At 44.1% G+C, this 144179-nt stretch overlaps 4 protein-coding genes across 6 annotated transcripts; 2 read left to right on the forward strand and 2 right to left on the reverse strand.

Moving 5' to 3' along the window:
* Positions 1 to 1392: 1392 nt before the first annotated feature.
* On the reverse strand, positions 1393 to 27711 carry tecpr1a (tectonin beta-propeller repeat containing 1a). Of its 2 annotated transcripts, none has more exons than XM_029697859.1 (24): positions 27618 to 27711; positions 21651 to 21883; positions 18155 to 18337; positions 16235 to 16357; positions 15574 to 15699; positions 15232 to 15406; positions 14873 to 14973; positions 14447 to 14548; positions 14067 to 14218; positions 13031 to 13620; positions 12658 to 12803; positions 12306 to 12461; positions 12048 to 12197; positions 11610 to 11767; positions 7684 to 7811; positions 5943 to 6142; positions 5719 to 5798; positions 5507 to 5563; positions 4948 to 5122; positions 4711 to 4846; positions 4327 to 4419; positions 4097 to 4203; positions 3835 to 3954; positions 1393 to 3652 (listed from the first exon to the last, which is right to left on the reverse strand). In XM_029697859.1, the coding sequence occupies exons 1-24, from the start codon at positions 27700 to 27702 to the stop codon at positions 3503 to 3505; spliced, it is 3726 nt and encodes a 1241-aa protein (XP_029553719.1). In that variant the 5' UTR covers positions 27703 to 27711; the 3' UTR covers positions 1393 to 3502. The 2 variants fall into 2 exon arrangements, with proteins under 2 accessions (XP_029553719.1, XP_029553720.1); XM_029697860.1 differs by lacking the exon at positions 27618 to 27711 and adding an exon at positions 27242 to 27441.
* A 286-nt stretch (positions 27712 to 27997) lies between these two features.
* On the reverse strand, positions 27998 to 94650 carry LOC115152928 (brain-specific angiogenesis inhibitor 1-associated protein 2-like protein 1). Of its 2 annotated transcripts, none has more exons than XM_029697862.1 (14): positions 93988 to 94650; positions 92877 to 92952; positions 88826 to 88912; positions 73217 to 73278; positions 71585 to 71656; positions 69902 to 70036; positions 47589 to 47741; positions 40963 to 41118; positions 38826 to 38958; positions 36143 to 36365; positions 34386 to 34445; positions 34114 to 34234; positions 30567 to 30607; positions 27998 to 30459 (listed from the first exon to the last, which is right to left on the reverse strand). In XM_029697862.1, the coding sequence occupies exons 1-14, from the start codon at positions 94036 to 94038 to the stop codon at positions 30387 to 30389; spliced, it is 1443 nt and encodes a 480-aa protein (XP_029553722.1). In that variant the 5' UTR covers positions 94039 to 94650; the 3' UTR covers positions 27998 to 30386. The 2 variants fall into 2 exon arrangements, with proteins under 2 accessions (XP_029553722.1, XP_029553721.1); XM_029697861.1 differs by having other exon boundaries at positions 34081 to 34234; positions 93988 to 94646.
* A 13500-nt stretch (positions 94651 to 108150) lies between these two features.
* On the forward strand, positions 108151 to 112625 carry LOC115152929 (transmembrane protein 130-like). The gene is made up of 8 exons (XM_029697863.1): positions 108151 to 108455; positions 108554 to 108642; positions 108735 to 108903; positions 109223 to 109368; positions 109510 to 109591; positions 109763 to 109965; positions 111214 to 111326; positions 111863 to 112625. The coding sequence occupies exons 1-8, from the start codon at positions 108268 to 108270 to the stop codon at positions 112031 to 112033; spliced, it is 1161 nt and encodes a 386-aa protein (XP_029553723.1). The 5' UTR covers positions 108151 to 108267; the 3' UTR covers positions 112034 to 112625.
* A 9732-nt stretch (positions 112626 to 122357) lies between these two features.
* On the forward strand, positions 122358 to 126930 carry LOC115152930 (transmembrane protein 130). Its single transcript, XM_029697864.1, has 8 exons — positions 122358 to 122460; positions 122562 to 122650; positions 122748 to 122916; positions 123217 to 123362; positions 123521 to 123605; positions 123813 to 124015; positions 125289 to 125401; positions 126154 to 126930. Exons 1-8 carry the CDS (start codon positions 122453 to 122455, stop codon positions 126322 to 126324), a joined length of 984 nt encoding a protein of 327 aa, XP_029553724.1. The 5' UTR covers positions 122358 to 122452; the 3' UTR covers positions 126325 to 126930.
* The last annotated feature ends 17249 nt before the right edge of the window (positions 126931 to 144179 follow it).

Here is a 144179-nt window from a genome sequence, read left to right on the forward strand (position 1 = left end):
TTATCGTGAGTAATTTAGTAAATTGTTAGTAAATTCCCCGGAAGTTTGCGGGGGGTATGCTTTTTCTGAACGTCACATGCTAATGTAAAAAGCTGGTTTTTGATATAAATATGAACTTGATTGAACAGACATGCATGTATTGTATAACATAATGTCCTAGGTGTGTCATCTGATGAAGATCATAAAAGGTTAGTGCTGCATTTAGCTGTGGTTTGGGTTTTTGTGACATTATATGCTAGCTTGAAAAATGGGTGTCTGATTATTTCTGGCTGGGCACTCTCCTGACATAATCTAATGTTTTGCTTTCGTTGTAAAACCTTTTTGAAATCGGACAGTGTGGTTAGATTAACGAGAGTCTTGTCTTTAAATAGCTGTAAAATAGTCATATGTTTGAGAAATTGAAGTAATAGTATTTCAAACGTTTTAAAAATCGCGCCACAGGATTCAACTGGCTGTTACGTAGGTGGGACGAATTCGTCCCGCCGGTCCCATAGAGGTTAAAGTATAGTATTCTCCAGCATACACTGTAGCCCACAGGGGCCCAAGCTGTGTATATAGGACAGGCCACCCCTGCTGTAGATAGGGCAGGCCACCCTAGCTGTAGATAGGGCAGGCCACCCTAGCTGTAGATAGGGCAGGCCACCCCTGCTGTAGATAAATACATGTTTTCAACCTTTTAGGACCAATGTTTGTTTTCCCAGTTGAGCACTACCTCTGGACACAACAGTCACATACAGGACAAGGATATGCTTACCTATACTGGTCCCACAGACTGTCTCTGGACACAACAGTCATGTACAGGACAAGGATATGCTTACCTATACTGGTCCCACAGGCTGTCTCTGGACACAACAGTCATGTACAGGACAAGGATATGCTTACCTATACTGGTCCCACAGACTGTCTCTGGACACAACAGTCATGTACAGGACAAGGATATAATTACCTATACTGGTCCCACAGACTGTCTCTGGACACAACAGTCACATACAGGACAAGGATATGCTTACCTATACTGGTCCCACAGACTGTCTCTGGACACAACAGTCATGTACAGGACAAGGATATAATTACCTATACTTGTCCCACAGACTGTCTCTGGACACAACAGTCATGTACAGGACAAGGATATAATTACCTATACTGGTCCCACAGACTGTCTCTGGACACAACAGTCACATACAGGACAAGGATATAATTACCTTTACTGGTCCCACAGACTGTCTCTGGACACAACAGTCATGTACAGGACAAGGATATAATTACCTATACTTGTCCCACAGACTTTAGTCAAATACTGTACTGTTTAAGGAAGGGAAAGAATACACACTGTAATTTAAATGAAGTGTAAATTATTAGAAACACATTTGTATGTATATATTTTATTTTTTGGGGGGGGGTTGACACAGTTATTAAATTGCAGATTGGAAGACAAGGAGGTGGGACAAACAGTTTGAAGCAGGGAATTGAACTCATGCATCTGGTGGGAAGCGGAAGCCAGCAGTGTTACCGCTAGACCACATGATCTACACAGATCCATATGTGTACATGTCAAAATGTACAGTATGTGTTGACCAAGTTGTTTTATCTCCATGACCCTATGGTATCTTGTGTTTTTATGGTTCTTGGACATGGCTGTCTGTAGCTCAGTTGGTAGAGCATGGCGCTTCTAATGCCAGGTTCGTGGGTTCAATTCCCAATTACCACTTGTACACAAATAGTATGCAAGCATGACTGTAAGTTACCTGGAATAAATGCATCAGCTAAATGGCATATTTTATTACAACAGTGGTGTGTGTGTAACAGGTGAATGTAATAATTATGTTGCTCTTACAATGCGTGTTTGAATGATACTTGTGTAATATCTTTGTAAACCTGAGTTCTCCTGAGACTCCAAAAAAGTGTGAATTGAAAAATGTAAAACAAGAATCTTCCTTATCAATAATCACATTTATTGAGAGGACATTGACCATGCACACTATTAGGAGGAAGAAATATATAGATCAATAACAGCCTTGTTGGAGTTGGAACAGTACCGGCTTATAGTATTCTAGTTTACACCATAATCAATAAAAGCAATGGAATCCTCAAGTGAAAAGTCCTCCGCTAGACTTCTGTTTTTCATGCTATGGTGTACCCCCTTCACATCCCAACCTATAAGTGTAATGCGTCCCTCCTTTAGGATAAATCCTGCACTGTAGTAACAGCAGTATGTAGTCAGTGTCATTATCAAACAATGCACTTGTTGTATTAGGAACTGCCATAGGAAGATAAAGTGACAGTATTCACAGATATACAGTTTTCTGGACAATTAATGATTTGTAGTTGCAGTATATCAGTCACTATTGGATCTTCATCTTTCAGTTACAGCAGTAAGATGAATGAATGCCCAAACGTGATAGTTTCAGCCTTTGTGGTTTAAAGATAATAGTTAATATGACTTAATATGACTGATATTTTATGCTTTTTATATATCAATGTACAATAACCCAACCTTGAAATATCACAATGAAAACATTTATACTATACTCGTATTCAGATTTATAAAAAAAAAATATATTTGTTATTTCTACCAACCCCTTCACGTGTGTTGCCTGCCAGTCATTACTGCTAAAATCATAGGTGAAAATATGCAAATAATAGTGTTAAAACTCTTATTTTCCTGAGAAACAAACAAATGAACTTTTAAGCCTTTCAAAGACATCATTTTTTAAGCAATTCACATTTTTTATGAAAATAAAAACATGTACTTTCTTTTCAAGAGTAACACAAAAATGCTATAGAAAGAAACTGTCCCCTAGGAACATGGACATACAAACTCTTCACTGTGGCCATCACAGATACAAACTATTCAGGGGAAAGGCATATAACTGTAAAAGCGCCGTGTGCTATCAAAGGATTAATAACCTAAATTATTCTCGGTAAATAAACCCTTATTGTTTCTGATGTGACTCCAGTGGAATCTCTACGTTACCAGCAGGTACAAAGTAGGAAGTATAGTAACTTATTGGAACAGAATCAGTAAAAACTACTGATCGCCCACCTTCACAGAATCATACATCACCCACCTTCACAGAATCATACATCGCCCACCTTCACAGAATCATATATTGGGCCAATAGCATTGAATACCCCAGAAAACACTTCTTACGTTATATTTGAAAAAGTTAAACCTATCACCAATATAACATAAACAAAACATGTATTCACATACAGCACTGTACACACCTACACACAGAAAAAAAACATTCAACCAAACAATAACAATAAATAAAACAAAAAGTTATCTTAAGACCACAGATTTAAATAACGATGATGCAATGCTCGAAGACTGAGTCACACTGTTTAAAAATGACTAGTGCTCTCTATGTGGGAAATGTTGAACATGACCTGCTAGTTGTGAAGAGAGAAGGTGATTGGCTGAGTCAAGCTGAGGGCACAGAGTTAGGGTTCAAAGGTAATTGAACACAACCAGGTGATTGGACAGAAGAAGTGTGTGTGTTTAACACCTGACAGCTTTCCCGTTCTCCTCTGTGTTCCTGAAGGAGAGCGGTCTGCGGGGTCCGTTAGGGAGGGGGTCCGTTAGAAGGGGAATACGGACATGGGGAGCCTCGAAAGAGTTCCCTCTCACAGTGATGTGGTCCCAGCCACCCTGAGGAGAGAGAGGAAGAGAAGGATAGAGGGAGAGACAGAGAGAGAGAGATAGAGACAGAGAAAAAAAAGAGAGAGAGAGTGAAACAGCCCCCCCACCAAGAAAACCTTTCCATTGAAAGTCATTGGTGTCTCAGAAGCAGGTTGGTGAGTCAGGGTTAGAGGTAAGGTTAAGGGTCTCACCCCGATGCCGTAGTCCCACGACTGTCCCTTTGGCTCCATGGGCTGAACCCCCAGACGGTGACAGACTGTCCCACAGCTCAGACTGTGGCTGCCTTGCACCTTGTCAGCTATGATCCACACCTACACAACAACAATGAGAAGGGTTGAGTTACTCAACACAGTGCAATGTCAAGAAGTTAACATTTTGAAAAAAGAGAAAGTCATTATCATTCATTACTGCCGACAACAACCACCCAGGTTTTAGATTGTAGGTTCTGCTCACCTGGTCCAGAGGTCCTACGGAGACCTTGCGTACATTGTTGGAGATGTGTTCCCATGATGATCCCTGGGGGTAGCTAGGAGTCAGGCCCTGTCTGAACCACAGGTTACCTGGATGGAGAGCACCAAATTAAAATCATGACAAAAATAAAGAAGAGATGGTTCAACTAATAGACATCTGACAATAATAAAGGTCCATGTCATAGTAAGTCATGACATTTTTGTCTGTAGTACCATGTTGATCCACTGTGTAGACTGACGTCCTCCCTACAGACACCTGTTGAAGCTTCTGTCTGACTGGAGAGGGGATGTGGTACCAGCAGTCTCCTACAGGGGGCAATAGTACATTAAACAGCCAGTGATTAGAGTCTTCTCTCATCATTAGGTCCATCTCTGTGATCGGAACCAGAACTCAGAGAGAGGTAAGCTCCTCCCGAAAACAAACATTGAGCTATTACTGTAAAGCACTTTGTGACAACTGCTGATTTAAAAACAGCTTCAGAAATACATTTGAGTGATTTGACTGAACTGTTGATTAGCAGTAAGACACACAGGACTGAAAGGAGAATCCCTGGGTTCTGTCAGAGACGGTGGGTTCTGCGTGATTCTCTGACTGACCTGCAGGGCTCTGTGCAGACACGGAGCCCCTGTAGAAGGCAGAGCCATCCCTGGCAATGGCCCACACCTGGTTGGCCCCACCGATGGAGATAGACTTAAAGGGCTGGTCTGTGCCCACGTGGAGCCACGACGTCCCCTAGAAACACACGCAACCACTTCTGTTATCAACCACAATGTCTGTGTATTCATGGTGGACATGTGTGTTGTATGTTTACATATTGTGTGTGTGTGACTCACAGCAGGCGTCAGTAGGGTGACTCCCAGTCTACAGAGCACGTCTCCCTTGTTACTGATGGCCCACAGAGGGATCGGCTCAACAATGCTCTGAGCTCCACATGGGATGATGGTCACGTCACTCAACGGGATGGGTGGGACTTCCTGCCACGGCCCTGTGGTCGTCAGTTTACACTTCCTGTCAGAGGAAATACAAGGGTTGTTCAAATAGGATTTAAGTCGCACCTAGATCAGTGTACCAATAGTTGAATTAGGTGTGTAAATACTTGGCTGGAGCAAAAACATGCACTCCTTGTGGGTCCCCAAGACCAGGATTGAAGAACTCTGCCCTAGACACTGATCTAACGTCAGTTGTTGTGTTTCCTTCCCCCAATGGTTAAGGTTAGGATTTAGGTAGAGTAAAGCTGATCCTAGATCTGAGCTAACGGGCAATTTTTTCCCCCAGAGCTCAAACCCAGGGTTGTTTAAACACAGTGGGCAGACTGAGGACAGACCATAGTGTGCTTACTAAACAAATAGTGATGAGGGAACAGGGCGATTGTTGTGTAGTAACATACAGTACCTGGCCCATCGCCTACGACGGACAAAGTCCTTCAAGGTCTTGTGGCCATGATACGACCTGGAAGAGTACATACAGAGGGAGGGAGATAAAATACATCATAGTGACAGAAACAAACACATATCATGGCTGCTTTCATTTAGGGAAAAGATTCAGCAAGGTTATGTGATAGATACACCAATGAATATGTATTGGGGAAGGTTAGATACACTCACGTTGGGAAATCAGCTGCATATTGCCAACCCTCTCTGTCTGTCCCTCCAGAGATACCGTAGTCAATGGCCCAGTCTGCCACCTGATAGAGACAGAGCAGTTAGCAGAACAAACTTTGTAGGACTATTTTAGTCATCTAATGGCACTCTGCATATTTAGTTCGGGTTCAAAAGTTATATTGTCCTGGGGTGAAATTGAAATGTTTTGTCCGGTTACTGGTACCCACCCATGTCCAATGAGGGGATGGAGGCTTGGTGTTGGCCTTGGTACACTCCTGCAGTCCTGTTGCATCACTCCACATGTAACGGTCTGTTGGGAGGCCTCTGTTGGTGTAACCTGTGACTGGGTTCCACCTCTGGTTCTCATAAATGTAGACACACTTCACATCTGTCTGGGTGTAGATGTTATCTGTGCTGCTGGCCAGACCTAACAAAGACAAGAGAGGGGTTATAGTCATGAGCTGAGACAAAACAGCCATGAAACATAACCTTACACCCTGACCAAACTGGCCCCGGGCATGCGCCTGTTGATTTTGTCTATCCACAATAGATACGATAAGGACACACAGGTTAAAATACCAAAACCAACTCTGAACCAACTATATTAATTTGGGGACAGGCCGAAACACAAAGTTTGGTCACACCTACTCATTCAAAGGTTTTTCTTTATTTTTACTATGAAATAATGAATATGGAATCATGTAGTGACCAAAAAAGTCTTAAACAAATCAAAATATATTTTATATTTGAAGCTGGTTGAGAGAATGCCAAGAGTGTGCAAAGCTGTCATCAAGGCAAATATATGGCTATTTAAAATATATTTTGATTTATTTAAGACTTTTTTGGTCACTACATGATTCCATATCTGTTATTTCATCGTTTTGATGTCTTCACTATTCTACAATACTACAATGTAGAAAATAGTAAAAATAAAGAAAAACCCTTGAATGCTATTGTATGAAACATTCATGGACATTTAGCTAGCTTGCTGTTGCTAGCTAATTTGTGCTGGGAGATAAACATTGGGTTGTTATTTTACCTAAAATGCATATGGTTCTGTTTTTAGCTGGATCTTTGTAGAATTTTCACCCGGAGTCATAGAAAATTGTGTGTTTCTCCACGCCAACGATTAATCCACAGATAAAAAGGGAAACCTAGTAAATTCTTTGTTAGTTTCTTTGATTAATCTCTCCTTGTTTGTCTTTCAATAACCCATAGGGGGGTTGTATGCTCGTGAAAACCAATTAGTAGATGGGAGAGGCAGTACTTGCAGCGCATCAAGAGTCTCAAATAGAACCAAGTTCTATTTTAGCGTTCGGCAACGTGAGCAGTTTGAGAAAGAAATATTGAATAACGTACATGTATTTTTGCGCATGCAACATGCCCGGTTTGGTTTCCCTATTAGTGGCTATACAGTACTTGGTTTAAGTCTAGTCCAGTAGGTTTATGTTTAGCATATGCTTTAAGTCCAGTCCAGTAGGTTTATGTTTAGCGTATGCTTTAAGTCCAGTCCAGTAGGTTTATGTTTAGCGTATGCTTTAAGTCCAGTCCAGTAGGTTTATGTTTAGCATATGCTTTAAGTCCAGTCCAGTAGGTTTATGTTTAGCGTATGCTTTAAGTCCAGTCCAGTAGGTTTATGTTTAGCATATGCTTTAAGTCCAGTCCAGTAGGTTTATGTTTAGCATATGCTTTAAGTCCAGTCCAGTAGGTTTATGTTTAGCATATGCTTTAAGTCCAGTCCAGTAGGTTTATGTTTAGCATATGCTTTAAGTCCAGTCCAGTAGGTTTATATTTAGCGTATGCTTTAAGTCCAGTCCAGTAGGTTTATGTTTAGCGTATGCTTTAAGTCCAGTCCAGTAGGTTTATGTTTAGCATATGCTTTAAGTCCAGTCCAGTAGGTTTATATTTAGCGTATGCTTTAAGTCCAGTCCAGTAGGTTTATGTTTAGCGTATATTTTGTGTGTTTACCCTGCAAGAATCCCCCTCCATAGCCGCCGGTGTAGACCCAGACAGTGTGGTCGTAGCCAACCCCCCACACCACCCCCAGACTGTTACACTCCACCAGACGCAGGTGGCCCCCCACCTGATGCCAGAACCTGCAGACACACAACGCGGGGTTGAAGACAAAGTAAGGAAAAGTATACAATTTTAAATGAAAGGCTATTCAGACAGTCAAGGCTATTCAGACAGTCAAATCAAATCAAAGTTTATTTGTCACGTGCGGCGAATACAGCAGGTGTAGACCTTAAAGTGAACTGCTTACTTACAGGCTCTAATCAATAGTGTAAACAAGGTATTAGGTGAACAATAGGTAAGTAAAGAAATAAAACAACAGTAAAAAGACAGGCTATATACAGTAGTGAGACTATAAAAGTAGCGAGGCTACATACAGACACCGGTTAGTCAGGTTGATTGAGGTAGTATGTACATGTAGATATGGTTAAAGTGACTATGCATATATGATGAACAGAGAGTAGCAGTAGTGTAAAAGAGGGGTTGGCGGGTGGTGGGACGCAATGCAGATAGCCCGGTTAGCCAATGTGCGGGAGCACTGGTTGGTCGGCCTAACTGAGGTAGAATGTACATGAATGTATAGTTAAAGTGACTATGCATATATGATAAACAGAGAGTAGCAGCAGCGTAAAAAGAGGGGTTGGGGGGGGGGCACACAATGCAAATAGTCCAGGTAGCCATTTGATTACCTGTTCAGGAGTCTTATGGCTTGGGGGTAAAAACTGTTGAGAAGCCTTTTTTGTCCTAGACTTGGCACTCCGGTACTGCTTGCCATGCGGTAGTAGAGAGAACAGTCTATGAGTGGGGTGGCTGGGTCTTTGACAATTTTTAGGGCCTTCTTCTGACACCGCCTGGTATAGCGGTCCTGGAATGCAGGCAGCTTAGCCCCAGTGATGTACTGGGCCGAACACACTACCCTCTGTAATGCCTTGCGGTCAGAGGCCGAGCAATTGCCGTACCAGGCAGTGATGCAACCAGTCAAGATGCTCTTGATGTTGCAGCTGTAGAACCTTTTGAGGATCTCAGGACCCATGCCAAATCTTTAGTTTCTCTTCCTTTCCTGAGGGGGAATAGGCTTTGTCGTGCCCTCTTCACGACTGTCTTGGTGTGTTTGAACCATTCTAGTTTGTTGTTGATGTGGACACCAAGGAACTTGAAGCTCTCAACCTGCTCCACTACAGCCCCGTCGATGAGAATGGGGGCGTGTTCAGTCCACCTTTTCTTGTAGTCCACAATAATCTCCTTAGTTTTGGTTACGTTGAGGTATGGGTTGTTATTCTGGCACCACCCGGCCAGGTCTCTGACCTCCTCCCTATAGGCCGTCTCGTCGTTGTCGGTGATCAGGCCGACCACTGTTGTGTTGTCTGCAAACTTAATGATGGCGTTGGAGTTGTGCCTGGCCATGCAGTCGTGGGTGAACAGGGAGTACAGGAGGGGACTGAGCAGGCACCCCTGTGGAGCTCCAGTGTTGAGGATCAGCGTGGCAGATGTGTTGCTACCTACCATCACCACCTGGGGGTGGCCCATCAGGAAGTCCAGGATCCAGTTGCAGAGGGAGGTGTTTAGTCCCAGGATCCTTAGCTTAGTGATGAGCCTTGAGGGTACTATGGTGTTCAACGTTGAGCTGTAGTCAATGAATAGCTTTCTCACATAAGTGTTCCTTTTGTCCAGGTGGGAAAGGGCAGTGTGGAGTGCAGTAGAGATTGCATCATCTGTGGATCTGTTTGGGCGGTATGCAAATTGGGGTGGGTCTAGGGTTTCTGGGATAATGGTGTTGATGTGAGCCATTACCAGCCTTTCAAAGCACTTCATGTCTACGGAGGTGAGTGCTACGGGTCTGTAGTCTTTTAGGCAGGATGCCTTTGTGTTCTTGGGCACAGGGAGTATGGTGGTCTGCTTATAACATGTTGGTATTACAAACTCAATCAGGGACATGTTGAAAATGTCAGTGAAGACACCTGCCAGTTGGTCAGCACATGCCCAGAGCACACGTCCTGGTAATCCATCTGGCCCCGCAGCCTTGTGTATGTTGACCTGTTTAAAGGTCGTACTCACGTCGGCTATGGAGAGTGTGATCACACCGTCGTCCGGAACAGCTGATGCTCTCATGCATGCCTCAGTGTTGCTAGCCTCGAAGCGAGCATAGAAGTGATTTTGCTCGTCTGGTAGGCTCGTGTCACTGGGCAGCTCGCGGCTGTGCTTCCCTTTGTAGTCTGTAGTAGTTTGCAAGCCCTGCCACATAAGACGAGCGTTGGAGCCGGTGTAGTATGATTCAATCTTAGCCCTGTATTGATGCTTTTCCTGTTTGATGGTTCGTCGCAGGGCATAGCAGGATTTCTTGTAAGCTTCCGGGTTAGAGTCCCGCACCTTGAAAGCGGCAGCTCTACCCTTTAGCTCAGTGCGAATGTTGCCTGTAATCCATGGCTTCTGGTTGGGGTATGTACGTACAGTCACTGTGGGGACGACGTCCTCGATGCACTTATTGATAAAGCCATGTGATGTACTCCTCAATGCCATTGGAAGAATCCCGGAACATGTTCCAGTCTATGATTGCAAAACAGTCCTGTAGTTTAGCATCTGCTTCATCTGACCACTTTTTTATATGCCGAGTCTCTGGTGCTTCCTGCTTTAATTTTTGCTTGTAAGCAGGAATCAGGAGGATACAGTTGTAGTCGGATTTACCAAATGGAGGGCGAGGTAGAGCTTTGTACACGTCTCTGTGTGTGGAGTACAGGTGATCTAGAATTGTTTTCCCTCTGGTTGCACATTTAACATGTTGATAGAAATTTGGCAGAACTGATTTAAGTTTCCCTGCATTAAAGTCTCCGGCCACTAGGAGCGCCGCCTCTGGGTGAGTGGTTTCCTATTTGCTTATTTCCTTATACAGCTGACTGAGTGCGGTCTTAGTGCCAGCATCTCTCTGTGGTGCTAAATAAACAGCCACGAAAAGTATAGCTGAAAACTCTCTCTAGTGTGGCCCGCAATTTATCCCAATATACTCTACTTCAGGTGAGCAAAATCTAGAGACTTCCTCAGATTTCGTGCACCGGCTGTTGTTTACAAATATGCACAGACCGCCCCCCCCCCTCGTCTTACTGGAGTCAAGACTATTCAGACAGTCAAAGCTATTCAGACACTCAAGGCTATTCAGACAGTCAAAGCTATTCAGACACTCAAGGCTATTCAGACAGTCAAAGCTATTCAGACAGTCAAAGCTATTCAGACACTCAAGACTATTCAGACAGTCAAGGCTATTCAGACAGTGAAAGCTATTCAGACACTCAAGACAATTCAGACCGTCAAGGCTATTCAGACAGTCAAGACTATTCAGACAGTCAAAGCTATTCAGACAGTCAAGACTATTCAGGCACTCAAGGCTATTCGGACACTCAAGACTATTCAGACAGTCAAGACTAGTCAGACAGTCAAAGATATTCAGACAGTCAAGGCTATTCAGACAGTCAAAGCTATTCAGACACTCAAGACTATTCAGACAGTCAAGGCTATTCAGACAGTCAAGACTATTCAGACAGTCAAAGCTATTCAGACAGTCAAGGCTATTCAGACAGTCAAAGATATTCAGATAGTCAAGGCTATTCAGACAGTCAAGACTATTCAGACACTCAAGGCTATTCAGACAGTCAAGGCTATTCAGACAGTCAAAGATATTCAAATAGTCAAGGCTATTCAGACAGTCAAAGATATTCAGACAGTCAAGGCTATTCAGACAGTCAAAGATATTCAGATAGTCAAGACTATTCAGTTGTTAAGTGCATACATCTGATTAATCTAATATCTATTTATCTACAATAATAAATCCATCATATAGTTTATCTCAAGCCTTTATAAGCATCGATGACAGCCCAGAGGACGTGTCTTACATCTGGTCGCAGGGTGTAGGGTTGGGGCAGGCCTCCAGGCTAGGTGAAGGCTCACAGACGAAGATGTCTCCTTTACAGGTGACTGACCAGAGGGCTTGTTTAGAAGGGGGACCCTGGATCCCCCGGGAGTCACAGCACGACACACTCAGCAGGGCCAGCTGGGGGTACAGAGAGACAGTCAAAACATTCCCAGACTACAACTTATAAAGGATAGCATGCAGAGAGTCTTCATAAGCCCTACATCGAGGCAAAGTCATGCTACATAGGGTCATATAAAAGGTCCTTACATCTGATGCTTTACTAAACGTGGAATAACCCTTTCACCATCCTTTATTTAGCATGACATTTCCTTATGAATAAACATATGATATTCAGTGAAAATTGAGAACTTGTACTGCGTGTCTGGTTCAGGTGTAAGACAGTGATCATATAACCTACCCAGTCGTGCATCTCCAGCTCGGTGGCAGCAGCCAGTCTGATAGGCCACCTCTGTTTGGTCCTCTCTGCTGTGTAGATGGCAAACGTGTGTTTGGAGTCATTCAGCACCGGCACCAAGATAGTCACCTCGTTGATGAATGCATGTAGGTACTGGATAGAGGGAGGAGAGGAGGAGAGGGGAGAAAAATGATGAATAAATAACTAATTACAGATCACCCAAAATACACACACACACACGCACTGTGGCCCTCCCCTCACCTTCTTCTCCTCGTTGAAGTTGTAGTAGAGGAAGAGGATGCCGTCCTGGTTTCCCTCTGGTCCTGAGAACTGCTCCAGGGCAAACCTCACGTCCACCCATTTATGGGGCTTCCAGTCCCTCCACCACTGCATGGTCCCTTTCTTCACCCACACAGACTGGGATGGAGGGGGGAGGGAGGAAGAGAAGGAGGGAACGGAGGGGAGAGGGAGGGAGAGAAGGAGGTGACGAGGGAGGGAGACTAATGAGCCTCTATACAACAAGGACAAGTCATAAACAAACAAATTTCATCATGGCAACCAGAAAAAGCATTTGCAAGCATTCAAGTTGTAAGGACGTTCAAGTTGTCGGTACCTGTTCTATGGCCTGTTCGTAGTGTTTAAAGTTGTCCATCTCTCTCTTGGAGCGTTGGCTGAGCTGTTCAAAGATCTGTTTCCGCCAGGCAGCTGTCTGGGCTAGACTGATGGACAGACTCATGGACTGGACTGAAGATGTCAGGGCTGGGAGAGACAAATAGACAAAGATCAAAATCTTTATCAACAACATGTGAAGAAACACTCCAGTGGCTCAACAACAACAACAACAAGCACAGGGACACTGTTCCATCAGCCAGAAGGGTGTATTCTGATGTAATTGGAGCTGGAGTTTTGTATAGTACTAGGCTTGTTTTGATATGCAGGAGAAATAGAATTTCAGGGTGATACAATATCTACAGTATGTGTCTCACCTGTGGTAGAGTTGAACCAGTTGAGCTGGGAGTGGCAGTCCACACCACAACCTCCTCCACTGACCCATGCCCAGAGCGGGTGTTCATCCGCCCCATACGGCTCTTCCTGACACAGGGTGTAGGTGGCCACAGAGGACAGGCTACAGGTGTCAGCCGCGTCCCCTCTCACCCCAGCAGGCCCCACAGCCAGGTGAGTCTGTGCCTCTTCTAGGTCCACGTTACTCCATTGGGAGTCCCCAGGCCCCCCAGACAGGCTGGGGGACAGAACCAGGGCCGGAGCGGGAGACTTGGCATCTGCTTCCCGAAGAGAGGCCTCCTCTTCTGGGATAGAGGGACCGGCGGTGACGGCAGTGGTGGCCCCCTCCCGTTTGACCTTGCGGTCAGAGAGCATCTCGGAGATGAAGCTGTCGCTGGTGACCTTGGGGATGCGTGGTTTGGGGACGTCGGGGTCAACAGGAGGGGGCTCAGGGGGAGGGGAGGAGGGGCAGGCCCCTACTTCTAGGACTGCCCTCTGTGGACCGTTCTCTGTGTCTGAGTCTTCACTCATCACAGACTGTGCTCGCACCTCACCACTGAAGAAACAACCAGCACTTTGTGAGAGATAAAGAGAGAGACACACACAGATAGAGACAGACAGACAGAGAGAGAGAGAGAGGGAGAGAGAGAGAGAGAGAGGGAGAGAGAGAGAGAGAGGGAGAGAGAGAGAGATAGAGAGAGAGAGAGAGAGAGAGAGAGACAGAGAGAGGGAGAGACAGAGAGAGAGGGAGACAGAGAGAGAGAGAGAGAGAGAGAGAGAGAGAGAGAGAGAGAGAGAAAGAGAGAGACAGAGAGAGAGAGAGAGGGAGAGACAGAGAGAGACAGAGAGAGAGAGAGAGAGAGAGAGAGAGAGAGAGAGAGAGAGAGAGAAAAACTATTAGTATTACACAGAGCACCCAGCTGGCAGACTGCTTGGCTAATCGCTTTATGTATCCGAGGTTGCCCAAGCAGTGAAAACAATGTGTGTGTGTTTATGTGTGTGTTCATGTCCCCAGTCCACCTGTGCAGACTGCTACTGCTGGCGGAGGAGTGGGACCTGATGTCTCCGTCTCGGGGCACGTTGACAGCCTTCCAGGCTTTACCACTCAACTCACTGGAGGTCACACCCTGACGGAAATACACTGCTCGGTCCTCACAGCTGATACCCCACACCTGGACGGGACAGGACACATGAGGCGAGAGCCAGACAAGAAACTAACACGACACTGTGTTTGTTCTCCATTACTAAACTGCCTTTTAATCATTATGCATCGTTTCTTCATGAATGAATGTACAGTTTATGATATTAAGCCCATGCCGTAAGGCTTGGCTATGAGAGTCTAAGGGAACGTTATAATTAGTTGAATAAGCAGAGGAAAGAGTTAAGTCATGGCTCCTTACCTGGTCGTTGAGACCCACGTTAATCATGACCATCTCCCCGATCATCCCAATCCAGCCTGAACCACGGGGGTTATAGGAGCTGATGCCACGTCTGAACCATACCTAACAGGTACCGACAGAAGATCAGCAGGGAAACAGACATGACTGAATGATTCATAACCAGAGGTAGACATGTGGCAGAATTAAAATGACATTTGTGTTTTTTGCCTGAATTCCTCCTTTAGCTCGTGTTCACCATTGTCCAGCACCACATTAACTATCAACAATAAATTCAAATTCAGTTTTTTGTTTCATTTTTTAAGCGTCTTTGAGATTCTTCATGTAACGAATAGTGCTATTTAAATGAAATCTATTAGTATCATGATCTCCAATAATGAAGCATAGAAATGAGTGTTCAGTTATGGACACTCAGTGGTATTGTCTTACCTTGTTGTCCTTGGTGACAGCCCAGACTACGTTGTCCCCCACAGCTACGTGGATGGCCCCGGCCTCTGGGTTGGGAGAGTCCACCACTACCCAGGAGGAGCCTGACAGGGAGAGAAGAGGAGTAATGAGGATCTCTCTATCTCTCTCTCTTTCTCTCGCTCGCTCCTTCTCTCTCTCCTTCTCTCTGGCTCTCTCTGTCTCTTTCTTTATCTCTCTCCCTCTCTCTCTTTGTCTCTCGCTTTGTTTCTCTCGCTCTCCATTACACACACACACACAAACAGACACAAGCATGCTGTCTCTCTGTGTCTCTCTAACATGCCCATCCACGGATACACACACTTCCTCTGTCAACCAGTCACCTTGTGGGTAGTCTCTGGTGATGCCCTCCCTGACGATGAGTTGTCCCTCCCAGAGCACGGCCCAGACCAGGTCCCCTGGACCACAGCTGATCTGCACCACCTCCCCAGGCAGAGACACCTCCTCCCAGCCATCCCCCTCTGGGCTGTGGTGGTGGATACCCTCACGAAACCACACCTAATGACCCAGATCAAACAATCAGTCAATCAAATGATTTAGGAATACATTAGAATTGTGTACAACCTGGCAGTGTTTTGTGATCTCTGAAGATATGACCTCCCCCTCTGAGCTGTGTGTGTCTGTGTATGTTAGTGTGTGTGTGTGTGTTTGTGTGTGTGTGTTACCTTGCCCTGTAGAGACACGGCCCACAGAGACAACCTCCCCCTGGGCTCCTCACTGATCTCCCAGCCTCCACAGCTGATGTCATTAAAGGGGTCTGGAAGGGGACCACTGTGACCCTCTGACGGGATCTGGTAACAGAGAGAGAGACAGGTCAACACACACACACACACACACACACACACACACACACACACACACACACACGGGAACAGACACACGGGAACACACAGGAACACACAGGAACACACACACACAGGAACACACACACACAGGAACACACACACACACAGGAACACACACACACACACACACTCAGGAACACACACACACACACGGGAACACACACACGGGAACACACAGGAACACACACACACACAGGAACACACACACACAGGAACACACACAGGAACACACACACACGGGAACACACACAGGAACACACACAGACACACAGGAACAGACACACACAGGAACACACACACACAGACACACACAGGAACCCAGACAGACACACACGTACACACACACACACACACATACACACATGCGTACATATACTGTAAACTACAGTACATGATGAGTACAATACAAAGCCTGTACACTGCAGAGGTACACAGTTACATCCTGGTTGTGGCAAGTGATTATATTTCTCCAAATACACACCTTGGCCCAGGTGTCCGTGGCCTTGTACCTCCTGTAGCGGATCCATCGCCTGCGACGGACACATGAGTTCCACTTCTTGTCTTTAGTGTAGGTGGCAGGGAAGTCTATGGCATAGGTCCAACCCTGCAGACACACAGACAGACCCATTCACACATTAATCAGCATGTTTAGTGAGTTCCAACGGTATTAGGACACTGACACGTTGTTGTTTTGGCTCTGTACTCCAGAACTTTGGATGTGAAATGATAAAATGGCTATGAGGTTAAAGTGCAGATGGTCAGCTTTTTAATTTGAGGGTATTTTCATCATTATCGGGTGAACCGTTTAGAAATTACTTTTTGTACATAGTCCCCCCCATTTTAGGAAACCAAAAGTACTGGGTCAAATTCACTTATATGTGTATTAAAGTAGTACAAAGTTACGTTTTTGCTAACCTCCCCTGTTACTGTAATGGTTAGAGGTAAGCATATCTTGGGGGTGTGATATTTGTGCATCTGTAACATTCTCACTCATCACTATTCAAGACTCATTCAGGATGATCTGTAATCACCGTAGCATCCACATTAATGTAGAAGTGTTTAGAAATATATTCTATTCTTATTTACAATAAAAGGGAATCCATAATGACACAATACATTATTTACCATAAATTTCTACTGGGAACAAAATAATCTGAAACACAGCCAAAACAAACAGCAAATGCATCCAAAAATGTGTAAAGTCACAAGCGTGATGTAAGCATTGCGCGCTATCAATATGGGACCAAATACATCACTTTTTACTACATTAATTCACATACTTTTGTTCCCCTAAAATGGGGGGACTATGTACAAACAGTGCTGTAATTTCTAAACGGTTCACCCGATATGGATGAAAATACCCTAAAATGAAATCTGCCAGTCTGCAATTTAACCTTGTAGTCATTGTATCATCTCAAATCCAAAATGTTGGAGTACAGAGCCAAAACAACAACAAATGTGTCACTAAGTACACTAAATCCAACCATTTCATGCAGATGAATTACCTGACGCATGGAAAAAGTCCAGACTGGGCTGATGGAAACATGAAATGAGGGTACAATTTTATAAATGCCGACAGACAATTTGTTCTTTCGACATGGTGGGATCTTTTTGTGTCTGTAAAATTAATTATGCGAGAAATAGCAGTGAAAATAACCATGATATCGATGATATGGTGTGTGGCCCTCCCACTACGACTCAGGAAAGCATGCGGTTTATTATTATTATAAGTTATGATGAACTTCACAGGGTGGTGAAAGTGCAAGGTGATGAACTTGATGCTCCTTTCCAATACATATCGAGGTTCTTATTCTGGTGACATGATGATCACTCTTATGAATAATAATCTCATAATATAGGTAGCCTACCCACTGTACCTGCCAGCTGTTGGCTAGAGCGCAAGTGCCAAGACCAGAGTGGGCCCATTTCTATACAATGCAACAATTTTTGTGACAAAACCATCAGTACATTTCAAAATGTGATGGAAACCCATTTAACATGTTTTTTTTTTTGGTACATGGGAAATTCATGGAAAAGTTATTTTTATGTGCACTACATCATCATGCAGAGCATTTTATCCGCAAAAAGTCAGTTTGATTGAAACATCTCTGGTGGGAAAATGGGCATATTGTTTTATGCAGATTTTAGAATATTGGAATGAAAATCTGTCACCAATTGGATGGAAACCTAGCTAGTCTACTGTTGGAGATCACTGTCTGTGAGGGGCAAGACAATGACAGAGAGGGAGGGAAGAAAGACAGAGAGAGGGAGAGAGAGAAGGAGAGAGAGGGAAAGAGAGAGGGAGAGAATAGAGATAGAGGGGAATCATAAAATGGAGGAGGCAAGAGAGGAGAGAGAAAGATACAGAAAAGAGAGAAAGACAGAAAGAGAGAACATTCACTTCTTTCTCTGTGGGCTCTCCTCCAAAGTTCTCGTCAATGTACCAGTCCCCCTCCCACTCCCAGTTGGTCGAGGGAAGGAGGAAGCTTTCAAGGGGTTGGTGTTCCAGTCCTGTGATGTTACTCCACTGCCAGCGGTCGCTCGGCAACAAGCGATCCGAGAAGTTATCCATGGGATTCCATCGCTGAGAGAGAAAGAGAGAGAGAGAGGGAGATATATATATATTTATTATTATTACTTTTTTTTATTTAACTTTTATTTAACTAGGCAAATCAGTTAAGAACAAATTCTTATTTACAATGACGGCCTACTCCAGCCAAACCTGGACGACGCTGGGCCAATTGTGCGCTGTCCTATGGGACTCCCAATCTCGGCTGGATGTGATACATATATACAGTATATATATATATATATAGAGAGAGACTATTAAAGACTACCAGAACCCACTGGATTCTCCAATTACATTAAATGAACTACAGGACAAAATACAAACCCTCCAACCCAAAAAGGCCTGTGGTGTTGATGGTATTGTCAATGAAATTATAAAATATACAGATCACAAATTCCTATTGGCTATACTTTAACTCTTCAACATCATCCTTAGCTCTGGCATCTTCCCCAATATCTGGAACCAAGGACTGATCACCCCAATCCACAAAAGTGGAGACAAATATGACCCCAATAACTACCGTGGGATATGTGTCAACAGCAACGTTGGGAAAATCCTCTGCATTATCATTAACAGCAGACTAATTCATTTCCACAGTAAAAACAATGTACTGAGCAAATGTCAAATTTACTTTTTACCAAATTACTTGACGACAGACCACTTATTCACCCTGCACACCCTAATTGACAAACAAACAAAAAAACATGGGCAAAGTCTTTTCATGCTTTGTTGATTTCAAAAAGCTTTTGACTCAATTTGGCATGAGGGTCTACTATACAAATTCAAGGGGTTAGAAATTCCATGTACACAAACAACAAGTTTGGGGTTAAAACTGGCAAAAAACAAACCCATTTCTTTCCACAGGGCCGTGGGGTGAGAAAGGGATGCAGCTTAAGCTCCACCCTCTTCAACATATATATCAACAAATTGGTGAGGGCACTAGAACAGTCTGCAGCACCTGGCCTCACCCTACTAGAATCTGAAGTCAAATGTCTACTGTTTGCTGATGATCTGGTGCTTCTGTCACCAACCAAGGAGGGCCTTCAGCAGCACCTAGTTCTTCTGCACATATTCTGCCAGACCTGGGCCCTGACAGTAAATCTCAGGAAGACAAAAATAATGGTGTTCCAAAAAAGGTCCAGTCGCCAGGACCACAAAAACAAATTCCATCTAGACACCATTGCCCTAGAGCACACAAAAAATGATACATACCTTGGCCTAAACATCAGCACCACAGGTAACTTCCACAAAGCTGTGAACGAGTTGAGAGATAAGGCAAGAAGGGCCTTCTATGCCATCAAAAGGTACATAAAATTCAACATACCAATTAGGATCTAGCTAAAAAATACTTGAATCAGTTATAGAACCCATCGCCCTTCGTGGTTGTGAGGTCTAGGGTCCGCTCACCAACCAAGAATTCACCAAAGTGAGACTCTGCATGCAGAATTCTGCAAAAATATCCTGCATGTACAATGTAAAACACCAAACCATGCAAGCAGAGCAGAAAAGAGCCGTCAAAATCCAGAAAAGAGCCGTTAAATTCTACAACCACCGAAAAGGAAGCGATTCCCAAACCAATAACAAAGCCATCACCTACAGAGAGAGAGATGAACCTGGAGAAGAGCCCCCTAAGCAAGCTGGTCCTTGGGCTCTGTTCACAAACACAAACACACCCCACAGAGTCCCAGGACAGCAAAACAATTAGACCTAACCAAATCATGAGAAAACAAAAAGATTATTACTTGACACATTGGAAAAAATTAACAAACAAATGGAGTAAACTACAATGCTATTTGTCCCTAAACAGAGAGCACACAGTGCCAGAATACCTGACCACTGTGACTGACCCAAACTTAACGAAAGCTTTGACTATGTACAGACTCAGTGAGCATAGCCTTGCTATTGAGAAAGGCCGCCGTAGGCAGACCTGGCTCTCAAGAGAAGACAGGCTATGTGCACACTACCCACAAAATGAGATGGAAACTGACCTGCACTTCCTAACATCCTGCGAAATGTATGACCATATTAGAGACACATATTTCCCTCAGGTTACACAGATCCACAAAGAGTTAGAAAACAAACCCAATTTTGATAAACTCCCATATCTACTGGGTGAAATACCACAGTGTGCCATCACAGCAGCAATATTTGTGACCTGTTCCCACAAGAAAACCAGTGAAGAGTGAACACCATTGTAAATACAACCCAATATTTTCCCTTTTGTACTTTAACTATTTGCACATCGTTACAACACTGTATATTGACAATATGACACTTGAAATGTCTTTATTCTTTTGGAACTTCTGAGAGTATAATTTTTACTGCAAATATTTATTGTTTATTTCACTTTTGTTTATTATCTACTTCACTTGTTTTGACAATGTTAACATATGTTTTCCATGCCAATAACGCGCTTGAATTGAAACTGAATTGAATTGCGAGAGAGAGAGGGTTACAAGAACCATAAATGCATCAGGTGCAAGAGAAGCACAAACACAGTCACAGACAGACACACAGCCCCACACACACACACAGCCCACCCTCCCCCAGCCCCACACACACACAGCCCACCCTCCCCCCCACACACACAGCCCACCCTCCCCCAGCCCCACACACACACACAGCCCACCCTCCCCCAGCCCCACACACACACAGCCCACCCTCCCCCAGCCCCACACACACACAGCCCACCCTCCCCCAGCCCCACACACACACACACAGCCCACCCCCCCAGCCCCACACACACACACACAGCCCACCCCCCCCGGCCCCACACACACACACACAGCCCACCCTCCACCGCCCCACACACACACAGCCCACCCTCCCCCAGCCCCACACACACACATACAGCCCACCCTCCACCGCCCCACACACACACAGCCCACCCTCCCCCAGCCCCACACACACACATACAGCCCACCCTCCACCGTCCCACACACACACAGCCCACCCTCCCCCAGCCCCACACACACACAGCCCACCCTCCCCCAGCCCCACACACACAGCCCACCCTCCCCAGCCCCACACACACACAGCCCACCCTCCCCCAGCCCCACACACACACAGCCCACCCTCCCCCAGCCCCACACACACACAGCCCACCCTCCCCCAGCCCCACACACACACAGCCCACCCTCCCCCAGCCCCACACACACACAGCCCACCCTCCCCCAGCCCCACACACACACAGCCCACCCTCCCCCAGCCCCACACACACACAGCCCACCCTCCCCCAGCCCCACACACACACAGCCCACCCTCCCCCTCCCCCAGCCCCACACACACACAGCCCACCCTCCCCCCGCCCCACACACACACCCTATACCTGGTTCTCGAATGTCTCCTCCTGGTAGCGTATGGGAACATCACTAGAGTGGACATTCAGGTAGATGTGATGGTCACAGGCGATACCCCAGCAACACTGCTGCACGGCTGTCACCCTCTTAAACTCTAACACAGCATCACGACACTGCTCCCACTGCTGCCCTCCGGTGGACAAGCTGTACACGCGCCCGTACACATCCACTGCCCACAGCAGGGACACAGGCATGTTCAGGCCTAAGGAGAGGAAAGACGTACTGAAGTAAGATGCACTGCTTTCATTTAAAAGATTCAACTGTTTGGTCTAAAAATAAGGACATTTACCTCAGGGTCAAACCAGCAGGCCATCAGATTTGGCACCAGTGCTCCTTATAGGACACATCACCACTCTATACTCCTCTATAAACTGGTCATCTCTGCATACCTGTCGCAAGACCCACTGGTGATGCTTATTTGTAAAACCCTCTTAGGCCTCACTCCCCCCTATCTGAGATATCTACTGCAGCCCTCATCCTCCACATACAACACCCGTTCACTCCCCCCTATCTGAGATGTCTACTGCAGCCCTCATCCTCCACATACAACACCCGTTCACTCCCCCCTATGTGAGATATCTACTGCAGCCCTCATCCTCCACATACAACACCCGTTCACTCCCCCCTATCTGAGATGTCTACTGCAGCCCTCATCCTCCACATACAACACCCGTTCACTCCCCCCTATCTGAGATATCTACTGCAGCCCTCATCCTCCCCATACAACACCCGTTCACTCCCCCCTATCTGAGATATCTACTGCAGCCCTCATCCTCCACATACAACACCCGTTCACTACCCCCCTATCTGAGATGTCTACTGCAGCCCTCATCCTCCACATACAACACCCGTTCACTCCCCCTATCTGAGATGTCTACTGCAGCCCTCATCCTCCACATACAACACCCGTTCTGCCAGTCACATTCTGTTAAAGGTCCCACGCGGAACATAATTACACATCATTTGTACACTGCAAATCAACCACAAGAAGCCCAAACAGATATAATATTTGACTAAAACATAATCATTTCAAACCTTGCTTATATTTGTATATGATGTGTGGGAATACTTGGGAACTGATTTCTTAAACTTAAATCACTTAGAAGCTGATTTCCTGGTGTTTTAATAATATTTTATGTGCAACAATAAAATTACAATTAAAAATAATAATGTAAGTTTGGTTATTACATTTTTTTGCTCTGAAAAATTGTGGGGCCAAATAAAACCACCTGCGGGCCAAATTTGGCCAGCAGGCCGGCAGTTAAGGGAGCATTGATCTACACTCATTGAAGTGGTTTTAACAGGTGACATCAATAAGGCATCATAACTTTCATCTGCATTCACCTGGCCAGTCTATGTCTCCTGGTCAGTCTATGTACACTCAGTGTATATTGTCTCTTTGTCCCTTTGATTGTAGCAGGCAGTCACAGCTTTAAAATAATCTCATCCAACCCAAGTCTATCCATTTGGAGGTAAAACGCCAACCTGACCTTACATCAGTGTGTAACATCCTGTCCTATTTCTTACCCACTGGTACTAGGACCTATCCACAGGGCGTACTTGAGAAGACTCATGAGACCATAGGCCTATTGGTAAAATGCACATGAGGGGGTACTTCAGGGGTACTCCAGGCAGAGCAAAATTCCGTTGGTGGTACAGTAAAATAAAACGGTTGGGAACCACTGGACTAGGGGCACTGTTCTATCTTGTTGTTGGGAACCACTGGACTAGGGGCACTGTTCTATGTTGATGTTGGGAACCACTGGACTAGGGGCACTGTTCTATCTTGTTGTTGGGAACCACTGGACTAGGGGCACTGTTCTATCTTGTTGTTGGGAACCACTGGACTAGGGGCACTGTTCTATGTTGATGTTGGGAACCACTGGACTAGGGGCACTGTTCTATGTTGATGTTGGGAACCACTGGACTAGGGGCACTGTTCTATGTTGATGTTGGGAACCACTGGACTAGGGGCACTGTTCTATCTTGTTGTTGGGAACCACTGGGTTAGGGGCACTGTTCTATCTTGTTGTTGGGAACCACTGGACTAGGGGCACTGTTCTATCTTGTTGTTGGGAACCACTGGACTAGGGGCACTGTTCTATCTTGTTGTTGGGAACCACTGGACTAGGGGCACTGTTCTATCTTGTTGTTGGGAACCACTGGACTAGGGGCACTGTTCTATCTTGTTGTTGGGATCCACTGGACTAGGGGCACTGTTCTATCTTGTTGTTCGGAACCACTGGGTTAGGGGCACTGTTCTATCTTGTTGTTGGGAACCACTGGGTTAGGGGCACTGTTCTATCTTGTTGTTGGGAACCACTGGGTTAGGGGCACTGTTCTATGTTGATGTTGGAAACCACTGGACTAGGGGCACTGTTCTATCTTGTTGTTGGGAACCACTGGACTAGGGGCACTGTTCTATCTTGTTGTTGGGAACCACTGGACTAGGGGCACTGTTCTATCTTGTTGTTGGGAACCACTGCACTAGGGGCACTGTTCTATGTTGATGTTGGAAACCACTGGACTAGGGGCACTGTTCTATCTTGTTGTTGGGAACCACTGCACTAGGGGCACTGTTCTATGTTGTTGTTGGGATTTAGGGATCATGCTGTGAGGTTACAATAATAACCATGATTAAAGCTGCAATATGTAACTTTAGGGGCGACCCGAAATGTGAGTTATAGATCTGACAATATTTTACTAGGCAAGTCAGTTAAGAACAAATTCTTATTTACAATGACGGCCTGCCCCAGCCAAAACCGTACGACGCTGGGCCAATTGTGCGCCACCCTATGGGACTCCCAATCACGGCCAGATGTGATACAGCCTGGATTTGAAGCAGGGACTGGGGTGATGCCTCTTGAACTGAGATGCAGTGCCTTAGACTTCTGGGCCACTTGGGAGCCTGTTCTATGTGCACTATGTCTATGCTTCCCACTCTTAAATTTAGTTTTGCATCTTTTACTTTCGGTTTTGTACACTAGATTAAAACAGCTGAAATTTCAATATTTTTGGCTATGGAAAATATACACTGCTCAAAAAAATAAAGGGAACACTAAAATAACACATCCTAGATCTGAATGAATGAAATAATCTTATTAAATACTTTTTTCTTTACATAGTTGAATGTGCTGACAACATAATCACACAAAAATAATCAATGGAAATCCAATTGATCAACGCATGGAGGTCTGGATTTGGAGTCACACTCAAAATTAAAGTGGAAAACCACACTACAGGCTGATCCAACTTTGATGTAATGTCCTTAAAACAAGTCAAAATGAGGCTCAGTAGTGTGTGTGGCCTCCACGTGCCTGTATGACCTCCCTACAACGCCTGGGCATGCTCCTGATGAGGTGACGGATGGTCTCCTGAGGGATCTCCTCCCAGACCTGGACTAAAGCATCCGCCAACTCCTGGACAGTCTTTGGTGCAACGTGGCGTTGGTGGATGGAGCAAGACATGATGTCCCAGATGTGCTCAATTGGATTCAGGTCTGGGGAACGGGCGGGCCAGTCCATAGCATCAATGCCTTCCTCTTGCAGGAACTGCTGACACACTCCAGCCACATGAGGTCTAGCATTGTCTTGCATTAGGAGGAACCCAGGGCCAACCCCACCAGCATATGGTCTCACAAGGGGTCTGAGGATCTCATCTCGGTACCTAATGGCAGTCAGGCTACCTCTGGCGAGCACATGGAGGGCTGTGCGGCCCCCCAAAGAAATGCCACCCCACACCATGACTGACCCACCGCCAAACCGGTCATGCTGGAGGATGTTGCAGGCAGCAGAACGTTCTCCACGGCATCTCCAGACTCTGTCACGTCTGTCACGTGCTCAGTGTGAACCTGCTTTCATCTGTGAAGAGCACAGGGCGCCAATGGCGAATTTGCTAATCTTGGTGTTCTCTGGCAAATGCCAAACGTCCTGCACGGTGTTGGGCTGTAAGCACAACCCCCACCTGTGGATGTCGGGCCCTCATACCACCCTCATGGAGTCTGTTTCTGACCGTTTGAGCAGACACATGCACATTTGTGGCCTGCTGGAGGTCATTTTGCAGGGCTCTGGCAGTGCTCCTCCTGCTCCTCCTTGCACAAAGGCGGAGGTAGCGGTCCTGCTGCTGGGTTGTTGCCCTCCTACGGCCTCCTCCACGTCTCCTGATGTACTGGCCTGTCTCCTGGTAGCGCCTCCATGCTCTGGGCACTACGCTGACAGACACAGCAAACCTTCTTGCCACAGCTTGCATTGATGTGCCATCCTGGATGAGCTGCACTACCTGAGCCACTTGTGTGGGTTGTAGACTCCATCTCATGCTACCACTAGAGTGAAAGCACCGCCAGCATTCAAAAGTGACCAAAACATCAGCCAGGAAGCATAGGAACTGAGAAGTGGTCTGTGGTCCCCACCTGCAGAACCACTCCTTTATTGGGGGTGTCTTGCTAATTGCCTATAATTTCCACCTGTTGTCTATTCCATTTGCACAACAGCATATGAAATGTATTGTCAATCAGTGTTGCTTCCTAAGTGGACAGTTTGATTTCACAGACGTGTGATTGACTTGGAGTTACATTGTGTTGTTTAAGTGTTCCCTTTATTTTTGGAGCAGTATATTTCACAGTGGTTTAGACAACACAACAATATTTAGATGATACAAAGATATTTCACAACGGTTTAGATGATACAATGATACTCTACACTATACTAGCTTGTTTTGTCACATAAACTGAAATTAGGCGAACTATTAGAATTTTAGCAACTAGGAAATGGCGGAGTGATTTCTGCATAGTGCATCTTTAATTAATACAACAGTGCTTTGTTTACACTATTTAATCCACATCTCAGGTAGACTGAGTCACGTGTCTTCATCACTGCCCTATATTCTGAACACTGTGGTCATTACACCATAGTCTATGTGGCATAACAGAAATATAGTATGACGTTTATCATGAATAACTTAATAATTTTAAAGGGGATTTGCTGAGTTTTTATGTTAAAACTAACACCCTTCCTCTCTTTTGCTTCCTGTATATTATGCAATGTCTGGAGCGAGTGATGCTCTTCAAAGGCCTAGCCCCTGTCACTAGCAATTAATAAACTGATGTAGCCAGAGAGAGACCTCTGTGTACTGTCTGAACCGAGCTGAGATATGATCTTTAATAGCCCACTTGACTCGACAGTCTCTTTAGCGACAATTGTCACCCACCAAGCAAACCGCAACATTGTAACTTGTTGCGTGAATACTGTGGAAAATGAATGACATTTGTTACATTGTAATAGCGCAGTGAATGATCAACATGGATACATTGTAGTTAGTACAATCTTGCTAAGTGACATATAGCTAGGCTTCGGTTTGGCTTATAAAGCACTCTAAACTAGTATTAGCCAGCTAAGTTTATCACAGGTAGTCTGCTATTTGTGCATAATATAGCTAGCTGGCTGCTGCTGTCAGAAAATCTACAACCGCATAACTGAATGACATTATGTTGCTTATAGGGAGGTTGACCACTGCAAAACCAGAAATTAAATAGCTTGCAAGTTAGCAGTAGCTCATCACTTACCTTGTGCTCCCTCTCATAAACGGAATGGCAGTTCACGTAAAACACTGCAATTCATTCGGCATATCAGATAGAATATACAGTGACTTCACGATAACCACCACTGTATCTATTTACATTACATTACATTTATCAATCGTTTCCTAATCCGAAACAGGAAGTGTTGGGTTGTACTGTAAACGCAGATTGGCTGCTGCACCAAAATGAACCAATAGCTACATTTGTCCAGTAGGTAACGCTTGTCGTTCAGTTATTAAAGGGCAGTACATGGTCTGATGGCATTGGATAAAATAATAGAATACAATCTATAATGTACTTGTCTTTCCTTACCAGCACTGAATTTGCTTATAGCTGGTATATTGAGGAAAGTTTTACTTACAATGACTGTGATGTGTGGCTTGCACTGAATGTAAGAGCCAATGTATACGTGAACCCGAAAATGTGGTCGGAGGCGCCATATTCATATGAATGGTGTGACGCAATTGCGAAACCTCTGGAGGGGCGCAGAGGCCAATTTGAGCTCTGTACCGCATCATCGTGCGCCTCTCAAATGTTGTGACCAAATGTTGTGACAATGCAGAGGGCTCTGTATAGCTCCGCATTGACACACACACACACACAAGATATAACCTCTAGGAGTAGACAGTGGACATAATGTACAGTAATGTCCTATTGACAATCCCTCAGCATTGTGTCATGATTTTCCTTCTAAATGTGTCTTATGACCGACAAAGTAGCAATGTAAACAGACTCTAGTGGTAAAAATAGACATCTTTATTTATACATTAATGTGAGTGTTTATGGTAATCAAATGAACATAACTTAAAGCTATTTACTATGGGGCAGGAAAGAATGGTAGCCTACTCATTCGTTCAATATAAAATAAAAACGACTCATTCAATAAAAGACAACCAAATTCTCAATTTCATCTCATGTATTAAGGGACATACAACATTGTCAGTTATACAGTCTTCATACAGATATTCAGTAGGTTATGGCAGTAAATTGCAAAGACAATACATGAATTAAAAAAAAATACAAAAAATAAAGACCATGTAAGGTTTATCCTGTTTTACTGTGAGATAACATAACTTTAGTCTACAGAACACCATGGTAAAGCATTTTCCTTGTCACCTTTAGAGAATGACAGAATACACATCAGTATCTGAACAGAGATAGAAGAGGAACCATAAACTTATTTGGGAATCATCAATTATCATGGACAGCAGCGTGCATCATGAATTCCTCTACACTGAAGGAAGAGAAAACCTATATACTCTTTCGATATACTGTATACTGCATGGTTCATATGGTATTTCTACCAATAACAATGTTATTGTGATTTACAACAATTGTGTATTTGTAAAACACAGTGTTCAGCTTACCATGAAAAAAAACGAAGATAAATTGACTCCTTACAACTTTAAAAACATCATGAACCTTTAAACAAGTATGAAAAAAAAATACTTTTAAAACTATGAAGAAATAGCATAGCAGAGTCCATATGTCAATCCATTCCCCATTCAGCATACATTCATTTAGTAGTCTATGGCTAATCAAAAATCACTTATTTTCATTTTAAACACAACTTACATGAGCTATATTCATTCTTCCATAAACTCTCACTGTTTACACCCAATACACTTAGTGGGGGCTGAGTAGACTTCTTTATGATGAAATTAATTTAAAAAAATGATACATCTCTAATTTGTTTAAAATGTATGCATAAATAGTAGCCTCCCCATTGAAAAATGGTTACGTTATAATGAAAAAATAAATATGGCAAAAAATGTAGCACTTCTTTCCCCAACTAGTGTCCCTGTTCCTCATTCCTACAACTACTACAGACAGAATACAGTGCCTAGTGAAGGTCTACAGACAGAATACAGTGCTTAGTGAAGGTCAACACACCCTTCGCAGTCTTCACTTTTTGTAAAAAAAAATTACAAAAATAAACTAATAATAATTTGGCCTTCCAACCGATGTACACAACCTAATCCACATTTTCAGTGAAAGAAATTATAGAAAGTGTTCAAAATGAATAAAACATTTTTAATAAAAAGAAGTCTTTATTGCGTATGTCTTCACACCCCAGAGTTAATACTTGTTGGAAACACTGTTGGCAGCCATTACAGCTGTTAATCATTTGGAATAAGATTCTACCAACTCTCGACAACTCTTAGGGAAATATATATCCATCGTTTTTGTCAAAATTGCTCAAGATCAGTAAATTATCATATAATAACTCATGTTATAGGTATGCTTGTCAATAGCAGGGACTGGGGAGTTTGCCACGATCAAAATAAATATGAAAGGAGCAAAGCCCAGATAAGAGGAAACCCTGTCTCAGTCTTCTGAAAACCTAACCCTGGGATTGTTTTGTTTTTGCGGAACAATTACACAAATGTTAATGCCGAAGACTCCAAAATGTTTTCCAAGAGGTGTTGAGTGTTCCTCAGTAGTCCACTCTCAGTCCTGACTTAACTTTGCTTGAAAATCAGAAACAAGATTTGAATATTGGTGTCCATCAATGATTCCCAACCAAATGTAATGAGCTTGAGCAATTTTGCCAAAACAATGGATACATTTTGCCCTAATAGTACAACAAATGATTCCCAGCTGTGATGGCTGCCAAAGGTGCTTCCACCCACTATTAACTCTGGGGTGATGTATAATTTATCTTTCAGTCTGAAAATGTGAAGTAGGTTGTGTAGGTCAGTGTAGGTCAGTAGAAAAAAACATTTATTCCCTTTGTAGATTACATTTTAAGGCAACAAACTTTGAAGACTCTGCAAAGGGTGTGTAGACTTTCACTAGCGACTGTATATATTTATTTAAAAAACAATCTGAAAGCTAAAGAGTCAGGAAGGTAGCCTGGATTTTATTATGTTTCAGCACTGCCCATAATCATTGTCACTTCACTACTTTGTTTTGCAATGTAGCTGGCTACAACGGAGCTGGTTACAACGGAGCTGGCTACAACGGAGCTGGCTACAACGGAGCTGGCTCGGGTACAATGGAGCTAGCTACAATGGAGCTGGTTTGCTGAAGCGGAGTAGAATCCATGCTTTCTGAACATCTTGTTGGACTGTGATTCTGGAGTGTTGGTGGTGCTTTATCATTCCTCTGTCTGGATGAGGTCTGGTTATTAGACATTGGGTGCTGATCTGTCGTTGGTCACTGTAGGTCTCAGTTTGACAGTGGCAAAGGGATTCCCACTTCTGGAAAATATAATAAAAAAACATTGTCACATGTGAGATCATTATTATTTCCCATCAAAATCATGTGAGAGGTTATATTGTTATAACAGAGTTATTATAAAACTTACCCCAGAAAGGGAACCTTTCCAACCTCATTGGGTAGAGAGATCTATTTACAAAAAGAAAGAGAAACACTTAAGTCATGATACATGCTGTGTATATTTACTACATGCTGCATTATCCCCCTGCAGCCGTCAGTGTTGTATCACTCCTCAGTGAAGAACTCTGGGACGTATGGAGACGGAGAGTGCCATGATCTCATGCTGGGTGTCAGGAATCTAGAATGTCTAGAAAGGCCAGCACACAGCACACCTCTTCTCTGAGTAGATGGAAATCTTATCGAAACCCCAAGCAAGTGAGTGTGATGAAGATTGTTTTAAAACAGACAGTCAACTGATTACGTAGCTATGTTTGAGGTAATTTAGGATGTATAAACGTGTATCTATGGAACCAACAATTACCTACACTCTCAGAAAGTAAGTTGTGTTCGTTTTCTATCCTTATCTGATGTTTTGAAGAGCAATCTAACAGTGGATGAGGCTGTTATCAATCAGCAGAATAGATTGAATAGATACCCCAACGATCAGAGCAAACATAACACCTGGGTCACTTTCAGAGAATTTTGTTTTTGTACTGCAAAGAAATGATCCTGTTGGTCTCCTCAACCTATTCCAGGACATAACCCCTGCCCTAACACAACCACTACACTAGAGGGCAGACAGTGTCCAGGAGTGAGGGTGAATGGGCAGCTATGGGAGAGGCCCCAGAGAGTGGCTTACCTCAGGGACCATTAATCTTTAAGCGACAAGCAAAGTCACCTCTCTGATCACATGATGGGGGGGGGGGGGCAAAGAAGAAGGGAAGCAAGAAAGGATGGGACTTGTAGGAAGGAAAGGGTGAAAGGTGGGGAAGGGGTAGAACAGATGAGGGGACAAGGGGGAGAAGAGGGGTGAGAAAGGCCTTCTCTATTACCATAGCATCCCTAACAGCAGTGTATTTCTCTCAATGCCCTGAGGCAGCAGCTCTAGCACACAAGGGCAATCAATGAGAGGAGAGAGAGAGATGGGGGGGAGAGAGAGATAGAGAGAGAGCAAGAGAGAGAGCGCAAGATGGGGGAGAGAGAGAGCGATGGGAAGAGAGAGCGATGAGAAGAGAGAGATGGGGAGAGCGAGAGAGAAAAAGATGGGGAGAGAAAGAGAGAGAGCGAGCGAGAGATGGGGGCCTATAGCTCTGTACACCATGATTACTTCATTCTCAAACCAGCTGACACAGTGCAGGATCTAATTGAAGATGTGTGGCTGAGCAAGATTTCTGTGTAGGCCTATACCCCCTGGTCCTCCGTCCTTCCCTCCCTCCCTTCCTCCCTCCTTCATTCCTGCACAGAGACAAAACCAGGCAGGGTGTCACGTCCTGACCAGTAAAAGGGGTTATTTGTCATTGTAGTTTGGTCAGGGCGTGGCAGGGGGTGTTTGTTTTGTGTGTTTTGGTGTTTTTGATTAGGTTCTATGTTTTCTATTTCTAATTTAGTTTTCTATTTCTATGTTGGGTTTTTGGTAGGACCTCCCGTTAGAGGAAGCTGGTTGTCGTTGCCTCTAATTGGAGGCCATATTTAGTTGATGTTGTTTCACTTGTGTTTTGTGGGTGGTTATTTTCTGTATAGCCTGGGAGCCTTATGGAACATTTTTTTCGTTGTTTGTTTATTTTGTTTAAGTGTTTTCTTTAAATAAATTAAGAAGATGAGCACTTTACCCGCTGCGCCTTGGTCCTATCCTTACGACGCCCATGACAGAACCACCCACCAAACAAGGACCAAGCTGCGGGGATTGGAGCACCGAGGAGAAGGATGGACGTGGGAGGCAGAACGACGTTTCTGGGAGAGGAAATTAAGGGAGCTACATGAGGTCGAGAGGCATCCCCCAACAAATGTTTTGGGGGGGCACACGGGGAGTTGGGCAGAGTCAGGATGGGGTCCTGAGCCAACTCCCCGTGCTTACCGTGGGGAGCGGGTGACGAGGAGAGCACCTAGCTATGCAGAGATGCGCACGGTGTCGCCCATACGCACGCACAGTCCGGTGCGGCCAGTAAGGGCTCCGCAGCGTTGCCAGGCGAGAGTTGGCCGGCAGCCAGGGAGAAGTGCGCCGGCGCAGCGCATCTGGCCACCAGTGCGTCTCCTCGGTCCAGCATACCCTGCGCCTGCTCTACGCACGGCAGCCCTCACTCTCCAGCACAGCCCAGTTCGCCCTGTGCCAGCGCTCCGCCCGTGCCGGGCTACAGTGACCACTCAGCCAGGAGTGAGCCCTGAGTTCCAGACCGCCGGTGCGCCTCCACGGCCCAGTGTGCCCCGTGCCCGCTCTGAGCACTCAATCTCCTGTAAGTCTCCCCAGTCCGGGGAGACCGGTCCCAGCTCCACGCAGGAGGCCTCCAGCGACGTTCCTCAGCCCTGAGCCTCCACCGACGCTCCTCAGCCCTGAGCCTCCACCGACGCTCCCCAGCCCGGAGCCTCCAGCGACGCTCCCCAGCCCGGAGCCTCCAGCGACGCTCATCAGCCAGGAGCCTCCAGCGACGCTCCTCAGCCAGGAGCCTCCAGCGACGCTCCCCAGCCTAGAGTCTTCTGAACGGGAGCTACGTCCAGAGCCAGAGCCACCTCCGTAGTGGGAGTATTGGGAAGGGGGGGATGTAGCACAGGGACTGTCATTGACGGTGGCCACCCTCCCTTCCCTCCCTTTAAGTTTGGGGTTGTTTTTGTGGGGTTTTTGTTTTTGAGGTGCATTCGGGGTCTGCACCTTTGGGGGGAGGGGGGGTACTGTCACGTCCTGACCAGTAAAAGGGGTTATTTGTCATTGTAGTTTGGTCAGGGCGTGGCAAGGAGTGTTTGTTTTGGTTTAGGTTCTATGTTTTCTATTTCTAAATCTAGTTTTCTATTTCTATGTTGGGTTTTTGGTAGGACCTCCCATTAGAGGCAGCTGGTTGTCGTTGTCTCTAATTGGAGGCCATATTTAGTTGATGTTGTTTCACTTGTGTTTTGTGGGTGGTTATTTTCTGTATAGCCTGGGAGCCTTATGGAACTGTTTTTTTATCGTTTGTTTATTTTGTTTAAGTGTTTTCTTTAAATAAATTAAGAAGATGAGCACTTTACCCGCTGCGCCTTGGTCCTATCCTTACGACGCCCATGACACAGGGAGCATTTTTTTAAATATATTTTTATTTCTCTGTCTCAATTATCAGTGGCAGCATCAAGACATTTAGGCCTTGTTTCTGTCATAACCTAGCTTAAAGTGTGCTTGGTGGTGGGAGTCCTTCCCTAACTAGCCCACGTGAAAATACACAAATAAAATGTCTTCCACGTTAGGTCAGCCAACTGTAAACCTGAGGAGAGGGTGAAGGTTTAACGTTCACCCTAAGGAGACCGTTTCCCAGCATATGGGCTAATAGACAACATCAAAATCAAAGTTGTTCAGACATTTCAGAGACCTTGTAGGTGGTTTAACGTTGAAATGAGTCCAACAAACTGATTTTCACTTTAAGGTGCCCTGCTGACTGTATTGTTAGGTAAGAATGTGGAAGGGATGACTGGATTCTGACCGTGTTTTTGGGTGAGTATGTGGAGGCGCTGACCAGGCTGACAGGGCTGCTCCCTGTCCTGTCGCTGTAGTCTGGCGGTGGCAGCAAAACAGGCTCCTCCTCTTCCTGTTCCGGAAGACTGGCCACACTCAGACGACGCACCGGTGTCCCCAAACTGAAGACATAGACAGATACACACAAATGTTAGGACTTTACCTGGCCCAAAATAACCTTGTTTCTAGACACTTCTTGAAAACCCCCGATAGATTTGAGAGGGTAGGTGTAAGCAATATCATAAGATCATCACATGGCTATATGTGTCTTACCTGTTTGAGATCAGTGGTTCATTGTAAGGTCGGCAGTAAGATGAGGGAAACCAGCCCCGCCTGAAACAAACACAGACACACCAAAATATTAGCCCAATAAAACAACAATGAAGAACATCACACCTAAAAAAAACAGTTCTTCTCACTTGAAGTCCCTGAAGGTATGTCAAACATATGATAGATTCGGCTTCAAAAACACTGTTTCAAGTTGAGAAGTACAGAAATTGTTCCCAAGTGAGTAAATATCAAATTTTATATAATCTCAAATATAATATTATTAAATGGGTTGCTAAGAAACAACATTTCTCTGTTTACTTGTATGTTCCAAATCCCAGTTCTTGACAACCTGTCACTGATAACATTAAAAGCAACTTCAATTTCATCCACTAGGTAGCCTAGTGGTTAGAGCGTTGGGCCAGTAACCTGAAAGGTTGCTAGATCAAATCCCTGAGCTGACAACGTCAAAATCTGTCATTCTGAACAAGGCAGTTAACCCACTGTTCCTAGTCTGTCATTATAAATAAGAATTTGTTCTTAACTGGCTTGCCTAGTTAAAAAATGAAATTCCCAAAGCTGTAATAATGTCTGTCTGTGCCAAAGGGACAGGAAATTGCCTTTCTTTGCTAATTTCTTTCAGAAAGAAAATGTCAGTAGGCAGACTAACATCTCTGCTTAAAGCTTAAATCTCTCTCCTCCCCCCCCCCATTGGCATGATGTAACTATGTACATATTTTTTGAGATGCCAAAGCTTACTTTGGAGATTTACAATATTAACATAATTAATAATCAATATTGTCAACGGGACAAGGGTAACAACAACAACCAAGGGTCAAAATAACCATACATTGAACAATAACAATTAGCATAGAGGACATGTGCAGGTTGGTTGGTCTGTCAGACACTGTCCCTCAACTTATCTCACTCTCTGGCTCTCTCTCCCTGATCTTTCACGTACATATGAGCACTAATGACTTTAATGAACAGCTAGAAGAAGGGAGATACAGCCATACAGTAGACTAGCCATCAAGGCATGCACACATAATTACTAAGTTGGCTTTGAGCCATCGGTCTCTGTGGCCTTAACAAAAGATAATGGGTGCGCTACATTCAGCTGGTACAAGGCTCTACCTTCACTGTATTCAGAGATGAAAGAACATAAACAAAGATGGCATTTCAAGATGGGTTGGCATTCATCCTTTTCTCTCCACACAGTCTGTGTATGAGTAGAAATCACAATCGCCAATGGTCTTTCAAAGGTGTGGTTTGACCAAACTACCTTTCAACAACCCTTAGCCACCCTCTCACACGTTGAATTTCTTGTTGCGTTTCCACATCAACATTCATCATTATATGTCCCAAAAAACACAACCAGCCAAGTGAGGCCACCAACATGATGAAGAGCAAAGCCATGTGTCCCTAAGAGCTGTTACTTTCTATCGCCTGCAGTGTTATAACCTCTAGCACTGTGACAGATTGCATAACTTCACTGAGAGACCTTAGATCTGCGTCCGAGTCTTCTCTTGGTTAATAAGCCTTAATTAGGGTGTAGTAAATCTTTGTAAAATTGTAATAAAGTTGAACAAACTCTCAATACACAGTGACTCACTGCCAGGTCAATAAGCCTCTATAAATGTGTAATAAAACTTCATAAAGCCTCATAAACCCTTAATAACCAGTAAATAGTGACTTACTGCCATGTCTTTTCTAGGCTAGAAAGCGTTTATAAAGGTGTAATAATGCTTCATGAAGTGACTTACTGCCGGGTCTTCTCCAGCTCTCCGTATAGCCATCCGTCCTTCTCCTCCTTGATGAGCAGTATGATGATGTCACCATCATCAAAGGACAGGAGTGTGTCGTTGTTGCCGGCCGTGTGGGGGAAGATGGTCCTGACCCGTGGCTTCCTGCCCACGTTCAGCCCAGAACCCATCGACGCTGACCGGGATAGAGACAGGCTTCCACTGTTCTCCATACTGCCCTGGTCTGGAAGGTCAAAGTTCAAGTTCAATATGTTTAATTATCAAAATGTAGAAAGACAGCAAGTACATACATGGATAAATAATACATGGATAAGTATATCACGGAGGAACGAGACATGGCTTACAGCTAGTGATTTATAACCCTGGTCTAAATGGCCACACGGAGAAAAACTATTGCATCATTAAAGAGGGGAATTGGTTTTGCAGCAGAATGTTCTGTATAATTTAGACATTCAATAAGAGAAGACATGGAGAACAAATGCTAGATGAAGTAAGAATAGATACATTAGCAGGATTAAAGGGTACATGCAGCACAACTTGAAGGGAACTAAGATGAAATCCTGAACCTTATTTTAAGATTTGCGTATATATTCTGTTGAGCAGACTTGCTCAATAATGTCCCAGCGCACAAGATAAAATATTTCCAAACAAGATTACATGTAGATTAGGACAGCCACTAAATGTTATACTGTCATCGTTTTTATCAATTTGTATAGATCAGATTACGAAGGCAGCATACTTACATGGGGAAAGAGGTATGGGACTCGTAAAGCTAAACAGAATCTCTGTATAAACTAACAGCTACCAAACGTTATATTTTCATACAGAGTACATTTTACATTTTAGTCATTTAGCAGACGCTCTTATCCAGAGCGACTTACAGTAGTGAATACATACATTTTTTTTTCCTGTGCTGGCCCCCCGTGGGAATCGAACCCACAACCCTGGCGTTGCAAACACCATGCTCTACCAACTGAGCTACAGGGAAGGCTTACAACTACACACACACACACAATGTAACACATACAGTGAGGTAAAAAAGTATTTGATCCCTTGCTGATTTTGTACGTTTGCCCACTGACAAAGAAATGATCAGTCTATAATTTTAATGGTAGGTTTATTTGAACAGTGAGAGACAGAATAACAACAAAAAAATCCAGAAAAACGCATGTCAAAAATGTTATAAATTTGCATTTTAATGAGGGAAAAAAGTATTTGACCCCTCTGCAAAACATGACTTAGTACTTGGTGGCAAAACCCTTGTTGGCAATCACAGAGGTCAGACGTTTCTTGTAGTTGGCCACCAGGTTTGCACACATCTCAGGAGGGATTTTGTCCCACTCCTCTTTGCAGATCTTCTCCAAGTCATTAAGGTTTCGAGGCTGACGTTTGGCAACTCGAACCTTCAGCTCCCTCCACAGATTTTCTATGGGATTAAGGTCTGGAGACTGGCTAGGCCACTCCAGGACCTTAATGTGCTTCTTCTTGAGCCACTCCTTTGTTGTCTTGGCCGTGTGTTTTGGGTCATTGTCATGCTGGAATACCCATCCACGACCCATTTTCAATGCCCTGGCTGAGGGAAGGAGGTTCTCACCCAAGATTTGACGGTACATGGCCCCGTCCATCGTCCCTTTGATGTGGTGAAGTTGTCCTGTCCCCTTAGCAGAAAAACACCCCCAAAGCATAATGTTTCCACCTCCATGTTTGACGGTGGGGATGGTGTTCTTGGGGTCATAGGCAGCATTCCTCCTCCTCCAAATACGGCGAGTTGAGTTGATGCCAAAGAGCTCCATTTTGGTCTCATCTGACCACAACACTTTCACCCAGTTGTCCTCTGAATCATTCAGATGTTCATTGGCAAACTTCAGATGGCATGTATATGTGCTTTCTTGAGCAGGGGGACCTTGCGGGCGCTGCAGGATTTCAGTCCTTCACGGCGTAGTGTGTTACCAATTGTTTTCTTGGTGACTATGGTCCCAGCTGCCTTGAGATCATTGACAAGATCCTCCCGTGTAGTTCTGGGCTGATTCCTCACCGTTCTCAGGATCATTGCAACTCCACAAGGTGAGATCTTGCATGGAGCCCCAGGCTGAGGGAGATCGACAGTTCTTTTGTGTTTCTTCCATTTGCGAATAATCACACCAACTGTTGTCACCTTCTCACCAAGCTGCTTGGCGATGGTCTTGTAGCCCATTCCAGCCTTGTGTAGGTCTACAATCTTGTCCCTGACATCCTTGGAGAGCTCTTTGGTCTTGGCCATGGTGGAGAGTTTGGAATCTGATTGACTGATTGCTTCTGTGGACAGGTGTCTTTTATACAGGTAACAAACTGAGATTAGGAGCACTCCCTTTAAGAGTGTGCTCCTAATCTCAGCTCGTTACCTATATAAAAGACACCTGGGAGCCAGAATTCTTTCTGATTGAGAGGGGGTCAAATACTTATTTCCCTCATTAAAATGCAAATCAATTTATAACATTTTTGACATGCGTTTTTTCTGGATTTTTGTTGTTGTTATTTTGTCTCTCACTGTTCATATAAACCTACCATTAAAATTATAGACTGATAATTTCTTTGTCAGTGGGCAAACGTACAAAATCAGTAGGGGATCAAATACTTTTTTCCCTCACTGGAATCAAACTTCAATCCAAAGACTGAAGCCTGAGTTGTGAGGCTGCAGTAGTACCTGAGTTGTGGTCTGATGTAGATGTGGATGTGAAGGACGTGTGGGGGACGTCCTGGTTGAACATGTTAGCCAGTGGACTGATCTGGGCCTTCAGCTGGGGGGCTGGTGGGGGAACCATCGTGTCCCTGTTGTTCTGAGGACAGAGAAAACATAAAACATGAAAGCCACAGTACATGCAATGCATCTAGAAGAGCAAATACCATTTGTGACTCGTTTCAGGAAACTAGGTGTATGTCGCGCGTCACTACTTCCCAGGAGAGGCATTTGAACATAAACATTTATTTTAAACATCTTTTTTTTGATTGGCTGAGATAATGGATGGGCTGGACATGCACGCTTCTGTCTATAGCATGAGCAGCTCAGTATGTGCAGGTAGTCCTTTCTAACGTGTTTAAAAAAATATATCACGAAGAACTGCAAAAGTGTTGCTAATTCTCTCCACTTTCTGGAAGACCGAGTTTTAAAATCAGTGGAATACCTGGTGGAAGCAGAGTATGATAGTTAAGGAGATGGAGAAAATTTGGGCATTTGATTGCAAATATCCGGAGGGAGTCGAAAGAGAACACACAGAAGGCTGTATAAAACTCCTGTCTACGGATTACATCTTCAAACTAAGGGCAACCATGGCATCCGTGACAGAGAGGGAGAAGTTTTTATCCATGTATATGGGTAAGAGAGTCTAGCTAGCTACATTTTCTGACATTATACGTTTTTGTCAGAAAGTCATTTTCATTGTAAGTTAAAGCATACTGTTAGCTGGCTCGCTAGTAATAATATTGTTTGTTTCTCAGAGCCATTTGCACTGCTAGTTATAGCCTGATGTTACCTGGCTAGCTAACTTTGAATCTAGTTGGTTAGCTTTAGCTACCTGCAGATACATGCAGGGTAGTAACGTTATGAGTTGGGATTATGGTTCATAGATTAGCTAGCTAGCTAGCTAGCTACATGTTTAAACAAAAGACTCTACTATGCAAGTAACCATTTCACTGTGTCGTTTACACCTTCTCTATACTGTGCAATGTGACAAATAAACGTTCATTTTATTTGATATAGTGTGTATTTACCCGACGGTAATGTGAAGAACAACATGACCTGCACCAATGTCAAATTAGAATATAACGTTAGGCCAACGAGACAGTGTTCAAGTTTGAAAATTCTCCAGTAGAATGCCCTGTTTTATTTCGTCACACTCACAACTGTAAGCTATTTTCTGTAATTAGCTTGCCATTAACTTGTAAATAATGATCTTGTTGTGAGTTTCTTTTCCTGTAATAATGAATACAAATTAGCTAAAGTTAAGACGTTGTCAGCCATATGGCATGGTCATTATTTGAACTGGCTAGCCAGCTAACTTAACGTTAGCTAGCCAGCTGACAAGCTAGAAACGAACCAAAACATTGTTTAGAAAGTTGCTTTTAGTTGCCTGGCATGCTAGATTGACATATACTAAATAAATGTTTAAAAACGGGTGGGTTTATTGGTGTTAAAATACACCAGTTATGCTAGTTTCGACCACCAGGCTGATGATATCATGCAGCCTTTCGTTTTTGTGTTTCTACTTTTTCATAACTACAACGACAAGTTTGATGTTTCATTATGTCACTGCAACAACTGTCTACAGACATGTTGATAGACGTAGTATAAATCAGTCTTTAGTCTTGAAATCGTTGGTTGTTTAGTACACTACTGCACTCACTCTGTTTAGCACATGGCCTCACATGTGAACCCTTAAAGAAATGGGTGGGGCTAAGGCTTAAGAGGGTGTGAACAATGCTGAATGGATGTACACAAAGAAGAGCTCTTCTGTAGATGTACCGAAACAAGGGCCATTTTCTCGAAAGTGGGGTTACAAGTTTATCAACTTTCAAAGCAGAATTACATTCCCATTGTTCCTCAACTGTAGTGTATGATATACCATTTTCTGGCTCGGAATCTCTACTTTTATCCAACGTAAAAAACACAATTTCAAATTTTGCTACATAAGACCGAATTGTCCCGGTCGGTCACATTTATGAGAAGAGGCAAGTCTTGAAACCAAGCAAAGAGTTGAATGATTATATGTTGTCCTTCTCTTGTAATAGTATTGTAACAACAATGTAATACCTGCCATAACGTCACATTCTGACATCCCACTCACCCTGTTGTAGCGTTCGACGAGAGGCGAGGCTTCTGGAGTCCCAGACATGGGGGTGCGGAGCCCCTCTAGCATGGTCAATACTGTGTCGGGGACCTTGGTGGCATCTTTGCATTTATCCTGCCAGCTGGGCAGCTTCACTGCCAGCAGCTCTTTGGCCTACAGGGCAGATAGATACAAACAGGTTATAAAGGAATAATAAAGCTTTATAAAGCATTCATAACCAGCAGTGTTGGGGGATGGAGTAAAGTCACATCTTACTTTTTCAAACAGGGTAATATTACTACAGTTACTTTGTCAAACAATGTGTGCGTTACTTTCAGAATCATATCTCCACTGGGTATGTGTTTCCATGATCTGACATCGATTTGTTTCCTCATTTAGTAGTTGAGCAAGCGGAGAAAGGCTGTTTGGAGAAATGTCATGACACCTGCTGTCCATAGAAAGGTATAGAGGGTGCACCTCTGATTTTGCCATCGATCGCTTCTGTGATAGCAAAGCCCATAGAGGGATTTCCCGCCTAGTGGCAAGTGCGCCCTAGATGGCGTCGATAGAGATGGCAGCTTCGCTTCAAGTCTTTAGGAAACTGTGCAGTATTTTGTTTTTTATGTATTATTTATTACATTGTTAGCCCAGTGTTATTACATACAACAGGGAAGAACTATTTGATATCAGAGAGATGTCAATTTACCAGCACAAAGACCGCTTTCCCAAAGCGGTTCCTTTGTCTGCACCTCCCAGGGCATTTTAGCTGATTCCAGAGGCCGACCCAAAACAACGCCCCTGGAGGAGAGATTGCCGGAGCGGTCTTCTAGTGAGGCTTCGGATGCGCGCACACCACCCACCGCTCTAGAGCATATTACTCACTAATGTCCAGTCCCTATTTAACAAAGTCGATGAAATCTGGGCAAGAGTTGCTTTCCAAAGAGATATCCGGGATTGTAACATACTCTATTTCATGGAAACATGGCTAGCTGTCGGAGTCCATTCAGCCAACGGGATTTTCAGTGCAACACGCTGACAGGAATAAACATCTCTCCGGTAAGAAGGGCGGGGGTGTATGTTTCATGATTAACGACTATCCACATCGATGGGACAGCAGTGGAGAAGGTGGAAAGTTAAGTTCCTCGGTGTTCATATCACCTACAAATTGAAATGGTTCACACACACAGACAGTGTGGTGAAGAAGGCGCAACAGCGCCTTTTCAAACTCAGGAGGCTGACAAAATGTGGCTTGTCACCGAAAGCCCTCACTAACTTTTACAAGTGCACAATTGAGAGCATCCTGTCGAGCTGTATCACCGCCTGGTACGGCAACTTCACCGCCCACAACCGCAAGGCTCTCCAGAGGGTGGTGCACTCTGCACAATGCATCACCAGGCGCAAACTACCTGCCCTCCAGGACTCATACAACATCCAATGTCACAGGAAGGCAAAAAATATCATGAAGGACAATAACCACCCGAGCCACTGCCTGTTCACCCCGCTTCCATCCAGAAGGCGAGGTCAGTTCAGGTGCATCCAAGCTGGGAAAGAGAGATTGAAAAACAGCTTCTATCTCAAGGCCATCAGATTGTTAAACAGCCACTACTAGCACAGAGGTCGCTGCCTATCTACAGACTTGATATCATTGGCCACTTTAATAAATGGAACATTAGTCACTTTAATAATGCCACTTTAATAATGTTTACTTATCTCTTATTACTCATCTCATACGTATATAATGTATACTGTATCCTGCACTATCTATTATTTACTATCTATTGCATCTTTGCCGCTCTGTCACTGCTCATCCATATATTTTATACTTATATATTCTTATCCCATTCCTTTGCTAGATTGTATGTATTAGGGTTTGTTGTGGAATTTGTTAGATATTAGGTTTTGTTGTGGAATGGTTAGATATTACCTGTTAGATACGGCTGCACTGTCGGATCTAGAAGCATAAGCATTTCGCTACACTTGCAATAACATCTGCTAACCATGTGTATGTGACCAATAAAATTTGATTTGATCTCTATGGGTCTGTGTACAGTCGTGGCCAAAAGTCTTGAGAATGACACAAATATTAATTTTCACAAAGTTTGCTGCTTCAGTGTCTTTAGAAATTATTGTCAGATGTTACTATGGAATACTGAAGTATAATTACAAAGCATTTCATAAGTGTTAATATCACGGGTGTCGTAGGGTAGAGACCAAGACGCAGTGGGAAAATGTACACTCATCTTCTTTTTATTAGGTGAAGAAGGAAACACATACAACGTATACAAAACAAAACGAACTTGACAGTCTTGTCAGGCAAAACAGCTAAACAAGAACAATCTCCCACAAAAACCCATGAAAAACAAACTCATAATTATAGGAACCTCAATCAGAGGCAACAATAACCAGCTGCCTCCAATTGAAGGTCCAACCCCAATAAACTAAAACATAGAAATACAAAAGACTAGATAGAACATACAAATATACTAACATAGAACAATGACTAACAAAACAAAAATAAATCACAAAACTAAAGGGAGGGAAGGGAGGGTGGCTGCCGTCACCGACGGCTCCTGTGCTACACCCCCCCTCCCCAAACCTCCTACAGTGGAGATGGCTTAGGCTCAGGCCTTAATCCCCTACCTGACCAACCCACCCCCACTACATACCTTTGCCAGAGGCCAGTCACTGAAGACCCTGGACTGTCCTCTGGGAGCTCCAGACTGTAGGCCGTCTCACCTGGTTGCGGACAGTAGGCCGTCTCACCTGGCTCCGGACAGTAGGCCGTCTCACCTGGTTCCGGACAGTAGGCCGTCTCACCTGGTTCCGGACAGTAGGCCGTCTCACCTGGCTCCGGACAGTAGGCCGTCTCACCTGGCTCCGGACAGTAGGCCGTCTCACCTGGCTCCGGACAGTAGGCCGTCTCACCTGGTTCCGGACAGTGGGCCGTCTCACCTGGTTCCGGACAGTGGGCCGTCTCACCTGGTTCCGGACAGTGGGCCGTCTCACCTGGTTCCGGACAGTGGGCCGTCTCCCCTGGTTCCGGACAGTGGGCCGTCTCCCCTGGCTCCGGACAGTGGGCCGTCTCCCCTGGCTCCGGACAGTGGGCCGTCTCTCTTGGTTCCGGACACTCTGGACGAGGCACTGTTGCCGGACGCTCTGGACGAGGCACTGTTGCCGGACGCTCTGGACGAGGCACTGTTGCCGGACGCTCTGGACAGGCACCGTTGCCGGACGCTCTGGACGAGGCACCGTTGCCGGACGCTCTGGACGAGGCACCGTTGCCGGACGCTCTGGACGAGGCACCGTTGCCGGACGCTCTGGACGAGGCATCGTTGCCGGACGCTCTGGACGAGGCACTGTTGCCGGACGCTCTGGACGAGGCACTGTTGCCGGAAGTTCTGGACGAGGCACTGTTGCCGGAAGTTCTGGACGAGGCACTGTTGCCGGACACTCTGGACGAGTCACTGTCGTCGGAAGCTCGGGACTGGGCTGACGCACTGGAAGCCTGATGCGTGGGGCTGGTAGTGGAGATACCAGACTGGGGACACGCACCTCAGGGCTAGTGCGGGAAGCAGGAACAGGACGAGTTGGACTGGGCTGATGCACTGGAAGCCTAGTGCGTGGGGCTGGTACTGGAGCTATCAGACTAGGGACACGCACCCCAAGGCTAGTGCGAGGAGTGGGAACAGGACATACTGGACTGGGCTAACGCACTGGAAGTTTAGTACGTGGGGCTGGTACTGGAGGTATCAGACTAGAGACACGCACTACAGGGCTAGTACGAGGAGTGGGAACAGGATACACTGGGCCGTGAAGCATTACTGGCGGTCTGGAACATACAACCCCTACGGCCTGAATGCTCACTCGAGCATGGCACTTGCGAGGGGCTGGAATCATTTTCACCGGACTGTGTGTGCGCATAGGCGAGATCGTGCGCACTTCCGCATAGTACGGTGCTCCTCTGATCCGCTGTTCCCCACAATAAGCACGGTGGTTTGGCTCCGGTCTACCTGACCTAGCCAATAACCCTGTGTCCCCCCCCCAAAAAAAATTCTGGGGCTGCCTCTAAGGTTTAATTGCCAACCGCGTACCTATATAACTGTTCCTCTTCTCTTCGTTCCACTTTTGACGTTCCTCCCTCGCTGTCTCTACCTGTTTCCATGACAGGCGATCCATTCCAGCTTGGATCTCCTCCCATGTGTAGGATCCTTTCCCCTCCAAAATGTCCTCCCAACTCCAGTACTCCTTGTAGTCCATCTGTTGCTGCTCCCTCCTCCGCTGCTTGGTCCGTGTTTGGTGGGAGATTCTGTCACGGGTGTCGTAGGGTAGAGACCAAGACGCAGCGGGAAAATGTACAATCATCTTCTTTTTATTAGGTGAAGAAGGAAAACACATACAACGTATACAAAACAAAACGAACTTGACAGTCTTGTCAGGCAAAACAGCTAAACAAGAACAATCGACCACAAAAACCCATGAAAAACAAACTCATAATTATAGGACCCTCAATCAGAGGCAGCAATAACCAGCTGCCTCCAATTGAAGGTCCAACCCCAATAAACTAAAACATAGAAATACAAAAGACTAGATAGAACATAGAAATATACTAACATAGAACAATGACTAACAAACCCCGGACTAATATATCAAATACCCCTCTACCTAAACACATACACAAAACACTCCTTGAACCACATAAAACAAACACCCCCTGCCACGTCCTGACCAAACTATAATAACAAATAACCCCTATACTGGTCAGGACGTGACAGTTAAAGGCTTTTATTGACAATTACATGAAGTTGATGCAAAGAGTCAATATTTGCAGTGTTGACGCTTCTTTTTCAAGACCTCTGCAATCCGCCCCGGATGGTTGGGAGAAGCTGCTCTTGGAGGATGTGTTGGTACCATTCTTTATTCATGGCTGTCTTCTTAGGCAAAATTGTGAGTGAGCCCACTCCCTTGGCTGAGAAGCAATCCCACACATGAATGGTCTCAGGATGCTTTACTGTTGGCATGACACAGGACTGATGGTAGAGCTCACCTTGTCTTCTCCGGACAAGCTTTTTTCCGGATGCCCCAAACAATCGGAAAGGGGATTCATCAGAGAAAATGACTTTACCCCAATCCTCAGCAGTCCAATCCCTGTACCTTTTGCAGAATATCAGTCTGTCCCTGATGTTTTTCTTGGAGAGAAGTGGTTTCTTTGCTGCCCTTCTTGACACCAGGCCATCTTCCAAAAGTCTTCGCCTCACTGTGCGTGCAGATGCACTCACACCTGCCTGCTGCCATTCCTGAGCAAACTCTGTACCGATGGTGCGCCGATCCCGCAGCTGAATCAACTTTAGGAGATGGTCCTGGCGCTTGCTGGACTTTCTTGGGCGCCCTGAAGCCTTCTTCACAACAATTGAACCGCTCTCTTTGAAGTTGTTGATGATCCGATAAATGGTTGATTTAGATGCAATCTTACTGGCAGCAATATCCTTGCCTGTGAAGCCCTTTTTGTGCAAAGCAATGATGACGGCACGTGTTTCCTTGCAGTTAACCATGATTGACAGAGGAAGAACAATGACAGAGGAAGAACAATGATTCCAAGCACCACCCTCCTTTTAAAGCTTCCAGTCTGTTATTCAAACTCAATCAGCATGACAGAGTGATCTCCAACCTTGTCCTCGTCAACACTCACACCTGTGTTAACGAGAGAATCACTGACATGATGTCAGCTGGTACTTTTGTGGTAGGGCTGAAATGCAGTGGAAATGTTTTTGGGGGGATTCAGTTCATTTGCATGGTAAAGAGGGACTTTGCAATTAATTGCAATTCATCTGATCACTCTTCATAACATTCTGGAGTATATGCAAATTGCCATCATACAAACTGAGGCAGCAGACTTTGTGAAAATTAATATTTGTGTCATTCTCAAAACTTTTGGCCACGACTGTACTTGTGGTTTATAACCAGAACTGGCGGCTTGAAAGAAAGATTTTGAATGAAAAGATAGGAAAGCTGTACCGATGTAAGCCTACTCTATATATAGCTAATCAAGCATACCATATATAGCGCAGCACTTGAAGTCTAGCACAGGAAAACAGCGCCACAGATTTAAGGAGAAACTAGTGATGAAACCTGAGCTAGTAAATAGCCTATCTTTGGTAAAGCGCACGCTGCTTGCCTTGCTCCCGCAACATTCAAACAAACAGTGAGATTTAGAGATGTTTTTCATGAAAGAACGCGTTACGTTCCACACAAAGTAATATTGTAAAGTAACATGTTACTTGTGTTAAATATAACAAGTGATATGTAATGTATTACTTTTCCAAGTAACTCATCCCAATACTGGTAACCACTGACTTATATGGCCAGGTTAGGAGGAGCAGGGGTTGCAGTACTGAACAACACGTAGCATCTCAGCCATATCAACCTCAAGGGAGGGCACAAATCTGGGACAACCAATAGTGTCCGTTCTGGTGGATTTAAATTCTGTTGTTGATGATGTGAATTCTCCCCGCTGTGTATGATGATGCCATATCTTTGAGTCTACCTTTAAGACAAGGTTAACTAAAGGACTAAAGGTTAACTAAAGGACTCAAGAACTAAAGGACTAAAGGTTAACTAAAGGACCCTTGCGTGCAGTACTGCAGTACCTTCTCGTGGAAGGTGGTGACATGGTAAGAGAACGTGCAGTGTTTGTCGACCAGGAAGCAGAATCGTCTCTTCTCCTCAAGGAGGGCCTCTCTGCAGCCGTCAGCGATGAACTTCTGCATGTCACTCTGCCGTGTCGAGATGGTCTCTATATACTGAGGAGAAGAGGGGGGGAGGGTGGAGGGGAGGGAGGAAGGGAGACAGGTCAGTAAAGGGGGGCACGGGGGGTCAAAAAGGGTTAGATACTGTGGGGTGGGGTAGGGGACAGGTTATTAAGAGTTATGGGTTACTGTGGGGTGGGGACAATATGTATGAGATTGTCTCCAGATATCCTCTATGGAAAAAAACACATGAATTTCACATGTGCACACGTGATCTCATGCAGGAAATCCAAGTTTCTGCAGTCCCACCAGGTTCATACTAATTGCTTGGAACATACTGAAAAAAATAAGGGTATGGTTATGTTACACTACAGTGTTGTTCCCTGGGGTATACAAAGGCCAAAAGTACACTTCACAGGTAGGCCACACATATGAACTCACATGGTACAGTTTGGTACCTTGTAAGTATAAAGGGCAATTTTTCTACCCAATATTTTGAATATAAGGTACGATCATTACTGCGCGTTGATAGGTGGGGGCAATGTACTGGTAGGTGCATTAGCATATTTGGGGGCGTGGTCAAATAGATGTGTATTTGTGCCAACCCTCAGTTGAAGTGTTGTAGCAGTTTAAGTGTTTGATGTTATGCCAATGCAAGTAGAGCACCTCCTTTGACACTGTGTGTTCTGCAAACATTTAAAGAGTATGTGTCAGTAATGAGCTGCACTGGGAAGAGCTTATTGTGCATTTTACAGTAACTTAATGTCAACTTGTAGCCAAAAGTTGCTGTGATTTTGTAATTGCTTAACTGGAAACTACTTGTCAGTAAGTTATTGTAAAAGTTACACGAACTTACTGGCAAAATGTTGCATGTAACCTACAGCACACTTGCTGCCACTAGAAATCTTGCCAGTAACCTACTGAGCCTTCACCGACTCTTCTGTTGACAACATGCACATCAATTGCTGATAGGCAGCATACTGTAAAAGTGGCAGCCTATTAGAAGATTGCAGGTGTGGATAATTTGAGGCATGGCTTTCAGCTAGCTCTTTTTGGCCTCCCATAAGTAGGAATGTCATCCTAGTTAATCTGCTCTGTTCATAAATGAAAGATTGTACACAACCACACAATGATGATGGTTCTGGAGAGGATGGCTGCCAAGTCGGATGGGAAAGATATACTCCAAACACCCGAACAGGCCCTTATCCCCGTCATTCGCAGGAGAAGGAAACTGAGATTTCGCAGAAGGAGATCGGGGAGCCTTTCGAGGATCAGGCAACGAGTGGCTAATCTGCCTTTGCCACCTGTACTGTTAGCCAACATTCAATCGTTGGAAAATAAATGGGATGGACTAAGAGCATGTATATCCTACAAACAGGACATTAAAAACTGCAATATCTTAACAACTGGTGTACGATATCTAAGGAAGTCTCAAGGTTTTGCTCGCCTGAGGTAGAGTATCTCATGATAAGCTGTAGAACACACCATCTACCTAGCGAGTTTTCATCTGTATTTTTTTTAGCTGTCTACATACCATCACAGACCGTGATGGAATGAGCTGTATACCGCCATAAGCAGACAGGAAAACACTCATCCAGAGGTGGCACTACTAGCAGACGGGGACTTTAATGCAAGCAAACTTAAATTAATTTGACCTAATTTCTATCAGCATGTTAAATGTGAAACCAGATGGAAAAAAACTCCAGACCTGTCACAGAATCCACAGAAGATGGCACCCCTCCTCGGTCGGGCGGCGCTCGGCGGTCGTTGTCGCCGGTCAACTAGCTGCCACCGATCTATGTTTCTGTGTTCTTTGGTTTTTGTCTGTCTAGGTCCGCACCTGTTTCTTGTCTGTCATTAGTGGGGGGGGGGGGGGGGGTATTTAGTTTGTTCCTTTGTGTTCTGTATTCGTGCAGGATTATTTGTATGTCGACGGGCAGTGATTTTGTGTACGCTGTTTTGTGTTTTCAGCGTGGTGCATTCTATATTTTTATTGCCGGGCTGCGCCCTGTGCGTTATCATTTTTGGATAACCTTTTCCGTTTGGGTGTTGTGCGCACCCTGTGCCTATTGATCACCTTTGTTTCGGTGGAAATAAACTTCGGCACTATTGGACCTCAGTCTCCTGCTCTTGACTCTGCCCCTTCTCCATGCCCTTAAGGAAACGTGACAAGACCACCTTTTCTCCACACACAGAGATGCGTACAAACTCTCTCTCGCCCTCCATTTGGCAAATCTGACCATTATTCTATCCTCCTGATTCCTGCTTACAAGCAAAAATGAAAGCAGGAAGCACCAGTTACTCGGTCAATAAAACAGTGGTCAGATTAAGCAAATTCTAAGCTACAGGACTATTTTTCTAGCACAGACTGGAATATGTTCCGGGATTCTTCCGATGGCATTGAGGAGTACACCACATCAGTCACTGGCTTCATCAATAAGTGCATCGATGACGTTGTCCCCACTGTGACTGTACATACATACCTCAACCAGAAGCCATGGATTACAGGCAACATTCACACTGAGCTAAAGGGTAGAGCTGCCGCTTTCAAGGAGCGGGACTCTAAACCAGAACCTTATAAGAAATCTCACTATGCCCTCCGACAAATCATCAAACAGGCAAAGTGTCAATACATGACTAAGATCGAATCATACGTCGGATGTGGCAGGGCTTGCAAACTATTACAGACTAAAAAGGGAAGCACAACCGAGAGCTGCCCAGTGACACGAGTCTACTAGACGAGCTAAATAACTTCTATGCTCGCTTCGAGGCAAGTAACACTGAAACATGCATGAGAGCATTGGCTGTTCCGGACGACTGTGTGATCACTCTCTCCGCAGCCGATGTAAGAACTTTAAACAGGTCAACGATCACAAGGCCACAGGGCCAGACAGATTAGCAGGACGTGTACTCTGAGCATGCACTGACCAACGGGCAATTGTCTTCACTGACATTTTCAACCTCTCCCTGTGTGAGTCCGTAATACTGTTTCAAGCAGACCACCATAGTCCCTGTGCCCAAGAACACTAAGGTAATCTGCCTAAATGACTACCGACCCATAGCACTTACATCTGTAGCCATGAAGTTCTTTGAAAGGCTGGTCATGGCTCATATCAACACCATTATCCCAGAAACCCTAGTCCCACTCCAATTTGCATACCGCCCAAACAGATCGACAGATGATGCAATCTCTATTGCACTCCACACTGCCCTTTCACACCTGAACAAACAGATCACCTGTGTGAGAATACTATTCATTGAATACAGCTCAGTGTTCAACACCATAGTGCCATCAAAGCTCATCACTAAGCTAAGGACCCTGGGACTAAAAACCTCCCTCTGCAATTGGATCCTGGGCTTCCTTACTGGCCACCACCAGGTGGTAAGGGTAGGTAACAACACATCTGCCACGCTGATTTGCAACATGGGGGCCCCTCTGGGATGCATGCTCAGTCCGCTCCTGTACTCCCTGTTCACTCATGACTGCACGGCCAGGCACGACTCCAACACCATCATTAAGTTTGCCGATGACACAACAGTGGTAGGCCTGATCACTGACAACAATGAGACATCCTATAGGGAGGAGGTCAGAGACCTGACCGTGTGGTGCAAGGACAACAACCTCTCCCTCAATGTGATCAAGACAAAGGAGTTGATTGTGGACTATAGGAAAAGGAGGACCGAGCATGCCCCCATTCACATCGACAGGGCTGTAGTGGAGCAGGTTGACAGCTTCAAGTTCCTTGGCGTCCACATCACCAACAAACTAACCTGGTCCAAGCACACCAAGACAGTCGTGAAGAGGGCACGACAAAACCAATTCCCCATTAGGAGACTGAAAAGATTTGGCATTTGTCCTCAGATCCTCAAAAGGTTTTAAAGCTGCACCATTGAGGCCGTCCTGAAGGGTTGCATCACTGCCTGGTATGGCAACTGCTGGGCCTCCGACCACAAGGCACTACAGAGGGTAGTGTGTAGAGGTCGACCGATTATGATTTTTCAACGCTGATACCAATACCGATTATTGGAGGCCCAAAAATGTCGATACCGATTAATCGGCCGATGTTTATTTTTTGTTGTAATAATGACAATTAAAACAATACTGAATGAACACTTATTTTAACTTAATATAATACATCAATAAAATCAATTTAGCCACAAATAAATAATGAAACATGTTCAATTTGGTTTAAATAATGCAAAAACAAAGTGTTGGAGAAGAAAGTAAAAGTGCAATATGTGCCATGTAAAAAAGCTAACGTTTAAGTTCCTTGCTCAGAACATGAGAACATATGAAAGCTGGTGGTTCCTTTTAACATGAGTCTTCAATATTCCCAGGTAAGAAGTTTTAGGTTGTAGTTATTATAGGACTATTTCTATCTATAGCATTTGTATTTCATATACCTTTGACTACTGTATGTTCTTATAGGCACATTAGTATTGTCCGTGTAACAGTATAGCTTCCGTCCCTCTCCTCGCCCCTACCAACTACTCCAAGTCTCAGAGCGAGTGACGCCATCGATTGAAACGCTATTAGCGCGCACCCTGCTAACTAGCTAGCCATTTCACATCGGTTCCACCAGCCTAATCTCGGGAGTTGATAGGCTTGAAGTCATAAACAGCTCAATGCTTGAAGAATTGCGAAGAGCTGCTGGCAAACGCACGAAAGTGCTGTTTGAATGAATGCTTATGAGCCTGCTGCTGCCTACCATCGCTCAGTCAGACTGCTCTATCAAATATCAAGTCATAGACTTAATTATAACATAATAACACACAGAAATACGAGCCTTTGGTCATTAATAAGGTCAAATTTGGGAAACTATAATTTCGAAAACAATACGTATATTCTTTCAGTGAAATACGGAACCATTACGTATTTTGGCGTCTGGAGGTTAGTTAATATGGTCGAATCCGGAAACTATCATTTCGAAAACAAAACGTTTATTCTTTCTGTGAAATACGGAACCGTTCCGTATTTTATCTAACGGGTAGCATCCCTAAGTCTAAATATTGCTGTTACATTGTACAACCTTCAATGTTATGTCATAATTATGTACAATTCTGGCAAATTAATTACGGTCTTTGTTAAGAATAAATGGACTTCACACAGTTCGCAACGAGCCAGGCGGCCCAAAATGCTGCATATACCCTGACTGCTTGCACGGAATGCAAGAGAAGTGACACAATTTCCCTAATTATAAGAAATTCATGTTAGCAGGCAATATTAACAAAATATGCAGGTTTAAAAACTATATACTTGTGTATTGATTTTAAAGAAAGTCATTGACGTTTATGGTTAGGTGCAACGACAGTGCTAAATCATCACCCGTTTGGTGAAGTAAGCTGTGATTCGATGAGAAATTAACAGGCACCACATGAATTATATGCAACGCAGGACATGCTAGATAAACTAGTAATATCATCAACCATGTGTAGATAACTAGTGACTATGTGAAGATTGATTGTTTTTTATAAGTTTAATGCTAGCTAGCAACTTACCTTGGCTTCTTGCTGCCCTCGCGTAACAGGTAGTCAGCCTGCCACGCAGGCTCCTCGTGGAGTGCAATGTAAGGCAGGTTGTTAGAGCGTTGGACTAACAAGGTAAAAATCTGTCGTTCTGCCCCTGAACAAGGCAGTTAACCCACCGTTCCTAGGCCGTCATTGAAAATAAGAATGTGTTCTTAACTGACTTGCCTTGTTAAATAAAGGTGTAAACAATAATAATAATAATTGTAAAAACATTTTTAAAAATCTCCCAAATCGGTGTCCAAAAATACCGATTTCCGATTGTTATGAAAACTTGAAATCGGCCCTAATTAAATCGGCCATTCCGATTAATCGGTCGACCTCTAGCAGTGTGTATGGCCGAGTACATCACCAGGGCAAAGCTTCCTGCCATCCTGTACCTCTATACCAGGCGGCGTCACAGGAAGGCCCTAAAAATTGTCAAAGACTCCAGCTACCCTAGTCATAGACTGTTCTCTCTGCTACCACACGGCAAGCGGTACCGGAGCGCCAAGTCTAGGTCCAAGAGGCTTCTAAACAGCTTCTACCCCCAAGCCATGAACATCTAATCAAATGACAACCCAGACTATTTGCATTGTTACTCTGTTATTATCTATGCATCGTCACTTTAATAACTCTACCTACATGTACATATTACCTCTATCTTGACACCGGTTCCCCCGCACATTGACTCTGTACTGGTACCCCCTGTATATAGCCTCGCTATTGTTATTTTACTGCTGCTCTTTAATTATTTGTAACTTTTACCTCTTACTTTTTTTTGTATTTTCTTGAAACTGCATTGTTGGTTAAGGGCTTGTAAGTAAGCATTTCACTGTTGTATTCAGCGCATGTGACAAATACATTTTGATTTGATATTTCCTTCATAGCAGTCACCATGTAATTGAAATACTCACTTTCCTACCAGACTATCAGGTCAGTGAGTGTGATGGATCAGCTACAGTAAGTTGCTGTGAATTTTACAAAAACCCCAAAACCCTAACCCTAAAACCTAAGTTACTGAAATGTAAACATTACCTTCCTGTGAAGAAGCTGCCATTAAGCTACTCGAAAATGCACAGCAACATGTTAATAGTGCAGCTCTTGACTGTCACAAATTCTTACAAAGATTGCAGATCTGACAATATAAAAAGAGGTGCTGAACATAAAACCACTTAAACAGGTGCAACATTTCCACTGACGGTTGGCAAAAATAGAACAGATGCTCCCAAATATCCTAATGAGCCCCCACCAGCACATTGCCCCCACCTACATTTCAAAGTGTAGTAATGAGTGTAACCAAGTGGGAAGTGGGAATTTACCAAATACAACTGAATTTACCAAATACACAGCTGGTTGGCCATTAGCCGATTGTCATTTCCCAACAATTTCAAAGAATGTGAACGCACCCAACTGGTAAATTCCCACAGCAGCTTTATATTTAATATAATATATTGGGAAGAAAAACTTACCATTATACTAGATTATCCACAAATGTACCCTGAAAAGGTACCTAACAGTACCATGTGAGTTCCTATGTGTACCTCTGAAGGTACCTATGTGTACCTTTGACCTTTTTGTACACCAGGGAACAACACTGTATCGTAAATGTACTCATATTTTTTTAAGTGTGTGGATATACTGTATGTTCTTGGTAACAAATAACCAGGCATTAATGCACGCCAGACCAAAAGGTAGCAAGTTCAAATACCGAGAGCGTTTATGCACACTTAAAGCTAGATTATATTAGATCTGCCCTAGCAGACACCCGCTTGGTGGTGTCAGAGGTGAAACAAATCCACAAGTGTCTCCAGGAATTATACCTGAAGCGGAAATTGCCATTGGCTGCACGGAGCTGCATTAAGATAAATGTCAAGTGTTCCTGAGCACTGCTACTTTTAGTTGGTGTTGTCAGATAATCCCACAATTATTTAATTGATTCTGGGCATTTTTGTAAAGTACAGAATTGTAATGTTGCCGTTAAATCTGTGGCCAATCTCTGTCATGCCCACAGACCTGGTGGTGAAGCAGGAAATTCAGGTTGCTGGCATCCACGTGTTTGTGAGTTCAATCCTCGATGTGGTTGTGTCCTAAGTGTGCTAACCAATGTTGAGGTCAATTACAGTCAATTCAGAATGTGAACCCAATTCCAAATTTTCCAGTATTGAATTACAATTGGATTTTCTGTGTACTTCCTGAATAACGTTTGTTGTTGTATATTTACTAACAAAATACAGTTCAGCTGTAGAAATACATTAAAAGTTGTTTCCACTATTTTCACCGCAACTCAATACCTGGTAACTTCCTATAAAATTAAAAGAAAATGTTAACAGTGTGCCATAAGCACATCTAAAGTATCCTATAAGTTTTAATTAAATTGCAAGTGAGGCATGCCAAGTTAATTTGTGACTCATTTCAAGAAACTAGGCCTATGTTGCGCGTAACTACTTCACAGGAGAGCCATTTGATTGTGTAAACTTTTTTATTTTTATGGCAGAAAGGTTTTTTGGGGCAGAAAGGTCTTCTGGAACATGTGAACTTTCATGTGCCTTAATAACAAACTTGTATGCCATCTGTAAATATAAATAAAATTGTTAAATTACGAGCCTAGTTGGTTTAACCAGAGAAAAAGACAGGAACTTTCCCCTAAACTATGATTGGCTGAGATAAAGGATGGGCTGGACATGGCGAGAGATGAGTTCGGATTGGTCTGCCATGTAGCACGCTTCTGTCTATAAAATGAGCTGGTCAGTATGTGTAGGTAATCCGGTCAAACGTGGCTTTTTTGAAAGATATCACATCGTAGTACTGCAGTGGTGTTGCAGATACATGCAGGGTAGTAACGTTATGAGTTGGGATTATGGTTAATTGTTTAGCTAGCTAGCTAGCTACATGTCTAAACAAAAGACTCCACTATGCAAGTAACCATTTCAATAGAATGTTCATGATGTCACTGCGACAACTGTCAATAGACCTACACTACCACCGTTCACTAGTTTCAGAACACCTACTCATTCAATGGCTTTCTTTATTTTTGCTATTTTCTACATGGTAGAATAATAGTGAAGACATCAAAACTATGAAATAACAGATATGGAATCATGCAGTAACCAAAAAAAGTGTTAAATCAAATCAAAATATATTTGAAATTTGAGATTGTTCAAATAGCCACCATTTGCCTTGGTGACAGCTTTGCACACTCGTGGCATTCTCTCAACCAGCTTCACCTGGAATGTTTTTCCAACAGTCTTGAAGGACTTCCCACATATGCTGAGCACTTGTTGGCTGCTTTTCCTTCACTCTGCGGTCCAACTCATCCCAAGCCATCTAAATTTGGTTGAGGTCGGGGGATTGTGGAGGTCATCTGATGCAGCACTCCATCACTCTCCTCATTGGTAAAATAGCCCTTACACAGCCTGGAGGTGTGTTGGGTCATTGTCCTGTTGAAAAACAAATGATTGTCCCACTAAGCCCAAACCAGATGGGATGGTGTATCGCTGCAGAATGCTGTGTTAGCCATGCTGGTTAAATGTGCCTTAAATTCTAAATAAATCACGGACAGTGTCACCAGAAAAGCACTCCCACACCATAACACCTCCTCCTCCATGCTTTATGGTGGGAAATACACATGCGGAGATCATCCGTTCATGCACACCGCGTCTCACAAAGACATGGCGGTTGGAACCAAAAATCTCCAATTTCGACTCCAGACCAAACGACACATTTTCACTGGTCTAATGTCAATTGCTTGTGTTTCTTGGCCCAAGCAAGTCTTTTCTTATTATTATTATTGGTGTCTTTTGGTAGTGGCTTCTTTGCAGCAATTCAACCACACAGTCTCCTCTGAACAGTTGATGTTGAGATGTGTCTGTTACTTGAACGCTGTGAAGCATTTATTTGGGCTGCAATTTCTGAGGCTGGTAACTATAATTAACTTATTCTCTGCAGCAGAGGTAACTCTGGGTATTCCATTCCTGTGGCAGTCCTCATGAGAGCCAGTTTCATCATAGCGCTTGGTTTTTGCGACAGCACTTGAGGAAACATTTGAAGTTCTTGACATTTTCCAGATTGACTGACCTTCATGTCTTAAAGTAATGATGAACTGTCGTTTCTCTTTGCTTATTTGAGCTGTTCTTGCCATTATTTGGACTTGGTCTTTTACCAAATATTCTGTATACCCCCCTACCTTGTCACAACACAACTGATAGGCTCAAACGCATTAAGAAGGAAATAAATTCCATTAAAAAAACATTTAATAAGGCACACCTGTTAATTGAAATGCATTCTAGGTGACTACCTCATGAAGCTGGTTGAGAGGATGCCAAGAGTGTGCAAAGCTGTCATCAAGAAAAAGGGTGGCTATTTGAAGAATCTCAATTATAAAATATATTTAGATTTATTTAACACTTCTTTGGTTACTTCATGATTCCATATGTGTTATTTCATAGTTGTGATGTCTTCACTATTATTCTACACTGTAGAAAGTAATAAAAATAAAGCAAAACCCTTGAATGAGTAGGTGTTCTAAAACATTTGACCGGTAGTGTAGCTGGTAAATTCGCTCTGGCTATCTACTCCGATTTCAGAGCACTCATCTGAGTGTGCCAGAGTGCAGAATAACTGACAAATTTACGAACGCTCAACACCCGTTGAATATGGCTGGTGTCAGTAAACGTTGGCAAAAAAAGCAGAATTATTGCCAGCAGCACAGTTGCAGTCACCAACACGCTGGGTAACATAAAAACAGCCTAAACAGCTCTGCTAGGGCGAGTAAAATGGTCAGAGTGAGCTGTTCTCTCATTTGTGTCTGGAAGTAGCTAGTAAGCTAGCCAACATTATCCAGTTAGCTTGGGTGCTTGACTGCTGTTGTTAGGTCAGAACGCTCGGATCAACCCCACTGTTCGGCCAGAGCGTCCAATGTGTGCTCTGAATGCTCTGAGTTTACGAACACCCAGAGCACACTCTGAGCACACTCTGGCTCTCCAGATTGAATTTACGAACATGCCCGTAGTATAAACCAGCTTATAGTCTTGAAATCCTTGGTTGTTTGGTACTTGTGAATCCTTAAAGAGATGGGTGGGGCTAAAGTTAAGAGGGTGTGAACAATGCTGAATGGGTGTAGACAAAGAAGATCTCTCCAGCAGGTGTACCAAAATATTGAATAACCATTTTCTCAAAAGTGAGGTTACAAGTTTATCAACTTTCTTAGCAGAATTACTTTCGCATTGTCCCTCAACTGTATTATATGATATACAATTTTCTAGCTTTGAGTCTTTACTTTTACCCATTGTAAAAAACACAATTTTATGTTTTGCTACATAAGAGCGAATCGAGCTCTTATGTGACATTTCACATGTGAAAACATGTTTTTGGAACACTACACGTGACAATTCACATGTGAAAACGTGTTTTTGGAACCATTCATATATGACATTTCACATGTGAAAACATGGTTTTGGAACACACAAATGTGCAATTCTATGTGTTATCACTGTTCTGCTAAACTATGACCAATCTGGAATTTGAGGTCACAACTTCTGGAGTTGCTGGTCTTTATGCTGCACCATCAAGTCTGTAGCATCCCCCTAAACATTCCTCACCTATAATTCATCTCTGCACTTAGCAACAGTGTGCCATCTGACTGCTATTTTAGTTAATCTGACTATTCTCTCAACATTGATTTAATTTACTTATCTCAACAATTTTATTATTATTCTGGTTTAATGATACTCCTGAATCACTATGATAAATATAATAGTTTTTCTTGAGAGTATTTTCAACAACGCTGAGATTTACTTTGAAGTTTAAAGTGTAGGAATATAGGTGAAATGCGTTACTGACACAGATATTGTGGCTTGGCAGGAAGGTCAGAATGCTGTGAACCACAGAGGTTGTGAGTTCAAATCCCAGGTAAGAACATGTTGAATAATAATTACTGTATAAATAAACATACACAACAAAGTGGGTCAAATATGTACAGTTGAAGTCAGAAGTTACCCTACACCTTAGCCAAATACATTTAAACTCAGTTTTTCACAATTCCTGACATTTTAATCCTAGTAAAAAATTCCCTGTTTTAGGTCAGTTAGGATCACCACTTTATTTTAAGAATGTGAAATGTCAGAATAATAGTAGAGAGAATTATTTCTTTCAGCTTTTATTTCTTTCATCACATTCCCAGTGGGTCAGAAGTTTACATACACTCAATTAGTATTTGGTAGCATTGCCTTTAAATTGTTTAACTTGGGTCAAACTTTTCGGGTAGCCTTCCACAAGCTTCCCACAATAAGTTGGGTGAATTTTGGCCCATTCCTCCTGACAGAGCTGGTGTAACTGAGTCAGGTTTGTAGGCCTCCTTGCTCGCTCATGCATTTTCAGTTCTGCCCACAAATATTCTATGGTATTGAGGTCAGGGATTTGTGATAGCCACTCCAATACCTTGACTTTGTTGTCCTTAAGCCCTTTTGCTACAACTTTGGAAGTATGCTTGGGGTCATTGTCCATTTGGAAGACCCATTTGCGACCAAGCTTTAACTTCCTGACTGATGTCTTGAGATGTTGCTTCAATATATCCACATAAATGTCCTTCCTCGTGATGCCATCTATTTTGTGAAGTGCACCAGTCCCTCCTGCAGCAAAGCACCCCCACAACATGATGCTGCCACCCCCGTGCTTCACGGTTGGGATGGTGTTCTTCGGCTTGCATGCCTCCCCCTTTCTCCTCCAAATATAACGATGGTCATTATGGCCAAACAGTTCTATTTTTGTTTCATCAGACCAGAGGACATTTCTCCAAATAGTACAATCTTTATCCCCATGTGCGGGTGCAAACCATAGTCTGGTTTTTTTATGGCGGTTTTGGAGCAATGGCTTCTTCCTTGCTGAGCGGCCTTTCGGGTTATGTTGATATAGGACTTGTTTTACTTTGGATATACTGTAGATACTTTTGTGCCTGTTTCCTCCAGCATCTTCACAAGGTCCTTTGGTGTTGTTCTGGGATTGATTTTCACTTTTCGCATCAAAGTACATTCATCTCTAGGAGACAGAACGTGTCTCTTTCCTGAGCGGTATGACGGCTGCATGGTCCCATGGTGTTTATACTTGCGTACTATTGTTTGTACAGATGAACGTGGTACCTTCAGACGTTTGGAAATCGCTCCCAAGGATGAACCAGACTTGTGGAGGTCTACAATGTTTTTTCTGAGGTCTTGGTTGATTTCTTTTGATTTTCCCATGATGTCAAGCAAAGAGGCACTGAGTTTGAAGGTAGGCCTTGAAATACATCCACAGGTACACCTCCAATTAACTCAAATGATGCCAATTAGCCTATCAGAAGCTTCTAAAGCCATGGCATCGTTTTATGGAATTTTCCAAGCTGTTTAAAGGCACAGTCAACTTAATGTATGTACACTTCTGACCCACTGGAATTGTGATACAGTGAATTATAAGTGAAATAATCTGTCTGTAAACAATTGTTGGACAAATTACTTGTGTCATGCACAAAGTAGATGTCCTAACCGACTTGCCAAAACTATAGTTTGTTAACAAGAAATTTGTGGAGTGGTTGAAAAACGAGTTTTAATGACTCCAACCTAAGTGTATGTAAACTTCCGACTTCAACTGTATGCAAAAAGTACTGTGAGTGTACCTTAACAACACATTTTTGTTTCCAGGGCATCACCTGTGAAAATCCATATGTGAAATATAAGTGTTCGAAAACACATGGTTTAACATGATTTCACATGTCAAAACATGGAAATGTCCCCTGTGAAATCATGTGATTTTCCATGTGAAATCTTGTGTTTTTTCCATAAAGGGTACTGATGAGAGGATACAAGGGAGGAGACTGACTGTTAAACCATTCAGTAAGGTTGTAATTGCATGCTCATAAAAAAGCGGCTTGCTTAACTGTTCAGGTCACATTCGGGCTTATATTGAATAATGTTGAATAATGAGATTTCTTTCTATTTTTGAATATATCCACACATTTATTTTTTTATTTTACCCCCTTTTTCTCCCCAATTTTGTGATATCCAATTGTGATCTTGTCTCATCACTGCAACTCCCCAACGGGCTCGGGAGAGGCGAAGGTCGAGTCATGCAGCGCTTCTTAACACCCGCTCGCTTAACCCGGAAGCCAGCTGCACCAATGTGTCGGAGGAAACACCGTTCAACTGACAACTAGTGTCAGCTTGCAGCCGCCTGGCCCGCCACAAGGAGTCACTAGAGCACGATGAGCCAAGTAAAGCCCCCCCAGCCAAACCCTCCCCTAGCCCGGACAACACTGGGCCAATTGTGCGCCGCCCTATGGGACTCACGGTCGGTTGTGACACAGTCTGGGTTCAAACCCCAGGCTGTAGTGACACCGCAACACTGCAATGCAGTGCCTTAGACCGCTGCGCCACTTGGGAGGCGAATAATGAGTCTCTGCTCTGCCTGTCTGCAACTCACCCCCTGTTGTTACTCCATCATCCCTATCCTGTAGAAACTCAATAACTCTGCTGAAAGAACCTTTGTCTAAATCCCAAATAGCAACCCTTTCCCAATGTAGTGTATGGTCAAAAGTAGTACACTATATAGGAAATAGGGTGCCATTTGGGATGCAGAACGCGATTTACTCAGTATTGAAACACCCTCACAAAGCAGACCACGGAACTGACATTACACACAGACAGCTCAGGTCCTCTTTGAAAAAACTTTCACTCTCTGTTTCACCCTCCTCCCCTATCTCTCCTCTCCTTTCTTCCGGTTGCCTTGACGACAGTGACAGACTATTCGTCTCTAAGGTTCTTGTTTTGTGGTTTTGTCCTTTAATGTCTAGCCCAGTTCTCTCTAATTATCTCTCTCACTGTTTCTCTCTCTTACCCCACTGATGGGGCCATGCCATCTAAACTATGGAGCTTAATTTCTACTGCAAACAATCACTCAAAGACTGGAAGACTGGAAGACTGAGAAAGAGAGAGGGGGGGGAAAGAGAGAGTGACAGACATATGGAGAGAGAATTAATTGAGCTCAGATGTTGCAGCAAATCAAATCAAATCAGGCTTTATTCATTTCAGAAATGGAATGCAACAACGCAATGTGCTTCAAAGGAAAATTACTAATAAAATCAATGAAAATAAAAACGTAAATATTTACTACACAAACATAAGCGGATAAAAAAACAAAAGAATAACAAAAACTGACCGACTAAAAATCACCCAAAGGAAAAGCAAAGCTAAAAAGGTGTGTTTTAAGATCTCTTTTAAATATGTCCACAGTTTCTGCCCCCCTCAGGTCCTCTGGCAGGCTATTCCAGAGGCTGGGGGCATCATAACTAAAGGCTGCCTCTCCATGCCTCTGGGTCCTAGGCTTTGGAATAGTTAAAAGGCCAGTGCCAGAGGACCTGAGGGACCTACTGGGTACATAACTTAAAAGCATGTTTGACATGAAGTGGGGTGCACAATCATGGATTGATTTAAAAACCAATAGAAGAATCTTAAAATGAATTCTAAAACTCACAGGCAGCCAGTGCAGAGACCTTAAAACCGGTGTAAGGTGTGCTCTCCTGTAGAGGTTTGAAAAAGACAGATGTGGGGAAATTCCATTACCGATCCATGCTACTTCATCTATAATCTATCTATTAAAAGGCATTTATGCATTACTTTGGAGAGCGCAGGTTGTTTCTTTTTAATCCATTTATATCTTCTGACAACTGACCTAAAGTAGATCACAGCAGATCACAGTTGATCAAAACTAAATACAGTCTGATACATGACTACTAAGTGTGTATGGGTTGGCCCTTATCTAATCAACAGGTGTCATATTCATAGGACAATGACAAACCATTAACACTTCATAAGAGGAGGGAGTTTCTGTCCACATATCAAGCCACAATACATCACTGTCTATTAGTTTCACCAAGATCAGACTAGATTACAGCCCTGTTTTTAAAGGGTGCCATTCATAGGTAAAGATAATATACATACTGAAACAAAGATGGTTAATAACAAGATTACAACCAAAAAGCAATTAAGAAGAGATGAAACTGAAGAGAGAGAGACAAGAGTCTCCTCTTCGAAACCCCCAGTTAGCTAGTGCTTCTGGGATAGAGAGAGACATGATTCTCCTCTTCGAAACCCCCAGTTAGCTAGTGCTTCTGGGATAGAGACACGATTCTCCTCTTCCAAACTCCCAGTTAGCTAGTGCTTCTGGGATAGAGAGAGACACGATTCTCCTCTTCCAAATCCCCAGTTAGCTAGTGCTTCTGGGATAGAGAGAGACACGATTCTCCTCTTCCAAACTCCCAGTTAGCTAGTGCTTCTGGGATAGAGAGAGACATGATTCTCCTCTTCCAAACTCCCAGTTAGCTAGTGCTTCTGGGATAGAGAGAGACATGATTCTCCTCTTCCAAATCCCCAGTTAGCTAGTGCTTCTGGGATAGAGAGAGACACGATTCTCCTCTTCCAAACTCCCAGTTAGCTAGTGCTTCTGGGATAGAGAGAGACATGATTCTCCTCTTCCAAATCCCCAGTTAGCTAGTGCTTCTGGGATAGAGAGAGACACGATTCTCCTCTTCCAAACTCCCAGTTAGCTAGTGCTTCTGGGATAGAGAGAGACACGATTCTCCTCTTCCAAACTCCCAGTTAGCTAGTGCTTCTGGGATAGAGAGAGACACGATTCTCCTCTTCCAAACTCCCAGTGAGCTAGTGCTTCTGGGATAGAGAGAGACATGATTCTCCTCTTCCAAATCCCCAGTTAGCTAGTGCTTCTGGGATAGAGAGAGACATGATTCTCCTCTTCCAAATCCCCAGTTAGCTAGTGCTTCTGGGATAGAGAGAGACATGATTCTCCTCTTCCAAACTCCCAGTGAGCTAGTGCTTCTGGGATAGAGAGAGACATGATTCTCCTCTTCCAAATACCCAGTTAGCTAGTGCTTCTGGGATAGAGAGAGACACGATTCTCCTCTTCCAAACTCCCAGTTAGCTAGTGCTTCTGGGATAGAGAGAGACATGATTCTCCTCTTCCAAATACCCAGTTAGCTAGTGCTTCTGGGATAGAGAGAGACACGATTCTCCTCTTCCAAACTCCCAGTTAGCTAGTGCTTCTGGGATAGAGAGAGACACGATTCTCCTCTTCCAAACTCCCAGTTAGCTAGTGCTTCTGGGATAGAAAGAGACATGATTCTCCTCTTCCAAACTCCCAGTTAGCTAGTGCTTCTAGGATTTGAGTCAGAATAATAATAGAACATGTGCTGCATGTTAAAAAGAAACCCATCTCACACACTGACACTCATCAACGTTGGACCGATGAAACCAGTCAATAAAGCAGGAGTGAAAGAGGAGTTATTGAGCAGAGCCAGAGTGGGTTTCATCAACAGACAGCATCTCCTGGGGCCCATCTCTCACCTTGTTCCTTGTCCTATTTAATAAAGAAGTCTAAGGATAGGAAGACTATTACTCTGTATCCTCTGATTACTGTTAGTGGCTAAATATGCTACCAGACACCACTCCAAGTCTACTCTATTTAAGGCAACATTTTTTTATGTATAAACTCTTCCCCTGTTCCCAGTCCCACTACACCCTGTGAAGCCTGTCAGTGAGTGTATACTACCAACCAACTCCAGGCCAACTACCAGCTCCTAGGTGCACACTTCATACTCCAGAGGCGGCTGTACCCATAGCCAGTCAACACTTGAGAGCGCAATACTCACACAAGAGTGTACAGTGCTCCCACTCCCCACATTCACTAAAACACACTGTCCATTCTAATGTTATGAGAGGCATTTGATCCTCGATGAGCCTTCAGTGTTGCTTTATGCGTGAAGGGGCACGGCAGTGACGGCACTCCACTTGACATTAACACAAAGACTCTGCCCGCAGCTATAGGTGTGGTGGTACTGTGCATGTGTAGTGTTCATTTCCCTTCCATCTGTGCACTTTTATGTACAGTTTTTCCTCCTTGCGGTGTGTGTCAAGATCAAGGAGCCAGCTGGGCCTATGACTTTCCATGGGTTTACTCTCAATACAAACTTCATAAACTTCTTTCTTTGATATCCTCTTTGTCAGGATTCCCCAATAGACGGCCCGCGGACCAAATTCGGTGTCACGTTCTGACCAGTAAAGGGGTTATTTGTTATTGTAGTTTGGTCAGGACGTGGCAGGGGGGTATTTGTTTTATGTGGTTCGGGGTTTGTTAGTATATGTGTTTATGTAGAGGGGTGTTTGGTTAGAGTATTCCGGGGTTTTTGGGTTATGTTCTTTATTTCGTATTTCTATGTTCTGTCTATGTTGTGTGTTTCTTTGTTGGCCTGGTATGGCTCTCAATCAGGAACAGCTGTACATCGTTGTTGCTGATTGAGAGTCATACTTAGGTAGCCTGTTTTCACCTGTCCCTTTGTGGGAAGTTGTTTTTGCATTGCTGTGTGTAGCCTGCATTACTGTGCGTTCGTGCGTTTTCTTGTTTTGTGTTTTCAGTGTTCTAATTAAAAGTAAAAAATGAGCACTCAACCCACTGCGCCTTGGTCCATTTCATACGACGAGCGTTACAGAACTTCCCACCACCAACGGACCAAGCAGCGGAGGAAGGAGCAGCAGGTGGACTACAAGGAGTCCTGGACTTGGGAGGACATCTTGGAAGGAAAAGGATCCTACACATGGGAGGAGATCCAGGCTGGAAGGGATCGCCTCCCATGGGAACAGGTGGTGACAGTGAGGGAGGAACGGCGAAGGTGGAGCGAAGATTGGGACTGTTATATGGGTACACGATTGGCATTTAAGCCTCAGAGGCAGCCCCAATCATTTTTTTTTGGGGGGGGGGCACACGGGTAGTTTGGCTGGGCCAGGGTTAAGCCCCAAGCCAACTCCCCGTGCTTACCGGAGGCAGCATGTTACTGGTCAGGTCCTGTGCTATGGGGTGATGCGCACGGCGTCGAGGCCGAGCATTCACAGGCCGGTGTGCGCGGTGTCAGCACCCCGCATTTGCCAGGGGGAAGCGGACATCCAGCCAGTAAGGGTGGTGCCAGTACTGCGCTCAAGTCTGCCAGTGCACCTTCACGGCCCAGTGTATCCTGTTCCCGCTCCTCGCACTAGCCCTGAGGTACGTGTATCCAGTCTGGCACATCCAAAGCCAGCAACACGCACCAGGCCTCCAGTGCGTCAGCCCAGTTCTACTCGTCCTGCTCCTGCTCCTCGCACTAGCCCTGAGGTGCGTGTATCCAGTCTGGCGTATCCAAAGCCAGTCCCACGCACCAGGCTTCCAGTGCGTCAGCCCAGTCCAACTCGTCCTGTTCCTGCTCCTCGCACTAGCCCTGAGGTGCGTGTATCCAGTCTGGCGTATCCAAAGCCAGTCCCACGCACCAGGCTTCCAGTGCGTCAGCCCAGTCCAACTCGTCCTGTTCCTGCTCCTCGCACTAGCCCTGAGGTGCGTGTATCCAGTCTGGTATGTCCAGTACCAGCCCCACGCACCAGGCCTCCAGTGCGTCAGCCCAGTCCAACTCGTCCTGTTCCTGCTCCTCGCACTAGCCCTGAGGTGCGTGTATCCAGTCTGGCGTATCCAAAGCCAGTCCCACGCACCAGGCTTCCAGTGCGTCAGCCCAGTCCAACTCGTCCTGTTCCTGCTCCTCGCACTAGCCTTGGGGTGCGTGTATCCAGTCTGGCATGTCCAGTACCAGCCCCACGCACCAGGCTTCCAGTGCGTCAGCCCAGTCCAACTCGTCCTGTTTCTGCTCCTCGCACTAGCCTTGGGGTGCGTGTCTCCAGTCTGGTACCTCCACTACCAGCCACACGCATCAGGCTGTCAGTGCGCAGTCCCCGTCAAGAGCTTCCGACGACAGTACCCCGTCCAGAGCTTCCGGCAATAGTGCCTCGTTCAGAGCTTCCGGCAACAGTGCCCCGTCCAGAGTGTCCGGAGACAGTGCCCCGTCCAGAGTGTCCGGAGACAGTGCCCCGTCCAGAGTGTCCGGCGACGGTGCCCCGTTTCGAGATGGCCCACAGTCCGGAAACAAGAGAGATAGCCCACAGTCCGGAACCGAGTGAGACGGCCCACAGTCCGGAACCGAGTGAGACGGCCCACAGTCCGGAACCGAGTGAGACGGCCCACAGTCCGGAAACAAGAGAGATAGCCCACAGTCCGGAACCGAGTGAGACAGCCCACAGTCCGGAACCGAGTGAGACGGCCCACAGTCCGGAACCGAGTGAGACGGCCCACAGTCCGGAACCGAGTGAGACGGCCCACAGTCCGGAACCGAGTGAGACGGCCCACAGTCCGGAACCGAGTGAGACGGCCCACAGTCCGGAACCCGAGTGAGACGGCCTACAGTCCGGAACCGAGTGAGACGGCCTACAGTTCGGAACCGAGTGAGACGGCCTACAGTCTGGAACCGAGTGAGTCGCCCTATAGTCCGGAATCGGCGCAGCCAGAGTCGCCCTACAGTCCAGAGCTCCCAGAGTCGCCCTACAGTCCGGAGCTCCCAGAATCGTCCGTCTGCCCAAGGTCTACAGCGAAGTGCTTCAGCCCGAGGTCTACAGCGACGTGCCTCAGCCAGAGGTATTCAGCGGGGGTGGACAGGTTAGGTGGGGGGCTAAGGCCAGAGCCTGAGCCACCTCCACAGTAGGAGGATTGGGGAGGGGGGGGGGTGTAGCACAGGAACCGTCAGTGACAGCAGCCACCCTCCCTTCCCTCCCTTTAGTTTGGGGGGTTTATTTTTGTGTTTATTTTTTGGGTGAGGTGCATCCGGGGTCTGCACCTTTGGGGGGGGGTAACTGTCACGTTCTGACCAGTAAAGGGGTTATTTGTTATTGTAGTTTGGTCAGGACGTGGCAGGGGGGTATTTGTTTTATGTGGTTCGGGGTTTGTTAGTATATGTGTTTATGTAGGGGGGTGTTTGGTTAGAGTATTCCGTGGTTTTTGGGTTATGTTCTTTATTTCGTATTTCTATGTTGTGTATTTCTTTGTTGGCCTGGTATGGCTCTCAATCAGGAACAGCTGTACATCGTTGTTGCTGATTGAGAGTCATACTTAGGTAGCCTGTTTTCACCTGTCCCTTTGTGGGAAGTTGTTTTTGCATTGCTGTGTGTAGCCTGCATTACTGTGCGTTCGTGCGTTTTCTTGTTTTGTGTTTTCAGTGTTCTAATTAAAAGTAAAAAATGAGCACTCAACCCGCTGCGCCTTGGTCCCTTTCATACGACGAGCGTTACATTCGGGGGATTTTATTTGCCCACCCAATTTATTTGAACAATTTTGTGACATAAAAGACAGTAAAAATCACCAGGAATTTAGGAATAGATATTCCCACTCATAAATAAAGAGGTATATGTGATCGTATCCCAATGTAATCAAGGTTTGAAATGATTCTGCTTTTGTGAAATACTATACATGTCACGTCTTGACCAGTATAAGGGTTATTTGTTATTGTAGTTTGGTCAGGACGTGGCAGAGGGTATTTGTTTTATGTGGTTCGGGGTGGTGGTTTATTTAGTAGGGTGTTTGATTTATTATTTCCGGGTTTTTGGGTAATGTTCTATGTTTGTATTTCTGTGGTCTCTAGTCTTTTGTATTTCTATGTCTAGTTTATTGGGGTTGGACTCTCAATTGGAGGCAGATGTTTTCTCGTTGCCTCTGATTGAGAGTCCTATATATGGGTATGTTTTTGGTTTAGTGTTTGTGGGAGATTGTTCCATGTATAGCTTATGGCCTTACAGCACTGTTTATTCGTCGTTGTGTTTCTTTTGGTGTAAATGTTTATTTTGGTTTTTCCTTCTTTCCGTAATAAAAGAAGATGAGTAGACATATACCCGCTGCGTTTTGGTCTCAATCCGACGACAACCGTTACAATACAGTATCTGTTTGGGATTATTGTGGTCATTTTGCAGTGTACAAAGTATTTATAACTATGTTCTGGGCCCCCGACCATCCACTCAAGAAAGAAATCGGTCCGCGGCTGAATGTAATTGGGAACCCCTGTTCTGTGGATTACTGCTCCATGTGTGTAAATCATTACTTTATAAGGAAGTCCATAGAAGGGTTAGGCATTGTTTGTGAAAACAAAACATGACAACCATGGCAACCAAGAGCAATAATGGTCTGTCTGGTTTTTATATTGAGACACATAGAGAAAAAGGTGGTTTTGGATGAGGGTAAAGTCACGTGACCGTCTGTTAAAGTGCTCTCTATAGCCGTCTGAGAAACTCAAGGAACCCAAGCATATGCTCACACCATCAGAAAAAACTAACTGCACACAGAGTCACTTCTCAGCTGATCGTGTTGTTCCAAAAGAAAAAAAAGACACCCCGTTTCAAAATGGAGAAAATTCTAAAAGTAGGACAAGGGCATTTTCTAGTCTCACCAAGGTGCACTGAGTGGACAGTCTGATCACTGAGACCTCGGTGAGATTAGATTTCACCTCGTTCTCCTTGATTAATTAAGATCTGGTTCTAGTCTCACCTCGTTCTCCTTGATTAATTAAGATCTGGTTCTAGTCTCACCTCATTCTCCTTGATTAATTAAGATCAGGTTCTAGTCTCACCTCATTCTCCTTGATTAATTAAGATCTGGTTCTAGTCTCACCCCGTTCTCCTTGATTAATTAAGATTAGGTTCTAGTCACACCTCATTCTCCTTGATTAATTAAGATCTGGTTCTAGTCTCACCCCGTTCTCCTTGATTAATTAAGATCAGGTTCTAGTCACACCTCATTTTCCTTGATTATTTGAAATCAGGTTCTAGTCTCACCTCGTTCTCCTTCTTCTCATACTTGGTGGCTTGTTTTCCCTGGCTCTTCCTCCGCAGCTTCTTCAGGTCCGTCTGAGAGCGCTCCAGAGAGTCCTGCTTCATTTTGTGCTCTGACTGGTACCGCTTGAATGTTGCCTGGATGAGAGATACAGAGGATAAGATAGGTTTGATGGAGAGATAGAGAGGACTTTGACTGAATGCAAGGAGAGGAGGAGGGGATAGGGGATATTGAGGAGGGGATAGAGGATATTGAGAAGGGGATAGGGGATATTGAGGAGGGGATAGAGGATATTGAGGAGGGGATAGAGGATATTGAGAAGGGGATAGGGGATATTGAGGAGGGGATAGGGGATATTGAGGAGGGGATAGGGGATATTGAGGAGGGGATAGAGGATATTGAGAAGGGGATAGAGGATATTGGTGATATTGAGGAGGGGATAGAGGATATTGGTGATATTGAGGAGGGGATAGAGGATATTGAGGAGGTGATAGAGGATATTGAAAGGACAGGGGATATTGAGGAGGGGATAGGGAATATTGAGGAGGTGATAGAGGATATTGAGAAGGGGATAGGGGATATTGAGGAGGGGATAGAGGATATTGGGGATATTGAGGAGGGGATAGAGGATATTGGGGAGGTGATAGGGGACATTGAGGAGGTGATAGAGGATATTGGTGATATTGAGGAGGGGATAGAGGATATTGAGGAGGTGATAGAGGATATTGAAAGGACAGGGGATATTGAGGAGGGGATAGGGAATATTGAGGAGGTGATAGAGGATATTGGGGATATTGAGGAGGTGATAGAGGATATTGGGGAGGTGATAGAGGATATTGGTGATATTGAGGAGGGGATAGAGGATATTGGGGAGGTGATAGAGGATATTGAAAGGACAGGGGATATTGAGGAGGGGATAGGGAATATTGAGGAGGTGATAGAGGATATTGGGGATATTGAGGAGGGGATAGAGGATATTGAGGGGGTGATAGAGGATATTGAAAGGACAGGGGATATTGAGGAGGGGATAGGGAATATTGAGGAGGTGATAGAGGATATTGGGGATATTGAGGAGGTGATAGAGGATATTGGGGAGGTGATAGAGGATATTGAAAGGACAGGGGATATTGAGGAGGGGATATGAGACTATGTTTTTGTTGATGTTTTTTTACCCCTTTTTATCCCCAATTGGTAGTTAAAGTCTTGTCCCATTGCTGAAACTCCCGTACATCCTCCTGAAACACAACCCTGCCAAGCCGCACTGCTTCTTGACACAATGTACGCTTAACCCGGAAGCCAGACACACCAATGTGTTGGAGGAAACACTGTACACCTGGCAACCGTGTCAGTGTGCATGCGCCCGGCCCGCCACAGGAGTTGCTAGAGCGCGATGGGACAAGGACATCCCGGCCGGCCAAACCCCCCCTTAACCCGGAGGAGGCTGGGTCAATTGTGCATCGCCTCATGGGTCTCCCTGCGACACAGCCCGGTATTGAACCAGGGTCTATAGTAACGCCTTAGACTGCTGCGCCACTCGGGAGGCCCTGGAGACCATGTTGAAGTGTGTACTCACATACCTGTACACGTAGACATACAGACACCTACACAAACACACGCATGCACTCACACACTCCTTGCTATTACATTGTCCCTTGCCAAGGTCCTACAATGGTCAAGGTACTTACAGTCATATATTTGACATCCAACTCTGTTTTCCTCTCCAGCTCAGAAATGATTTCTTTGTGGAACTGCTTGAACTGAAAAGAAAAGAAAGAATGTAGTTCAAGTCGATATATAAACGTATGACAATAATAATCATGTTAAGATGGTGACATCAGGATAACAGTTGTGAGGCTGAGCCAGAGGAATGTAGCTGTGATAATGGCTTTCTCAGTAAGGGGAATTCCAACAACAGGTCTTTCTTTTTTTTTTAAACATTGACTACTTTCTCCTTCTTTCCCTCTTACAGAAACACTACATGACCAAATGTATGTGGACACCTGCTTGTCTGACATCTCATTCCAAAATCATGGGCCTTAATACGGAGTTGGTCCCCCTTTGCTGCTATAACAGCCTCCACTCTTCTGGGAAGACTTTCCACTAGATATTGGAACATTGCTGCGGAGACTTGCTTCCATTCAGCCACAAGAGCATTAGTAAGGTCGGACACCGATGTTGGGCGATTAGGCTCGCAGTTGGCGAGCCAGGGCTCTGTGCAGGCCAGTCAAGTTATCTGTATGGCATTGTCATGCTGAAACAGGAAAGGGCCTTCCCCAAACTGTTGCCACAAAGTTGGAAGCACAGAATCATCTCGAATGTCATTGTATGCTGTAGCATTAACATTTCCTTTCACTGAAACTAAGGGGTCTAGTCCAAACCATGAAAAACCCCAGACCATTATTCCTCCTCCATCAAACCTTACAGTTGGCACTATGCACTCGGGCAGGTAGCATTCTCCTGGCATCTGCCAAACCCAGATTTGTCCATCAGACTGCCAGATGGTAAAGCCTGATTCATCACTCCAGACAATGCAATATTCATCATACAAATCATCTTAAATTCAGTTAAGTTTCAAAGTTTATTTGCCACGTGCACAGGAAGCAACATGTGTAAAACAGTACAGTGAAACATTTTTACGTTTTAGAGTTAATTTCGTGAATTCTACACATTTTGCCATGGGGCGTAGAGAAGATAGTGCAATTTTATAACAAATTTCATGCAATTGTACACATTTTGCCATGGGTCGGAGAGGAAGATTTGCTGTTATATTCATTTTTTCTCCACAGGTTTTATTATATGTGAGTGAGACTAGCAAAATCAAGGGGGGCCCCCCCGGCCGGTAATTAGACCATGATTACTAAGTTTACATAGCTGGCCCGCTGGACTAATTTACCAATCTATTTGGGCTAATTGTCAGTCACTGATCGTCACACATAACAATAGAAAAACTGCTGATGGGGGGGGGGGGAGCAGCAGGTTGTCCATCCCTGGTCAAAAAGACAAACAAAGTAGTAACAGTTGTCTTGTGTCCAGGTAGTATTTCTCACTAGGCTTTGTTGTCTTCTGGGTGTGTTTAGAGGATAAGGGAAGCCTGCTAACTACTAGTCAAAGTGAGAAAGAGAGAGTTGGCATAGGAAGGCCCTATGGCTGTGGGTGGACATGAGCACACAATGCAGGTCAAAGAGAATGGTAACCCTTGACTTCAGTCTGCCACTTAATTAGCAATTAGATGGTAAAATGGTAATTACATAACAAAAAAGGAATAATTGCTATTTTACTAAGAGAAGAAGTGACAGTAGGTCAGCTGGGTAACTTACATTCTCCTCCAGCTCCAGGTGAACCTTTTTGTGCACCTCAGAGATTTCCATCAGAACCACACCTGTAGGAAACAGATCATACATCATACACAGATAAGGGACATCTAGCCTGGGTGCCAGTCACAGTCCTGCTAGTCTATATTCGCTTTAGTCAACATACTGTTGTCTTATTGGACAAGGCCAGGATACATCAGTGTGGAATCAATGCAGAAACTGTAAGACAACCAGGCTAAGGGAAACTACTGTATTTGAATATGCTGAGGACATCTATGACCCTTTCTCCTCACATTGCTTGGTGGCAACAAGGTCCCTGAGAGCCTAGCTGGCATGGGACAGGCTGAGACGTCACGAGGAAGACAATGGGTTTTCACCTCAAAGCTGTTGCATCTGTTCTTTCCCTATGCTTACAGAAGCAACTGTTACTTTAGTGGTCAGGAACAAAGCTTACTCTAGCCCTTATCAAAATGTAATGTGTATTTTATGTCATGAGGAGTTTTTACATAGTGCATGGATGACTTTTCGGCACAGTAATGTTTGAACAGTGGTAACTAAGTAGTCGCTACTGATCAGATCCACATTGTCTGACACAGAGACAGAAAAAACAACCATTGAACGCCATAGAGGAACATGGCACAATAGCAGTCATATTGTAAACAGAAGTAGACAATGACATCAGACAGACACAATGGGGTGACATCTAGAGGTTCTGTAGAGTATACTGTAATAATATTCCAGCATATTGTTAAGAATTAGTTGTGGTGCATTCTAGAACCAGCTGCCACTGGCACCACCTGCCTCTGGCACCACCTGCCTCTAGCACCACCTGCCTCTAGCACCACCTGCCTCTAGCACCACCTGCCTCTAGCAGGTTTTCTTTTGACAAAATGTAATATTGTATATGAGTTAGTCGTGTTTTTTTCTATTCCCTTTGCAAACAACTGCAACCACCGTTCAATCACTCCTATCACCTCAGTATTAATTCAATACCCCAAAACCACGACTGGGCCTGTGAGACCATATTAACAGACTCAACCCAAACACACTGAGCATACATACATTAGGCATACGCACGCACGCACACACACACCACACACACACACACACACACACACACACACACACACACACACACACACACGGTGTGACCCCAGGCAGGCCTGCTTATACAGAGCTGTACCTCGCTGGCCAACTGCAGCTTCAACAACATTGCCCTCTGATAGTCAATAGTATGTACTGGTAAATGCTGCCATTGCATGTCGGGGGGAGGGGGGGGGGGGTTGCTGGGCTCTGGGCAGGCTGATATACAGCACCAACAACAACCTGCTGCAGAATGAGAGGGCTGATGTTCAAACAGGCTGTAGAGTGAGGGCTGGGGTTTAGTGAGAGAGTAATTGTGTAGTGAGAGGGATGGTGTGCAGCGAGAGGGATGGTGTGCAGCGAGAGGGATGGTGTGCAGCGAGAGGGATGGTGTGCAGCGAGAGGGATGGTGTGCAGCGAGAGGGATGGTGTGCAGCGAGAGGGATGGTGTGCAGCGAGAGGGATGGTGTGCAGCGAGAGGGATGTGTGCAGCGAGAGGGATGGTGTGCAGTGAGAGGGATGGTTTGTAGTGAGAGGGATGGTTTTCATAACATCAACTGCTGATTTCCTCTGACATCCCATCTCCCTTATTCCGCTCTCCCCCTCTCCTTTACTCTCGACCCTCTCTCTCTTTCCCTCCCTTTCCCCCCTCCATCCCTGTACTCCTCTCCATCTTAAGATGTTTTAACCGCCGCGACCAGGAGGCCCATGGGGCGGCACACAATTGGCCAAGAGTCGTCCGGGTTAGGGAGGGTATGGCCGGCAGGGATATTCTTGTCTCATCATGCACTAGCGACTCCTGTGGCGGGCCGAGCGCAGTGCACGCTGACCAGGTCGCCAGGTGTACGGTGTTTCCTCTGATACATTGGTGCGGCTGGCTTCCGGGTTGGATGTGCATTGTGTCAACAAGCAGTGCGACTTGGTTGGGTTGTGTTTTGGAGGACGCATGGCTCTCGACCTTCGCCGAGTCCGTACGGGAGTTGCAGTGATGAGACAAGACTGTAACTACTACCAATTGGATACCACGAAATTGGGGTGAAAAAATTTATATATATTTTTAAAAATAAGATGTTTTAACCAGGCAGATGACTAGATAAGGACATTTGACCCTGTAATCCTCCACATGGCTCTGGTCTTAGTCTCAGTGATCTATGTGCTACAAGGTTTTATGTAAATAAGGAAAAAATACATCTCTCCCTCAAAACATTACAAGTGAATCTGGTTCTGCTGTCTCCAGATTGACCTAACCTGATAAGGATACATATTATTACACTTTTGGAAAAAAAAGTGCTATCTATGTAGAACCTAAAAGGATACTTCATCTGTCCCCATAGCAGAACCTTTTGAAGAACCATTTTTGGTTCCAGGTAGATCCCTAGAACCCTTTTGGGTTCCATGTAGGATCTTTTTCAGAGAGGGTTCTACATGGAACCCAAAATAGTTCTCCCTGCAAACAAAAAGTGTTCTACCTGGACCCAAAACAGGTTATTCTATGGGGACAGCTGAAGAACCCTTTTTTCTAAGAGTGTACCCAGTAAAGGATACATAGTATTGTTCATAATAGTGTATAGATAGGTATATGTGCACATCTCCAAACACTGCTTCATCTACAATACAAGAATGAATAATACTAGCCTTACATTCAGCTATAGTTACATCCACTATAATCAAAGGCTTTACAGCTTGACTGACTGTGTCTGTTTGTGGTGGGTCATTTGGGAAACCACCCTGTAATGATGATAAGACTTGTATCCCAGCCTTATCCTAGATGTCTTCAGATAGTGCTAGGTGGTGGCTATAGTCTCATTGTGATGTCTGGTTTTACAGTGACTTAACAACGACTTGATCATTATTATAGAAACATCCTTATACCTCTGTGGTTTATGGTGGTTTTGATAGCACAGAAAACTACGTCCATCATCTTTCACATTGTTACCAGGTGATGTAGTTTATGAACGGTGTAGGCCTCTGGTAACAGAATACCTGCCGTTCCCTCATAAGAGTCTAATAGAGAAACATGCTGTGGAAAAACATAACTTTATTAGATGACAAATTACAATAGATTTCAACAGGTGATCTGTTCAGGTTATTCCTACGCACCGGTATTACTAATATGCTAAACAGCATTGGAATAAACTCAAACCTTTGTATCTATGGCTGACTGAGCTATGTGCAGTTACATTTATGTTTTAGCAGATGCTCTTATCCAGAGCAACTTACAGTAGTGAGTGCATACATTGCTATAGTTTTTTCACACTGGTCCCCTGTGGGAATCAAACCCACAACCCTGTTGTTACAAACACCATGCACTACCAACTGAGCCACACAGGACCTAATGCACATGTGTGACAAAGGGCCTAATTCACACAATATGACCAAAGCAGTGACATTTGAACTTTGAGATAGTCGTCACTCATAAAACAATAATGAGAAATCGTACAGGGTCATGTCACAGCAAGAGTCTGACGCAATATGGACAACACCTATCTGAGTCACGGCCAACGATATCGCAATCTTGAAGCCACACATTCCAATGACAGGTAGGGAGAGTGAGTGTTGTGATGTTGCCATGGTTGGAAGTCTTTGTTCTCTGATATTACATGGATATGAATCAGAGATCGGTGTCACTCAGCTCCAGGCCCATAGATCTAACGTGCACGCACACACACAGCCTTGAGAAGGCTAATGGTACTGGAGTGTATAGTGGCTGTTTTACGGGCTCCTGACCAATTCTGCTATTTTGTGTGTTTTTTCACTGATTTTAACTTTTTTTGTAGATAATGTTTCCGCCATCGTTTCCTAGGAATGAAAAGATCTTCAGGACATCAGACAGCAATCACTAACCGCGATCTGGATGAAGACTATCATAGTGGCCAGTGATTTTAATGCAGGAAAACTGAAATCCGTTGGACCTAATTTCTATCAGCATGTCACCTGTGCAACAAGAGGCATAAAACACACAGAGACGCACACAAAGCTTTCCCTCGCCCTCCATTTGGAAAATCTGATCATAATTCTATGCTCCTGATTCCTGCTTACAAGCACAAACTCAAACAGAAATGACCAGTGACGCGCTCTACGCAGAAGTGGTCCGATGTAGCGGATGTTAAGCTACAGGACTGTTTCGCTAGCACAGATGTTCTGGGATTGATCCTATATCATTGAGGAGTCAGTCACCGGCTTCATTAATAAGTGCATAGACGATGTCGTTCCCACAGGGACTGTACGTACATATCCCAACACGAAGCCATAATCCGCACTGAGCTAAAGGCTAGAGCTGCCGCTAACCCAGACACTTTTTAGATATCTTGATACGGCCTCCTACGAACCATCAAACAGGAAAAGCATCATTACAGGACTAAGATCGAATCCTATTATACCGGTTTGTCGGATGTGGCAGGGCTTGCAAACTATCATGGATTACAAATCAAATCAAAGTTTATTTGTCACGTGCGCCGAATACAACAGGTGTAGACCTTACAGTGAAATGCTTACTTACAAGCCCTAACCAACAGTGCAATTTTTAAGTAAAAAAGAGGTATTAGGTGAACAATAGATAAGGAAATAAAAATCAACAGTAAAAAGACAGAGAACAATAACAGTTGCGAGGCTACAGTTGAAGACGGAAGTTTATATCCTAGCACAAATTCCCTGTCTTAGGTCAGTTAGGATCACCACTTTATTTTAAGAATGTGAAATGTCAGAATAATAGTTGATAGAATTATTTATTTCAGATTTTATTTCTTTCATCACATTCCCAGTGGGTCAGAGGTTTACATACACTCAATTAATATTTGGTAGCATTGCCTTTAAATTGATTAACTTGGGTCAAACGTTTCAGGTAGCCTTCCACAAGCTTCCCACAATAAGTTGGGTGAATTTTGGCCCATTCCTCCTGACAGAGCTGGTGTAACTGAGTCAGGTTTGTAGGCCTCCTTGCTCGCACACGCTTTCTCAGTTCTGCCCACACATTTTCTATAGGATTGAGGTCAGGGCTTTTTGATTGCCACTCCAAAACCTTGACTTTGTTGTCCTTAAGCCATTTTGCCACAGCTTTGTAAGTATGCTTGGGGTCATTGTCCATTTGGAAGACCCATTTGCGACCAAATGTTTGAAGGTAGGCCTTGAAATACATCCACAGGTACACCCCCTATTGACTCAAATGATGTCAGTTAGCCTATCAGAAGCTTCTAAAGCCATGACATCATTTTCTGGAATTTTCCAAGCTGTTTAAAGGCACAGTCAACTTAGTGTATGTAAACTTCTGACCCACTGGAATTGTGATACATTGAATTGCAAGTGAAATAATCTGTCTGTAAACAATTGTAGGAAAAATTACTTGTGTCATGCACAAAGTAGATGTCCTAACTGACTTGCCAAAACTATAGTTTGTTAACAAGACATTTGTGGAGTGGTTGAAAAACGAGTTTTAATGACTCCAACCTAAGTGTTTTCTATTATTTCTCTATTTTCTTTTTCTCTGCATTGTTGGGAAGGACCCGTAAGTAAGCATTTCACTGTTCGTCGACACCTGTTGTTTAAGAAGCATGTGACGAATATAATTTAATTACATTTTACACGCTCACGCACGCGCTCGCACGCACGCACACGCACACACAGTAATGAATCTGTCATTAGTCCTAGACACAGGTTGTTATTCCCTCTCTTGGTGCTGACTCACCACCCATTATGTTAAAGTGCTGCTGGAGACATTAAGGTGACCCATTTTCCCAGATTTTTATGATCCATTAAGTAGCTTCTTATGCTTGTCACCATCCTCCATGATGGACTGCTGGGTGGAAAAGGCCAACAAATGGTTTCATCTGTGTTCATGTCACATATACATTATCCTTATAGTGGCTGTTATCCACAGAAAATGGATAACGCACACACACACACACACACACACACACACACACACACACACACACACACACACACACACACACACACACACACACACACACACACACAGTAGACATAATAGAATAAGTTAGGCATGGACAGTAATGTCCTCTTGACAATCCTTCAGACAACCCACCCATGGAGGGCATGAGTTTAGAGACTCTGACTTTAGAAACTGGATAAAAATGCTGATAAAACGAACTGACAATGACATAGAAAGAAACTACGAAATACAGAATTTCAAAATTCGACACTTGCTAAGCGATGTGCCACGAGGTGGGTGGGGGAGGAGTTTCCCAGAAGGATGTATCACATAATATGTTCTATATCAGATGTCTATGTGTTGTACAGTGCAGTACAGGCTTAACTACATGAACAACAGAGACAGAATGCAATAATGAATTGTATTAAATTGTTTGGGGTATGTCCTTTGAAGATTAGGTTAATGGCATGGTAAAACTAATGTCTGCAGAAAGCAAGTGTGTGGGGCAAGGAAGGGTGTGTGGGGTTAGGGAGGTCATGGGATTGTTTGGTGAGTGAAAGGAGCGTGATAGATCGGAAAGCCTGAGGCATCATGGGTGAATGAGCAGCCAATGGCCCTGACTGTCTCTTGACTCCCTACCATACTCCCTAGGAAGTGTTCACTTGCTCACTTGTCTTTATGAAGTGTGAAATCCCTCTTATAGATTTAAACTTTTTGGATAGATTGGTGAAAACATTGATTCCAAGGACGGCAGAAGGGTGCGGCAGGTGTGGCCACACCCCCTGGTTTGCTCACTTTTAAAGTTAATGTAAATAACTGAAATCTAGACAGTAACTGTAGGCTTATAACCACAAACATGTAGCCGTATATAATATTAACTCCTGCAGAATTAAGTATTTCATGCAGTAATATTGTACAGAAAATGTACATTTTGTCTCAGTAACAGGAGTGGAGAAATTATTATTTAATTCAGCATGTCTTCAGAGAATGTGAATGCGCGGTTAGGGATCGCAATCCTTTTCAGTGATTGACACTGAAACATAGAAGCTGACAGTATTTCGACCACATAAATGCATCCAAGACAAACTGAAATCTAATCAGAAACATCATTTCACAGCTTTTCGTTTCCTTAAAACTGGTCAAACTGATGTAATTTGGACATTTTCCACGGGAAGGATCTTGCATTTTCTCCCCGGCCCCTAAACGTCCTCACTCCACAAGAAAGCAGAATGAAAGAGAAAACTTTACTGATGACAGATTATTGATGCATTCATTCTATCGTTTTATTACATTGATCTAGTGAGCACCACTTTAGGCAGGCAAGATGTTATGACAGAAGAGAAGCTGCATGTATCTTATTATAGACAAGTTGACAAACAAATAGCCTAGCATTTAAATGCCCGAAATTAACACCAGAAAAAAACACTGTGAAAAAATATGTTAATTCATGTCACATCAGTGATCACCAGTGGTGTAAAGTACTTAAGTAAAAATACAAGTACTATACTTTACTATTTATATTTTTGACAACTTTTACTTTGAAATTCAATACATTCCTAAAGAAAATAAGGCACTTTTTACTCCATACATTTTCCTTGACACCCAAAAGTACTTATCAGGACAGGGAACTGGTCCAATTCACGCACTTATCAAGAGAAAATCCCTGGCCATCCCTACTGCATCAGATCTGGCGGACTCACTAAACACACATGCTTAGTTTGTAAATTATGTCTGAGTGTTGGAGTGTGCCCCTGGCTATCTGTAAATTTTAAAAACAAGAAAATCATGCCATCTGATGTGCTTAATATAAGAAATATTACATTATTTTTTACTTTTGATACTTAAGTATATTTAAAACCAAATAGTTTTAGACTTTCTCAAGTAGTATTTTACTGGATGACTTTCACTTTGACTTGAGTCATTTTCTATTAATGTAAATTTACTTTTACTCAGGTATGAAAATGGGGTACTTTTTCCACCACAGGTGATCCCTCCAAGGGAAGTAGAAAGAGAAGGATGCATTTTCTAAGTATTCAAACAGGACCAGTGTCCATCCTGAGAACAACACATTCCTAGAGAGTTCGTGTGAGATGGAGAGAGAGAGAAGCAGGGTCATATTTTTGCCCACTTTGGGGAAAATGTTTGGGATCCCTGACACTCACGCTGACGCCATGTCCTAGGAGGGTTGATGAATTGTCTCCCACACAACTGATGGATGGACGGCAGAACAGTGTGATGAAACCTAAGCATTCCTATCAAACACCACCAACTCTCAGGTTAGAAATTCAACATAGCCTCAAAAAACACTACGTCACCTTCAGTAAAATCTGTTCCGTTCCGAACCAAAAAGCTGTCACCAACTTACTAGACTCACTATCAGAATGAAAAAGCCAATGCACCTCCTACTGAGTTCCTCCTGTCCTCACTCAAATTAGAAATAGTCTACATTTTTGGACGTAATTACCTTTTTTCTCAGAGTGACAGCTCGGGTTCAATATTGTTTTAACTACTTTGCTGGAGGTTTTGACAAACAGCTTGTGAAGAAAAGGTGGAAGGGCGGGGAGCACACCATTCTTTCTTCAGCACGTTTCCGGCCTTGATAACTTGCCTATTTCTTGTGATGTTGCCATGGTACAGTAATGCGATCCCATAGAGACCAGTGTAAATGTTGTTATTCCCAATAGAGGAAATCGATTATTAGAAGCCAGCTAGCACTATGAATAGTAAACACACAATTTGACATTCTACAAGCACAACACTGATGGGGGACTAATATGAGATCATTCTGATCATGCTAATTCATAATTTCCCTCACCAGAATGATAAATACATACTTAGGGCCTAGACTAGTTTTCCCTGGAAAAATGAATGTTCCTACACATACTATGAACCAGTTAGAGATACTTTATGATAGCTATCCCTAAAGTAGTATTGCATGTAAAGTACAGTGCCTTCAGAAAGTATTAATACCCCTTGACTTATTCCACATTGTGTTGTTGCAGCCTGAATTTAAAATGTATTAAATAAAAATGTTTCGCACCCATGTACACACAATACCCCATAACGACATAATGAAAATATGTTTTGAGAAATGTTTACAAATGTATTGGAAATTAAATACAGAAATATCTCATTTACATAAGTATTCACACCCGAGTCAATACTTTGAAGAAGCACCTTTGGCAGCGATTACAGATGTGAGTCTTTCTAGGTAAGTGTCTCATGGTCCCGTGTGGCTCAGTTGGTAGAGTATGGTGTTTGCAATGCCAGGGTTGTGGGTTCGATTCCCACGGGGGACCAGTACAGAAAAAAATGAGAATGTATGAAGTGTATTCATGAGTGTAAGTTGCTCTGGATAAGAGTGTCTGCTAAATGACTAAAATGTAAAAAAATGACTAAAATTAAAAAAAAATGTCTCTAAGAGCTCTCCACACCTGGATTGTGTGACATTTGCCCATTATTATTTTCAAGCTCTGTCACATTGGTTGTTGATCATTACTAAACAACCATTTTCAGGTCTTGCCATAGATTTTCAAGTAGATTTAACTCAAAACCGTATACTCGGCCACATTCACTATCTTCTTGGTAAGCAACTCCAGTGTAGATTTGACCTTCTGTTTTAGGTTATTGTCCTGCTGAAAGGTGAATTCATCTCCCAGTATCTGGAGGAAAACAGACTGAACCAGGTTTCCTCTAGGGTTTTGCCTGTGCTTAGCTCCATTCCATTTATTTTCTTATCCTGAAAAACTCCCCAGTCCTTAGCAATTACAAGCATACCCGTAACATGATGTAGCCACCAATATGCTTGAAAATATGGAGCATGGTACTCAGTAATGTGTTGTGTTGGATTTGCCCCAAACATACATTTTTGTATTCAGGATGAATTGTTAATTGCTTTGATATTTTTTTTGCAGTATTACTTTAGTGCCTTGTTGCAAACAGGAGGCCTGCTTTGAAATATTTGTATTCTGTACAGGCTTTCTTATTTTCACTGTGTCAATTAGGTTAGTATTGTGGAGTAACTATAATGTTTTCTCCTATCACAGCCATTAAACTCTGTAATTGTTTTAAAGTCAACATTGGCCTCAGGGTGAAATCCTTGAGCGGTTTCTGTCCTCTCAGCAACTGAGTTAGGAAGGATGCCTGTATCTTTGCAGTGACTGGGTGTATTGATACTCCATCCAAAGTGTAATTAATAACTAATAAATAAAGGTGAAATAAAAAATAAAATAAAAACTTCACCATGCTCAAAGGGATAGTCAATGTTTGCTTTTTTTTGTACCCATCTACAAATAGGTGCCCTTTTTTGTATTTTGTTTAGTATTTATTTTTTATGTTTTAGGGGGTTGATCAGCTTTAATATTGCAGATAGATTGTAGCTTCCATCACTGTAATTGTCTGCATCATTTCCAATCTCCCATATATTTTTGGGTAAATATACAGTATATATACTGAGTGTGTATGATGAGTGTGCAAAGCTGTCATCAAGGCAAAGGGTGAATCTCAAATATAAAATATATTTTAATTTGTTTAACACTTTTTTGGTTACTACATGATTCCATATGAGGAATTTCATAGTTTTGATGTCTTCATTATTATTCTACAATGTAGAAAATAGTAAAAATAAAGAAAAACCCTGTAATGAGTAGGTGTGTCCAAACTTTTGACTGGTACTATACTTATCTTTTTAAAATATATTTTCCTTTATTATTTTCCACTAACCGTACCACTCCTCCCCTAATTGGAGCAACATAATGAACAATAACACTTAGGCTTCTACTTCCAGCTGAAACATACTCTACACATTTTACAGTCACAATCTATTTTACAATAGTTATAATTTCTTTGTTTTCTAGTCGTGTCCTTCCTCTTCCCTTCTTTGTAAGGCATTGGACAACCTCCCTGGTCTTTGTGGTTGAATCTGTGTTTGAAATTCACTACTGAGGGACATTACAGATACTTTTATGTGTGGGGTACAGAGATGAAGTAGTCATTCAAAAATCATGTTAAACACCATTATTGCACACAGAGTGAGTCTATGCAATTTATTACGTGACATTTCAGCTTTTCATTTTTAATTAATTTGTAAACATTTATAAAAACAATTCGACTTTGACATGATGCGGCATTGTGTGTAGGCCAGCGACATAAAATCACAATTTAATCCATTTTAAAATCAGGCTGTAATGCAACAAAATATGGAAAAGGCACTGTATGTGCTCCCTTGTGATGAGAGATGGACAGTATGTTTCTCACAACAATCAGGTCTTTCCATGACACTGAATACCAGGAACGAGGCTGGCAGTCTGGGCTCCTTCACAGTTTCGTTCTGCCCCTGTTGTTTGCAGAGCCAGGTCATTCTACTGCTCAATTCCCTTGAGCCAAAATGGAGTCAACAGAGCCACTAATTCATTTGAGCTGGAATTGAGTCATGGACTGTACTTTTCAATTGTATGAATTTCTCCTATTGAAATGGAGGTTGGCATGTCACAACAGTTAATAGGACTACATAAATAGATGTCAGATTTTGTTTAAAGTTATTTCCTTCCGATTTCACACATCTAAAACATCTGAAAGCCCAGCAGTTTTCTTTGAAGTGAAAACACTCAGGAATGTCTCTTAGCGGGTAGCAGTCAATGACTTCCTTATCAAATAATGCCAAGTCGCATTAAGTGATAAGCTGATTGTTCTGTTAACACCACCATTTACCTTTCTCAATGTCACAGCCCCAACCAGGAGGTCAAATAGGCCTGTCGTCAGGCAGAATGGAGCTAAAATGTTGGCTTGATATTGTCCCTTATTGGTTATCTATTATTATTAGGGCCTTAAGTATTTACTGACTACATTGCTAAACAAGAGAAAACTCTGAACTCTAGGTGTGGCCTATAAGTAGGGTAAGAGTTTCTCCTGGTCTGGTCATGTGGTCGAGAAAAACCCAGGATCCTACACGTATCATTCTACGTATATGCCACGTGCCAAACTCACTGACTGACGCAGACGCTGCTCTATTACACTACTCCATTTAGCTACTTAATGAAAATCAACCCCATCACCTACAACCCTTACAAGGCATCTAAAAGGGGGAAAGTTACTCATAGCAATTTGTTAATAGTTTGATCAATATGAGATTCATTGTGATGTAAATTCAGAGAAAGAGGTAACTTTGCAGTTACACTGAGACTGGTTTGGTCTACTGAGGTCACACTGAGACATGAGGTTTGATCTACTGAGGTCACACAGAGACGTGAGGTTTGATCTACTGAGGTCACACAGAGACATGAGGTTTGATCTACTGAGGTCACACTGAGACATGAGGTTTGATCTACTGAGGTCACACAGAGACATGAGGTTTGGTCTACTGAGGTCACACAGAGACATGAGGTTTGGTCTACTGAGGGCACACAGACATGAGGTTTGGTCTACTGAGGTCACACAGAGACGTGAGGTTTGATCTACTGAGGTCACACAGACATGAGGTTTGGTCTACTGAGGTCACACAGAGACGTGAGGTTTGATCTACTGAGGGCACACAGACATGAGGTTTGGTCTACTGAGGTCACACAGAGACGTGAGGTTTGATCTACTGAGGTCACACAGACATGAGGTTTGGTCTACTGAGGTCACACAGAGACGTGAGGTTTGATCTACTGAGGTCACACAGAGACGTGAGGTTTGGTCTACTGAGGGCACACTGAGACATGAGGTTTGATCTACTGAGGTCACACAGAGACATGAGGTTTGATCTACTGAGGGCACACAGAGACGTGAGGTTTGATCTACTGAGGGCACATTGAGACATGAGGTTTGGTCTACTGAGGGCACACTGTCTTGTTTTACATCTTGGAGCATGAACATGTTCCAAACAACAATAAAGAAAATCGAACAAGGGGTCACACTCAAAATGTTATTCATCAAACTCCACAACTCCAGCAATTTCAGCGTCTATATCTTGACAACAATGAAAGCTTTACTCTGGCCCCTGAGAGGGGAAGAGGAGAGAAGGGTAGCAGATGGAGGGAAAGATAGATGTGATGGTGGGAATAGTGTCCTCCCATGTCAGTCTGTTTGTTCAATGTGTTTGCTGCCCTGCTCTGTAACGCGTGAGAGAATTCACACCGTCTCGCTGACTATTGCCAGTCTCGCTGACTGAGGCCAGTCTCGCTGACTGAGGCCAGTCTCGCTGACTGAGGCCAGTCTCGCTGACTGAGGCCAGTCTCGCTGACTATTGCCAGTCTCGCTGACTATTGCCAGTCTCGCTGACTGAGGCCAGTCTCGCTGACTATTGCCAGTCTCGCTGACTATTGCCAGTCTCGCTGACTGAGGCCAGTCTGAGCAGCAGAGGAGGAACCATAGAAATAGAATAGGAACAGCTCCAGACTTAATTAGAATTCCTCAAATGGACATTCCCCATTCTAAACCAATGTTCCGGACGCATTTGGTGTTCCATTTTGTAATGTTAGATTCAGTTGGCTAGAAACACAAACTGATCTGCTACTAGGCTATCAAAGTTCTATAACACTACAAAATAAACATCATTATCATGAAAAATACCTTATATTTGACCATTTTCTGTGGATAACAGCCACTATAAGGATAATGTATATGTGACATGAACACAGATGAAACCATTTGTTGGCCTTATCCACCCAGCAGTCCATCAGCTACTTAATGGATCATAAAAATCTGGGAAAATGGGTCACCTCAATGTCTCCAGCAGCACTTTAACATAATGGGTGGTGAGTCAGCACCAAGAGAGGGAATAACAACCTGTGTCTAGGACTAATGACAGATTCATTACAGTGTATGTATGTATGTATGTATGTATGTATGTATGTATGTATGTATGTATGTATGTATGTATGTATGTATGTATGTATGTATGTATGTATGTATGTATGTATGTATGTATGTATGTATGTATGTATGTATGTATGTATGTATGCATGTATGCATGTATGTATGTATGTATGCATGCATGTATGTATGTATGTATGCATGTACAGTTGAAGTTGGAAGTTTACATACACTTAGGTTGGAGTCATTAAAACTCGCTTTTCAACCACTCCACAAATTTCTTGTTAACAAACTATAGTTTTGGCAAGCCAGTTAGGACATCTACTTTGTGCATGACACAAGTAATTTTTCCTACAATTGTTTACAGACAGATTATTTCACTTGCAATTCAATGTATCACAATTCCAGTGGGTCAGAAGTTTACATACACTAAGTTGACTGTGCCTTTAAACAGCTTAGATAATTCCAGAAAATTATGTCATGGCTTTAGAAGCTTCTGATAGGCTAATTGACATAATTTGAGTCAATAGGAGGTGTACCTGTGGATGTATTTCAAGGCCTACCTTCAAACTCTGTGCCTCTTTGCTTGACATCATGGGAAAATCAATAGAAATCAGCCAAGACCTAAAAAAAATATTTTTGACCTCCACAAGTCTGGTTCATCCTTGGGAGCAATTTCCAATCGCCTGAAGGTACCAAGTTCATCTGTACAAACAACAGTACGCAAGTATAAACACCATGGGACCACACAGCCATCATACCGCTCTGGAAGGAGACACGTTCTGGCTCCTAGAGATGAACGTACTTTGGTGCGAAAAGTGAAAATCAATCCCAGAACAACAGCAAAGGACCTTGTGAAGATGCTGGAGGAAAAAGGTACAAAAGTATCTATATCCACAGTAAAAGGAATCCTATATCGACATACGCTGAAAGGCTGCTCACATGGAAGAAGCCACTGCTCCAAAACCGCCATAAAAAGGTCAGACTACGGTTTGCAACTGCACATGGGGACAAAGATCATACTTTTTGGAGAAATGTCCTCTGGTCTGATGAAACAAAAATATATAAAGACCATCGTTATGTTTGGAGGAAAAAGGTGGACGCTTGCAAGCCAAAGAACACCACCCCAACCATGAAGCACAGCGGTGGCAGCATCATGTTGTGGGGGTGCTTTGCTGCAGGAGAGACTGGTGCACTTCACAAAATAGATGGCATCATGAAGAAGAAAAATTATGTGAATATATTGAAGCAACATCTCAAGACATCAGTCAGGAAATTAAAGCTTGGTTGCAAATGGGTCTTCCAAATGGACAATGACCCCAAGCATACTTACAAAGTTGTGGCAAAATGGCTTAAGGACAACCAAGTCAAGGTATCGGAGTGGCCATCACAAAGCCCTGACCTCAATCCTATAGAAAATGTGTGGGCAGAACTGAAAAAACGTATGCTAGCAAGGAGGCCTACAAACCTGACTCAGTTACACCAGCTCTGTCAGGAGGAATGGGCCAAAATTCACACAATTTATTGTGGGAAGCTTGTGGAAGGCTACCCGAAACATTTGACACAAGTTAAACAATTTAAAGGCAATGCTGCCAAATACTAACTGAGTGTATGTAAACTTCTGACCCACTGGGAATGTGATGAAAGAAATAAAAGCTGAAATAAATAATTCTCTCTACTATTATTCTGACATTTCACATTCTTAAAATAAAGTGGTGATCCTAACTGACCTAAAACAGGGAATATTTACGATAATTATATGACAGGAATTGTGAAAAACATAGTTTAAATGTATTTGGCTAAGGTGTATGTAAACTTCCGACTTCAACTGTATGTGTGTGTGTACTAACCTAATTCTCTGGAGACAGGGGACACGGAAGCAGTCTCTCCTATCTTTGACACAGCGTCAAAGTACGCCTTCCCAGCAAGAGTCATCACTGTGAGGAGACAAACAAACACAATCATATGAATGGATCTCCTCAATCTCTACATGAGACCATATTCAGCCCCTTGCGCCAGTCGTGGCTAAGTGTTTAAAACCAGAGTGTAAATGTAAGCTTGTTACTGTATCATATGAGACATTAATTCACTTTTGTTCAAAAATTGGGACAATAAATCACATTTTGTTCATATAACCCTTGCTTATAACAACATTCGTCACAAAGTGACAGTAACCAGAAACCTCTTCACAGATTGCCTTGACTAAATCCCCAAACACTCACACTTGTCTTTTCCTACTAGCGCTGAGTTTTCTGATAACTTACTATGACTGTGATGTGGTTGTCTCCCCTAGCTATCTGAAGATGAATGAACTAACTGTGATTAGTGGTTGTCTCCCCTAGCTATCTGAAGATGAATGAACTAACTGTGATATGTGGTTGTCTCCCCTAGCTATCTGAAGATGAATGAACTAACTGTGATATGTGGTTGTCTCCCCTAGCTATCTGAAGATGAATGAACTAACTGTGATATGTGGTTGTCTCCCCTAGCTATCTGAAGATGAATGAACTAACTGTGATATGTGGTTGTCTCCCCTAGCTATCTGAAGATGAATGAACTAAATGTGATATGTGGTTGTCTTACCTAGCTATCTGAAGATGAATGCACTAATAACTGTGATATGTGGTTGTCTCCCCTAGCTATCTGAAGATGAATGAACTAACTGTGATATGTGGTTGTCTTACCTAGCTATCTGAAGATGAATGCACTAATAACTGTGATTAGTGGTTGTCTCCCCTAGCTATCTGAAGATGAATGAACTAACTGTGATAAGTGGTTGTCTCCCCTAGCTATCTGAAGATGAATGAACTAACTGTGATATGTGGTTGTCTCCCCTAGCTATCTGAAGATGAATGAACTAACTGTGATATGTGGTTGTCTCCCCTAGCTATCTGAAGATGAATGAACTAACTGTGATTAGTGGTTGTCTCCCCTAGCTATCTGAAGATGAATGCACTAATAACTGTGATAAGTGGTTGTCTCCCCTAGCTATCTGAAGATGAATGAACTAACTGTGATATGTGGTTGTCTTACCTAGCTATCTGAAGATGAATGCACTAATAACTGTGATAAGTGGTTGTCTCCCCTAGCTATCTGAAGATGAATGAACTAACTGTGATATGTGGTTGTCTCCCCTAGCTATCTGAAGATGAATGAACTAACTGTGATATGTGGTTGTCTCCCCTAGCTATCTGAAGATGAATGAACTAACTGTGATATGTGGTTGTCTCCCCTAGCCATCTGAAGATGAATGAACTAACTGTGATATGTGGTTGTCTCCCCTAGCTATCTGAAGATGAATGAACTAACTGTGATATGTGGTTGTCTCCCCTAGCTATCTGAAGATGAATGAACTAACTGTGATATGTGGTTGTCTCCCCTAGCTATCTGAAGATGAATGAACTAACTGTGATATGTGGTTGTCTCCCCTAGCTATCTGAAGATGAATGAACTAACTGTGATATGTGGTTGTCTCCCCTAGCTATCTGAAGATGAATGAACTAACTGTGATATGTGGTTGTCTCCCCTAGCTATCTGAAGATGAATGAACTAACTGTGATATGTGGTTGTCTCCCCTAGCTATCTGAAGATGAATGAACTAACTGTGATAAGTGGTTGTCTCCCCTAGCTATCTGAAGATGAATGAACTAACTGTGATATGTGGTTGTCTCACCTAGCTATCTGAAGATGAATGAACTAACTGTGATATGTGGTTGTCTCCCCTAGCTATCTGAAGATGAATGAACTAACTGTGATATGTGGTTGTCTCCCCTAGCTATCTGAAGATGAATGAACTAACTGTGATATGTGGTTGTCTCCCCTAGCTATCTGAAGATGAATGAACTAACTGTGATATGTGGTTGTCTCCCCTAGCTATCTGAAGATGAATGCACTAATAACTGTGATATGTGGTTGTCTCCCCTAGCTATCTGAAGATGAATGAACTAACTGTGATATGTGGTTGTCTCCCCTAGCTATCTGAAGATGAATGCACTAATAACTGTGATAAGTGGTTGTCTCCCCTAGCTATCTGAAGATGAATGCACTAATAACTGTGATATGTGGTTGTCTCCCCTAGCTATCTGAAGATGAATGAACTAACTGTGATAAGTGGTTGTCTCCCCTAGCTATCTGAAGATGAATGCACTAATAACTGTGATAAGTGGTTGTCTCCCCTAGCTATCTGAAGATGAATGAACTAACTGTGATATGTGGTTGTCTCCCCTAGCTATCTGAAGATGAATGAACTAACTGTGATAAGTGGTTGTCTCCCCTAGCTATCTGAAGATGAATGAACTAACTGTGATATGTGGTTGTCTCCCCTAGCTATCTGAAGATAAATACACTAATAACTGTGATATGTGGTTGTCTCCCCTAGCTATCTGAAGATGAATGAACTAACTGTGATATGTGGTTGTCTCCCCTAGCTATCTGAAGATAAATACACTAATAACTGTGATATGTGGTTGTCTCCCCTAGCTATCTGAAGATGAATGAACTAACTGTGATATGTGGTTGTCTCCCCTAGCTATCTGAAGATGAATGCACTAATAACTGTGATAAGTGGTTGTCTCCCCTAGCTATCTGAAGATGAATGAACTAACTGTGATAAGTGGTTGTCTCCCCTAGCTATCTGAAGATGAATGCACTAATAACTGTGATATGTGGTTGTCTCCCCTAGCTATCTGAAGATGAATGAACTAACTGTGATATGTGGTTGTCTCCCCTAGCTATCTGAAGATGAATGAACTAACTGTGATATGTGGTTGTCTCCCCTAGCTATCTGAAGATGAATGAACTAACTGTGATATGTGGTTGTCTCCCCTAGCTATCTGAAGATGAATGAACTAACTGTGATATGTGGTTGTCTCCCCTAGCTATCTGAAGATGAATGAACTAACTGTGATAAGTGGTTGTCTCCCCTAGCTATCTGAAGATGAATACACTAATAAGAGTGATAAGTGGTTGTCTCCCCTAGCTATCTGAAGATTAATGAACTAACTGTGATATGTGGTTGTCTCCCCTAGCTATCTGAAGATGAATGAACTAACTGTGATATGTGGTTGTCTCCCCTAGCTATCTGAAGATTAATGAACTAACTGTGATATGTGGTTGTCTCCCCTAGCTATCTGAAGATGAATGAACTAACTGTGATATGTGGTTGTCTCCCCTAGCTATCTGAAGATGAATGAACTAACTGTGATATGTGGTTGTCTCCCCTAGCTATCTGAAGATGAATGAACTAACTGTGATATGTGGTTGTCTCCCCTAGCTATCTGAAGATGAATGAACTAACTGTGATATGTGGTTGTCTCCCCTAGCTATCTGAAGATGAATGAACTAACTGTGATAAGTGGTTGTCTCCCCTAGCTATCTGAAGATGAATACACTAATAAGAGTGATAAGTGGTTGTCTCCCCTAGCTATCTGAAGATTAATGAACTAACTGTGATATGTGGTTGTCTCCCCTAGCTATCTGAAGATTAATGAACTAACTGTGATATGTGGTTGTCTCCCCTAGCTATCTGAAGATGAATGAACTAACTGTGATATGTGGTTGTCTCCCCTAGCTATCTGAAGATGAATGAACTAACTGTGATATGTGGTTGTCTCCCCTAGCTATCTGAAGATGAATGAACTAACTGTGATATGTGGTTGTCTCCCCTAGCTATCTGAAGATGAATGAACTAACTGTGATATGTGGTTGTCTCCCCTAGCTATCTGAAGATGAATGAACTAACTGTGATATGTGGTTGTCTCCCCTAGCTATCTGAAGATGAATGCACAAGATCACAAAAAAGCAAGCAGCAGCACAGTGGCAACAGGCAAGGACCAACTCTCTTGAAGGAAGACACCTTGAGAGGAACCCGACTCCAACCATCCTCCATTGACATGTTCTTACCGGCTACAGATTTCTCATAGTTCTTCCCCAAATTGACAAGGTTCCTCAGTCCTGGGTTCAACTGCTCCATCACATTCTGCAAGAGGGGGAAGAACAATATAATACCGGCAGTGAGTAACTATCCTTCACATCTTTTGTTTCAAAAACACCATTTTTATCTCTTGTTGTGGAGTGGATACAGAGACCAATAATAAGTTAGTAAACCATGTGACGTTTCTAATAAACAAATCCGAATAAAGGATTGTCTCATTGTCATCATAAATAAAGTGTTTAAACGTTTGTGTTAATTCTATAAATAACTCCAAGCTGAAATAAAACATTTTAATCATTAACACGATCTTTCACAATTTACAACTTTGTGGGAGCAAAGTCATACACAAAGTATTTGCAGCAACAGGGCAGATTGAACAAAACCCAATCCCACTCGTATTCAAATGGCCCACAATAAAATGCTGTTCAGGACTGTAGTCCCTGTTTCAAATCCCCAGGCACACCCTCAACAGAACAATGAAATGCCAGGTATGCATTAGGCCTAGTTGCGCCATGCCAGATAGAGAGAAAACAGGAGGAAGAAAAATTAAAACAGAGAGAAACAGGTTTATCTTCAGCTGAAACTGTGGAACGTCATAGTCAATGTAGAATTAGTGTTTCTGACACTTCTGACTTCACATGCGGAGTACTGAACTGGTGGGGTTTGCTTGACGCAAGTACACCAAATGGCCTTATAATTGATTAACTAACAAGAATATATGGATTATTGGCCACATTTTAAATTGACAACTGACAAATTATTGTTTTTTTTCTTCAGTTATTTGGAAAGGCAAATGTTAGGCCTACTTCACTGCGCTTTTTCGCTCTCACGGGCGAGTCACAAGTGTACCCGTGCTCTCACCATACGCACTGTGCAGGTTTATGACCATATTTTGGAATGGGTTTATGTATGTCCTATAATAATAACTGGTTGTGCCCTAAAACTGAAGCCAATTGGAGCCTACTGCTATTGCCAAAGGCGACGATGGGACATTGGCCATACGGAAACCATGTTGTTATAAAGGTGGAGAAATGGGGAGCTATGATGATGAGAACATAGCCTAACAAAAAGCCTGCTTACCTTGTATGTACTTTCGGTCAGCTTATTCACATTGTCATGATCCCTAGACATGTTGGCAGTTATTTCTCAGTCTCTACAAGATGGAACAACAAAAAACAAGCCAAACCAAGAAAAAAAACAAAGCAAATCACTCGAAGTCTATATAATTCCTTTCAAATCCAAGGGTGGGCTGTTTAATTGTTCCAGGAGTAGTTTACGCTTGATGGCATTTCTCACACCTTGCATGTACACGTAGAGCCGAAACGCAACTGTTCGCTGGTGGCCAAACAAACCGGCATTCACCGCTGCGCTGACAGCGAAACAGTCAAACTTCACTGTGTCCGCGGGGCGGGAGGCAGAAACCGTGGTATCCGAGTCGTCACTGCTTTAATCAAACCATATAATTAGGGTTGATCATTATAATGATAATTCTCCCTGACCAAGACGGCTGCCATTTAGTCCTATTCTATAACTTTGAGGGATTATGATCACATAGTCCCTCTAGTAATTTAATAGGATATTTATGAGTCAAGCACTTTCGGTGCTGTGGTTTTAGGCAGATCATCAACTCGGAATTGACAATAGGGGTTGGGCGCTCACTCTCCCGGGGTGGTTCTTGTTATTGCATTCGGATTAATTTAAATCACAATAGGCTTACTTTAAAATCAATTCACACCCCAATTTGGCCATCGACATCAGTCTCATGTAAACACCGTCTGGGCCTAATTATGTTGTGGTTAATTGCTGCTTGTTGTAGGGAAAGGGAATACCTAGTCAGTTGTACAACTGAATGCCTTCAACTGAAATGTGTCTTCCGCATTTAACCCAACCCCTCTGAATCAGAGAGGTGCGGAGGGCTGTCTTCATCGACATCCACGTCTTCGGCGCCCGGGGAACAGTGAGTTAAGTGTCTTGTTCAGGGGCAGAACGATAGATTTTTACATTGTCAGCTCGGGGATTCGATCCAGCAACCTTTCGGAGAGAAGACAACGTTGTTTTATAGGGAATAGACTGATGTAGTTTTCCATTTCACACCTGTTGGCCTTGGCTTTTACACATCGGTTCAATTATTTGAATTCCATTTCTGTGAACTCAATGCACAAATTGCCTAGTTTCTCTGGAGATAAAATAAATCAGATCAGCCCGAACTGTGCGATGGTGGAGTTGTAGTTTCCAACAGGTCAAAATTATACATAGTTTAGTGCAGAAACCGTGGTAATTAACTACAATGACCCCAATCTATTGCGCGCCTTTCTGTGCGATTCATTTAGGCAAGCAACGTTAGTTAGGTTAGTGTCGGGCAGACACCAGAGAGAAGAGTCAGAAGATGCAAGATCAAGAGGGATAGATAACTGTTACTTCGCGAGGTATCTCTACCTGAAAATACACGATCTAAGTGATTGATAGTTGGTATTCAGCAGTCATATTTACTTTGAAGAACTTCTAAAATAGTGATTTTGTCAGACAGCATAGGGAGTAGCTCTGTAGAGATGAGATGATGACTTGGAATAAAATAATAAAGGCATCAAAACAAATGTACAACTGAAATATCGTATTAAAGTAAAGTAATGTGAATAAGTGATGGTTAATAAGTGATAAGCAGTAATGGGCAGTCATTACCATCATGGGACTTTTATTAATTGTTGTATTCTGTGTTGTTACAGCATTCAACCCCGCATAATGCATAGCGCATGTCATGTTTAAATGTTTTTTGTCGAAACTGAAAACCGTGATTATTTTTAAATAATCGAACAGAAACCGAACAGACCTCAAAACGCACTAATCTCTCAGCACTAATCCAAATGAAATGAAATCAAATTATATTGGTCACATACACATGGTTAGCAGATGTTATTGCGAGTGTAGCGAAATGCTTGTGCTTCTAGTTCTGACAATGCAATAATATCTAACAAGTAATCTAACAATTCCACAACAACTACCTAATACACACAAATCTAAGTAAATGGATGGAATAAGAATATGTACTTATAAATATAATGATGGGTCAATGGCCGACCGGCATAGACGAGATGCAATAGATGGTATAAAATACAGTATATACATCTGGGATGAGTAGTGCAAGATATGTAAACATCATTATTAAAGTGATTAGTGATCCGTTGTTAGAGTGGCCAATGATTTCAGGTCTGTATGTAGGCAGCAGCCTCTCTGTGTTAGTGATGGCTGGCTGTTTAACAGTCTGATGGCCTTGAGATAGAAGCTATTTTTCAGTCTCTCGGTCCCAGCTTTGATGCACTTGTACTGGCCTCGCCTTCTGGATGATAGCGGGGTGAACATGCAGTGGCTCGGGTGGTTGTTGTCCTTGATGATCCTTTTGGGCTTCCTGTGACATCGAGTGCTATAGGTGTCCTGGAGGGCAGGTAGTTTGCTCCCGGTGATGCACCACCCTCTGGAGAGCCATTCGGTTGTGGGCAGTGCAGTTTCCATACCAGGCGGTGATACAGCCTGACAGGATGCTCTCAATTGTGCATCTGTAGTTCATATTAGGTCCTATACTTTATTTTGATTTTATTTAAATAGGGAAGTCAGTTACAAACAAATTCTTATTTACAATGACAGCCTACCCCGGTCAAGCCTGGATGACACTGGCACCGCCCTATGGGACTCCCAATCACATCCGGATGTGATACAGACTGGATTCAAACCAGGAACTGTAGTGACACCTCTTGCATTGAGATGGCGTGCCTTAGACTGCTGCGCCACTCAGGAGCCCCATACACTTGACAATGGGCATCAAATGTAGTCTTACTCACTATAATCTGAAAATGAACCATAACTCTGAAAAACATGTACTAATTCATCTCTAGAGTGACGTAGATGTTCACAGAAGCGATGAATGGCGTCGTTCACAGGGACCAGTCCTGTTTGTCTGTGTTTGGCTCCATCTTGTGGCCATATTCAATACTTGAGCTCGTAAGTGAGATGCATGCGTCATAAATAGCTGACGTCAAACAAGGGTCTTGCTAATCAATACAATTATATACTGCACTAGATGGAACATGGCTGACTTCATAAGCTTGAATTTTTATATCATATAGGCCAGTCCTATGTACAGTACTAAGGGGTACAGTAAAAGCTTCAAGTTCCTCTGTGTACACATGTTAAAGGATCTATCATGGTCCAAACATACAAACACAGTCATGAAGAGGGCACGACAAAGCCTCTTCCCCCTCAGGAGGCTGAAAAGATTTGGCATGGGCCCTCAGATCCTCAAAAAGTTCTACATCACCCCTTGGTATGGCAACTGCTCAGCATCCGACCACAAGGCCCACAGAGGGTAGTGCGTGCAGCCCAGTTCATCACTGGGGCCAAGTTCCCTGCCATCCAGGACCTCTATACCCAGGGTTGGGTAAGTTACTTTCTAAATGTAATCCATTACAGTTACTAGTTACCTGTCCAAAATTGTAATCAGTTTCGTAACTTTTGGATTACCCAAACTCAGTAATGTAATAGATTAGATAAAGACAAAAATGTATGTTACCAATTGAACCACATCTATTGCAGGATAAATCAATGTTAAAGTTGACATAGCTGGCCATATATAGATGTTACATTTTACTTAATGGGTTGGTTATGTAGGCTTCTTCTAACCGATCGCTTTCTACTACATATAATAATACGATTAAATTATATCTTTACATTAAAAACCAAAGTCTATCAGAATTCCAGTCATTCCAATAAATGTTATACCCCTTGATCTTCAAGAATAGGACTTGGAAATATGGAGGTATAGATTAGCCAAATTGTTTTACCAGAGCATGACGCCAAAAATAAGGACTTACTAGCCAGCCCTGCTCTGTTGTTTATGATTTTGTTGTCATGGAGGACTGATTGGGCTCATTGATTCGAGTTGAAAAATAAATGCTGCGCTTATGGATGGCATGCTATGAGCTCTACTGAAAAGTGCTATTTACATGTAAAAAATGAATTCCATATGCTGCATTTGCTATAAGCTTATGGTATAACTTTTTTTTTCGTGACACTTTGATGTCTTGATAATATGCAGCTGTTTAAAGGGCAAGTCAAATAAAATTGTATTTGTCACATGCGCCGAATACAACAGGTGTAGTTGACCTTACAGTGAAATGCTTACTTACAAGCCCTAAACCAACAAATCAGTTTTAATAAAAAATAAATAAATATAGAAATATAACAAATAATTAAGGAGCAACAATAAAATAACAGTAGCAAGACTATGTACAGGGGGTTCCAGTACAGAGTCAATGTGCGGGGGCACTGGTTAGTCGAGGTAATTGAGGTAATATGTACATGTACGTAGAGGTAAAGTGAATATGCATGGGTAAGAAACAGAGAGTAGTAGCATAGTAAAAATGGGGGGTGGGGTGGTGACAATGCAAATAGTCCAGGTAGCCATTTGATCAACTATTCAAGAGTCTTATGGCTTGGGGATAGATGCTGTTAAGAAGCCTTTTTGACCTAGACTTGGTGCTCCGGTTCTGCTTGCCGTGCGGTAGCAGAGAGAACAGTCTATGACTAGGGTGGCTGGAGACCTTGGCAATTTTTTGGGCCTTCCTCTGACACCGCCTGGTATAGAGGCCCTGGATGGCAGGAAGCTTGGCCCCAGTGATGTACTGGGCCTAAAGCACTACCCTCTGTAGTGCCTTGCGGTTGGAGGCCGAGCAGTTGCCATACCAGGCGGTGACGCAACCAGTCAGGATGCTCTCGATGGTGCAGCTGTAGAACTTTTTGAGTATCTGAGGACCTATGCCAAATCTTTTCAGTCTCCTGAGAGGGAATAGGCTTTGTCGGGCCTTCTTCACGACTGTCTTGGTGTGTTTGGATCATGTTAGTATGTTGGTGATGTGGACACCAAGGAACTTAAAACTCTCAACCTGCTCCACTACAGCCCCGTCAATGAGAATGGTGGCATGCTCGGTCCTCCTTTTTCTGTAGTCCACAATCATCTCCTTAGTCTTGATCATGCTTAGGGAGAGGCTGTTATCTTGACACCACACTGCCAGGTCTCTGACCTCCTCCCTATAGGCTGGCTCATCATTGTCAGTGATCAGGCCTACCACTGTTGTGTCGTCAGCAAACTTAATGATGGTGTTGGAGTCGTGCTTGGCCATGCAGTCAAGGGTGAATAGGGAGTACAGGAGGGGACTGAGCACGCACCCCTGAGGGGCCTGTCATGCCAAATAGTGTCCCCCTATACGTCACAATGGGATTCGATAAACTATTAGCGCCCGTTGCTATATCAACAGTGTGGTGACCTAATGATTCGAATTTTGGATATCATTGCAGTCTAAATAAAGTTGTTTCATCATCGCTATTCAAACAAGGCTGATTTTTGCAACAGTTTAGCTGTTTTAACAAGTTTGGTTTAGCTAATGAAATGAAAACATTAATTCTAACTACTTTTTGATACCTTGTTAACATTACAACATGACATCCATGTCTTAAATGTTTTGCTATGTTTCGGAAATGGCAAACAAAACGTGTAATCTGCTTGACATGTTAAAGTTACTTAACTTACAGATCACAAAGTCAGTTCATTTCCACTCCATTTTGATTCGTACGCTGGCTTGTCTGGCTGTCATGTTTTTATTTTAACCTGCCCTTCCCTTGTCTACACTGAAATAATATAATTTCAGTAGTCCTCTATTTTGATTCATTTTGTTCTATCTCGCACGGCTCATTGGTACACCCTTGTGGTTGAATATATATATGGATCTATTTGTCACGGATGTCGTATGAAAGAGACCAAGGCGCAGCGTGCGTATCGTTCCACATCTTTATTTCTATGTGAAACTATAAAAGACAATAAACTATAAACAAAAACAACAAACCGTGACGAAGAGGTGCTACATGCATAAACTCAAAATAATCTCCCACAAACACTAGTGGGAAAACAACAATTTAAATATGATCCCCAAATTTCTGTTTGAAAAAGCTATCCTTAGCTTTTCTAACTGCCTATGTATATTTATTCCTAACTTCCCTGAAAAGTTGCGCATCGCGGGGGCTATTCAATGCGAATGCAGAACGCCACAGGATGTTTTTGTGCTGGTCAAGGGCAGACAGGTTGGGAGTGAACCAAGGACTATATCTATTCCTAGTTCAATCTTTTTTTGAGTGGGGCATCCTTATTTAAGATGGTGAGGAAGGCACTTTTAAAGAATAGCCAGGCATCATCTACTGACGGGATGAGGTCAATGTCATTCCAGGATACCCCGGCCAGGTCGATTAGAAAGGCCTGCTCACAGAAGTGTTTTAGGGAGCGTTTGACAGTGATGAGGGGTGGTCATTTGATCGCAGACCCATTACGGTCGCAGGCAATGAGGCAGTGATCACTGAGATCTTGATTGAAAACAGCAGAGGTGTATTTGGAGGGCGAGTTAGTTAGGATGAAATCTATGAGGGTGCCCGTGTTTACGGATTTGGGGTTGTACCTGGTAGATTCATTGATAATTTGTGTGAGATTGAGGGCATCAAGCTTAGATTGTAGGATGGCCGGGGTGTTAAGCATGTCCCAGTTTAGGTCACCTAGTAGCACGAGCTCAGAAGATAGATGGGGGCAATCAATTCACATATGGTATTGAGGGCACAGCTGGGAGCAGAGGGAGGTCTATAGCAAGCGGCAACAGTGAGAGACTTGTTTCTGGAAAGGTGAATTTTTAGATGTAGAAGCTCGAATTGTTTGGGTACAGACTTGGATAGTAATACAGACCTCTGTAGGCTATCTTTGCAGTAGATTGCAACACCGCCCCCTTTGGCAGTTCTATCTTGGCGGAAAATGTTATAGTTAGCGATGGAGATGTCAGGGTTTTTGGTGGTTTTCCTAAGCCAGGATTCAGACACCGCTAAGACATCCGGGTTGGCAGAGTGTGCTAAAGCAGTGAGTAAAATAAACTTAGGGAGTAGGCTTCTAATGTTAACATGCATGAAACCAAGGCTTTTACGGTTACAGAAGTCAACAAATGAGAGCACCTGGGGAGTGGGAGTGGAGCTAGGAACTGCAGGACCTGGATTAACCTCCACATCACCAGAGGAACAGAGGAGAAGTAGGATAAGGGTATGGCTAAAGGCTATACGAACTGGCCGTCTAGCACGTTCGGAACAGAGCGTAAAAGGAGCAGGTTTCTGGGCACGATAGCATAGATTCAAGGCATAGTGTACAGACAAAGGTAAGGTAGGATGAGAGTACATTGGAGGTAAACCTAGGCATTGAATAATGATGAGAGAGATATAGTCTCTAGAGACATTTAAACCAGGTGATGTCATCACATATAAAGGAGGTGGAACAACATGGTTGGTTAAGGCATATTGAGCAGGGCTAGAGGCTCTACAGTGAAATAAGACAGTAATCACTAACCAGGACAGTAATGGACGAGGCATATTGATATTAGAGAGAGGCATGCGTAGCCAAGTGAACATATGGGTCCAGTGAATGGTTGGGCTGACTGGGAACACGGCGATTCAGACAGTTAGCAGGCTGATGCTAACAAGCTAACAGTTAGTAGGCCGGGGCTAAACAAGCTAGCAGTTAGCAGACCTGGGCTGGCAAGCTAGAAGTTAGCAGAACGGGTTAGCAAGCAAGCAGTTGGCAGACCGGGGCTAGCAGTTAGCAGACCGGGGCAGGCAAGCTAGTAGTTAGCAGACCAGGGCAAGCAAGCTAGCAGTTAACAGACCAGTGCTAGCAAGTTAGCCTTTGGGGGACGTCGCGATGGGGGTAGTCTGTTTTTGCCTCTTCGTGCGGTGACGTTGATAGACCAGTCGTGGAATTAGTAGGGTTCCAAGTAGCTCTAGGTAGCTAGTAGGCCGCGGTTAGCAGAATGGGCCTTCAGCGGACGTCGCGCCTGAGGGGCCTGTTGGAATCCTCGGGCAGATTATGTCGGTATTCCAGTCATAGAAGATCGTCGGGGTTCCGTGCCCCGTACCGGCAGTAGAAGGGGTCCGGATATTGTAGCCCAGGAGTGGGTTTCGGTGGTAGCACAGGAGCCCTGGCCGGGCTAGCTTCAGGCTAATTGGTGCTTGCTTCGGGATGGAAACGCTAGCCAGGAGTAGTCACTCGGGATTGCGGTTAGCTAGTTGCGAAGATCCAGATAAAAATGTTCAGAGTTTGCGGTAGGAATCCGGGGATATGGGGGGAAAAAATGTATAATAATAATAATAATAATAGGTCCATTATGCTCTGGTTTGAGTCACGTTGTTCGAATTGGCGAGAGCTTTCCGAGCTAAAGGTTAGCTGATGAACGCTAGCAATGGTTTGCTGACTGATAGCTGGTAGGTAGTTAGCTGGCTAGCTTCAGTTGAGGGATTCCAGATCCGAAGTAAATAGAAATACTTTAGAAAAAAAAACAGATCGACGCCATATTGGGTGAGGCGGGTTGCAGGAGAGTATTTAGAAGTTGAGGTTTAGGAAAATATTTTTAAAAGATATGCGAAGAAAAAGATGTAAAAAGATATATACAAGGGACAAGACAAAGACGTCTGACTGCTATGCAATCTTGGATTACTACATGGCAATCAGACTGAAATACTTAATTCTTGTGTGTGGAATAAAGAGGTGGGTGCGATGTGGTTGGGAGGTTCTGCCTGTCACTTGTTCTTAACAGGCAGTCTCGGAAGGGGGACTTGAAGAGGGAGACTGCAAAGTCCAGGCACTGCTGCTCTCTTTGTTCTAAGTGTTTGCAGTGCTAGTGTTTTTAGTTAATCTGTGTATCTCACATATTATATGATATGGCTAGCAAAATTTTTTAGCAGATAATGACAACATGACAATAACAGTAGCTTTAAATGATATAATGACATGGAGGGGATGGGATGAGTGGGCAGATTGCTGGGAAATCAGAAGTCACTAGATGAAGAATTTCGAAAGAGTTAAAGGATGAGGAAAGAGGCAGAATCAAGACATGCTTGATCAGGTGCTGCAGCTAGTTCTTTCTGTCATTTGTCCTTGACAGGCAGCCAGTCTCAGTCAGGGGTTCAATAACATGGGCCTGGTTTAGTTGGAAGCCCTCCCACCACGTCAAGGTACAGGCCGAGGTAAATTCTTTTTTTTTGACCCAGTTTAATTAAGGCCCTCAACCCCCTACTCTATCTTTGTAGTGTTTGACCTGATGGGGCTTGGATGGGTGTAGCAATATGGTGATGACTCAACCCTGCTGTGTAATGGACTCCAGGAGACTTCTGCCATATTACATACACAAATCTAGAACCTCCAGATCTGCAAACACTAACTAGAAACCAATGTCCATTTCAATACCAACCCTGGCCTAAAATTTGATTTGGATTTGGACACAAAAGATTAATGGCTAGGGAGAACGGGTTAAGGACCAGTAAGGAACTGGGCAAATGAACAGTCAATTTCAGTCAATTGAACATTTTACGTTTAATATGCAAATGTATACATTTACAGCCAATTTGAGCAAGTTTCAAATATTTACCAGCAAACAAATGGAAAAAAATGCAAATATTTCCATGCTTGTAAATGTTACTTGAATACAAGACAGATACATATGCTATATACTTATCAAACAACGTACCAACTTCACAGCCAATGTCTGCAACAAAACACATCTTTATACAAATGTAAAAATATTACAACAGGTTATTAAGGTTATTTACAATAACATACAAGATGCAATGTAGTAAAATACCTACCGTCTTGAGGTGGGGAGCCGGCCAAGCAGTGAAAACAAGGGTGGGGAAAACATCAGACAAAACAGATGACGGACTATGGACAGACAAATTCACTCACATTGACGACATGAGACAAACAAGACCAATGAAAATGCTTGCTGCATCCCCAGCACCGGGCCACCTCCTTATCTTTTCACGTATTTCCGACAGAAGCAGTGGATGCTGACCTCTGTTGGTTAGGGTGTGGACACCTTGAGAGGCCTGGACCCAGGACAGGGACTGGAATCGGGACTGGGAAATGGTGCCAGGTAACCAGCCTGAAAACAAGAAGAAATATGTTTTCTCATGGATTTCTGATGGTATCGTGCCATGGAGGGTTCCTCATCTCTGCAGAGAGTAAGACTGTTTGCAATAGCAAACAGCCTACAATCTGTGCCCCCTTTCTCCTTCTGGACTGCTGGCCACTCCACAGTCAAAGAGGTCCCTGGAAAAGATAAGAGAGAGATGAGTTGTGAGAGAAACTCCGGGGTGGTGTCATGACCGCTAGAGTCATACACCTTAACTGTACCTACCTGGCAGCGGAGGTTACTTACCGTGACCCAGTGGTTAGCCTTGAGACTGACCATCTGGATAAACCCCTGGGCCTGTGTTGGTACTGTTGATAGCATGGCGATGCCACCCACCGCGAGGAGGCCTCCTACTTCTGGATGCTGCACCTGCAAAAGTGCTTGAGCATGATCAATTGTAAAATTGTCTAACCAGGTGTGTGACAGAAGAATGACCCCCCGAAGGTCCTCCATCCGACCACAGAGAGCAGCTGGCCTCACCTGCCCCTGTTGGACACTAGTGATGAGAACCTGACTAGTGTCTTCTAGTCCAGTGACTGGACTTACCTGCCCCTGTTCCTCCAGTGTGACGCAAGACACCTGTGAGAACATTTGATGGATTAGTGCAGTGTTATGAAGGGGAGATATGTACTTTTAACAGTTTTTAAAGTATATCCTACCTCAAACGGGTCCCCTTCCGACTCAGAGCACAGAGAATCAGACTGATCCTGGCTCTGGTGGATGGCGTACCTCCTGGGTGGATCGGACAGTCGACAGCCCTAAAGTCATTAGGAAAGGTAAATTGAAGAGGTACATTTTTATGAGCTCAGTATAACTACCATTTCTTGCTTTCTCAAATGTCAACCAAAGCTTAACATACTTTGACTCACAGGCTTCACCGAAGTGTAGGGCGTCAGGCCTGTCTGTGGTCAACCGTCCAACTGCTCCGACTGGAGAAGATTGTTGGCTTCCACCGAGGTAACCCTTATGAAGACATAAAGAGAAAAATGTCAGTGTTAAAATAACCTGAAGCTAGTTTTAGTTTTTCTATGTGCAAATTCAAAGAGTTGTTATCTGAGATGTTTTATATTTACCTTAACGGATGATGACCCCAGCTATAATAATTATTTACACTGATTAATTTGATTGATCAGAGTTAACTGTGACAGACATATAACTAAATGTATAGCTAGTGACATGTAGATGACCAACTAACGTCAGCTAGATGAAAAATGGTTGTTAAATGGTTCTACATAAATCCTTCCAGTTATCTAACAGTAACAGTAATAGAAATGAATTTGGGCTGGGCGGTATACGTATTTTATAATATACCGGTATTGATGCAGGGACCGGTTTGGGTTTTTACTTTACCTTCTCTACCGGTATTTGAATGTTTGGTTTGTTCAATGTGATACGCCATGTGTACTGTCAATGTTTATGGTTTACTTCACTACTTGAGTCATCTCTCTCCACTTTCCCGCTGTGCCACTTTCCACACAGACCTAGCCACGCCCCCTGTTACTCAAGGAGCGCATTTGATATTTCCTCAACCGCTAGACATTTGCGTTCAGTCTGCATGGTCACTGCAGCACATGTAACAATGCTGACGACAACGATGCTGTTTTCACTTTGCTTCTTAAAGTATAAATCCACTAGCGTTCTATAATGACACTATTAGTTTGTGTGTCTTACATCAGCAAACAGCTAGTTTGTCTTTTCTTAGCAAGTTGCCCTAAATCTTGTGAGATGCTAATTGTTAGCCACTAATGCTAATAGATAGCTAATAAACGTACTGAGTAAGAGCAAAGGTAGCTAGCTAATACAGCCCGATAATACCAGTGATGGTGTAGACCTAAATCAGTATGTTGTTTGTGCGACAGACTTCTAAATCAAAGAGGAATATGCAAAACATGCAATGTAGGCAACGCTTATAGGGTCCCCTAGGAAACGCGTATCAACACTTTAGTACCTACACTGTCACAATAACACCTCCCTGGCATTTTAATTTGTTCTTATCTCAAACAACACTGTATTCAAAGTTCTCACTATTATATTCTAACGATATAATTAGAATAGTCATTCTATTTCCATGATTCCAACAGTTTTGCTCTAATTCGCAAGTCAAATCGCAATTGTAACATTTGGTTAAAAATAAGTCCTAGATTATCTGCCCATATCATGCAGCCCTACGTGGCTGTGTGGAAATTATCCCGATTGAGCAGTGGTGTAAAGTACTAAAGTAAAAATACTTTCAAGTACTACTTATGTCGTTTTTTTTGGTTTCTGTACTTTACTTTACTATTTTTATTTTTGACAACTTTTACTTCACTACATTCCTAAAGAAAATACTGTACTTTTTACTCCATACATTTTCCTTGACACCTAAAAGTACTCGTTACATTTTGAGTGCTTAGCAGGACAGGAAAATGGTCCAATTCACGCACTTGTCAAGAGAACATCCCTGGTCACCTACTGCCTCTGATCTGGAGGACTAGCTAAACACAGATGCTTTGTTTGTAAATTATGTCTGTTATGTCTGTGTGTTGGAGTAGTACACAGCGTTGTACGAGATCTTCAGTTTCTTGGCAATGTCTCGCATGGAATAACCATCATTTCTCAGAAGAAGAATAGACTGAGGGGTTTCAGAAAGAAAGTTATTTGTTTCGGGCAATTTTGAGCCTGTAATCAAACCCACAAATGCTGATGCTCCAGATACTCAACTAGTCTAAAGAAGGCCAGTTTTATTGCTTCTTTAATCAGAACAACAGTTTTCAGCTGTGCTAACATAATTGCAAAATAGTTTTCTAATGATCAATTAGCCTTTTAAAATGATAAACTTGGATTAGCTAACACAACGTGCCATTGGAACACAGGAGTGATGGCTGCTGATAATGGGCCTCTGTACGCATATGTAGATATTCCATAAAAAATCTGCCGTTTCCAGCTACAATAGTCATACAGCAGGTATATCTCACTGGTCATCCCCAAAGCCAACACCTCCTTTGGCAGCCTTTCCTTCCAGTTCTCTGCTGCCAATGACTGGAACGAATTGCAAAAATCGCTGAAGCTGGAGACTTATATTTCCCTCACTAACTTAAAACATCGGCTATCTGAGCAGCTTACCGATCGCTGCAGCTGTACACAGCCCATCTGTAAGTAGCCTATCCAATCTACCTACCTCATCCCCATATTGTTTTTATTTACTTTTCTGCTCTTTTGCACACCAGTATTTCTACTTGCACATCATCATCGGCACATTTATCACTCCAGTGTTCATTTGCTAAATTGTAATATTGCCTTACCTCCTCACGCCATTTGCACACACTATATATAGACTTTTTCCCCCCTATTGTGTTATTGGCTGTATGTTTGTTTATTCCATGTGTAACTCTGTGTTGTTGTTTGTGTCGCACTGCTTTGCTTTATCTTGGCAAGGTCGCAATTGTAAATGACAACTTGTTCTCAACTAGCCTACCTGGTTAAATAAAGGTGAAATAAAAATAAAAAATGGTTTTGCACTGACTCTATGCACACTCACTAGACTCTACCCACACTCGCACACATACTACACTGACACTCCAACACACACACTTTACATAGCTGCTGCTACTCTGTTTATCATTTATCCTGGTTGCTTAGTCAATTTTACCTCTACCCACATGTATTACCTCAATGACTTCAACTACTCGTACCCTTCTACATTGACTCGATACAGCTACTCCTTGTATATAGCCTCATTATTATTTTTATTGTGTTACTATTTCCTTTTTATTCAGCAAATATTTGTCTTACTTTTTAACTCTGCACTGTTGGGAATGGGCTCGTGAGTAAGCATTTCACTGTAAAGCCTACACATGTTATATTCTGCGCATGTGACCAATAAAATGTGATTTGCTAGGTAAATAGAAGGAAAAAATAGATTTGGCCATTCCTAAGAAGTGTCCTGCACATTTTTGATGTGGGTCATAAAGTCAATGAGGAAAATCAATTGTCCTACCTCCAGAGTGGCACAGCGGTCTAAAGCACTGCATCTCTGAGCTTGAGGTGTTACTACAGATCCCCTGGTTCGAATCCACCCGTGATTGGGAGTCTCATAGGGTGGCGCACAATTGGCCCAGAGTCGTCCGGGTTTGGCCGGTGTAAGCCGTAATTGTATATAAGAATGTGTTCTTAACTGGCTTGCCTAGTTAAATATAGGTAAAAAAATGTTTTGTTAAATACCTCCACTATCGACAGCGACTTCCAACACGTTAACATTTGAGTCATTTAGCAGACGCTTTTATCCAGAGCCACGTACAATAGTGAGACACAACACCTTTTTGTATTCTGACGCATATGGTTAAAACGCATGGACATGATTTCAAGCTATTATGTATATCTGGGAAACATAAAGCGCATGAACAATTTGCTGGCACCGGCTGACAAGGCATCTACTATCGGTTGGACATCTGAAGACTCCCCATTTCTCAATTTCTTAGTCCTGAAGTATACTACACCATTTTCCTCTTCTGTGAGCGGACAAGCGCAAATGTATCGGTAAATATGATGTGTTGTATGTGTAATATTTGGGCAAAAAAGCAGAATTTCATTATAGTAAATGTATCATTTTGTGAACTTCTGGTTTATGATTTCAGAAATATAATTGGGTTGGTCGTCATGTCATTTCCACTGATTCTGAGACCTCAAGTTTTGGGACTCGCGACAGACGGTTTGAGCAATCTACGTAGGTTTACTTTTACGCATAACATTATTTTAATACAATACGTTTTTAAACACAATGTATAGTAAAGTCATGTTTTTTACGTTTTTATTCAGAAAATATTGCAGGGAAGCTCAGCTTCATTCAGAGGGAAGGAAATGTGACTTATCTGCGGGACAAGGAGCTGGCAACGGAAGTTCCAACCGAGACAAAGTTCGAACTGTTCGACCCAAGGAACACTTTACGCACCGCCAGATTCACCTATACCTGGGACTTCGGCAACGGGTAGGACTATGTGGACTTCGCCTGTTTATCACTGAATGCATGATTTGTAGTGTTCCTTTTAGCAGTTAAGGCTTTATATTTAAATATTATGTGGTTGTTTTATTTGTTATTTATTTATTTATTTATTCGATGTTGTGTGATGCTGTTTTTTACTGTAAGGATTACTGTTGTTTTCTATTGTCGTGTCAGTGTTGAATGTAGTATTCCATCAGGGACCACGTTAGAAACAAGTGGAATTTCTTTAATGTGTTATCCATGGGTTGTCCTCAGTGCATAATTTTGCTCAATAAATCATCAATCAATATTCTGGTTTTGTAAGAGAGGTGCTGAAGGGATCAGAGCCGTCTGTGCACTATAACTACTCATCCTCTGGAAACTACACTCTGCGGCTGAGAGTTGGGGCCCAAGTGAACAAAACATCTACTCCACTAACTGGGGTATACACCATGGACATTACAGTTTTGGGTAGGTAGACAGAATACACATCATTGTTGTTCATAATTATCTGGTTTGAAATAGTAGAGTTTTTAAATATCACATTAAGTTTACCATACAGCAAGTGACACCATCAATTTAGGTGTATTGCATATCTCTGCTATTTTCCAGACGCCATCAGAAATATTGAGTTGAGCCCTTTGAGTTTCCAGGTTTCCAGAAACAACAGTCTGGTTGTTCATGTGGATGGAAGGTGGGTACAATTTCTCAGTAGGCCACACAATTAACACACACAACATACTAAACATGTATAACACATAAAATAATCAGCATATATATTCTCTCTCTCTCCCTCTCTCTGTTTCCCAGTCTTCCAATGTGGGTGTGCTGTATTTATTCTCATCATCTCTCTCTCTCTCTCTAGTCCTCCCATGTGGGTCTGTTGGAGGTTCCTGCAGAACTGTGTATCAGCAACCCCTACAGGCTGTCACCTGACCATGCTGTATGAGAACACCATGATACTGAACCACACCTTCACAGCTTTAGGAGTCCACTGTCTGGACATCAGCGCCCGCAACGACATCAGCAAACTGCAGACCTCCTACAACATCTTTGTGAGGAGAGATCGTAAGTCTGGTGTTATCATGTGGTCTGTGGAGATTTGGTCCACGTTAGTCACGCTAGGCAGAAGCTACAGGATAGTACAGTACAGTACATACTTTGTCCTCTCACTTTTTTGGGAAGGCCCAAAAAATTGTCAAAGACTCCAGTCACCCAAGTCAATCTGTAGACCTTTCTCTCTGCTACCGCACGGCAAGCGATACCAGAGCGCCCAGTCTAGGACCAAAAGGCAGCTTCTACCCCCAAGCCATAAGACTACTGAACAATGAATCAAATGGCCACCTGGACTATTTACATTGACACGCCCACCCCTCTTTGTTTTTACACTGCTGCTACTCGCTGTTTATTATCTATGTATAGTCACTTTACCCCTACCTACATGTACAAAATAACTTGAGTAACCTGTACCCCTGCACAATGACTCGCTACCGGTACCCCCTGTATATGGCCTCGTTATTGTTATTTTTATTGTGTTACTTGTTATTTTTATTTTACTATTTTTATTTTATTTAGTAAATATTTTCTTAACTATTTCTTGAACTGCATTGTTGGTTAAGGGCTTGTAAGTATGCGTTTCATGGTAAGGTCTACACCTGTTGTATCTGGAGCATGTGACAAATACAATTTGATTTGATTTGAATACAGTATAGACTGTTTGATATAGTACAAATGATCCATCTATTAGTACAGTGTCCCTCAGCAGTTCTGGTGGCACAAGAGGTTTTGATGAGAATTTAGATTTCATGGTTCATCCTGTAATCTTCAGCTGAACCGAGTGATAGTGTGTTCAGAGAAATGAAAAGACGTCAGTGGGACAGTGGCCAGGGTTGAGGAATGCAGCTAAGGAGTTCTGGAGGAGAGCAATTTAACAGCAGGACCCACACCCCATACTGCATTTGTCTCCTGTGGTGAATTGATTTGTGCTGGATGGTAGGGTTATAGAGGAGTTTCAGGAAGCTTGTGACCTAATTTTAATCCATAACAAATAGATAGTTTGAAATCAGAAGACTAAAAGAATGATGAATGATGGTTTGTGTAAATAGGAACATGATTCAATGTTGCACAAAGTTAAGACAAGAGGAGACATGCTAATAATCATGTATACATATACTCTGTAGTATGACGGTTACTAATTGGGAGTTAATTGTAAAAGAAAATCAATTCTGCTTGTAGAACTTCTGACCAGTATTCAAGCTTGTCTAACTGCATCATGTAATACTGTAGAAAAACAATTATCTCTTTGTCTTCTTATAGCCTCCATTAACCTGCTCTTCACCCTGACATGTACTGGGATTATCTTGGCAATACTCGCCTTCATCACTGTTATAGCCTGTCACACTAAGAATGGACACAACAACAAACCACAGGTAGGAGACTGACAGAGGGACTTGTTGAAGAATGTTAGGCCCTGTTTCAGTATTTATCCCAAAGAAAGGAGGCTATTCTACAATATGTCCACATGAGGGTGATATATACCTAACAAATTGACTAACGATCAACTCCAAAAATTGTTCGTAGCAGTAGAAAGCGGTGTTGTAGTACTCGAGTACAGGACTCAGTTTTGGTTCAGACTCGACTCACGATTGTCATGACTCGTGACATGACTCGGACTCGACCAGCAGCAATGATAGATAACTGTATTATCTAATCAGCCTTACAAACGTGAAACATTATAATGAAATTTAGCTTAACAAATGTTTGGACTGCAGCTTTTAGCATTACCAAAGGACTTGGACTCAAGGTTTACTGAACTCTACATCACTGCTGTCAAGTCATGGGGATTTGCACTGTGTATTTGTTCTTGTTCAGTATGAAATTACTAAGAAATATTCAGACAATGTAGCCCTACAAACACCAAAAAACACTTGTGTGTCAGGATAAATAATGATTTTTTATTTTACAGATGTCTAAGTCCAGTAACGCCACTTACTCCAGCATGAACATGGAACTGCAGCCACAACAGGACATCCCTGATATCAGTAGTGATATCTATGTGTCCAGTTCAAAGAAAGAAGAGGTCCAACCCCTTCTACAGCACGGGACCAGATCTGTCGCCAACTCCTACCGCAGCTAGTCTTCATTTACACACTTTGATTTGGGCTTTGTGTTGGACTGATTCAAGTCAAATGTTAATAGTTTGCTAACAATGTATAGTTTGAGATGAATATATGTCACCAGTAACATTGAACTATAAATTGTCAGTGATGTAATACCGATGTAGATTACATCCCTCTGTCTGTATGGATTTTATACTTACACTATTTTGCCTTTGATGATCTCATCCTCAGACCCAGCCAAAAGCCTGACCTCGAAAACTAAATATCCATCCAAGGGGTTTCAGAGGATTGGATCCCACTATGATAATAGATGAGACCTGCCAGTAACCCTGTAGGAAACTGTCCTAATGGGTATTATTACCCAGTGATTTATTTATACGCTAGATGATTGATCTGTGGCGCTGTGTTGAATCCACCGTGCCTCCATTTTGGCACTCCCCCACCACTGTATAAACATTTTAGGAAGCTATAGAAATGCATTTCTTCATGTCTACATTAATTTTTGCCACATTTGTTCTATTACAGACACCTTATCGCATACCTTTAAATTATATTTCATTACTAATGTTACTGTCCCCACTAAAACAAAAAAATACTTCAATACATGTAATTTTGTCCTTGAAACATTTATTTGAAATACTGTAGAGTTCCATTCATTCCTATGGAGGACTGCTCCTACTGGGGAGTGCCAATATGCCGACCGACGGCTTCAAAGCCTCTCAATGGCAAATAGATAGCATAAGCAATCCAGCTTTATATATACATTGTTGGTATTACCTAACCATACTGGCTGTCACCACAGATGATCCATTATATTGACCAGATACTCCATTGGCCACTTTAAGAATTAAAAGAATGTCTTCAAAAATGTAAGGCAGTTGGTAGGAAAAGAGGTTAGGTAAGACCATTCTAGCCAATGAGGGAGCAGATACACGTGTGAATACAGGCAGAACCAATGAGAGAGCAGATACACGTGTGATAACAGAACTCTGATATAAGGGGCTTTTTATGTCACATCCTACTAATATCAGTACAGTCATAGCAACCAAAGTGTTACAAAACCTCTATTAGATCAAATAAGCCACACGTTGAAAATAAGCCATTACATTTTTGGTTAACCAAACCCAACACTCTCTTTGACCTCCATCCAAAAAAACCTGGCTTGGTGAAAGGAAAAAAACAACAACAAATCGCCACCTGCTGGAGAAAACAGATTTTGGGCCGAGTTATCCTTCTGCTGTCACCAAACCCACTTTTCAGTCAGGGCTACAGAGAATAATTCATGACTAATGACAATGACCTTGATTGACAGATGGCTTTAGCTTACATATTTTTTTGTTGTTGCAGAAATTGTATTTTCATTTGGGTTTGGGAGTGTGACTTACCAACATCTTTAGAAAATGTTAATTTCATTTACAAAATGTTTTTATGGAATGCCAAGAAAGTCAATGATGAAAGTAAAAATAAATCAAGCGTCATTGTCAGTAAGAAGTCTTGTTATATTTACAATGTTATACACTGGTTATTGTCCCCCCAAATGTATGTATTTGTTGGTTAATCGACATCTGTCGCCGTTATTTCTACATATTTATCTTGCTGCTCACGACTGTACCAAAGGTACCAACGTTATGTACCTGAATGGTATCTTACAATACAATCTAACTTGAGTTGTAGGCCTACTTCATGTTACAATCATTAAATAATATGAGTTGTTCTTTTATGTATTTTTCTATTTGATATATATTTTTCTATATTTACCACTTTATGGTATAATGTACTCCAATTGAACAATGCAGAGACAGGATAGAAGATTAGTCAAAGTGAATGTTCGCAATGGTGTAAAGTACTTAAGTAAAAATACTTTAAAGTACTAAGTTGTTTTTGAGGGTATCTGTACTTTACTATTTATATTTTTGACAGCTTTATCTTTTACTTCACTACAATGTACTTTTTACTCAGTACATTTTCTCTGACACCCAAAAGTACTCGTTACATTTGGAATACTCTGCAGGACAGGAAAAATGTGCAATTCATGTACTTAGGGTACTAGGGGGTAACTAGCCCCCCCTAAGAACAATGTATAATTGCTGACACAAAAAAAGCTACGTTTGGATGAAGGTCATGCTTAGGCGAATAAACTATCAAGGGAAATAAATGGCTACAGTTTACACTTTTTTAGTTACCCTCCAGTTATTTCATGAAATGTTGTTTTTAGAAAAGTGGAGCATTTTTTAAAAAGTAACTCCACCCGGTAGAATATTATGGCATAGTGTTTCACACAATTGTGTTAAAATCCATTTAATCCGTTTCATTTAGAAATTCTTGCCACGACTTCCGCCGAAGTCGGCTCCTCTCCTTGTTCGGGCGGCATTCGGCGATCGATGACACTGGCTTTCTAGCCATCGCCGCTACATTTTTCATGTATCCATTTGTTTTGTGATGTTCCCTGCACACCTGGTTTTCATTCCCCAATCAATCTACATGTGTATATTCCTCTGTTCCCCATCATGTCTTTGTGTAAGATTGTTTGTGTTACGTGTTTGTTGTTGACGCGCCAGACTGGTTTGGTTTTTCCCGTGGTATTTCACGAAGATGTTTATTGTTAAACATAATTCTTGTGACTGTTTTGCGCGTTTTGCACTTTTGCCTCAATAAAGTGCGCCTGTTCACAAATTTCTGCTCTCCTGCACCTGACTTCGCTACCAGTACGCACACACCTGACAGAATCTTACACCAACCATGGAGTCAGCAGGAGCAGGTACCCCGGTCAGAGGAGTCGAGGAACGCGTCCAGGAACACGCGGCAATGCTGCATCATCTCGGTGCCATGATGGATCGCGTTGTCCAGACCATGGACCACTAGGAGAGACAGGAAGTCTCTCCAGCGCCTCGACCAGCGCAACCGGGGTTACCTCTACCCATCCGGATCCAGTTCCAGTGGGGTGCGTCTCTCCCTTCCCAAGGAGTATGATGGGACGGCCGCACAGTGCCAGGGGTTCCTTTTACAACTGTACCTATACCCGGCCACCGTTCACCCAGCTCCCTCAGGAAGGGAGAGAGTATCCGCCCTCATCTCATGCCTCTCGGGGAGAGCTCTGGAGTGGGCAAACGCCGTGTGGGGAGAAGAAAACGCGGCGTTGGACCACTTCGAGGAGTTCACCCGACGCTTCTGGGCCGTCTTTGACCATCCGCCTGAAGGTAGAGTGGCGGGGGAATGACTTCCATTTGAGGCAGGGGACGAGGAGCGCACAGGATTTCGTGCTGGAGTTCCGGACCTTGGCCACCAGAGCAGGATGGAACGACAGGGCCCTCATCGACCACTATCGATGCAGCCTACGTGAGGACGTCCGACGGGAGTTGGCCTGCAGGGATGCCACCATCACCTTTGACCAACTGGTGGATCTGTCCATCTGGTTGGATAACCTGCTGGTCATCCGTGGACGTCCTGTGGGGTCTCTGTCGGTTCCATCTGCCAGCACTCCCGCTCCGGTGCCCATGGAGTTGGGATGGGCTGCGCTGGAGGAAGGGCCTTCACGTGCACCATCTGTGGCCGCAGAGGGTACACTGCCGGTCGGTGCCGGGTTGGTCCCTCTGGGAGTTGAGGCAACAGGCAGGGCACTCTGGCGTCACCCCAGGTGAGTCTGCACCACTCTCATCTAGAGTCCTCTGTTGTCCACCTGTTTGTACCTGTTTGTTTCCCTCAGTTCTACCCGCATTCCCAGCATAAGGTGCTCGTCGATTCAGGCGCAGCTGGGAATTTTATCGACAGAGCGTTAGCTCTTATTTTAGGGATCCCCATTATTCCTGTGGATAGACCTTTCCCGGTTCACGCTCTGGATAGTTGACCATTAGGGTCCAGGCTAATCAGGGAAGCCACCATTTCCCTGGCCATCACGAGGAGAGAATCAGTCTCTTTCTCATTGACTCTCCTGCATTTCCCGTGGTACTAGGCCTTCCCTGGTTGGCTCGTCATAACCCCACCATTTCCTGGCAACAGAGGGCTCTCACAAGATGGTCGCGAGAGTGCTCGGGGAGGTGTGTAGGGGTTTCTGTTGGTGCTACCACGGTGGAAAGTCCAGACCAGGTCTCCACTGTCCGCATTCCCCCAGAATATGCCGATTTGGCTATCGCCTTCTGTAAAAAGAAGGCAACTCAATTACCACCCCATCGACGGGGGGATTGTGTGATAAATCTCCTGGTAGACGCTGCACGTCCCAGGAGTCATGTGTATCCCCTGTCGCAAGCGGAGATGGTGGCTATGGAGACATATGCCTCCGAATCCCTGCGTCAGGGGTACATTCGGTCCTCCACTTCACCCGCCTCCTCGAGTTTCTTTTTTGTGAAGAAGAAGGATGGAGGTCTGCGCCTGCGCATTGACTATAGAGGTCTCAATCAAATCACGGTGAGGTACAGTTACCCGCTACCTCTTATCGCCACGGTGATCGAGTCAATGCACGGGGCGCGCTTCTTCACTAAACTGGATCTCAGGAGTGCGTACAATCTGGTGCGTATCCGGGAGGGAGACGAGTGGAAGACGGCGTTTAGTACCACCTCAGGGCATTATGAGTACCTCGTCATGCCGTACGGGTTGATGAATGCTCCATCAGTCTTCCAATCCTTCGTAGACAAGATTTTCAGGGACCTGCACGGGCAGGGTGTAGTGGTGTATATCGATGACATTCTGATATACTCCGCTACATGCGCCAAGCATGTGTCCTTGGTGCGCGAGGGAACTTGGACGACTGTTGGAGCATGACCTGTACGTCAAGGCTGAGAAATGCCTGTTCTTTCAGCAGGCCGTCTCCTTCCTAGGGTATCGCATTTCCACATCAGGGGTGGAGATGGAGAGTGTCTGCATAGCAGCCGTGCGTAATTGGCCGACTCCCACCACAGTAAAGGAGGTGCAGCGATTTTTAGGGTTTGCCAATTATTACCAGAGATTTATCCAGGGTTTTGGCCAGGTGGCTGCTCCCATTATCTCACTGCTGAAGGGGGGTCCTATACGTCTGCAGTGGTCGGTTGAGGCGGACAGGGCTTTTGGGCACCTAAGTGCTCTGTTTACCTCGGCTCCCGTGCTGGCCCATCCGGATCCCTCTTTGGCATTCATAGTGGAGGTGGACGCATCCGAGGCTGGGATCGGAGCCGTGCTCTCTCAGCGCTCGGGCACGCCACCGAAGCTCCGCCCGTGCTTTCTTCTCGAAGAAGCTCAGCCCGGCGGAGCGGAACTATGATGTGGGGGACCGGGAGCTGTTGGCTGTGGTTAAGGCTTTGAAGGCGTGGAGACATTGGCTTGAGGGGGCTAAACACCCTTTCCTCATCTGGACTGACCACCGCAACCTGGAGTACATCCAGGCAGCGAGGAGACTGAATCCTCGTCAGGCAAGGTGGGCCATGTTCTTTACCCGTTTTGTGTTTACCCTGTCCTACAGACCAGGTTCCCAGAATGTGAAGGCAGACGCACTGTCCCGGCTGTATGACACAGAGGAGCGGCCCATGGATCAGACTCCCATTCTCCCGGCCTCCTGCCTGGTAGCGCCGGTCGTGTGGGAGCTGGACATTTGACAATGGCCATCAAAAGTAAACTTACTCCCTATGATGTCAAAATTAACCATAAATATGAAAGACATTTCCTAATTCATCCCTAGAGTTACTTAGTTGTGCACAGAAGCAATACTTAGAGTGACTTAGTTGTTCACAGAAGCGATCCCTAGAGTGACTTAGTTGTTCACAGAAGCGATGAAAGGCGTCATTCACAGGGGGTCCGGTAATTTATCCTTGTGTGGCTTTATCGTGTGGTCACATTCAGTACTTGAGCTCATAACTGAGATGCCAGCAGCTTATGTAGCTTACATCAAACAAGGGTCTTGATAATATTTACTGAACCAAAATATAAACTCAACCTGCAACAATTTCTAAGATTTGTTACAGTTCATCTAAGGAAAATCAGTCATTTTAAAATTATTTTTATTTAACTAGGCAAGTCAGTTAAGAACAAATTCTTATTTACAATGACGGCATACGGCGGCCAAACCCGGACGATGCTGGGCCAATTGTGCGCCAATTGTGCACCACCATATTGGACTCCTAATCACGGCCGGATTTGATGCACCCTGGATTCAAACCAGGGACTGCAGTGACCACTCGGGAGCCAAATTCAATTGAAATAAATTCTTCAGGCCCAAATCTGTGGGTTTCACATGACTGGGAATAGAGATATGCATCTGTTGGTTACAGATACATTTTAAAAAAGGTAGGGACGTGGATCAGAGAACCAGTCAGCACCTGGTGTGACCACCATTTGTCTCATGCAGCGCAACACATCTCCTTCACATAGAGTTGATCATGCTGTTGATTGTGGCCTGTGGAATGTTATCCCACTCCTTTTCAATGGCTGTGCAAATTTGCTGGATATCGGTGGGAAATGGAACACACTGTCATATACATCGACCCAGAGCATCCCAAACATGCTCAATGGGTGACATGTCTGGTGAGTATGCAGGCCATGGAAGAACTGGGGCATTTTCAGCTTCCAGGAATTGTGTACAGATCCTTGCAACATGGAGCTATGCATTATCATGCGGAAACATGAGGTGATGGCGGCGGATGAATGGCACGACAATGGACCTTAGGATTTCATCATGGAATCTCTGTGAATTCGAATTGACATTGATAAAATGCAATTGTGTTCGTTGTCTGTAGCTTGCCTGCCCATACCACAACCCCACCACCACTGTGGGGTACCCTGTTCTCAACATTGACGTCAGCAAACCGCTCACCCACACTGCGCTATAAAGGTGGTCTGCATTTGTGAGGCCGGTTGAATGTACTGCAAAATTCTCTAAAATGACGTTGCGGGCGGCTTATTGTAAAGAAATTGACATTCAATTATCTGGCATCAGCTCTGTTGGACATTCCTGCAGTCAGCATATCAATTGCAAGCTCCATGTCCTCGTCTGTCCATTGGACTCTGGAGCAGTGGAAACACGTTCTCTGGAGTGATGAATCACGCTTCACCATCTGGCAGTCCAACGCGCGAATCTGGGTTTGGCGGATAACAGGAGAACACTACCTGCCCGAATATATATATATAGTGCTAAAAAAAATAAAGGGAACACTTAAACAACACATCCTAGATCTGAATGAAAGAAATAATCTTATTAAATACTTTTTTCCTTACATAGTTGAATGTGCTGACAACAAAATCACACAAAAATAATCAATTGAAATCCAATTTATCAACCCATGGATGTCTGGATTTGGAGTCACACTCAAAATTAAAGTGGAAAACCACACTACAGGCTGATCCAACTTTGATGTAATGTCCTTAAAACAAGTCAAAATGAGGCTCAGTAGTGTGTGTGGCCTCCACGTGCCTGTATGACCTCCCTACAACGCCTGGGCATGCTCCTGATGAGGTGGCGGATGGTCTCCTGAGGGATCTCCTCCCAGACCTGGACTAAAGCATCCGCCAACTCCTGGACAGTCTGTGGTGCAACGTGGCGTTGGTGGATGGAGCGAGACATGATGTCCCAGATGTGCTCAATTGGATTCAGGTCTGGGGAACGGGCGGGTCAGTCCATAGCATCAATGCCTTCCTCTTGCAGGAACTGCTGACACACTCCAGCCACATGAGGTCTAGCATTGTCTTGCATTAGGAGTAACCCAGGGCCAACCGCATGAGCATATGGTCTCACAAGGGGTCTGAGGATCTCATCTCGGTACCTAATGGCAGTCAGGCTACCTCTGGCGAGCACATGGAGGGCTGTGCGGCCCTCCAAAGAAATGCCACCCCACACCATGACTGACCCACCGCCAAACCGGTCACGCTGGAGGATGTTGCAGGCAGCAGAACGTTCTCCACGGCGTCTCCAGACTCTGTCACGTCTGTCACATGTGCTCAGTGTGAACCTGCTTTCATCTGTGAAGAGCACAGGGCACCAGTGGCGAATTTGCCAATCTTGGTGTTCTTTGGCAAATGCCAAACATCCTGCACGGTGTTGGGCTGTAAGCACAACCCCCACCTGTGAACGTCGGGCCCTCATACCACCCTCATGGAGTCTGTTTCTGACCGTTTGAGCAGACACATGCACATTTGTGGCCCGCTGGAGGTCATTTTGCAGGGCTCTGGCAGTGCTTCTCCTGCTCCTCCTTGCACAAAGGCAGAGGTAGCGGTCCTGCTGCTGGGTTGTTGCCCTCCTACGGCCTCCTCCACGTCTCCTGATGTACTGGCCTGTCTCCTGGTAGTGCCTTCATGCTCTGGGCACTACGCTGACAGACACAGCAAACATTCTTGCCACAGCTCGCATTGATGTGCCATCCTGGATGAGCTGCAATACCTGAGCCACTTGTGTGGGTTGTAGACTCCGTCTCATGCTACCACTAGAGTGAAAGCTCCGCCAGCATTCAAAAGTGACCAAAACATCAGCCTGTCACAAAAAATGTTGTGCTCCTCACAGAAAATGTCGTATGGGAGAGAGAAGGACCAAGGCGCAGCGGGATTGTGGACACTCATGTTTATTACTGACAAAACATGTAAGGCATCCACTTGAAAAAAAACACTATACAGTACTCACGACATGGACAGTCTTGCAGGCTATACAAAACGCAGTGCAAAATCAATTCCCCACAACCCCAAAGAAAAACACACACACCTATATTGGACTTCCAATCAAAGGCAACTATACACACCTGCCTTCAATTGGAAGTCCCAATCACCAACACAACATTTAACAAACACAAACCACCTGCCACATCCTGACCAAGACTAAGCAATACGCCCTCTGCTGGTCAGGACGTGACACAGCCAGGAAGCATAGGAACTGAGAAGTGGTCTGTGGTCCCCACCTGCAGAACCACTCCTTTATTGGGGATGTCTTGCTAATTGCCTATAATTTCCACCTGTTGTCTATTCCATTTGCACAACAGCATGTGAAATTTATTGTCAATCAGTGTTGCTTCCTAAGTGGACAGTTTGATTTCACAGAAGTGTGATTGACTTGGACTTACATTGTGTTGTTTAAGTGTTCCCTTTATTTTTTTGAGCAGTGTATATATGTTGCCATAAAGTTGGAAGCACAGAATCGTCTAGAACGCTACCTGCCCGAATAAATAAATAAATAAATAAATATATATATATATATATATATATATATATATATATATATAATATATTGGTAGCGTTCTCCTGTTATCCGCCAAACCCAGATTCGTCTGTCGGACTGCCAGATGGTAAAGTCCAGAAATGCGACTTATTTATATATATATATTAGTTTCATATATATATATATATATATATATATATATATATATATATATTAGTGCCAACTGTAAAGTTTGGGGGAGTAATAATGGTCTGGGGCTGTTTTTCATGGTTCAGGCTAGGCCCCTTAGTTCCAGTGAAGGGAAATGTGAACTCTGCAGTGTACCATAAAATTCTTGACGATTCTGTGCTTCCAACTTTATGGCAACAGTTGGGGAAGGCCCTTTCCTGTTTCAGCATGACAATGCCCCCGTGCACAAATCGAGGTTCATACAGAAATGTTTTGTCGAGATCAGTGTGGAAGCACAGATCCCTGACTACAAACCCCATCAAACATCTTTTTCCGATGAATTGGAATGCAGACTGCAAGTCAGGCCTATTTGCCCAACATCAGTCCCCGACCTCACTAATGCTCTTGGCTGAATGGAAGCAAGTCCCCACAGTAATGTTCCAACATCTAGTGGAAAGCCTTCCCAGAAAAGGGGAAGCAAAGGGGGAACCAAATCAATATTAATGCCCATGATTTTGGAAAGAGATGTTCAACGAGCAGTTGTCCACATACTTATGGTCATGTAGTGTATCTGCCCAACAGATGCATATCTGTCTTTACAGTAATGAGAAATCCATAGATTAGGGCCTAATACGATTTCCTTATACACTACCAGTCAAAAGTTTGGACACACCTACTCATTCCAGGGTTTTTCTTTATTTTGACAATTTTATACATTGTAGGATAATAGTAAAAATAAAGAAAAACCCTTGAATGAGTATTTGTGTTCAAACTTTTGACTGGCACTGTATGAACTGTAACTCAGTAAAATCTTTGAGATTGTTACATGTGTTTATATTTTCTTTCACTGTAGGAGGAAAAATGTAAATTGGCCATTACTAAGAAGTGTCCCGCACATTTTTGATGTGGGCCATAAACTCATGTGTATCCTCAACCATGGACAATGATGTACAACACAACAGCTCTTTGTAATCTGAGGCACATGGTTAAAACGCATGGACATCATTTCAAGCTTTTACAAGTATCTGTGAAATTTAAAAGGCATGAACAAATTGCTGGCACCGGCTGACCAAGCATCTATTATCGGCTGTCCATTTAAAGACTGTCCACATTTCTAAACGTCTTAGTCCTGAAGTATCCTACACCATCTGCCTCTTCACAAGTGCAAATGAATCGGTAAATATGATGTGTTGTACGTGTAATATTAGGGAAAATAATTAGAATTACATTGCAGTACATTCAACATAATTTTGTGAACTTCTGGTTTATGATTTCAGAAAAATAATTGCGTTGGTCGTCATGTCACTTCCACTGATTCTGAGCCCCCAGGTTTTTGGGCTCGCGACAGACGGTTTGAGCAATCTACGTAGGTTTACTTTTACGCATAGACAACATTATTTCAATACAACACTATTTCAACAAAATGTAAACTAAACACATATGCTTTTTACATTTTTACGCAGAAAATATTGCAGGGAAGCTCAGCTTCATTCAGAGGGAAGGAAATGTGACTTATTTGCGGGACAAGGAGCTGGCAACGGAAGTTCCAACCGAGGCAAAGTTCGAACTGTTCGACCCAAGGAACACTTTACGCACTGCCAGATTCAACTATACCTGGGACTTCGGCAACGGGTAGGACTATGTGGACTTTGCCTGTTTATCATCGAATGTATGTTTTGTAGTTTAGGCTATATATTTAAATATTATGTGGTTGTTTTATTTTTTCTTTATTTATTTATTTGATGTTGTGTGATGCTGTTTTTTACTGTAAGGATTACTGTTGTTTTCTATTGTCTTGACAGTGTTGAATGTAGTATTCCATCAGGGACCACGTTAGAAACAAGTGGAATTGCTTTAACCTGTTATCCATGGGTTGTCCTCAGTGCATAATTTTGCTCAATAAATCATTAATCAATATTCTGGTTTTGTAAGAGAGGTGCTGAAGGGATCAGAGCCGTCTGTGCACTATAACTACTCATCCTCTGGAAACTACACTCTGCGGCTGAGAGTTGGGGCCCAAGTGAACACAACCTCTACTCCACTAACTGGGGTATACACCATGGACGTTACAGTTTTGGGTAGGTAGACAGAATACACATAGTTTTTGTTTATAATTATTTAGTTTGAAACAGTGTGTTTTGGCAATGTTGAGAGGACATGTAAGAGTTTTTAAATCTACCATACAGCAAGTGACACCATCAATTTAGGTGTATTGCATATCTCTGATATTTTCCAGACGCCATCAGAAATATTGAGTTGAAGAGCCCTCTGATTTTCCAGGTTTCCAGAAACAACAGTCTGGCTGTTCATGTGGATGGAAGGTCGGTACAATTTCTCAGTAGGCCACACAATTAACACACATAACACTCTCTCTCTCTCTCTCTCTCTCTCTCTCTCTCTCTCTCTCTCTCTCTCTCTCTCTCTCTCTCTCTCTCTCTCTCTCTCTCTCTCCCTCTCTCTGTTTCCCAGTCTTCCAATGTGGGTGTGCTGTATTTATTCTCATCATCTCTCTCTCTCTCTCTCTCTAGTCCTCCCATGTGGGTCTGTTGGAGGTTCCTACAGAACTGTGTATCAGCAACCCCTACAGGCTGTCACCTGACCATGCTGTATGAGAACACCATGATACTGAACCACACCTTCACAGCTTTAGGAGTCCACTGTCTGGACATCAGCGCCCGCAACGACATCAGCAAACTGCAGACCTCCTACAACATCTTTGTGAGGAGAGATCGTAAGTCTGGTGTTATCATGTGGTCTGTGGAGATTTGGTCCACGTTAGTCACGCTAGGCAGAAGCTAAAGGATAGTACAGTACAGTACAGACTTTGTCCTCTCACTTTTTTGGGAAGGCCCAAAAAATTGTCAAAGACTCCAGTCACCCAAGTCAATCTGTAGACCTTTCTCTCTGCTACCGCACGGCAAGCGATACCAGAGCGTCCAGTCTAGGACCAAAAGGCAGCTTCTACCCCCAAGCCATAAGACTACTGAACAATTAATCAAATGGCCACCTGGACTATTTACATTGACACGCCCACCCCTCTTTGTTTTTACACTGCTGCTACTCGCTGTTTATTATCTATGTATAGTCACTTTACCCCTAACTACATGTACAAAATAACTTGAGTAACCTGTACCCTTGCACAATGACTCGCTACCGGTACCCCCTGTATATGGCCTCGTTATTGTTATTTTTATTGTGTTACTTGTTATTTTTATTTTACTATTTTTATTTTATTTAGTAAATATTTTCTTAACTATTTCTTGAACTGCATTGTTGGTTAAGGGCTTGTAAGTATGCGTTTCATGGTAAGGTCTACACCTGTTGTATCTGGAGCATGTGACAAATACAATTTGATTTGATTTGAATACAGTATAGACTGTTTGATATAGTACAAATGATCCATCTATTAGTACAGTGTCCCTCAGCAGTTCTGGTGGCACAAGAGGTTTTGATGAGAATTTAGATTTCATGGTTCATCCTGTAATCTTCAGCTGAACCGAGTGATAGTGTGTTCAGAGAAATGAAAAGACGTCAGTGGGACAGTGGCCAGGGTTGAGGAATGCAGCTAAGGAGTTCTGGAGGAGAGCAATTTAACAGCAGGACCCACACCCCATACTGCATTTGTCTCCTGTGGTGAATTGATTTGTGCTGGATGGTAGGGTTATAGAGGAGTTTCAGGAAGCTTGTGACCTAATTTTAATCCATAACAAATAGAGAGTTTGAAATCAGAAGACTAAAAGAATGATGGTTTGTGTAAATAGGAACATGATTCAAAGTTAAGACAAGAGGAGACATGCTAGTAATCATGTATGCATATACTCAGTAGTATGACAGTCACTAATTGGGAGATAATTGTAAAAGAAAATCAATTCTGCTTGTAGAACTTCTGACCAGTATTCAAGCTTGTCTAACTGCATCATGTAATACTGTAATATTAGAGTATGTGAAGTGATTTCCATTCCTTGAACTATGGTCAAAACAGTTCTCTCTTTGTCTCCTTATAGCCTCTATTAACCTGCTCTTCATCATGATGTGTGCTTGGATCGTCTTGGCAATCCTCGCCTTCATCAGTGTTATAGCCTGTCGCCATAAGAAAGGAAGCAACAACAAACCACAGGTAGGAAGGAGACTGATGGAGGGACTTGTTCAAGAATATTATGCTCTGTTTCAATACTCCTAAAGATATGAGGCTATTCTACAATATATCCACAATTGGTTGATCTACATGTATACCTAACAAATTGACTTAGGATCAATTCTAAAACTTGGTCATAACCGTAGAAAGCACAGTCAAGCGGTTTTTGTAGTTTTTATTTTATTTTTATTTCACCTTAATTTATACAGGTTTTTCTCATTGAGATAAAATCTATTTTTCAAGAGAGACCTGGTCCAACAGTAGCAGGGGGAACAAAGTTTCAGACAAAACAACTTACATACACTAACACAACATTGAACAAAACTATTGACAAACATACAGTACAACAATTACATATTACGTAAAGAAACAGGACTCAGAGTTGACTCTAGTAGTGACTTTGTTTTCAGAAAATCTCTTCCTTTTGCATAATTGAACATACTACACTACTAAAAACGGTTGGACCACAGCTTTTAGCACGACCAAGGGACTCGTGACTCGAGTATGAGGAACTGGACTCTACATTTAACCTTTATTTAACTAGGCAAGTCAGTTAATAACAAATTCTTATTTACAATGACGGCCTACATCACTGCTGTCAAGTCATGGGGATTTGCACAGTGTATTTGTTCTTGTTCAGTATGAAATTACTAAGAAATGTTCAGACAATGTAGCCCTACAAACACCAAAAAACACTTGTGTGTCAGTGTAAATAATGATTTTTTATTTTACAGATGTCTAAGTCCAGTAACGCCACTTACTCCAGCATGAACATGGAACTGCAGCCACAACAGGACATCCCTGATATCAGTAGTGATATCTATGTGTCCAGTTCAAAGAAAGAAGAGGTCCAACCCCTTCTACAGCACGGGACCAGATCTGTCGCCAACTCCTACCGCAGCTAGTCTTCATTTACACACTTTGATTTGGGCTTTGTGTTGGACTGATTCAAGTCAAATGTTAATAGTTTATTATCAGTGTATAGTTTGAGATGAATATACAGTACCAGTCAAAAGTTTGGACACACCTACTCATTACAGGATTTTTCTTTATGTTTATTTTCTACATTGTGAGATGTTCTTCTGTTTTAGAGGATTGGATCCACCTATGCTGATAGATGAGACCTGCTAGTAACCCTGTAGGGAACAGTCCTGATGGGTATTACTTAGAGATACTGGCTGTCAACATCTTTAGAAAATGTTAATTTCATTTACAAAATGTTTTTATGGAATGCCAAGAAAGTCAATGATGAAAGTAAAAATAAATCAAGCGTCATTGTCAGTAAGAAGTCTTGTTATATTTACAATGTTATACACTGGTTATTGTCCCCCCAAATGTATGTATTTGTTGGTTAATCGACATCTGTCGCCGTTATTTCTACATATTTATCTTGCTGCTCACGACTGTACCAAAGGTACCAACGTTATGTACCTGAATGGTATCTTACAATACAATCTAACTTGAGTTGTAGGCCTACTTCATGTTACAATCATTAAATAATATGAGTTGTTCTTTTGTGTATTTTTCTATTTGACCATTTTATGGTATAATATACCTCAATTGAACAATGCAGAGACAGGATAGAAGATTAGTCAATCGGGAATTGTCGTTGACTCATTTCACTATGCTAGGTCTGAGGCCTTTTCTCTCTGTATGAGACCAGGATGAAACCGGCAATAAGGGTTGGGTGCTGACTCACTATGGCTCACACTCCCGGAGCAATTGTTGTTGTTTAATTCGGATGCATTTAAATGACAGTGGGCTTACTTTAAAATCAATTCTAGTCTACTATTTGGCCATCAACATAACTCATGTAAACACCTTCTAGATATTTTATATTGTGGTTCATTGCTGGTTGTTATGGATTATGGTAATATCGTGTAATTGCTATATTGTGATATTTCTGATATTGCATGCTAATTACACTCTTTCTTTGTTCTGTAATTTTAGGAACACGCACACACACACACACACACACACACACACACACACACACACACACACACACACACACACACACACTGACATATTTATTGCCGAAGATTGAAGCCAGCTTTTGTCTGACTAGCAATATTTAGTGAAAGTTATGCTGTCCGTAAAGTTCCTCTGTTAGATTTTCCAGTTTGGAAAACATTCTATGTTAGAAAAAACCTTCTGAGAACCTTTTTAGCCCGATTTGTTCTTAAAGTTTGGAGAACATTCACCTAATGTCAAACAGAACTTATCTAGAATGTGGTTACAATATTCTCAGAATATACAACAATGTTTTAGAGGCGTTTTATGGGATTTTGCAAGAACATTCAGTGTCCAGTTTTCTGAGAGTTATGAGAATAGTCCATCAACGTTCCACCAAACATACACAGAACATGTTTGCAATGTTCTTAGAATGAAATGTATTTTTATATATATATCTAGACAAATTTCATGAGAATTTTGCAAGAACATTCATTGGTTTCGTTTTCTGAGGGTTAGGAGAATATTCCATCAATGTTCCACCAAAAAAAAACACAAAGCATAGTTGCCATGTTCTCAGAATACACAATATTAATGTTCTAGACAGGTTTCATGAGAATGTTGGAAGAACATTCATATGTCCAGTTTTCTGAGAGTTAGGAGAGTATTCCATCAATGTCTCACCAAACAAACAGAACATGGTTGAAATGTTCTCAGAATGTAAGATATTAATGTTCTAGACACATTTAACGTGTGTGTCCTCCGAAACACAACCCAGCCAAGCCGTACTGCTTCTTGACACAACACCCACTTAACCCGGAAGCCAGCTGCACCAATATGTCCAAGGAAACACTGTACACATGGCAACTGTGTCAGCATGCATTGTGCCTGGCCCGCCACAGGAGTTGCTAGTGCGCAATGGGACAGGAACATCCCTGCCAGCCAAACCCTCCCCTAACCTGGACGACCCTGGGCCAATTGTACACCGCCCCATGGGTCTCCCGGTTGTGGCCTGCTGTGACAGAGCCTGGACTTGAACCAGGATCTCTAGTGGCACAGCTAGCACTGCAATGCGATGCAGTGACTTAGAACACTACGCTACTCAGGAGGCCAAGTGTACTTTTAACAGAGCTGAGATTTACTTCAAAGATTATTGGCCAGTATTATGATAGTGATGATTTGTCGCCACAGATGGTTCGTTTCCAAAGAAGGTTAAGATAATTAACGTGTCAGGTTAGGATAATTAATGTGTCAGGTTAGGATAATTAATGTGTCAGGTTAGGTGAATTTACATGGCAGGTTAGGAGAGCTAGCGCAAAAGGTTAGGTGAATAAACGTAGCAGGTTAGGAGAACGAGGTTGAGGGTTAGGGTTAGCTACAATGCTACAGCTGTCAACAACTGTTGTCCCCGACGCGACCACTAGAGGAAGCTGTTGTAGGCCTACTCCATCTAGCCACAACAGTAGAAACGTAATCAAACCATATGTGGGGACAAATCTTCAGTAGGCCTATCATAACACTGGTTTGAATTAATCATTTGAGTGCTGTGATTGGTTCAAGGTGTGACGGACAATTCACCTCCACCTGGTGTAATGGTGGTTCATTTTCCACCTGAGGGAAAGCCATGGGGAGATTCTGTCCTCTCCTCCACTCCTCCATCCTCCTCTCCTCCGTGACCCAGAAACTGATAAGCGGTTGAGTGGTTGAGGAGAGTGTCAATTTGTTAGTAGGTGAATGGAGGAGTCTGCTTACCTCCTCCATTACCTACAGTACCAGTCCAAAATGTGGACACACCTACTCATTCAAGGGGTTTTCTTTATTTTTACTATTTTCTACATTATTGAATAATAGTGAAGACATCAAAACTATTAAATAACACTTATGGAATCATGTAGTAACCAAAAAAGTGTTAAACAAATCAAAATATATTTTATATTTGAGATTATTTAAAGTAGCCACCCTTTGCCTTGATGACAGCTTTGCACACTCTTGGCATTCTCTCAACCAGCATAACCTGGAATGCTTTTCTAACAGTCTTGAAGGAGTTCCCACATATGCTGCTTTTCCTTGACTCTGCTGTCCAACTCATCCCAAACCCTCTCAATTGGGTTGAGGTCGGGTGATTGTGGAGACCAGGTCATCTGATGCAGCAATCCATCACTCTCCTTATTGGTCAAATATCCCTTACATAGCCTAGAGGTGTGTTGGGTCATTGCCCTGTTGAAAAGTAAATTATAGTCCCACTAAGTGCAAACCAGATAGGATGGTGTATCGCTGCACAATGCTGTAGTAGCCATGCTGGTTAAGTGTGCCTTGAATTCTAAAGAAATCACTGACAGTGTCACCAGCAAAGCACCCCCAAATCATTACACCTCCTTCTCCATGCTTCACAGTGGGAACCATACATGCGGATTTAACAGTTGTTAAAGTACTTTGTGAATTTCACCAGGTTCATATATTAATACAGTAAAGCATGTTGATTTGTTATAATGCATGCCTGCATCCTGGGAATAGGGGAGTGTGTACTTATGTTTTGCCCTGCGTGCTCCTGCTCAAATAATTTGGATGCACTATGAAAGGTAGACACGCTTTTTCTGTCGTCTTAATTGAAATGCATTCCAGGTGACTACCTCATCAAGCTGTTTTTCCCTTTTTTGGTTACTACATGATTCCATATGTGTTATTTCATAGTTTTGATGTCTTCACTATTATTCTTGGGGTGGCAGGTAGCCTAGTGGTTAGAGCGTTGGACTAGTAACCAAAAGATTACACGATCGAATCCTCGAGCCGACTAGGTAAAAATCTGTCATTCTGTCCCTGAACAAACCCACTGTTCCTAGGCCATCATTGAAAATAAGAACATGTTCTTAACTGACTTGCCTAGTTAAATAAAGGTAAAATAAAATGATACAATGTAGAAAATAGTAAAAATAAAGAAAAACCCTGAATGAGTAGGTGTGTCCAAACTTTGGACTGGTAATGTATTTCAGCAGAGGATGAACAAGAGTATCCTTTTGGCTTCTAGCGGCCTTTTCTCAATTAGATTTGCTCAACTCCTGTGTCCTCACTCCTCTTTTCTGCCCTCTCTTGCCTCCTTTTGAAAAAGGTCAAAGGTAATCGAGGAGAGGCGGCGAGGAGAGTGAATGTGGACAAAAATGCCCTTGCATGAAATGACAAGCTCTTTCTCCACTTGCGGGTCATCAGCCAAATGACGTTTACAGGGGTGGATCTCAAAATAATGCCGTTTTGTATTTGTATTTATTATGGATCCCCATTAGCTGCTGCCAAAGCAGCAGCTACTCTTCCTGGGGTCCAGCAAAATTAAGGCAGTTTATACAATTGTATAACATTACAATACATTCACAGATTTCACAACACACTATGTGCCCTCAGGCCCCACCTCCACCACTACCACATATCTACACTACTAAATCCATGTGCATGTATAGTGTGTATGTTATCGTGTGTGTGTGTATGTGTGTGTGTGTGTGTGTGTGTGTGTGTGTGTGTGTGTGTGTGTGTGTGTGTGTGTGTGTGTGTGTGTGTGTGTGTGTGTGTGTGTGTGTGTGTGTATGCATGTGTCTGTGCCAATGTTTGTGGTGCTTCATAGTCCCTGCTGTTCCATAAGATGTTTTTTTAATCTGTTTTTGAAATTTAATTTTACTGCTTGCATCAGTTACTTGATGTGTGTAACGCCCTGGCCATAGAGAGGGTTTTTTTGTTCTTTATTTTGGTTAGGCCAGGGTGTTACATTGGGTGGGCGTTCTATGTTCTTTTTCTAGGTTTTTTGTATTTCTTTGTTTTGGGCCGTGTGTGACTCCCAATCAGGCACAGCTGAAGTTCGTTGTTGTTGATTGGGAGTCACACATAAGGAGCAGGTTTTTCCTTTGGGTTTTGTGGGGGATTGTTTTCTGTTTTGTTCAGTTGGGACCAGACAGGACTGTTTGCTGTCGTTGCTATCAAGTGTTTTGTTTGTAGTGGTTCATTTTTATTAAATATCAAGATGAACACACAACCTCCGCTGCATCTTGGTTTTCTTGCGACGACGTCCGTTACAATGTGGAATAGCGTTCCATGTAGTCATGGCTCTATGTATGTAACGATCGTCCAAAGGATTAGACCAAGGTGCAGCGTGGTGAGTGTAAAATAATAATAAACAAATACAAACGACCGACACGTCTTGCAGGCTAAATACGAGCAGTACAAAATCAAGATCCCACAAACACAGGTGGAAAAAGGCTGCCTAAGTATGGCTTTCAATCAGACTCAACGATAGACATCGGCCTCTGCAAACCATACCCGGCCAAAACATAGAAAATAACACATAGAATGCCCACCCCACACCCTGACCTAACCACATAGAGAAACAAACCCTTTTTCTCAGGTCAGGGCGGGACAGTACTCCCCCCAAAGGTGCGGAATCCAGGCCGCAAACCTGAACCTATAGGGGAGGGTCCGGGTGGGCATCTATACTTGGCGGCGGCTCTGGTTCAGGGCGTTGCCCCCACACTGCCAGCTGATCCTCCCGTTTCTGTGTCGCCGGAGGAACCAGACTGCGGATCAGCGCCGGAGTCTCTGAACTGCCGACCGCCGCTGAAGACTCGGGGCTGCAGGCCGTCGCTGAAGACTCGGGGCTGCAGGCCGTCGCTGAAGACTCCGGGCTGCAGACCGTCGCTGAAGACACCGGGCTGCAGACCGCCGCTGAAGACTCCGGGCTGCGGACCGCCGCTGAAGACTCCGGGCTGCAGACCAACGCTGAAGTCTCCGGGCTGCAGACCGTCGCTGAAGACTCCGGGCTGCAGACCGTCGCTGAAGGCTCCGGACTGAGGAGCGTTGCTGGATGCTCCGGACTGGGGAGCGTCGCTGGAGGCTCCGGGCTGAGGAGCGTCGCTGGAGGCTCCGGCAGCTGGAGGCTCCGGGCTGAGGAGCGTCGCTGGAGGCTCCGGGCTGAGGAGCGTCGCTGGAGGCTCCTGACTGGGGAGCATCGCTGGAGGCTTCGGACTGGAGAGCGTCTCTGTAGGTTCCAGACCGGGGACCTTCGCTACAGGCTCCGTGCCATGGATCATCACTACTGGTTCCGCGCCATGGATCATCACTGGAGGCTTTGTGCCATGGATCATCACTGGAGGCTCTGGGCCATGGGTCATCACTGGAGGCTTTGTGCCATGGATCATCACTGGAGGCTCCGGGCCATGGATCATCACTGGAGGCTTCGTGCCATGGATCATCCCTACAGGCTCTGGGCCATGGATCATCACTGGAGGCTTCATGCCATGGATTATCACTACAGGCTCTGGGCCATGGATCATCACTGGAGGCTTCGTGCCATGAATTATCACTGGAGGCTTCGGACCCTTGAACATCACTGGAGGCTTTGTGCCATGGATTATCACTGGAGGCTTCGGACCATTGATCATCACTGGAGGCTTCGGACCATTGATCATCACTGGAGGCTTCGGACCATTGATCATCACTGGAGGCTTCCTACGGGGAGCTGGAACCGGTCTCACCAGACTGGAGAGATGCACTGAGGACCGCATGCTCAAAGCAGGCACAGGATGTACTGGGCTATGGTGGCGCACTGTAGGAAGAGTGTGCGAAGCAGGCACAGGGTACACTGGGCCTTGGAGGCGCACTGGAGGTCTGGCGCTTAGGGCTGGCACAACCCGTCCTGGCTTGATGTTGACTATCGCCCGGCAAGGGCGGAGCGCTGGTACAGGACGTACTGGGCTATGGTGGCGCACTGGAGGGAGAGTGCGCGAAGCAGGCACAGGGTACACTGGGCCTTGGAGGTGCACTGGAGGTCTGGCGCTTAGGGCTGGCACAACCCGTCCTGGCTCGATGTTGACTATCGCCCGGCAAGGGCGGAGCGCAGGTACAGGACGAACTGGGCTGTGCTGGTGAATGAGGGGTACCGTGCGTAGAGCAGGTGCAGGATAACCTGTGCCGAAGAGACGCACTGGAGGCCAGATACGCTGAGCCGGCGCACTTCTTCCTGGCTGTCGGCCAACTCTAGCACGGCAACGGTGAGGAACTTGCACCGAGCGCACCGGGCTGTGAGTATGCACTGGTGACACAGTGTGTATCACTGCATAACACGGTGCTTGCTCGGTCACTCGCTCTCCACGGTAAGCACGGGGAGTTGGCTCAGGTCTTAAACCCGCCTTTGCCAATCTACCCGTGTGCCCCCCCCAAATTTGTTTTGGCGCTGCCTCTCGGGCCTCTGTTGTTGCCTTGCCTGTTGATCATATCGCTGTACCTCCCTCGCTGCTTCCACCTGTTCCAATGGAAGGTGATCCCTTCCGGCCTGGATCTCTACCCACGTCCAGGATCCTTAGCGATCCAGGATGTCCTCCCATGTCCAGTCCATCGGCCCACGCTGCTTGGTCTTTTGGTGGTGGGATCTTCTGTAACGTTCGTCCAAAGGATTAGACCAAGGTGCAGCGTGGTGAGTGTTCATCTTTATTTTAAATCGGAACACTTAAACAAAATAATTAACAAATACAAACGACCGTCACATCTTGCAGGCTAAATACGAGCAGTACAAAATCATGATCCCACAAACACAGGTGGAAAAAGGCTGCCTAAGTATGGCTTCCAATCAGAGACAACGATAGACACCTGCTTCTGATTGGAAACCATACCCGGCCAAAACATAGAAAATAACACATAGAATGCCCACCCCACACCCTGACCTAACCACATAGAGAAACAAACCCTCTCTCTCAGGTCAGGGCGTGACAATGTAGTACTGTGTGCCTCCCATGGTCTGTTCTGGACTTGGGAACTGTGAAAAGACCTCTTGTGACATGTCTTGTGGGGTATGCATGGGTGTCCGAGCTGTATGTCAGTATTTTAGACAGACAGCTCGGTGCATTCAACATGTAAATACCTCTCATAAATAAAAGTAGTGATGAAGTTAATCTCTCCTCCACTTTCAGCCGTTTACAGGGGTGGAGCCCAAAATAAATGTGTAAAGTGATAAAAACGAATTAGGTTAATTGCTATGGATATTTAGTTTTCAAGGTCAGGCTTTTGGCTGGGTCTGAGGATGAGATCATCAAAGGCAAAATAGTGTAAGTATAAAATCCATACAGACAGAGGGATGTAATCTACATCGGTATTACATCACTGACAATTTACAGTTCAATGTTACTGGTGACATATATTCATCTCAAACTATACATTGTTAGCAAACTATTAACATTTGACTTGAATCAGTCCAACACAAAGCCCAAATCAAAGTGTGTAAATGAAGACTAGCTGCGGTAGGAGTTGGCGACAGATCTGGTCCCGTGCTGTAGAAGGGGTTGGACCTCTTCTTTCTTTGAACTGGACACATAGATATCACTACTGATATCAGGGATGTCCTGTTGTGGCTGCAGTTCCATGTTCATGCTGGAGTAAGTGGCGTTACTGGACTTAGACATCTGTAAAATAAAAAATCATTATTTACACTGACACACAAGTGTTTTTTGGTGTTTGTAGGGCTACATTGTCTGAATATTTCTTAGTAATTTCATACTGAACAAGAACAAATACACTGTGCAAATCCCCATGACTTGACAGCAGTGATGTAGGCCGTCATTGTAAATAAGAATTTGTTATTAACTGACTTGCCTAGTTAAATAAAGGTTAAATAAATAACTAAAGGTAAATGTAGAGTCCAGTAAACCTCGAGTTCCTCATACTCGAGTCACGAGTCCCTTGGTCGTGCTAAAAGCTGTGGTCCAACCGTTTTTAGTAGTATGTTCAATTATGCAAAAGGAAGAGATTTTCTGAAAACAAAGTCACTACTAATGGAGTCTGAGTCAACTCTGAGTCCTGTTTCTTTACGTAATATGTAATTGTTGTACTGTATGTTTGTCAATAGTTTTGTTCAACGTTGTGTTAGTGTATGTAAGTTGTTTTGTCTGAAACTTTGTTCCCCCTGCTGCTCTTGGACCAGGTCTCTTTTGAAAAATTTATTTTATCTCATTGAGAAAAACCTGTATAAAATTATTTTAAAAAAAAACATTGCTTGACAGTGCTTTCTATGGTTACGACCAAGTTTTGGAGTTGATTGTTAGTCAATTTGTTAGGTATACACTACAGTTCAAAAGTTTGGGGACACTTAGAAATGTCCTTCTTTAAAAAAATAAAAATGGTCCATTATAATAACATCAAATTGATAACAAATACAGTGTAGACATTGTCAATGTTGTAAATGACTATTGTAGCTGGAAACGGCAGATTTTTCATGGAATATATACATAGGGTACAGAGGCCCATTATCAGCAACCATCACTCCTATGTTCCAATGGCATGTTGTGTTAGCTAATCCAAGTTGATCATTTTAAAAGACTAATTGATCATTAGAAATGTCACGTCCTGGCCAGTATATAAGGTTAATTGTTTGTAGTTTGGTCAGGGCGTGACAGAGGGTATTTGTTTTATGTGGTTCAGGGTGGGTGATTGTTCTGTGTTCAGCCCTAGGCTTTACCAGACTGTTTGTTGTTCGTTCATTTTCGTGTTTTGTTGTTTTGGAGTGTTCGTTTGAAAGTTAATAAATCTAAAAATGAGCATACACGTACCTGCTGCATTTTGGTCCTCATTCACCAACGAGAACCGTGACAGAATCACCCACCACCAAAGGACCAAGCAGCAGGAGAACAGCATAGATGGATGGACGTGGGCGGATTTAAGGATGTTCGTGTCCAGGGCTATGGAAGAGTTAAGGGAACCCGAGAGGCAGCCCCAAGAAATTTTTTTGGGGGGGCACAAGGGCTGTGAAGAGGGGCAAGGATGGAGCCCCAGGCCAGCTCCCCGCACTAGCCCTGAGGTACGTGTCTCCAATCTGGTACGCCCAGTACCAGCACCCCGCACCAAGCCCAAGGTGCGTGTCCCCAGCCCCACCAGTCAACAGTCGTCGGAGCTGCCCGCCAGTCAACAGTCGTCGGAGCTGCCCGCCAGTCAACAGTCGTCGGAGCTGGCCGCCAGTCAACAGTCGTCGGAGCTGCCCGCCAGTCAACAGTCGTCGGAGCTGCCCGCCAGTCAACAGTCGTCGGAGCTGCCCGCCAGTCAACAGTCGTCGGAGCTGCCCGCCAGTCAACAGTCGTCGGAGCTGCCCGCCAGTCAACAGTCGTCGGAGCTGCTCGCCAGTCAACAGTCGTCGGAGCTGCCCGTCAGTCAACAGTCGTCGGAGCTGCCCGTCAGTCAACAGTCGTCGGAGCTGCCCGCCAGTCAACAGTCGCCGGAGTGGTCAGACTGCGCTGAATTGCCGGAGTGGCCAGACTGCGCTGAACTGCCGGAGTGGCCAGACTGCGCTGAACTGCCGGAGTGGCCAGACTGCGCTGAACTGCCGGAGTGGCCAGACTGCGCTGAACTGCCGGAGTGGCCAGACTGCGCTGAACTGCCGGAGTGGCCTGACTGCGCTGAACTGCCAGACTGCGCTGAACTGCCGGAGTGGCCAGACTGCGCTGAACTGCCGGAGTGGCCAGACTGCGCTGAACTGCCGGAGTGGCCAGACTGCCCTGACCTGCCGGAGTGGCCAGACTGCCCTGACCTGCCGGAGTGGCCAGACTGCCCTGACCTGCCGGAGTGGCCAGACTGCCCTGAACGTCCCGAGTGGCCAGACTGCGCTGAACTGCCGGAGTGGCCAGACTGCCCTGAACTGCCGGAGTGGTCAGACTGCCCTGAACTGCCGGAGTGGTCAGACTGCGCTGAACTGCCGGAGTGGCCAGACTGCGCTGAACGGCCGGAGTGGCCAGACTGCGCTGAACCGCCGGAGTGGCCAGACTGCCCTGAACCGCCGGAGTGGCCAGACTGCCCTGAACTGCCGGAGTGGCCAGACTGCCCAGACTGCCCAGACTGCCCAGACTGCCCAGACTGCCCCGAACTGCCCAGACTGCCCCGAACTGCCAGACTGCCCAGACTGCCTGGAACGGCCAGAACCTGAGCCGCCTCCAATATAGGTGGGTTGGGGAGGGGGGGTGTAGCACAGTGCCGTCGTTGACGGCAGCCACCCTCCCTTCCCTCCCTTTAGTAAGGGGGAATTTTTCTTTTGGGTATTGTTTGGGGGTATTTATTTATTATTATTATTTTTTTTGTTTTTTTTAAGGTGCTTCTGGGGTAGCACCTTTAAGGGGGGGGTACTGTCACGTCCTGGCCAGTATATAAGGTTAATTGTTTGTAGTTTGGTCAGGGCGTGACAGAGGGTATTTGTTTTATGTGGTTCAGGGTGGGTGATTGTTCTGTGTTCAGCCCTAGGCTTTACCAGACTGTTTGTTGTTCGTTCATTTTCGTGTTTTGTTGTTTTGGAGTGTTCGTTTGAAAGTTAATAAATCTAAAAATGAGCATACACGTACCTGCTGCATTTTGGTCCTCATTCACCAACGAGAACCGTGACAAGAAAACCCTTTTGCAATTATGTTAGCACAGCTGAAAACTGTGTTTCTGATTAAAGGTGCAATACAACTGGCCTTTTTAGACTAGTTGAGTATCGTGAGCATCAGCATTTGTGGGTTCGATTACAGGCTCAAAATTGCCAGAAACAAAGACTTTCTTCTGAAACTCGTCAGTCTATACTTGTTCTGAGAAATGAATGCTATTCCATGCCAGAAATTGCCAAGAAACTGAAGATCTCGTACAACGCTGTTTACAACTCCCTTCACAGAACAGCGTAAACTCTCTCTAACCAGAATAGAAAGAGGAGTGGGAGGCCCCGGTGCACAACTGAGCAAAAGGACATGTACATTAGTAGACCGCAGAGCGCCGCCCGAACAGAGAGGAACCACCTTCGGTGGAAGTCGTGACAGTACCCCCCCCCCACGATGTGCGGCTCTCGCAGCGCACCGACGCCGGCCTCGAGGACGACCCGGAGGACGAGGCGCAGGGCGATCTGGATGGAGGCGGTGAAACTCCCTCAGCATAGATGGGTCTAATACGTCCTCCACTGGCACCCAGCATCTCTCCTCCGGGCCATACCCCTCCCAATCCACAAGGTACTGAAGGCCCCTCACCCGACGCCTCGAGTACAGTATGGACTGAACTGCATACGCCGGGGCCCCCTCGATGTCCGGGGGGGAGGAGGGACCTCCCGCACCTCAGTTTCTTGAGGCGGACCAGCCACCACCGGCCTGAGGAGAGACACATGAAACGAGGGGTTAATACGGTAATAAGGGGGAGCTGTAACCTATAACACACCTCGTTTATTCTCCTCAGGACTTTAAATGGCCCTACAAACCGCGGACCCAGCTTCTGGCAGGGCAGGCGGAGGGGCAGATTTCAGGTCGAGAGCCAGACCCGGTCCCCCGGTGCAAACACCGGGAACTCGCTGCGGTGGCGGTCAGCGCTTGCCTTCTGCCGCCCTTCGGCCCATTTAAGGTACCGTGGGCGGCCTCCAAAGTCTCCCTCGAGCGCCTCACCCAATCGTCCACCACAGGACCCTCGGTCAGGCTCTGATTCCATGGTACCAGGACCAGCTGATAACCCAACACGCACTGGAAGGGCGACAGGTTTGTAGAGGAGTGGCGGAGTGAGTTCTGGGCCATCTCTGCCCATGGGATGAACGTCGCCCACTCCCCTGGCCGGTCCTGGCAATACGACCGCAGAAACCTACCCACATCCTGGTTCACTCTCTCCACCTGCCCATTACTCTCGGGGTGAATACCCGAGGTAAGGCTGACCGAGACCCCCAGACGTTCCTTGAACGCCTTCCACACCCTGGACGTGAACTGGGGACCCCGATCAGAAACTATGTCCTCAGGCACCCCGTAGTGCCGGAAGATGTGAGTAAACAGGGCCTCCGTGGTCTGTAGGGTCGTAGGGACACCGGGCAAAGGGAGGAGGCGACAGGACTTATAAAACTGATCCACAACGACCAGGATCGTGGTGTTGCCCTGTGACGGAGGCAGATCGGTCAGGAAGTCCACCGACAGGTGTGACCAAGGCCGCTGTGGAACGGGAAGGGGTTGTAACTTCCCTCTGGGCAGGTGCCTGGGAGCCTTGCACTGAGCGCACACCGAGCAGGAGGAAACATAAACCCTCACGTCCTTGGCCAAAGTGGACCGCCAGTACTTCCCACTAAGACATCGCATCGTCCTACCAATGACTGGATGACCAGAGGAGGGGGACGTGTGAGCCCACCAGATCAACCTGTCACGAACCTCAAGCGGAACGTACACCTGTCCAGCTGGACACTGTGGTGGAGTAGGCTCTACACGCAACGCCCGCTTGATGTCCGCGTCCACCTCCCACCTCACCGGTGCCACCAGACAAGAGGCCGGAAGTATTGGAGTAGGATCGATGGACCACTCCTCCGTATCATACAGTCGGGACAGTGCGTCTGCCTTAGTATTCTGGGAACCTGGTCTATTTATTTTTTATTTATTTCACCTTTATTTAACCAGGTAGGCAAGTTGAGAACAAGTTCTCATTTACAATTGTGACCTGGCCAAGATTAAGCAAAGCAGTTCGACAACATACAACAACACAGAGTTACACATGGAGTAAAACAAATATACAGTCAATAATACAGTAGAAAAATAAGTCTATGTACAATGTGAGCAAATGAGGTGAGATAAGGGAGGTAAAGGCAAAAAAAGTCCATGGTGGCAAAGTAAATACAATATAGCAAGTAAAACACTGGAATGGTAGATGTGTAGTAGAAGAAAGTGCAAAGTAGAAATAGAGATAATGGGGTGTTAAGGAGCAAAATAAAATAAATAAAATAAATAAATACAGTAGGGGAAGAGGTAGTTGTTTGGGCTAACTTATAGATGGGCTATGTACAGGTGAAGTGATCTGTGAGCTGCTCTGACAACTGGTGCTTAAAGCTAGTGAGGGAGATAAGTGTTTCCAGTTTCAGAGATTTTGTAGTTCGTTCCAGTCATTGGCAGCCGAGAACTGGAAAGAGAAACGGCCAAAGGAGGAATTGGCTTTGGGGGTGACCAGAGAGATATACCTGCTGGAGCGCGTGCTACAGGTGGGTGCTGCTATGGTGACCAGTGAGCGGAGATAAGGGGTGACTTTACCTAGCAGGGTCTTGTAGATGACCTGGAGCCAGTGGGTTTGGCGACGATTATGAAGCGAAGGCCAGCCAACGAGAGCGTACAGGTCGCAGTGGTGGGTAGTATATGGGGCTTTGGTGACAAAACGGATGGCACTGTGATAGACTGCATCCAGTTTGTTGAGTAGGGTATTGGAGGCTATTTTGTAAATGACATCGCCAAAGTCGAGGATCGGTAGGATAGTCAGTTTTACGAGGGTATGTTTGGCAGCATGAGTGAAGGATGCTTTGTTGCGAAATAGGAAGCCAATTCTTGATTTAACTTTGGATTGGAGATGTTTGATGTGAGTCTGGAAGGAGATTTTACAGTCTAACCAGACACCTAGGTATTTGTAGTTGTCCACATATTCTAAGTCAGAACCGTCCAGAGTAGTGATGCAGGACAGGCGGGCAGGTGCAGGCAGCGATCGGTTGAAGAGCATGCATTTAGTTTTACTTGTATTTAGAAGCAGTTGGAGGCCACGGAAGGAGAGTTGTATGTCATTGAAGTTCGTCTGGAGGGTTGTTAACACAGTGTCCAAAGAAGGGCCAGAAGTATACAGAATGATGTCGTCTGCGTAGAGGTGGATCAGAGACTCACCAGCAGCAAGAGCGACATCATTGATGTATACAGAGAAAAGAGTTGGCCCAAGAATTGAACCCTGTGGCACCCCCATAGAGACTGCCAGAGGTCCGGACAACAGGCCCTCCGATTTGACACACTGAACTCTATCAGAGAAGTAGTTGGTGAACCAGGCGATGCAATCATTAGAGAAACCAAGGCTATTGAGTCTGCCGATGAGGATGTGGTGATTGACAGAGTCGAAAGCTTTGGCCGGGTCAATGAAAACGGCAGCACAGTATTGTTTCTTATCGATGGCGGTTACAATATCGTTTAGGACCTTGAGCGTGGCTGAGGTGCACCCATGACCAGCTCTGAAACCAGATTGCATAGCGGAGAAGGTGCGGTGGGATTCGAAATGGTCGGTAATCTGTTTGTTGACTTGGCTTTCGAAGACCTTAGAAAGGCAGGGTAGGATGGATATAGGTCTATTGCAATTTGGGTCAAGAGTGTCCCCTCCTTTGAAGAGGAGGATGACAGCAGCTGCTTTCCAATCTATGGGAATCTCAGACGACACGAAAGAGAGGTTGAACAGGCTAGTAATAGGGGTTGCAATAATTTCGGCAGATAATTTTAGAAAGAAAGGGTCCAGATTGTCTAGCCCGGCTAATTTGTAGGGGTCCAGATTTTGCAGCTCTTTCAGAACATCAGCTGAATGGATTTGGGAGAAGGAGAAATGGGGAAGGCTTGGGCGAGTAGCTGTGGGGGGTGCAGTGCTGTTGACTGCATATAGTAAATCTAAATCGGGTGAAAAACATAGCATACCTTGCCTGGTGAGGGTTCAGTCTCCTTGCCTCCCGGATGTATTCCAGATTACGGTGGTCAGTCCAGATGAGCAAAGGGTGTTGAGCCCCCTCAAGCCAATATCTCCACCCTTTCAGAGCTTTGACGACAGCCAACAACTCCCGATCCCCCACGTCATAGTTTCGCGCCGCCGGGCTGAGCTTCCTCGAAAAGAAAGCACAGGGGCGGAGCTTCGGTTTCGTACCCGAGCGCTGTGAGAGCACGGCTCCAATCCCAGCCTCGGAAGCATCCACCTCCACTATGAATGCCAAAGAGGGATCCGGATGAGCCAGCATGGGAGCTGAGGTAAACAGAGCCTTCAGGCGACTGAAAGCTCTGTCCGCCTCAGCCGACCACCGCAGACGCATCGGTCCCCCCTTCAGCAGTGAGGTAATGGGAGCAGCCACCAGCCCAAAACCCCGGATAAACATCCGGTAGTAGTTGGCAAACCCTAAAAACCGCTGCACCTCCTATACAATGGTTAGAGTCGGCCATTTACGCACGGCTGCAATGCGGTCACAGTCCATCACCAACCCTGATGTGGAAATGCGATACCCTAGGAAGGAGACAGCCTTTTTGAAGAACAAGCATTTCTCAGCCTTGACGTACAGGTCATGCTCCAAAAGTCGCCCAAGTACCTTGAGCACCAGAGACACATGCTCGGCGCGTGTAGCGGAAAAGACCAGAATGTCATCGATATAAGCCACCACACCCTGCCAGTGCAGGTCCCTGAGAATGTTGTCTACAAAGGATTGGAAGACTGCAGCAGCATTCTTCAACCTGTACGGCATGACAAGGTACTCATAATGGCCGGATGTGGTACTAAACGCTGTCTTCCACTCATCTCCCTCCTGGATACGCACTAAGTTATACGCGCTGCTGAGATCCAGTTTTGTGAAGAAGCGTGCCCCGTGAAATGACTCAATCGCCGTGGCGATGAGAGGTTGCGGGTAACTGTACCCCACCGTGATGGAATTTAGACCTCTATAGTCAATGCACGGATGCAGACCTCTCTCCTTCTTCTTCACAAAAAGAAACTCGAGGAGACGGGTGAAGTGCAGGGCCGAATGTACCCCTGCCCCAGAGATTAAGATACATATGTCTCCATAGCCACCGTCTCCTCCTGTGACAGGGGATACACGTGACTCCTGGGAAGTGCAGCGTCTACAAGGAGATTTATCGCACAATCCCCTCGTCGATGAGGTGGTAATTGGGTCGCCAATTGGATAGCCAAATCGGCATATTCCTGAGGGAATGCGCACGGTGGAGATTTGGTCTGGACTCTCCACCGTCGTTGCACCGATGGAAACCCCTACACACCTGCCAGAGCACTCCTCTGACCACCCCTTTAGAGCCCTCTGTTGCCACGAAATCTTAGGGTTGTGACAGGCCAACCAGGGGATCCCCAGCACCACCGGAAACACAGGAGAATCAATGAGGAGGAGACTAATTCTCTCCTCATGACCCTCCTGCGTAACCATGCCCAGTGGAGCCGTGACCTCCCTGACTAGCCCTGACCATAATGGTCGGCTATCTAAGGCGTGCACTGGGAAGGGTTTATCAATCTGAACAAGGGGGATCCCTAACCTATGCGCAGAACCGCTGTCAATAAAATTCCCTGCTGCGACTGAATCTACTAGCGCCTTATGCCGGGAATGAGGGGCAAACTCAGAAAAAGAAATCAACACATACATGTGACCAACAGGGGCCTCTGGGTGAGTGTGGTGCCAACTCACCCGGGGTGTCCGAGCAGTGCTCGGCCTGGCGACTCCCAGAAGAGCCCCTCCAGCACCGGTCAGCAGTGTGCCCTCAACGACCACAGCTGGTACAGGAAAAGGTTCCTCCCCCGGTCGCCCTCGCTGCAGCATCGCCTAGCTCCATGGGCGTTGGACCGGAGGGGCTGGGGGATGAAACTGACAGGGCCCGATCCGGACATCCGCGGGTCACCAGCAAGTTGTCCAGCCGAATGGACATGTCTACCAGCTGGTCCAAGGTGAGGGTGGTGTCTCAACAGGCTAGCTCCTTATGGATGTCCTTGCGCAAACTGCACCTATAATGATCGATCAGGGCCCTGTCGTTCCATCCCGTGCCGGCGGCCAAGGTCCGGAACTCTAGGGCGAAGTCCTGTGCGCTCCTCGTCTCCTGCCTTAGATGGAACAGATGCTCACCCGCCGCTCAACCCTCAGGTGGGTGGTCGAACACGGCCCGGAAGCGGTGAGTGAACTCTGGGTAGTGGTCCTTCACCGAGTCTGGATCGTTCCACACCACGTTGGCCCACTCCAGGGCTTTGCCTGAGAGGCAGGAGACGAGGGCGTTCACGCCGGGTGAACGGTTGCCAGGTATAGCTCCATCTGGAGTAAGAACCCCTGGCACCC

The sequence above is a fragment of the Salmo trutta genome, chromosome 18 (genome assembly GCF_901001165.1).
Source record: "Salmo trutta chromosome 18, fSalTru1.1, whole genome shotgun sequence".
NCBI classification, from domain to species: Eukaryota; Metazoa; Chordata; class Actinopteri; order Salmoniformes; family Salmonidae; genus Salmo; species Salmo trutta.

What these genes read in the sequence shown, in the direction of transcription:
- tecpr1a (XM_029697859.1), bottom strand. Translation starts at nt 27,702, where the DNA reads ATGAATATGGCGCCTCCGACCACATTTTCGGGTTCACGTATACATTGG. An exon ending in TGGAGGGGGATTCTTGCAGG is followed by an intron (nt 6,143 to 7,683) that starts GTAAACACACAA and finishes TGTCTTTGTTAG; the next exon opens with GTCTGGCCAGCAGCACAGAT. An exon ending in CATCCCCTCATTGGACATGG is followed by an intron (nt 5,799 to 5,942) that starts GTGGGTACCAGT and finishes TGTCTCTATCAG; the next exon opens with GTGGCAGACTGGGCCATTGA.
- LOC115152928 (XM_029697861.1), bottom strand. Translation starts at nt 94,038, where the DNA reads ATGTCTAGGGATCATGACAATGTGAATAAGCTGACCGAAAGTACATAC. An exon ending in GAACCACTGATCTCAAACAG is followed by an intron (nt 34,235 to 34,385) that starts GTAAGACACATA and finishes CTATGTCTTCAG; the next exon opens with TTTGGGGACACCGGTGCGTC. An exon ending in GGAAAGGTTCCCTTTCTGGG is followed by an intron (nt 30,460 to 30,566) that starts GTAAGTTTTATA and finishes TATATTTTCCAG; the next exon opens with AAGTGGGAATCCCTTTGCCA.
- LOC115152929 (XM_029697863.1), top strand. Translation starts at nt 108,268, where the DNA reads ATGGACATGATTTCAAGCTATTATGTATATCTGGGAAACATAAAGCGC. An exon ending in ACCTGGGACTTCGGCAACGG is followed by an intron (nt 108,904 to 109,222) that starts GTAGGACTATGT and finishes TGGTTTTGTAAG; the next exon opens with AGAGGTGCTGAAGGGATCAG. An exon ending in CATGGACATTACAGTTTTGG is followed by an intron (nt 109,369 to 109,509) that starts GTAGGTAGACAG and finishes GCTATTTTCCAG; the next exon opens with ACGCCATCAGAAATATTGAG.
- LOC115152930 (XM_029697864.1), top strand. An exon ending in CATGGACGTTACAGTTTTGG is followed by an intron (nt 123,363 to 123,520) that starts GTAGGTAGACAG and finishes GATATTTTCCAG; the next exon opens with ACGCCATCAGAAATATTGAG. An exon ending in GAAGCAACAACAAACCACAG is followed by an intron (nt 125,402 to 126,153) that starts GTAGGAAGGAGA and finishes TTTATTTTACAG; the next exon opens with ATGTCTAAGTCCAGTAACGC.